This window comes from Bubalus bubalis, chromosome 16 (assembly GCF_019923935.1).
Source record: "Bubalus bubalis isolate 160015118507 breed Murrah chromosome 16, NDDB_SH_1, whole genome shotgun sequence".
Taxonomy (NCBI): Eukaryota; Metazoa; Chordata; class Mammalia; order Artiodactyla; family Bovidae; genus Bubalus; species Bubalus bubalis.
In genome coordinates, this window is record NC_059172.1 from 62,877,784 (window position 1) to 63,021,962 (window position 144,179).

Here is a 144,179-nt window from a genome sequence, read left to right on the forward strand (position 1 = left end):
GCCTGAGAAATCTAGACCATGAAAGCACACACACCGTGAGCGGGGGCAAACCCAGTGCAGCTGAAACACTGCAACCCTCCCGGTGGATGTCAACCATCAAGAATCCCAAGGAGTCTTGGTTAGCAACGAAGCCTGCTTGCAGTTTGGTAGAGGATGCCTCTCTGGGGCCACAATTGCCCCCTTCCGGCTCTGGCTGCCCTCGCCTGCCCGTCTCCAGCAAGGGATGGGCCTGTCCACAGCCAGCTAGCTCTGCTCAGTCCTTTGTTCTGTGAGCGGGCCTGGCAGTGTCTTAGGTTAGCAATTTTCACAGGATAGTTCTCTCTTTTTCTCTGTCTCTCTGGCTATCCCACAGTCTGGGTTGCTATCTCAGGTTAGTTCCCTCAGACTGCCCTCAGGGCATTCAGGCCCAGTCGTCCTAAGCAACAAAGCCTGCGCCTCCCTGTCCAGCCCCTACTTGCTAGTGGTGGATGCAAGCATCTGGGCTGCTTCTCCGCTTTGAGAAGACACATAATCTGTGAGACTTAATTACTTATTTATTTACTTTTCCTCCTGGTTATGTTGCCCTCTGAGATTCTAAGACTTGCCACAGACCTGCTGGTGAGATTGATTCCTGGTGTTTGGAAACCTCTCTTTTTTAAGACTCCCTTTGCAGGACGGATATCCATCCCTACCTCTTTTGTCTCTCTTTTTATCTTTTATATTTTGTCCTACCTCCTTTTGAAGACAATGGGCTGTCTTTCTGGATGCCTGATGTCCTCTGCCAGCATTCAGAAGTTGTTTTGTGGAATTTGCTCAGTGTTCAAATGTCCTTTTTATGAATTTTTAGAGGAGAAAGTGGTCTCCACATTCTATTCCTCTGCCATCTTAGGACCGCCCTCCACAGGATATAATTTAAAGGACAAAGGAAAAAAACCCACAACCAAGATTACTCCATCCAGCAAGATTCTCATTCAGATTCAAAGGAAAAATTAAGAGCTTTACAGGCAAGCAAAGTTAAAGAGAATCCAGCACTACTAAACCAGCTTTAAAAAAAATACTAAAGGAAATTCTGTAGACAAGAAATGCAAGAGAACAAAAAGGCCTACAAAAACAAGTCGAAAACAATAAAGTAAATGAACAAATCAATCACAAGCACAGTAATCAAAACTGCAATAAAAAACCTCCCAACAAACAAAAGCCCAGGGCCAGATGGCTTCAGAGGCAAATTTTACCAAAAGTTTGGAGAAGAGCTAACACCTACCTTACTCAAACTTTCAGAAAAGTGCAGGGGAAGGAAAACTCCCAAATGCATTCTATGAGGCTTCCATCACCCTGATACCAAAACCAAACAAAGATGCCACAAAAAAAGAAAATTACACACCAATATCACTGATGGAGAAGGAAATGGCAACCTACTCCAGTATTCTTGCCTGGCGAATCCTGTGGACAGAGGAGCCTGGTGGGCTGCTGTCCATGGGGTCGCACAGAGTCGAACATGACTGAAGCAACTTAGCATGCATGCATGCATGCATTGGAGAAGGAAATGGCAACCCACTCCAGTATCCTTGCCTGGAGAATCCCAGGGACAGAGGAGCCTGGTGGGCTGCCGTCTATGGGGTCACACAGAGTCGGACACGACTGAAGCAACTTAGCAGCAGCATCACTGATGAATACAGATGCAAAAATCTTCAAAAAAATTCTAGAAAACAGAATCCAACAACACATTAAAAGGATCATACAGAGGCAGTCCTAAGATGGTGGAGGACTAGGACGGGGAGACCACTTTCTCCCCCACAAATTCATTGAAAGAACATTTGAACACCAAGCAAATTCCACAAAACAACTTCTGAATGCTGGCAGAGGACATCAGGCACCCAGAAAGGCAGCCCATTGTCTTTGAAAGGAGGTAGGACAAAATATAAAAGATAAAAAGAAAGACAAAAGAGCTAGGGACAGAGATCCATCCCGGGAAGGGAGTCTTAAAAAAGAGAGAAGCTTCCAAACACCAGGAAACACTCTCTCCAGCGGGTCTGTGGTGAGCCTTGGAATCTCAGAGGGCAAAATAACCGGGAGGAAAAAATAAATAATTAAAACCCACCGATTACGTGCCTAACAGCAACTCCCAGCAGAGCAGCAGCCCAGACACTTGCATCCCCCACTAGCAAGTGGGGGCAGGATAGGGAGCTGCAGGCTGTATTGCTTAGGGTGAGGACCCGGCCTGAATGCCCTGAGGGCAATCTGAGGGAACTAGCTTGAGATAGCAACCCAGACTGTGGGACAGCTATCCCGCAAGAAGCCCTAACCTAAGACACCACCAGGCCTGCTCACAGAACAAAGGGCTGAGCAGAGCTACCCAGCTGGAGACCGGCCCACCCCCTGCCGGAGACAGGCAGGCGAGGGAAGCCAGAGCCAGAAGGGGGCAATCACGGCCCCAAAGAAACATCCTACACCAAACTGCAAGCAGACTTTGTTGCTAACCAAGACTTCTTGGGATTATGGACGGTCGACATCCACCGGAAGGGTCGCAGCCAGAGATCAGCTCCCCAGAAGAGATACACGGCACACCTGAGAAGGCGTGCCCGTTGTACACCCAGAAAACCAAGCAGCTTGGACAGGGGAGGCGATAAGTCGCAGACTTCAACTGGGGGTGACTGTGCTCCGACCTGGGACGGGCACAAAAAGCAGGCCCAACCGAGTTTGTGCCTTTGTGGAGTACCTGAGAACCTGAACCTGAGCGACTTAGACCTGGGAAGTGCATACAACCCAGGGCCCGACTCAGACAATTCCCAGCAGAGCAACCTAGAGCCTGAGAAGTGTAGACCATGAAAGCACACACACCGTGAGCGGGGGCAAACCCAGTGTGGCTGAAACACTGCAAGCACTCCCCACACACGCCAGTGATATTGTTTGCAGTCTTCCTCCCTCCCCACAGCACGACTGAACAAGTGAGCCTTAAAAAGTGACCACCATCGCCCCCTTGTGTCAGGGCAGAAATTAGACACTGAAGAGACCAGCAAACAGAAGAACCTAAAATAAACAAGAGGGAACCGCTTTGGAAGTGACAGGTGCAACAGATGAAAACCCTATAGTTAGTACCGACTACATAGGAAGGGGCCTATAGATCTTGAGATGTACAAGCCAGATCAAGAACTATCTATAAATGAACTGACCTCACACTGTCTGCAACAGATCCAGAGAAAGTCCTAGATATATTTTTACTATTATCATTTTTAAATTAAAAAAAAATTTAAGTCCTCTATTACTCCTTTAATTTTCATTTTTGCAACCTACTATTACCTTGCAGAAAAAAAAAGACCGTATTTTTAAAGCAAACTTCATATATATATATATATATATATATATATATATATTTTAAAATTTGTGAGACTTAGTTTTTTTTTTAATATTGCATTTTTGATAATCTAACATCTACTCTAGATTTTTAATCTTTGCTTTTTGGTATTTGTTATCAACTTTGTACCTTTAAGAACCCAATCTTCAGTACCCATTTTTACTTGGGAGCAAGATCACTGGCCTGATTGCTCTCTCCCCCTTTTGACTCTCCTTTTTCTCTACCAGGTTGCCTCTATCTCCCCCCTCCCCCTTTTCTTCTCTACCCAACTCTGTGAATCTCTTTGTGTGTTCCAGACTGTGGAGAACACTTAGGGAACTGATTACTGGCTGGATCTGTCTCTCTCCTTTTGATTCCCCCCCTTAATCCTTCTAGCCACCTCTGTCTCCTTCCTCCTCTTCTCTGTGTAGCTCTGTGAACATCTCTGAGGGATGCAAAGTGTGCAGAGCACATAGGGAAGTGATTACTGGCTAGCTTGCTCTCTCCCCTTTTGATTCCCCCTCTTCTCCTCCTGGTCACCTCTATCTCCCTCCTCCCTCTTCTCTTCTCCATGTAACTCTGTGAACCTCTCTGGGTGTCCCTCACTATGAAGAAACTTTTCATCATTAACCTAGATGTTTTATCATTGGTGCTGTATAGATGGAGAAGTCTTGAGGCTACTGTAAGAATAAGACTGAAAACCAGAGGCAGGAGGATTAAGTCTAAATCCTGAGAACACCAGAGAACTCCTGACTCCAGGGAACATTAATTGATAAGAGCTCATGACAAGCCTCCATACCTACACTGAAACCAAGTACCACCCAATAGCCAACAAGTTCTGGAACAAGACATACCACGCAAATTCTCCAGCAACACAGGAACATAGCCCTGAGCTTCAATATACAGGCTGCCCAAAGTCACACCAAACCCACTGACATTTCAAAACTCACTACTGAACACTTCATTGCACTCCAGAGAGAAGAAATCGAGTTCCACCCACGAGAACACCGACACAAGCTTCCCTAACCAGGAAACCTTGACAAATCACCCATCCAGCCCCACCCACAGCAAGGAACCTCCACAATAAAGAGGAACCACAAACTGCCAGAATACGGAAAGGCCACCTCAAACATAGCAATATAAACAAGATGAAAAGGCAGAGAAATACTCAGCAGGTAAAGGAACAGGATAAATGCCCACCAAACAAAACAAAAGAGGAAGAGATAGGGAATCTACCTGATAAAGAATTCTGAATAATGATAGTGAAATGATCCAAAATCTTGAAAACAAATTGGAGTTACAGATAAATAGCCTGGAGACAAGGATTGAAACGATGCAAGAAAGGTTTAACAAGGACTTAGAAGAAATAAAAAAGAGTCAATATATAATGAATAATGCAATAAATGAGATCGAAAACACTCTGGAGGGAACCAACAGTAGAATAACTGAGGCAGAAGATAGGATAAGTGAGGTAGAAGATATAATGGTAGAAATAAATGAAACAGAGAGAAAAAAAAGAAAAAAAGAATTAAAAGAAATGAGGACAACCCCAGCATTCGAATCATAGGAGTCCCAGAAGAAGACAAAAAGAAAGACCATGAGAAAATACTTGAGATAATAGTTGAAATTTTACCTAAAATGGAGAAGGAAATAATCCCCAAGTCCAAGAAGCCCAGAGAGTCTCAAACAGGATAAACCCAAGGCAAAACACCCCAAGACACATATTAATCAAATTAACAGAGATCAAACACAAAAAGCGAACATTAAAAGCAGCAAGGGAAAAACAACAAATAACACACAAGGGGATTCCCATAAGGATAACAGCTGATCTTTCAATAGAAACTCTTCAGGCCAGAAGGGAATGGCAGGACATACTTAAAGTGATGAATGAGAAAAACCTACAGCCCAGACTACTGTACCCAGAAAGGATCTCATTCAAATATGAAGGAGAAATCAAAAGCTTTACAGACAAGCAAAAGATGAGAGAATTCAGCACCACCAAACCAGCTCTCCAAGAAATGCTAAAGGATCTTCTCTAGACAGGAAATACAGAAAGGGTGTATAAACTCAAACCCAAAACAATAAAGTAAATGCCAATGGGATCATACTTATCAATAATTACCTTAAATGTAAATGGGTTGAATGCCCCAACCAAAAGACAAAGACTGGCTGAATGGATACAAAAACAAGATCCCTATATATGTTGTCTACAAGAGACCCACTGCAAAACAAGGGACACATACAGACTGAAAATGAAGGGCTGGAAAAAGATATTCCACGCAAATAGAGACCAAAAGAAAGCAGGAGTAACAATACTCATATCAGATAAAATAGACTTTAAAACAAAGGCTGTGAAAAGAGACAAAGAAGGACACTACATAATGATCAAAGGATCAATCCAAGAAGAAGATGTAATAATTATAAATATATACACACCCAACATAGGAGCACTGCAATATGTAAGGCAAATACTAATAACTTATATGCAGAGTACATCATGAGAAACGCTGGACTGGAAGAAACACAGGCTGGAATCAAGATTGCCGGGAGACATATCAATAACCTCAGATATGCAGATGACACCACCCTTATGGCAGAAAGTGAAGAGGAACTCAAAAGCCTCTTGATGAAACTGAAAGTGGAGAGTGAAAAAGTTGGCTTAAAGCTCAACATTCAGAAAATGAAGATCATGGCATCCGGTCCCATCACTTCATGGGAAATAGATGGGGAAACAGTGGAAACAGTGTCAGACTTTATTTTTCCAGGCTCCAAAATCACTGCAGATGGTGACTGCAGCCATGAAATTAAAAGATGCTTACTCCTTGGGAGGAAAGTTATGACCAACCTAGATAGCATATTCAAAATCAGAGACATTACTTTGCCAACAAAGGTCCATCTAGTCAAGGCTATGGTTTTTCCTGTAGTCATGTATGGATATGAGAGTTGGACTGTGAAGACGGCTGAGTGCCGAAGAATTGATGCTTTTGAAGTGTGGTGTTGGAGAAGACTCTTGAGAGTCCCTTGGACTGCAAGGAGATCCAACCAGTCCATTCTGAAGGAGATCAGCCCTGGGATTTCTTTGGAGGGAATGATGCTGAAGCTGAAACTCCAGTACTTTGGCCACCTCATGCGAAGAGCTGACTCATTGGAAAAGACTCTGATGCTGGGAGGGATTGGGGGCAGGAGGAAAGGGGGACGATAGAGGATGAGATGGCTGGATGGCATCACTGACTCGATGGACGTGAGTCTGAGTGAACTCCGGGAGTTTGTGATGGACAGGGAGGCCTGGCGTGCTGCGATTCATGGGGTTGCAAAGAGTTGGACACGACTGAGTGACTGAACTGAACTGAACTGAACAAGTATGAAAGGGGAAATTAACAATAACACAGTAATAGTGGGAGACTTTACTACCCCATTCACACCTATGGATAGATCAACTAAACAGAAAATTAACAAGGAAACACAAACTTTAAATGATACAGTTAGACCTAATTGATATCCATAGGACACTTCACCCCAAAACAATGAATTTCACCTTTTTCTCAAGCGCCCATGGAACCTTCTCCAGGATAGATCACAGCCTCAGCCATAAATCTAGCCTTGGTAAATTCAAAAAAATTGAAATCATTCCAAGCATCTTTTCTGACCACAATGCAGTAAGATTAGATGTGAATTGCAGGAGAAAAAACTATTAAAAATTCCAACATATGGAGGCTGAACAACACACTGCTGAATAACCAACAAATCACAGAATACATCAAAAAAGAAATCAAAATATGCACAGAAACGAATGAACATGAAAACACAACAATCCCAAACCTATGGCACACTGTAAGAGCAGTGCTGAGGGGAAGGTTCATAGCAATACAGGGTTACCTCAAGAAACAAGAAAAAAAAGCCAAATAAATAACCTAACTCTATACCTAAAGAAACCAGAAAAGGAAGAAATAAAAAGCCCAGGGTTAGTAGAAGGAAAGAAATCTTAAAAATTAAGGCAGAAATAAATGCAAAAGAAACAAAAGAGACCATAGCAAAAATCAACAAAGCCAAAAGCTGGTTCTTTGAGAAGATAAATAAAATTGACAAACCATTAGCCAGACTCATCAAGAAACAAAGGGAGAAAAATCAAGTCAACAAAATTAGAAATGAAAATGGAGAAATCACAACAGACAACACAGAAATACAAAGGATCATAAGAGACTACTACCAGCAACTATATGCCAGTATAATGGACAACTTGGAAGAAATGGACAAATTCTTAGAAAAGTATAATTTCCCAAAACTGAACCAGGAAGAAATAGAAAATCTTAACAGACCCATCACAAGCACAGAAATTGAAACTGTAATCAGAAATCTTCCAGCAAACAAAAGCCCAGGACCAGACGGCTTCACAGCTGAATTCTACCAAAAATTTAGAGAAGAGCTAACACCTATCCTACTCAAACTCTTCCAGAAAACTGCAGAGGAAGGTAAACTTCCAAACTCATTCTATGAGGCCACCATCACCTGCCGGGAGCTGGCATATTGCATATTGAGTGCATATTGCATATTCCATATTGAGTGCAGCATTTTCCACAGCATCATCTTTCAGGATCTGGAATAGCTCAACTGGAATTCTATCACTGCTGGGAGCAGGAGCTCCGCCCATGGCAAAGGTCATGAAGAAGGAGGCTGGGCATACGCAAAGGTGGGATCAAGCCTCAGGAGTCCCCCTGGAAATTCTCGAGCATCTACCCCCAAACCAGAGTCTGCCTACTTTCTGCTTTGTGCTCTCACCTACACCTCTGACTTTACGGGGGCTGTCCCCCACTACCTCTCTCTGAAAAAAGAGTTAGCTTACAGCTCCAGTTAATAATTCCTGGGTGTGACAGTGTTTCAACCTACAAACTCCTTTGGAAATCCTCTAGCCTGCCTGAATAGGTTTTTCTAGCCACATGTGATTGTTCAGAGCCTCCCAACTGTGAGAGGTAGGAGATGTTCTAAACTGTCTAAACACAGATTCTTTTGAGTAGTTAAAAGATTCATTAGAAATTGTATTGGTGAAGGGTTTTTCACTTATTGGGCCAATGTTTGCTGCTAAGTCTCCATACTCCTTACCTACTGTGTCCTTGGCAGTGTAATGATTGATATAATGGGTGTATAGAAATGTAAGTAGTAACCTCAATGTTTGTAACGTTGGACCCTTGAGTTAATTCTTTTCTTGATTGAGCCCACCTCACCTTTGCCCTATAGGAATGCAGCTTTGTCCAATTCCTTTTTTGGAGGCTGGTGCCTGACTTTGGAATAATCACCTTTAGAGAAAGATAAGTTTCTTAAAATGTTAATAGGCCTCCTGGCCAGAAGATGATGTAAATCACCTGAACTTTTGCATATGATAAGTTTGAAAGCCTGGCTTTGATTAAAACCAGGAACTGCTGTCCTTGCATGACTCCACCCCTTCCCCCATTATCCTCTATGCACAACTTAAGGTATAAAAACTACTTTGGAAAATAAAGTGCGGGCCTTGTTCACCGAAACTTGGTCTCCCCATGTTGCTCTCTCTCTCAAATTCTGGCTGAGTCTCCATCTGGAGCGCAGAACCCGCCATGCTTGCTAATTATGCCTGGGCTTCTAAGATCCGACCAGGGAGGCCTCAGTGTCTCCTCTCCTTCGGGAGAACAGAAGGACGCCTGCGGCCTACGTAAGTGGTGCAAACTTCTTGTCTTGAAGTTTTATTGGTCTCCCGTGTAAACCAAGCTACTCAGACTCTTTTCTCCACTGAATTTTCCTACTGAGCTATCCTCATTCTATTACTCTTTATATCTCTGAATAAATAAATAAATAAATAGGTCGCCTATGCCGTCTCTCCTTCGAATACCCTGGATCAGCCGGGGCTGGACCCCGGCAATCACCCTAATACCAAAACCTGACAAAGATGCCACAAAAAAGAAAACTACAGGCCAATATCACTGATCAATATAGACGCAAAAATCCTTAACAAAATTCTAGCAAACAGAATCCAACAACACATTCAAAAGATCATACATCATGACCAAGTGGGCTTTATCCCAGGCATGCAAGGATTCTTCAATATCCACAAATCAATCAATGTAATACACCACATTAACAAATTGAAAGATAAAAACTATATGATTATCTCAATAAATGCAGAGAAAGCCTTTGACAAAATTCAACATCCATTTATGATAAAAACCCTCCAGAAAGCAGGAATAGAAGCAACATACTTCAACATAAAAGCTATATATGACAAACCCACAGCAAACATTATCCTCAATGGTGAAAAACTGAAAGCATTTCCCCTGAAGTCAGGAACAAGACAGGGGTGCCCACTCTCACCACTACTATTCAACATAGTTTTGGAAGTTTTGGCCACAGCAATCAGAGCAGAAAAAGAAATAAAAGGAATCTAGATTGGAAAAGAAGAAGTAAAACTGTCACTGGTTGCAGATGACATGATTCTCTACATAGAAAATCCAAAAGATTCCACCAGAAAATTACTAGAGCTAATCAATGAATATAGTAAAGTTGCAGGATATAAAATCAACACAGAGAAATCCCTTGCATTCCTATACACTAATAATGAGAAAACAAAAAGATAAATTAAGGAAACAATTCCATTCACCATTGCAACGGAAAGAATAAAATACTTAGGAATATATCTACCTAAAGAAACAAAAGACCTATATATAGAAAACTATAAAACACTGGTGAAAGAAATCAAAGAGGACATAAATAGATGGAGAAATATACCATGTTCATACATTGGAAGAATCAATATAGTGAAAATGAGTATACTACCCAAAGCAATCTATAGATTCAATGCAATACCTATCAAGCTACCAATGATATTTTTCAGAGATCTATAGCAAATAATTTCACAATTTGTATGGAAATACAAAAAACCTCGAATAGCCAAAGCAATCTTGAGAAAGAAGAATGGAACTGGAGGAATCAACCTGCCTGACTTCAGGCTCTACTACAAAGCCACAGTCATCAAGACAGTATGGTACTGGCACAAAGACAGAAATATAGATCAATGGAACAAAACAGAAAGCCCAGAGATAAATCCACGCACCTATGGATACCTTATCTTTGACAAAGGAAGCAAGAATATATAATGGAGAAAAGGCAATCTCTTTAACAAGTGGTGCTGGGAAAACTGGTCAGCCACTTGTAAAAGAATGAAACGAACACTTTCTAACACCATACACAAAAATAAACTCAAAATGGATTAAAGATCTAAATGTAAGACCAGAAACTATAAAACTCCTAGAGGAAAACATAGGCAAAACACTCTCCGACATAAATCACAGCAGGATCCTCTATGACACACCTCCAAGTGTATTGGAAATAAAAGCAAAAATAAACAAATGAGACCTAATTAAAATTAAAAGCTTCTGCACAACAAAGGAAACTATAAGCAAGGTGAAAAGACAGCCTTCAGAATGGGAGAAGATAATAGCAAATGAAACAACGGACAAAGAATTAATCTCAAAAATACAGAAGCAACTCCTGCAGCTCAATTCCAGAAAAATAAATGACCCAATCAAAAAGTGGGCCAAAGAACTAAACAGACATTTCTCCAAAGAAGACATACAGATGGCTAACAAACACATGAAAAGACGGTCAACATCACTCATTATCAGAGAAATGCAAATCAAAACCACTATGAGGTACCATTTCACGCCAGTCAAAATGGCTGCTATCCAAAAGTGTACAAGCAATAAATGCTGGAGAGGGTGTGGAGAAAAGGGAACCCTCTTACACTGTTGGTGGGAATGCAAACTAGTACAGCCACTATGGAGAACAGTGTGGAGATTCCTTTAAAAACTGGAAATAGAACTGCCTTATGACCCAGCAGTCCCACTGCTGGGCATACACACCGAGGAAACCAGAATTGAAAGAGACACGTGTACCCCACTGTTCATCGCAGCACTGTTTATAATAGCCAGGACACGGAAGACAACTAGAAGTCCATCAGCAGACAAATGGATAAGCAAGCTGTGGTACATATACACAATGGAGTATTACTCAGCCATTAAAAAGAATACATTTGAATCAGTTCTAATGAGGTGGATGAAACTGGAGCCTATTATACAGAGTGAAGTAAGTCAGAAAGAAAAACACCAATACAGTATACTAATGCATATATATGGAATTTAGAAAGATGGTAACAATAACCCTGTATGTGAGATAGCAAGAGACACAGATGTATAGAACAGTCTTTTGGACTCTGTGGGAGAGGGCGAGGGCAGGATGACATGGGAAAATGGCATTGAAACATGTAAATCATCATATATGAAACATATCGCCAGTCCAGGTTTGATGCACAATACAGGGTACTCAGGGCTGGTGCACTGGGATGACCCAGAGGGATGGTATGGGGAGGGAGGTGGGAGGGGGGTTCAGGATGGGGAACACACGTATGCCCGTGGCAGATTCATGTTGATGTATGGCAAAACCAATACAATATTGTAAAGTAAAAATAAATAAATAAAACTGAAAGAAATACATAAAAGGATCATACATCATGATCAAGTGGGCTTAATCCCAGGCATGCAAAGATTCTTCAATATATGCAAATCAATCAATGTGATACACCATATTAACATATTGAAAGATAAAAATCATATGATCTTCTCAATAGAAGTAGAGAAAGTTTTTGAAAAAAAAATGCAACATCCATTAATGATAAAAACTCTCCAGAAAGTACGCATAAGGCCATATGTGACAAGTGCACAGCAAACACTATTCTCAACTGCGAAAAACTGAAAGCATTTCTCTAAGATCAAGAACAAGGCAAGGATGCCCACTCTCACCATTATTCAACACAGTTTTGGAAGTCCTAGCCACAGCACCCAGAGAAGAAAAAGAAATAAAAGGAATCCAGATAGGAAAAGAAATAAAACTGTTTGCTGATGATATGATACTATACATAGAAAACCCTAGAGATGCCACCAGAAAATTACTACAGCTAATCAATGAATATAGTAAAGTCACAGGATATAAAATTGATACACAAAAATCCCTTGTACTCTTATACACTAACAATGAAAAACCAGAAAGAGATATTAAGGAATCAATCCCATTCACCATTGCAACAAAAATAAAATACTTAGGAATAATCCTACCTAAGGAGACGTATGGATATGAGAGTTGGACTGTGAAGAAAGCTGAGCACCAAAGAATTGATACTTTTGAACTGTGGTGTTGGAGAAGACTCTTGAGAGTCCTTTGGACTGCAAGGAGATCCAACCAGTCCATCCTAAAGGAGATCAGTCCTGGGTGTTCATTGGAAGGACTGATGCTAAAACTGAAACTCCAATACTTTGGCCACCTCATGCGAAGAGTTGACTCATTGGAAAAGACACTGATGCTGGGAGGGATTGGGGGCAGGAGGAGAAGGGGACGACAGAGGATGAGATGGCTGGATGGCATCACCGACTCGATGGACATGATTTTGAGTGAACTCTGGGAGTTGGTGATGGCCAGGGAGGCCTGGCGTGCTGTGATTCATGGGGTCACAAAGAGTCGGACACGACTGAGAGACTGAACTGAACTGAATGGAACTGAAGGAGATAAAAGAGCTGTATATAAAAAACTATAAGACATTAATGAAAGAATTCGAAGATGACATAAACAGATGGAGAGATATATCATGTTCTTGGATTGGAAGAATCAATAATATGAAAGTGACTATATTACCCAAAGTAATCTACAGATTCAATGCAATCCCTATCAAATTACCAATGATATTTTTCACAGAACTAGAACAAAAAAAAAAAATTCACAATCTGTATGGAAACACAAAATAGCCAAACTAATCTTGAGAAGGAAGAATGGAGCTGGAGGAATCAACCTTCCTGACTTCAGACTATGATACAAAGCTACAGTCATGAAGACAGCATGGTACTGACACAAAAACAGAAATACAGACCAGTGGAACAAGATAGAAAGCCCAGAGATAAACCCATACACCTATGGGTACCTTATCTTTGACACAGGAGGCAAGAATATACAATAGAGAAAAGATAGTCTCTTCAATAAGTAGTGCTGGGAAAACTTTGCAGGTATGAGTAAAATAATGAGATTAGAACATTTCCTAACACCATACACAAAAATAAACTCAACTGATTAAAGACCTAAATTGAAGGTCAGAAACTATAATGATCTTAGAGGAAAACATAGAACACTCTTTGACATAAATCACAAGATCATCTATGATCCAATCCCTAGAGTAATGGAAATAAAAACAAAAATAAACAAATTGGACAGCAAAGGAAACTATAAACAAGGTGAAAAGACACCCTCAGAATGGGAGAAAATAATAGCAAATGAAACAACTGTCAAAGGGTTAATCTCCAAAATATACAAACAAGCAGCTCATGCAGCTCAATATCAGAAAAAAAAACAATCCAATCAAAGGGTAGGCAGAAGACCTAAACAGACATCTCTCAAGAAAAGACATACAGATGGCTAATAAACACATGAAAAGATGCTCATATCACTTATTAGAGAAATGCAAATCAAAACTTCAATGAGGTATCACCTTATACTGATCAGAATGGCCATCATCAAAAAACTCACAAACAATAAATATTGAAGAGGACATAGAGAAAAAGGAACCCTCCTACACTGTTGGTGGGAATGCAAATTGATAAAGCCACTATGGAGAATAGTATGGAGATTCCTTTAAAAACTAGGAATAAGACTACCATATGACCCAATAATCCCAGTACTGGGCATATACCCTGAGGAAACAATAACTGAAAAAGACACATGTACCCCAATATTCATTGCAGTATTATTTACAATAGCTAGGACAGGGAAGCTGTTGGGGATTTTCTCCCCAGGACTTGGAAGCGACGAACCTGAAAGAAGGACACTCGGACAGTCTCTTGCAAGGACTGACAAGTTTATTTCTGCAGTCAAGCCTTTTTATAGAATTAGGAACAAAGAGCTTATACAGCCAGCAGAGAGCGTACAGGGTTAACACCTAATCAGTAAAAATATTTCAAGGACAGTGTGCTCTAAGTGACCCATGTGCTTACCCCATAACCCCTTTTCTCAAGCAACATCCTTAATATTTATTATTAAATCTTGGCGCCGGGCATAACCAAAGGCAGGAGATGTTTTTCTGCCTGAGCACACCAAGCCAGGGTATTTCTGGCCCTTTGCCATTTTCCCAAGGACTTCCTCCAACCAGCTATTTTGTACTGAGCTTTCCAACAGAAGCAACCTAGATGTCCATTGACAGATAAAAGGATAAAGTGTGGTACCTATATACACTGAATATTACTTCAGTGTATATATTACTTCACCATAAAAAGGAATGCTTTAGTCATCTGATGCAAAGAACCGACTGACTGGAAAAGACTCTGATGCTAGGAGCTAGAGAGCAGGAAGAGAAGGGGGCAACAGAGGGTGAGATGGTTGGATGGCATCACAAACTCAATGGACATGAGTTTGATCAAACTCTAGGAGATACTGAAGGAAAAGGAAGCCTGGTGGGCTGCAGTCCATGGGGTCACAAAGAGTCAGACATGACTTACTGAACTGAACAACATAAAAAGAAACAAATCTGAGTCAGTTCTAATGAGGTGGATGAACCTAGAGACTATTATACAGAGTGAAATAAGTCAGAAAGAGAAAAACAAACATTGCATATTAACACATATATATGGAATCTAGAAAGATGGTATTAATGAATCTATTTACAGGGCAGAAATGGAGAAGCATACATACAGAACAGACTTGTGGACACAGTGGGGGAAGGAGAAGGTGTGACAAATTGAGAGAGTAGCACTAAAATGTACACATTACTGTATGTAAAATTACATAGCCAGTGGGAATTTGCTGACTGACACAGGGAGCTCAAACTCTGTGTTCTGTGACAACCTAGAGAGGTGGGATGTGGGAGGGAGGTTCAAGAGGGAGGGGATATATGTATACCTATGGCTGATTCATGTATGTGTATGGCAGAAGCGAACACAATATTGTAAAACAATTTTCCTCCAATTAAAAATAAAAAACTTTAATTTTATTTAAAATTTGTAAAAATATTTATTAATCTATTCACTATATACCAAATACACTTAGCACATGATCACATTGGTAACCTCACTTACAAAATTTTACCCTTTCAGTGTTTTTCCCCTTTTCTCTTCAAGTCTAAACCATTCCCTCTCCCTGTCTCATCACTTTAAGCACCATTCAGGACTAACCTCCTCCACTAAGCTTTTCCAAACCTCACCACCCCACAATAATCTTTCCCCATCTCTAAATTAATACCCATTTGGTATTTTAAATCATTGAGATATAAAATCTAAGATCAGGCAGGAGCAACTTCAGAAAACATCTGTCCAACATTCATTTTGGAAAACTAAGGCTCTGATGTGAAAGGGACAAAGCCGTGTGGTAACGGCACTCAGACTAGGACTCAAAAAGGCTCAACATTTTCATGTTACTCAATTCTAAAAATATTTACCATATGTCCACTATGTATAAGATATTGTAAAATTTCAGCAGTTTCTATCAAACACCATTCATTTAAACAACGAAAACTATTGTGTACTATTTACCAGATATTCTGCTTAATTTTGCCCACAAGTTATCAGGGTAGTGAAAAAACAAAACAGTAAAGCTTCCCAGAACACACCTGCAGTGCAGGAGATGGAGACATAGGCTTGAGCCCTAGATTGGGAAGACCCCCTGGAGAAGGAAGTGGCAACCCACTCCAGTATCTTTGCCTGGGAAATACCATGGACAGAGGAGCCTGGAGAGCTACAGCTATGGGGTCGCAAAGAGTCGGACACGACTTAATAACTAGACAACAAAGCAATAATTACAATATACTTTGATAAGGTCTCTAATAACAGTTCTAGGGAGACTTAAAAAAAATCTATATCCTATCTTTGAACATTCACTCATCTACTCACTCACTCGTTTATTAGACTGATAAACAGTAGGTAAATAGAATTCTCACTTTCCTAAGAGCAAGTAGGGGAAAAATGTTCTCTAGAAGCAACTCATGAACACAATAAACTGGAGTGACACTGCTACCCCCCACAAAAAATATTTTTTTAACATATCAAATCTGCATAATGTGGTAACAAAAAAGTATTGAAATGTATACACTATCATTTGTTTTAAAGTCTGTGCTTAGGAGTCAGACTGAGCATCAAAGAGTTTGCTACTTATTTTGCTGAGTTAGTTTAGGCAAGTAGCTTAAAACTCAACTCAGTCTCAATTTTCTCATCTGTAAAATGGGAATAATGTTCACCTTGAATGGAATTTTTAAGAATTAAAATATAAATTGCCTTACCAAATTATTGTTATCCTGCCTGTCAAGTAATCTAAATGAAATATATGTAAGTAACATAAAAATTGTGCTAACTAAAAGACATTCAAATTTGATCAAGTGGGCATCATATTATTGTCAAAATTTATTGTAAAACTCATGCAGTTAAACTCTCCAAAATAAAAGTATGCTGCTGCTGCTACTAAGTCACTTCAGTTGTGTCCGACTCTGTGCAACCCCATAGATGGCAGCCCATCAGGCTCCCCAGTCCCTGGGATTCTCCAGGCAAGAACGCTGGAGTGGGTTGCCATTTCTCCAATGCATGAAAGTGAAAGTGAAGTCGCTCAGTCGTGTCTGACTCCTAGCGACCCCATGGACTGCAGCCTACCAGGCTCCTCCGTCCATGGGATTTTCCAGGCAAGAGTACTGGAGTGGGGTGCCATTGCCTTCTCCGAAATAAAAGTATACTCCTTTGAAAATGTTTTTAGTGTACTAATCATGGCACAAGTCCTTTTACTCTTTTCAGGCAGCAACATTCTAAGAATCCATTGTGTACTAGTTGCTATGTGGAGAGAAAAATGAACCCTATATTTAAGGAACTTGGTTTTAAAATACAAATGAGAACACAAGTGAGAACTGTTCTTTGTGGGAAGAAAGCAAACATATTCTTGTAGATTTTGGCATGAAGAAAGATACCAGAGATGAATGCCACAAAAGCAGCTCAACTTGAAGCAGGTAAATTTAGTGACCAGAACAAAATAAGCTAGGAAAAACTTTCGTAAAGAGATGCTGTACCGAGTAACATATCCTTTTCACACTGATTATCTTAACAAGGTTTAATACATGTGATTATTTTTCAGTCTTCTGAGTTTAAATTGTTCAGGTAGCCATAAGGTCTGAAAACAGACAAATAGACATAAGCAGTTTATTTATCTTCTATGATATGTTCACTAGCAGTTCATGGTTCAATAAGCAAATCTGCAATGAACACCATGCACTACCAAAAGGCACCGGCATCAGTCCCTGTGCATTCGTTTATAATGCATTGTCCCAGATGATTCAGGGCTAATTTTCACTGAATAAGCTTGCACCTTTTCTCCTTTGCCTTTTGCTTTTCTTCTTTTCTCAGCTATTTGTAAGGCCTCCTCACACAACCATTTTGCCTTCTTGCATTCCTTTTCCTTGGGAATGGTTTTGATTATCATCTCCTGTACAATGTCATGAACCTCTGTCCACAGTTCTTCAGGCATTCTATCAGATCTAATCCATCAAATTTGTCACTGCCACTGTATAATCATAAGGGATTTGATTTAGGTCATACCTGAATGGCCTAGTGGTTTTCCCTACTTTCTTTAAGTCTGAATTTTGCAATAAGGAGTTCATGATCTGAGCCACAGTCAGCTCCTGGTCTTGTCTTTGCTGACTGTATAGAGCTTCTCCACCTTCACCTGCAAAAAATATTATCAATCTAATTTCAGTATTGACCATCTGGCCCTATCCATCTGTAGGTTCATCTCTTGTGCTGTTGGAAAAGGGTGTTCACTATAACTGGTGCATTCTCTTGGCCAAACTCTGTTAGCCTTTGCCCTGCTTCATTTTGTATTCCAAAGCCTCCAGGTATCTTGTAACCTCATACTTTTGCATTCCAGTCCCCTATAATGAAAAGGACATCTTTTTTTGGTGTTAGTTTTGGAAGGTCTTATAGGTCTTCATAGAACCATTCAACTTCAGCTTCTTCAGCATTAGTGGTTGGGGCGTAGACTTAGATTACTGATATTGTAATGAATTTTGATATTGAATGGTTTGCCTTGGAAACAAACAGATCATTTTGTCATTTTTGAGACTGCACCCAAGTACTGTATTTCAGGCTCTTTTGTTGACTATGAGAGCTACTTCATTTCTTCTAAGGGATTCTTGTCCACAGTAGTAGATATAATGGTCATCTGAATTAAATTTGCCCACTACAGTCCATTTTACTTCACTGATTCCTAAAATGCGATGTTCATTCTTGTCATCTCCTGTTTGACCACTTCTAATTTACCTTGATTCATGGACCTAACATTCCAGGTTCCTATGCAATACTGTTCTTTACAGCATCGGACTTTACTTTCACCACCAGACACATCCACAGCTGGGTCTTGTTTCTGCTTTGGCTCAGCCTCTTCATTCCTTCTGGAGTTATTTCTCTGCTCTTCTCCAGTAGCATATTGGGCACCTACCGACCTGGGGATTTCATCTTTCTGTGTCATATCTTTTTGCCTTTTCATACTGTTCACAGGGTTCTCAAAGCAAGAATGCTGAAGTGGTTTGCCATTCCCTTTTCCAGTGGAACACATTTAGCATATCCTAAAAGAAGTAATCAAGGGAGCTCAATCTACTAGAAATACTATGTAATCTGTTTCCAGACTTTGTGGTCACTGGTATTTTTTATAATATTCACCTACTGTCAGTCTTATAAACATTTTTACCATTTACATTATACCAAGAAAAAAATGAATACTAAAAATGAGATAATGAAAAAAAAAAAAACAACACAGAATTCTTTTGCTTCCAAATGATTCTACACCAGAACATTTCGCTGAAGTGATTTTAATCTACAGATGAAAGACTCTTTAAATGATACTCAGAATACATTACAAACTTGGTTTTAAATTAGATTTGAGTCTAGAACAGGACTCACTCACAATGACTCCAGAACACAATGTGGAAGTGCAACAGTAAGGTGATGACTTCTTAATTGTTCAAGGGGATAAAGATCTTCTTCATATATGGATGGAAATTAATCTCTAAGAGTTATTCTCCTTTATAGACTACAATATTATTGTCGGTTTCATATACTTTTACTTTATAAAGAACTCCCGCAGGAAGAAATTTCTGGAGGTTTTCCCAGATATATACGGCTACATTTTCTGTTGTGCTGGAGAAGAAAAGGAAAGAAGGTCAAAAGACAAATAAGCAAAACTTCATGTTTAATATTTACAGAGAATAAAAATTCTAGTTTTAAAAGATATCATTACACTAAAAAAAAGTCACACAATAATTAAGTAAAATGTTAAATTCTTCTATATAAAGTAAAACAGTCACTCACCTTACAATGTCTGCAAAATATGGCACATCTAGATCCAGATTCTTATGATCAAGGGGCTTCATAATTGCCTCCTATAGACAAAGGAAAATATCACTGATTCCATTTTTGAATCATATTTCAAAGTGTCCTACCTTTGCCTCTAAATCTTATCATCTCGTCACTAATTCAGTGCTTGCAAGAACTTTGTGTCTTACAAAACAATCTCAGAAAGTTTAAAGTTATAAAGTAAAAAAAGGCCTAGCTCTCCATAATGGCTGGATATCCTCATTACTGAATGTAGAGAGGTAAGAAACCAAAAAATAGAGAATTCACTGGTTCTTTCTCATAACAAGCCTCTGTGATTCAGAATTTAGTTTAACACTTCTTGAATTCTGTCCAAAATATTACCACAAATACTTTTCTCTAGCAGTCTCACCTTCAGCACAATGCCACAATATAGTTAGGACACACTTTCAATGATTATTATGTTTTATAAAGCAGATTAAGACTGAAATTATGTAAGGTGTTCTGAGTTTCTGCCATAAGGAGTAATTTATCGATGATCCTGGGCTCTTAGAAAGAAAACTAAAAACATGTAAAGACTGGCTTCTTAATACTTATATATATTATACACAGCATTTGTGTCAATGGCAAGAATTGTAATTGCCTTATTCTTTGTAAACTTTCCCTGGTGGCTCAGATGGTAAAAGTGTCTGCTTGCAATGTGGGAGGACCTAGGTTCAATCCCTGAGTCGGGAAGATCTCCTGGAGAAGCAAATGGCAACCCACTCCAGTACTCTTGCCTGGAAAATTCCATGGATGGAGGAGCCTAGTAGGCTACAGTCCATGGGGTCGCAAAGAGTTGGACACGACTGAGCGACTTCTTTCACTTCACTTTTTGTATTACTTTTAGCTATTGTAAAAAACCTAAGCAATCTTAAAAAATTAATAAACTAGTGAATATAACAAAAAAGAAATAGACTCACAGATGAAGAAAACTAGTGGTTACCAGTGGGGAGAGAGAAGGGAGGAAGGGTATAAAAGGGTAGAGAATTAAGAGGTATGAACTATTACATATAAAATAAGCTAAAAGGACATACTGTACAACATGAAGAATACAGCCAATATTTTATAACAACTATAAATGGAGTATAACCTTTAAAAATTGTCAATCATTATACTGTACACCCATAACATAAAATATTATACATCAACTATACTTCAATTAAAAAGAAAGAATTTGTGGAACAATCTAAGTTTCCATATGGTATGGTTCTAAGAAGGTACATTAATAATAACAATAACAATCATTTTCTGAGAAAAATCAGAATCATATAAAAAGAGTAAGTCCTAAACCAAACAAACTTTAAAATAAATGATATCCACATGGCTATCAAGAAAATAAATCCTTGTTTAATCTTTGTTTTAACTGAAAACTCCTGTTCAGATCCCAACTTTTCCATTGAGACCTCTTCTACGGGGCTCTTTCTAATTTGTCTCTGTATGTCATAAGCCACTTTTAAAGCATGTGGTATGCAGCATCCTTCAAGTACACAAAGATGGGAAAAAAGTGCAGAGAATTTCTCCTCTGGTATTTCGCTGTATGCCTGCCTAGGGTGTTTCTTATAAACCTTCATGTATATATGTTTATGTCACTAGTGTTTGCAAGAACCTTGTCTTCATAGCTTTCCTAAAGTACTTTGAGCACAGCACTGTTCGCTCACTCACTCATTATCCTATTCATTTCTTCAACCAACACTCATTCAACACTTAGTGTTCTCTACCTGCTATAAAGTCATGTGAGCACGCTGTGGCTAAGAGTTATGTCTCATTCATCATTGGATTCCTAGTGCTCAGCTCAAAGACTGATGCAAAGCAGGCAAACTTGTTATATATATGTAAGATAAGCAACATGAAAGAAATAATGATTATTCATAACAACATTTTTAATTAAACAAATGTCAAATTTTAAAACAAAAGTAAGGAGCAAAGTTGAAGCAAAACAAACAGGTGAAATGATGGCATAATAAAAACAAAGCTGGATGGAAGGAAATCTAATTCCCAACTTTGCAAAGGATTAATTACATGACTGAGGGCAAGTAGGGGAGGTTAACTAGTCAGTATCTCTCAATCTCAATCAAAGGAAGGAAGAAGCTGGCATGGATGACCTCTGAAGTCTCTTACAATCCAAGAATTCTGTAATGATATAAGCAGTAAGTCTTTTACTGAAAACCTTCTTTTTTGTTATTCCTATCATCAACTGCCCCAGTGAGTTTATAGTAAAGCGGGAGTTAATAAAACAGGATAGTATTAAAATCTGTGATTAAAGATGTAAGGAAAATTCACCGATTTCAGGAATAGAAAGCTTCAAGGATAAAGCTGTGTCCTGAAAGAAGGGAAGAATTTGTTAAACAGAGGAAATCAGGATATGTCAACAAAGAAGACAAGATGAGCACACTACATTCATTCCTATCACTGTACTACAACCATGACTAATTTCCATTCAGTCATCCCAACACCTTTAGAGAACACTGAGAGAAGCTCCTCCAACTATTAATACTACCCCATTCCCACACCCAATTCCACTTGCCAGGTCACAGGACCTCTGATGATACTTCGCTGAGGAAGTGAAAAGAGGGCCATCAAATATAATATTCAGAAGACAGCACAAAATAGCATCCAGCATGCCATTACCTCCATATACTTTTTGAGGTCAGTCAAATTCATGACCATTCCTGTAACAGGATCAACCTAAAGAATAAACAAAGGTGAGTATTACTATAGTATGCTCTTCATATTTTAACCTCTGGTAAATTATTAAAGACTGCAACATGTGCAGAAACTGGTCCCACAATGCCTTCATCCCCAAGACAACCCATCTCAGCATGGAAACACCAAGTACTCGAGGCTCCCTTTCCACTGCACTGCCCTTCTACCTGTCCACATACAGCACATGACGGATGATGCTTTGGGAGAGGAACGGCCTGAAATGGCAGCAGCTCACCGTACACAAAGACCAACAATGAAGCAACGCGAATGTGAACAGAACTTTTCAACACAGAATCCATGACTGTGGCTGAAAGAGGGCCCAATGATCTGCACAAACCACAGACACGTTCAGCACGTACCTCTCCATGTACTGTCACCACAACTATGGGGAAGAGAACAAAATGACCAAAAAACCAACATGACTTTCAACAGATTAACATCCAAACACAAGTTAGCAACATAAATTAGGTGTTAGATCTCTGCCCTACAAAGCTGTACTCCCCCCACCCCCTACAATGTCTGTTCTTTCAGTTAAGATCTTTTTATCAACTAATGCAATTCAACCATGGCAGAGGAACATAAGAGTGCTTAGCCAAGGCCAAAAAGGGTATAAATTCTGCTTATGATATACTTGGAAGCAATCTCTACTTCAAGATACTGCTTAATCACTGCCTATAAAAATAGAAAATGTACAGGAAGAACTCCAGCTACACACTGAGCTGCTCCTACCTTCCTGAGCAAGCAAACTATTACCGGGCCTAAAATTCTTGTCCTTTTACTCATAAAAATGTAAACACAGTATATAGCAGTGATTTGTAGATTAACAAGTAATTTTGAAGAAATGTATACCTGTGGCCAATTTATATTGATGTAGGGCCGAAACCATCATAACGTTGTAAAACAATTCTTCTCCCATTAAAATTAATTAATTTTTAAAAAGTGAAACTTCTGAAAGATCTTGATGATCAGAGTGCTTTGCAAGTTAATGACTTTTACATATTTCTTTCAGCTTCATAGAAACACCATTAGGTATAAGTGAGCAAACAGAATTAGAGATACAGATCAAGTAGGAGACAGTAACTACACGTGAAAGCCCAATATTCTGACATCTTTTCTGGTCTTTTTACTCCATCATATCATTTGCTGTGATACTCTACGGCTTACACAGCTATTTTTTTTATATCATCTGTATCTCAATAAACAAGTCTCTTGTCCTTGCATAAATTAATTACCTCCTTAGAACACTGCTGTCAAAGGTTTAGACCCAACTTATTTTCCTGTCATACAGCACATCTTGAGCCAATACTCTCTTTTTGTCAGTCGTTACTTACACAGTGAATGCAATCTAATTTTAACATTGACCTCAGCAATACCTAATTAGAAGAAAACACGGTGCCAAAGGAATGTCATGTACTCGAAGGCCAAGGAAAAAATTATTTAAACCATTCTGTTTTCAACTACAACTTAAGATACATCCAACTAAGGCAACAGATCTTTTCATTTTGAACTTTCATTTACTTTCTCATTCAAGACTCAAAGCATTCATGCTCTGTCCATAAAGTTTCTTACTCATTAAGACCACAGTTGCTTAACAGTCATTCATCATTATTGAAAGGGCTAAAATTTCACCAGTTTTTCTCTCACCTTTGTAATTGTGCCCGTGGCCATTTGGGTTGTTGCACTTCCCAAATAATTTCAAGTTTTCTTCATTACTAAGAGATTTGCTGACCAAAAAAAAAAAAATCAACATGACACAAGTTCTGATACCTTCTCTGTTCCCTACACTTACTGTGTTCTCTAGCCTTTGAAAAACTTCACAACTTATTATTCTTTAGGTCATCAAATAGAGTCATAAATCCATTTGATTTCATTACTTAATTTTATGTCAGGAACCACAATGTGTCCCCTAATTAGACAAACATACCATACAAATTAGCATAAATAAATTCAACATCCTCGTTCCACAGCAAGATTTCAAAAGCTGATCTGCTGAAGACCCTTCCATTTTTCAACTCAACATTTACTGAATACAGTAAGTCCCCAACATATGAAGAGTACCATTCTGAGAATGTATTCATAAGCCCAAAGTTTGCTAAGGTACCCAACTAACATAAATCAGCTATATAGTTCTGTACTCTAATAGGTTTAGAAGACTTTTCATACAAATAATTGGGGCTGGTGCACTGGGACGACCCAGAGGGATGGTATGGGGAGGGAGGAGGGAGGAGGGTTCAGGATGGGGAACACATGTATACCTGTGGCGGATTCATTTTGATATTTGGCAAAACTAATACAATTATGTAAAGTTTAAAAATAAAATAAAATTTAAAAAAAAAAGAAAAAAATAATACATAAAAAACAAACACAAAAAATAAAACATTTGTAATCTTACAGTACAATACCTTGAAAAGTACAGTAGTATAGTACAACAGCTGGCATATAGGGTCTAGCATCAAGTGAACAGGCAAAAAGAGCTAGTGACTGGAGGAGGGAGTTCACTTCAGTTGCTCAGTTGTATCCGACTCTTTGTGACCCCATGGACTGCAGCACACCAGGCCTTCCTGTCCCTCACCAACTCTCGGAGTTTACTCAAACTCATGCCCATTGAGTTGGTGATGCCATCCAAAAACCATCTCATCCTCTGTCGTCCCCTTTTCCTCCCACCTTCAGTCTTTCCCAGCATCAGGGTCTTTTCAAATGAGTTAGTTCCTCGCATCAGGTGGCCAAAGTATTGGAGTTTCAGCTTCAGCATCAGTCCTTTCAATGAATATTCAGGACTGATTTCCTTAGAGGAGGTGGAAAATGGTAGAGCTGAAGGATCGTCAACAACAGGAGACAAAGAGCAAGCTGCAACTTCACTCATGCCTGACATTGATGGCACGTGTTCTGGTTCCTTGCTGGAACCAGATGTGTGTTCGCATCTTTGAAAAGTACACAACTTGAAGGTTTGTATAATGGGGACTTACTGCACTACTACATACTAAGCATGGGCTGAATGAAGCAATGGTACACAGTAACTTTAAAAAGAAGATGGTTATCCTCAAGTAGCTTGAAATCTTATTCCTCCTGGTTTGGGGGCAAATGGATACACATGTATGTATGGCTGAATCCCTTCACTGTTCACCTGAAACTACAACATTGTTAATCGACTATAACCCAACAGAAAATAAGCTTTTCAAAAATCTGAACAAAAAACTCATTCCTCCTAAAAAATAATTACATGACCTAGTACATCTCTTTAAAATCTTGCTTTATTTCTCCTCAACTATTGCCTACTGATAACCCCACCAATCCATTGAGGGGTATTCAAACCCGGGTAAACTTTAAAATGACAATACTCAGCTATTGTTCCAGGCAGAGAACCATTTTCTTAATAGATTTTTGTGCCTATACCTGTCCAGTCAACCGTGCACCTTCAATGAGGCCTTACCTCTCTCATACGTTTGAGCTTCCTAATAACCCCTTTCTTTTTGAGATTCTATTCCTTTCCTTTCTCCTGCTCACCTCCTTCTTACATTTAGAGTGCTACTGTTCACAAAGTTTTTGCACAAAATTATCTCACTGTACCTGCCACAAAACTGATCAGTTTGTACATTCCAGACAGAAAACTGTGACAGGTCTTGATCACTGCTGCATCCCTGTTGCCTAGCACCAAGATCTAATAACAAATACCGGTCCAGTGAATGAATGGATGGGTGAATCCTGTTAGGTAGAAATTATTATCTTCATCCTGCTGCTGCTAAGTCGCTTCAGTCGTGCCCGACTCTGTGCGACCCCATAGACGGCAGCCCACCAGGCTCCCCCGTCCCTGGGATTCTCCAGGCAAGAACACTGGAGTGGGTTGCCATTTCCTTCTCCAATTCATGAAAGTGAAAAGTGAAAGTGAAGTCGGTCAGTCGTGTCCGACTCTTAGCGACCCCATGGTATAGACCAAGAAACACATGCTCAGACAGCCGAGCTTGCTAATGAGTGGCAACACCGTACTCAAAATCAACTCTTCAGTGCAATCAAGCAGTCTGAGTACTCTGCGTTCAAAACCCCAACTGTGCTTCTTACTCTCGGGAAAGTGAACATCCAGGTTCATTTTCTGTTCAGTAACAAGTGGACAAAACTCGCGCTGCTGTAGCGATATTAGCGAGGAAAGATGACGCTTTTGATACATCTTTATAGTAGCTAACACGTATTGAGTGTTTCGGACTTCCCAGGTGGTGCTAGTGGTAAAGAATCTCCTGCCAATGCAGCAGACCCAGGTTCCAGCCCTGGGTCCGGAAGATCCCCTGGAGACGGGCATCGCAACCCACTCCAGTACTCTTGCCTGGAGAATCCCCATGGACAGAGGAGCCTGGCGGGCTATATAGTCCATGGGGTCGCAGAGTCGGACACGACGGAAGCGACTTAGCACGCTCTGCCTGTTTACGATGTGCCTGGCACTGAGTAACCTGGGCGAATTCAACTGCTTTGAACATCAGGGACCCCAGGAACCGGGTCAACTCCAGTCGCCACTGCTGTGACGCCAACAACAAAGCACAGGAGCCAAAAGAGGCCGCGGCGCGCACCCAGCCTTTCATCCGCTGCAGCCCCGCTCCTCCCACACCCGGGCCCTCACCCCAGGGCTCCACGGCCCTGTCCCCACCACCTGTGGAGGGAGCACCCCACCTGTGGAGGCGGTGGGTCGCGCTGAAGGAGACGAGGCGGGACACTCGCGCCCGCCGGCGAGGGCCCGACCCTGCCCCGTTCATGGCTCTACAAGCCCACGCCCGCCCGGCGTCCTCAACCCTCGGCCCGCTGCCAGCCTGAGATGGGCGGAGCCCCGCTCCGCGGCGGCGCAACGCGGCGGGCGCCCGGCAGACGCTCTCTCTGCCTCTCGCTGAGGCTGGGCTCCCTCTGCCGGCCGGAGGCCGTTAATAGACGTCCCTTGTGCTTGCCAAGTCCCTTCAGTCTGGTCCGGCTCTCTGCGACACTGCGGATCTTAGCTTGCCAGGCTCCTCTGTCCATGGGATTCTCCAGGCAAAGATACTGGAGTGGGTTGCCATGCCCTCCTCCAGGGTATCTTCCCCACTCAGGTATCAAACTGGCCTCTTTTATGTCTCCTGCATTGACAAGCGGGTTCTTTACCATTTTACCACTAGCGCCACCTGGGAAGCCCTAACCGAGGGCCCTTACCATCCTCATCTCTTGGAATAGCAAGCACTCAGAGTGGTGGGCGTGCCTCAGAGCGTTAGAATAAGGTGGTTGGGGGCTTAGTGTCTTTCATTGTTACCTCTGTTCAATGAGGTCCTTCCCACTCTCTTCTAGACAGCCCTGGGTTACAGTAGAAACCGCCAGTTGCTGCTTATTCTGAGTCCCAGGGACAGCCTAGTTTAAAGGGAGCAAAATTTGAGGGCACGTGGGGTATCACGCGGCTTTCAGAAATACTACCTTTGGACTATTTGTAATGAGTCATACTAAGGAGACCGCTCAAGCTGTCTTTATCATTCACATGCATGCATAGAGCCATTTATCACCCTGCTGCTGCTAAGTCACTTCAGTCGTGTCCGACTCTGTGCGACCCCATAGACGGCAGCCCACCAGGCTCCCCCATCCCTGGGATTCTCCAGGCAAGAACACTGGAGTGGGTTGCCATTTCCTTCTCCAATGCATGAAAGTGAAAAGTGAAAGTGAAGTCGCTCAGTCGTGCCCAACTCTTAGCTACCGCATGGACTGCAGCCTACCAGGCTCCTCCGTCCATGGGATTTTCCAGGCAATGGTACTGGAGTGGGTTGCCAGTGCCTTCTCCGATTTATCACTCTAGGTTGCCACAATGCAAGCACATTCACTTGAGAAACACACACATATTAGCAATTCTCTGTCCATTGTAGACATCTCCAGAGTGAAAAGATCTTGTTTTCTTGCGTTTAAAAGACCTTGTTTTCTTGCATCTACTCAAACTATTGAGGAGGCCCTTTTACGCTGCAGCGCTTCCAAAGAAAGCCCAAGTTGCCCTTGGAACTCAAAAGGGTCCTCGACACGCTTAACGAAACTCCAGAAGTTTCCCGAGATACCCGTCCCCACTCCAGAGGAACGCTGAGTTTCCCGCCACAAGTCAAGAAGAGCCCCGTTTTCCCCGCCTCAAGTGGAGATGAGGGTCGATTGTCCTGCTTGCCTGGAAAGGAATGCCGACGTCCCCGTCGCACCTTGAGAGGAGGCTGGTATCTACTTGCCACTGGAGGGGAACCCGGGGGCCTTGTCACAATTCGAAAGCCACGTATATCCCCATCCACTTGAGATCAGGCCTGATTTCCTTCTACTGATTCGAATGTAGGCCGAGAATCAACTCGCAACACGAAGGGAGTTCCGATGCCCCGGTTGCTAATCCAAAAAGAGCCCCAGGTCCCAAATTCAACTCGGCTCGAGGCCTGAAACCCCTTTGACAACTCGAGAGGAAAACAGAGTTCAATGCCTTCACACACGTCGAGACGGGACTCCTCGTTTGAAACGGCATACACAGCCCGACACCCATGTCACAACAGGAGAGTAACCCTGAGGTTCTCGCCTCAACTCGAGATGAGGCCCTGTTCCATTGCACCAAACCCAGTGGAGTCCCAAGAGGCCCCTCACGACTCCACAGTATTCCTGACTTCCCATAGGCACCCTAAGAAGCTCCCTGAGGTCCCGTCACAAATCGAACTTACAGTTCCCAGTATGCACCTGGTCACGTCTTTTCTCAATTCATTCTTTCCTTAAATAGTTACCTATTAAATAGTTATCTACTGTGACTGGCACTGTCTCGGGCACTGAAAAGGATGGATAAAATCATGGGCATGGCAGAAATTAAAGCCCCAGTGATGGTTTCTCTCAAATGCCTCCTGACTCCGGCTATATATGCTCTTTGTTCTGCATTGAATTATTAATATGCAGCAAATATTCCTCACATGTTTTCAAATATTTTTCTCCTTTCCCCCATTGGGTTGGAAATAAAATAACTTTAAATAATTATAAACCAGAGATTTTTGAGATAGAGATTCACACTCTAGTTCAGTCCTCTCACTTTACAGATAAGAAAACACAGATCCAGATAAGTGAATTATTTATCCAAGATCACTTATAATATAAATGTTTCCCAGGTGTTGACTGCATGGGAGATAAACACTCTAACCTCTAACACTTCACTTGTTCTGAATACAGTTTAGGGAATCAAAACAAAAGGTAAAATGGTAGAAAGAATTTCTGAGAAGTTGCTTTACTTATTTGCTTTAGTAAAATATGTCACTGTATTTACAGAGTTCTTGCTCTATTTTATTAAAGCTAATTCTATATGAAGACACTCACCAGATTCACCCTCAAATTCACGGGGGCACAAGCCCCTGTGGTGAATTTCTATTGTATTCAAATACAATAATAAATTTGTATTCATCCTGTTACAAATCGAATTGTGTCCTCAAAGTTAAATGTGTTGATGTCTCAACCGTCAGTACCTCAGAATTTAGCTTTATTTGAAAATAGTCTGCAGAAGCAATAAGGTCACTAGGGTGCACCCTAATCCCTTTTCCCTTCACTTGTATACCACATACTTCTTTCCATGAGTCTTTGGACACTGGCTAGTTATGAGTTGAACTTATGGAAAGGAAGAGGCCCTGCCTAGGCTTTGAGTCTCAGTCATACTCTGCTGTGCTTAGTCACTGTAGCCTGCCAGGCTCCTCTGTCCATGGAATTTTCCAGGCAAGAATACTGGAGTGGGTTGTCATGCCCTCCTCCAGAGGATCTTCCCAACCCAGGGTTAAACCCAAGTCTCCCTCACTGCAGGCAAATTCTTTACCATCTGAGACACCAGAGAAGCCCAAGAATACTGGATTGGGTAGCCTATCCCTTCTCCAGGGGATCTTCCTGACCAAGGAATCAAACCAGAGTCTCCTGCCTTGCAAGTGGATGCTTCACCAGCTGAGCTACCAGGAAAGCCCCAAGACTAAGTCATATGCTCATTCAATTTCCAAAACTTTGTGCACTGGTTTACCAGCCATACACACTTAGATTATAAAATGTTGTTGATCCTGTTTTGTCTTCTCCTTTGAGAACTGTGTTGATGTCAGGGCCAAGGCAGAATCAGGCATCTTTGGATCAAAATCTTATTTTTATACTGCTAATCTTCATATGTTTGAGATTCATTCTTTGTGTAGTAGGACAGAGTAAAAGTTTAAAAACAGAAGAAAGTCACGATCAGATATATCTATGTACCTCCCAGATGTCAACTGTGGTCTTCTTCACCCTTCAGATCCAAATAAGATCTGGATAAAACTTCCATGTTTTGTCTGGGTGGATACAATGCCTTTTCAAAGACTCCTGTAAATATCAAGGGGTTTATGCTCTTACAGTTATCTCGGCCTCTAAGCTCCCACACCTGTTGTATTAAGTTCTGTTTGGGCATCTTCTTGCCATTCTGTACCTACTGCTGTTCTATATCTCACCAACCCAGACACGAAACCCCAACATGTGGCATTTGTATGTATGCAACTCTCTGCGGAAGTGAATAGGGTTTGTGATGTTTATAATAACCTTCAAGGAAAACTGAGAGAAACTATGTTGGTCCAGGACTGTACAGGGAGCATAATGAGTTCACATTGCCCCAGACTACATGTTTGCGGGGGAGCGGGGTTTCCTCCAGCAACATTCAGTATGCACAAGGAGCATGCGCAGTTTAACTGGCCTGGGCTTGGCGTATAACTGAAGGGAAAAAGAACAAGGCATTTGGGCATATGGTTTAAGTGACAGATCTAGACTGATCTGGGCTGTTGATAAAAACTGATTGGGTTTAGAAATGCAAAGATTATATGGTCTCTAGTGCCACCTGTTGCCCAACTAAATGAAGAACTATTCAGTTCAGTTCAGTCGCTCAGTTGTGTCCGACTCTGCGACCCCATGAATCGCAGCACGCCAGGCCTCCCTGTCCATCACCAGCTCCCGGAGTTCACTCAGACTCATGTCCATCGAGTCAGTGATGCCATCCGGCCATCTCATCCTCTGTCGTCCCCTTCTCCTCTTGCCCCCAGTCCCTCCAAGCATCAGAGTCTTTTCCAATGAGTCAACTCTTTGCATGAGGTGGCCAAAGTACTGGAGTTTCAGCTTTAGCATCATTCCTTCCAAAGAAATCCCAGGGCTGATCTCCTTCAGAATGGACTGGTTGGATCTCCTTGCAGTCCAAGGGACTCTCAAGAGTCTTCTCCAACACCACACTTCAAAAGCATCAATTCTTCTGCGCTCAGCCGTCTTCACAATCCAACTCTCACATCCATACATGACCACAGGAAAAACCATACATAGCCTTGACTAGACGCACCTTTGTTGGCAAAGTAATGTCTCTGCTTTTGAATATGCTTATCTAGGTTGGTCATAACTTTCCTTCCAAGGAGTAAGCATCTTTTAATTTCATGGCTGCAGTCACCATCTGCAGTGATTTTGGAACCCAGAAAAATAAAGTCTGACACTGTTTCCACTGTTTCTCCATCTATTTCCCATGAAGTGATGGGACCAGATGCCATGATCTTCGTTTTCTGAATGTTGAGCTTTAAGCCAACTTTTTCACTCTCGTCTTTCACTTTCATCAAGAGGCTTTTGAGTTCCTCTTCACTTTCTGCCATAAGGGTGGTGTCATCTGCATATCTGAGGTTATTGATATTTCTCCCGGCAATCTTGATTCCAGAAGCACTATTAAGTTGGTACAAAAGTAATTGTGGTTTTGCACTGGCTGAACTTTGCCTTTTGACATTGGAATACATTCTTGAATAAATGTGGTCTATGTTATATATCATTTTAATGCAATTTCTTGCTTTATTGTTTTTGCTAATGACTTATTACTTGTTTATTTTATATTTATTTTAGACTAGGGAAATGATGTTAGACAAAAAGTAAATTCAAATGAATTTTTTATTCAATTTCAAAATGAGCAGTAAAGCAGCAGAGATAACTTGCAACACCAACAACACATTTGGCCCTGGAACTGCTAACGAACATACTGTGCAGTGGCAGTTCAAGAGGTTTTGCAAAGGAGACAAGAGACTCAAAGATGAGGAGCATAGTAGCTGGCCATCGGAAGTTGGCAATAACAAATTGAGATCAATCAACAAAGCTGATCCTCTTAAAACTACACGAGAAGTTGCTGAAGACCTCAGTGTCGACCATTCTACAGTTGTTTGGCATTTGAAGCAAATTGGAAAGGTGAAAAAGCTCAATAAGTGGGTGCCTCATGAGCTGACCAGAAATTTTAAAAAATTTCATTTTGAAGTATAGTCTTCTCTGTGCAACAACAAACCATTTCTCAATCAGATCATGACTTGCAATGAAAAGTGGATTTTATACAAAAACCCACGGTGACCAGCTCAGTGGCTGGACCAAGAAGAAACTCCAAAGCACTTCCCAAAGCCAAGTTCAGTCAGTTCAGTTCAGTCGCTCAGTCATGTCCAACTCTTTGCAACTCCATGAACCACAGCACACCAGGTCTCCCTGTCCATCACCAACTCCCAGAGTCCACCCAAATCCATGTCCATCTAACCCAAAGCCAAACTTGCCCCCAAAAAAGGTCATGATGATCAGCTGCCTGTCTGATCTACTACAGTTTTCTGAATCCCAATGAAACCATTACATCTGAGAGTATGCTCAGCAAATCAATGAGATGCATTGAAAACTGCACGGTCTGCAGCCAGTATCGGTCAACAGAAAGGGCCAAATTCTTCTCCATGACAACGCCAGACCACAGGTCACACAACCAATGCTTCAAAAGTTGAATGAATTGGGCTTTGAAGTTTTGCCTCATCCACCATATTCATCCGACCTCTTGCCAATTGACTACCACTTCTTCCAGCATTTCGACAACTTTTTCCAGGGAAAACGCTTCTACAACCAGCAGGAGGCAGAAAATGCTTTCCAAGAATTCATCGAATCCTGAAGCATGGATTTGAACACTTATTTCTCATTGGCAAAAATGTGTTGATTGTAATGGTTCCTATTTTGATGAATAAAGATGTGTTGAGCCTAGTTATAATGATTTAAAATTTATGTTCTGAAACTGCAATTACTTTTGTACCAACGTAATACCAACTTTTCATGAATCTCTGAAGAACCAGACACCTGAAGATTAGGGAAAATGCCTGATTTTAACAACATCTCTCAAAACAACAGCCTCCCAAGCCTAAGCTGGGGGCAGGATAGGAGGTGGTAGTGGGTGGTTCAAGTGGCATCTGCTGTGGACAGCAGAAAAGTAGGCATTTTAGAAGGAGCATGCAAGCATGATATCCTCTGTGAGTACTTAGAAGCAACAGGAAGGCTGTGATGGAAAAAAGGGGGGGAGCTTTTTCAGACCTACATTCACATTCTACTAGCTATATTTATTTTTATTTCTTCTTCCAAGTATGAGAACCTCTGTTACCCATCTATCTGGTGGTGACAATTTTTAGTTTTTGATCCAGGTCTAGTTTTTCTTTTGTGTATCTTTATTACCCATAAGATATTTCCAGTAAATATAAATTTAAAACTCTCTTCAAAAGTTGTATCAATGCTTAAGGTTTTCAAAGAAGATCCCTTGTTGGGGTCCTTTAATGGACCAGGACCTGGCGGTCCGGAGGCAACGATAAGAAAGTGAAAGAGAGAAAAAGGCTGACACTCCCTGGTTTACGCAGAAAACCAACAAAGTCCTTGACACAGGACTTGCGTCTCTCACGAAGGCACCGGGCGCCCTCTCGAGGAGGGGTGAAGGCACAGGGCTCCTTCTCAAGAGAGTCTTAGAAGCCCAGGCAGGAGAGTGAGCAAAGACGGGTCTCTGCGCTCCAAGGAGTCAGCCGGAGAGAGAGAGAAAGAAAGACACGGGGACCCAATCTCTGATGGAGCAAAGGTGCTTTAATGATTTTTCTGTGAGTATATATAGTCTGTAGTATAAGAAGTTTCTTTTGTCAATGATAAATATCAGAAAATCAAACGTACAGTAACCGTTACCAAGGGAACAAGGGATGATGATGGTCACAAGGTCAGGAGACAATCCATATCTCAAGAAAGGGGATCGAGACTAAGCAGTTTTGTCATAAAGAGAATGTTTACTAAAGATTTAAGCCTGTCTCACACAATGACCCCAATTCCTGGGAGCAATGTGCTGTTCCGCTTAAAAAGAAACAAAGGACTTGTGAGAAACAGCACGTAGGAATCCTCCTGCTAAACATTCCCTGACAATCCCTAAGAAAATATAACACCATGATTATCTCATGAATTCAACTTTTAACAGAAATTTTAAAAGCAGATGTCTACTGTTTGGAAGGTAAGGTACACTTTTGCTCTCTCTTATGTAGCGAGCACAGCCATTCAAACCTAGTTCCCAGAGCTTGTGGCTGTTCCATCAGATGGTCACGAAGGTGCCATGGAACCCATATGGCATTTGCACAGGCACTTCGGCTCGGCCCAGTTCTTCAAAGTTCTTGGCATCCAAGACAAGGAGAAAATTTTTTTTGTTCTAGAAAAGGAAAGACAATACTGAAAATTCTCTTTGTTTCTATCAGAAATCTGTTTCCTCTAGTGGGCTGTAAAATTCCTAAGGGAGAGACCATCTTTCTCATCTTCATATCCATTCCCAGCACTGGGCACAGTGGCTTGCTGATTCATTCACTAAATGTTTGCAGAATGATGAACTGAACAAAAAAAAGGAAATTATAGCTGAAGAAGTTCATACCTAGAGCAAAGAAATTACATTTATATCTATCACCTTCATAGAATCTCTTTGGGTTTAACGATCTTCCTACCTGCTCCTTTTCCATCTCCTAAGAGATATAAAAATTCTTTCTCCCAAAATAAAATACCTCCATTTTGTGTTATTCTGGAGCTGTTCAAAAGGTAGCATTGCAAGGCAGGTTGAGATTTGCCCTGGTCTAATTACAGGAGTAGCAAATACACTGCATGAGGACTAAGTCCTAAGCCCATGGCAGACATTACTAACTGATTACACTTTTCTCACCAAAACCTTAAAAAGCGTCACAATCCTATACCTAGGCAGCTACTTATAAATGATCAAAGTTGGGGCTCAAAGTGAATCTGTCAGCCACAAGGCTTCTCTAGACAAGAAATTAGATATCAAGATTATTGAGACACTAGGTCAGAGGCTATCACATTAGATTTTTGGGTCTCTCAATTAAAACTGGCAGCACAGAGGGTGGTATAAAATATTGGACTAGAAGTCATAAGATTGGGTTTTCAATACTGGCTTTACAACTACAAGATCTGATGCAAGTCTCTTTCAACTTCCTTAAGTTATAAATTCAACATGTGTAAAATGATACCCACAAAGCTGTTTTGATGACTAAATAAGATAATATGTATGAAAGTAGTTTGTAAATAAATTCCTATCCAAATGTAAATTATTATGATTCTACAAGTAGAATTTTAAAACTGTAATAAAGTACTAATTATGATAAAAGGGTATCTAAATAATAAAGAGAGAAACAAAAGGGACAAGGTATCAAACTGGAATCAAAATAAACGATCAACAGCATCACTAAATATAACCCTCAAAAGGCCCAGTGCTACTTTTCTTTCTGACTAGTGGTGGGAAAACATTTACCTGGTTAGGGGTGATCACCACAGAAAGAATGACCCCATCATCTTCTTTACTGGCTCCTGGTACCGGAACAAAAACAGGTTCTGAGGGATAAAAGCCATCTTCTCTCCAAACCTGTAAGTCCCCAAAAAAGTATTTGATAGAAGACTGGTTATGAGCTGGAAGTGTTCTATAGCTTCTGTCAGCCCCAGCATGAATTTGGCTGCCAATACAACAGTCCAACAGTGGAAGAATCAGGCTTACTGAATGGAATATAGGAGAGGGAGCCTTGCAGTGGCAAATTCCATCATCATCAAACACAAGTTGTATAGTTATAATTTCTCATCAACCGGAAATAGAGGTGTCCCACGATTTCTCTCAAAATACCATCAAGCATAGAATTATTTTTCTGGGCTTATGGCTCATTTAGATTCCCTAGAGGGAACATACCCCTAATTCCATGGTTCTCAGATTTAATAGAAGTAAGTGGCTGCCCATTTGAGCAACATGGATGGACCTAGAGATTGTCATACTGAGTGAAGTAAGTCAGAGAGAGGAGAAATATCATTTGACATTCCTCATATGTGGAATCTAAACAGAAATTATACAAATGAACTTATTTATGAAGCAGAAACAGACTCACAGACTTAGAGAACAAACATGATTGCTAGGAAAAGAATATGGGGAAGGGATAGTTAAGGTGTTTGGGATTGACATGTGCACACTGCTATAATTAAAATGGACAACCAACAAGGTCCTAATGTTACTACAAGAAACTCTGCTCAATGTTAGGTGGCAGGCTGGATGGGAGGGGAACTTGAGAGAGGATGGATACAAGTACATGTATGGCTGAGTCCCCTTGCTGTCCTCCTGAAACTATCACAACATTGTTAATGGGCTATATTCCAATATAAAATAAAAAGTCTTTTTTTTTTTAAAGTAAGTAGCTGCTTATCTATTTTAAAATCTCAAGATCTACCGTAAACAAAACAGTAATTAATTCAAAGGGCAGAACAGGTCTTTAAAGAGTTCAGAAAAGGAAACGGAATTTCATTACCCTCCGCGTCTTGTTCACCACGTCAACCTTGATCAGAGAATCACCCACCAAATGCCGGAAGCCACAGCCATAGAAGAACTGATACTTTTTGCCACTGAATTGGCCATAGTTGATCTGGGGAAATTCAATACCTCCTTCCTCTTTTAGGTCCTCAGGATATAGATTTTCATAAGAGCACCAAATCTAAAAGAGGGCACAAAAGAACTGATTGCTTAATTCTTACTTTCTTCAGGTCAGTGTGGGGGCTAATACCATATAAAAGTTTGTTACAGGGCTTGAGAACTGAGGTTCTACATCATTTTTAAAAATATTGTTTCTCTTTTCATCATACGTAAGAACACATAAAAGATTATTGGGTTTTGTGACTAAGTTGTCAAATGGCATAGGAGGTGGACATGGGCTTTTATTTTACTAGAGCTGAGACACTGATAGCTATATAGTGATATGTAAGCACAAACCATCTAAAATGTGGGGATGGTCAGCGCCAATCTTAAATACTTAGAGAGGGCACAACAATTTGAAAGCTGTATAAACCTCTTTCAAAACACAAAAGGGATAGGTAAACACAGAGCTCACTCCCACCTAGAATTCTGCAACTCTTCTGCAAGCCATGCTCCATGATCCTACCCTGCTCAGCTGAATGTTATGAAACTTACTAGGCACCAAACATTGTGGAGAACAGCCACACTACATAGCCACACTACTTTACTAGTGAATAAATAAACACTGCTGAGGGTCAAAGTCTTAGGCTAATATCCATTCATAGCATACCTTTCCATCAGCCTGTTTCACAGCACTGGCTGAAGAATAGGTCAACGGGCTGAGGTTCTCTCCCTCAGGGGCATTCAAATTGCCATGTAAGGGCAAAACAAACCTTCGAGGGGAAAATCTGGCTGATGAATTATAGACCTGTTTAGGAGAGAGAAGTAAACAGATGAGAAAACTGTCATGCATAGAATAACAGCACACCCCAATAATTGAGATCCAGTCAACATTATTGGCATTTCTAAGTAACTGCATAAACAACCATTTTCATTCATTCATTTACTCATCAAATATTAGTTGAGTACCTTCTCTAGACCAAGCATTGTTTTAGACATTAGGAATACAAAACAGTTTCTGGCCTTATATTCTAGTGGAGGAAGAATGGTAATAGATAAGAAATAAAATATATGTTACTTAAGTAGTATCAAATAAATAATGATTATACAGCTCAAGTCAGATAGTGATAAGTGCCATTAAGAAACACACTGAAGGGTGAGGGACTAGAGAGTAAAATGGGTGCTTCCTTCCTCAGGTTTGGTCTTTCTCTATGGGGCTCTGGAACTTCCGTGCTTGAAATTACTCATGTAGAGGCTATATGCTTATGTGCTGATCCCCAACAAACACTCTGGGCAACCAGCTTGGGTGGTCTTCCCTGGCAGGCAGCATTTCACACATGTCACAATCAGTTGCTGGAGCAATTAGGCAAGTCCTAGGAGAGGGCTCTTGGAAGCATGCCCCTGGTTTCCTCTAAACTTCATCCCATATATCTTTCCTTTCTGTTGATTTTTCTGGGACCTATGAGCCCTCCTAGTGAATCATCAAAACAAAGAACAGTTTTGGGGGGCCCTCAACACAGCTGCTCTGCAGAGATGATGTTTAAGCAGGAGACCCTAATAAAATAAGTGTCTTTTCTGACAGTAAGAATGTTTTAAGCACATCTTCCTCTCTGGAAATACTCTAAGATGGGGAATAAACTGTATCATTTTATCCTGTATACCTAGTCCATATTATCTCCATAACATGCAAGAATGTTTTCAATACTCCTACTAAGCAAAGATTTAGTGTTGTTTTTAAGCTTCATAAAGAATTAGCTTTGAGGACTCCCCTGGTGGTCCAGTGGCTAATAATCCACGCTCCCAAAGCAAGAGTTCCAGATTTGATCCCTGGTCAGGGAACTACAGCCCACATGCCGCACTAAGCGTTCACATGTCACAACGAAAGATCACGCATGCTACAACGAAGATCAAAGATCCCACAGGCCACAACTAAGACCTAGTGCAGCCAAATAAATAAATAATTTTTAAAAAGAATTAGCCTTTAAAAATTTACTTTTAAATTTATTTAAACATGTTTGGTCTTTTGCAAAATCAAAGGTGAACAAAAAGAGAATTCCAATAGTGGTGAGTTAGGCAGCATGGATCAACCATTTCATTGATAACAGATAGAAAAGCTGGACAAAATGTTTAAAACAGCTGTTTGAAGGCACTGGTGAGCTAAAAAGCCAACAAAGAACAATAGAGCATAGATTTGGAAAGAAAAGGAAACCCACAGATAGAAACTACATATTGGGGGCAAATTTCCACTAAGGACATCAGCTACTTTTAAGAAGAGGCAGTTGAAAGGCTAAGAAGAAAGAAATATTTTATTAAAGTTTTTCATTTTGAGATTATTGCAGACCCATATGCAGCTGTAAGAAACAATACAGAAAAACAATTGATTTTAAAATGGGAAAAAGACATTTCACTTAGACATTTCACCAAGATATACAAATGGTGAATAAATATAGGAAAAGATGCTGAACATTATTAGTCATTGGGAAATGCAAATCAAAATGACAATGAGATAATACTTCACACTCATTAGGATGGTTATTATCAAGGCAAAAAAAAAAAAAAAAAAAACAGAAACCACCAGTGTTTGTGGTTTGAGAATGTAAAGAAAGTGGAACCTTTGTACATTGCTGGTGGGAATGGAAAATGGTGCATTTGCTGTTAAAAACAATTTGGCAGTTCCTCAAACAGTTAGATATAGAATTATCATATGATCCAGCAATTCCCTTCTAGGAATATGCCAAAAAGAATTAAAAACAAGGACTCACACAGATACTTGTACACCAATGTTCATAACAGCATTATTCATTATAGCCAAAAGCTGAAAACAACCCACATGTCCCTGAACAGATGAATAAACAAAATGAGTATATACATACAAGGAATATTATTAAATCTTTTAAAGGAATGAGATTCTGATACATGCTACAGCATGAGTGACCCATGAAAAGATTATGATACATTAAGTAAGCCAGACACAGAAGAAGAAATATTGTATGATTCCATTTACATGAGGTACATAAAATAGGCAAATTTATAGAAACAGAAAGTAGGATAAAGGCTACCACAACCTTGGGAGAGGGAGGTTATAGGAAGCTGTTCTTTAATGGGTCCAGAGCCTCTATCTAGGATCCAGAAAAAGTTCTGAAAATGAAAAGCAGTGCTGGTTGCACAACATTGTCACTATATTTAATGTCACTGAATTATACACATAAAATTGTCAAATGGTAAATTTTGTGTAATGTATATTTTACCACACAAAAAAGAAACAATGAAGAGAGCTCTCACATATCATTCATGAGGTCTCAACAACGATCTCTTACATAACTACACTACAATATCACAACCAGGAAACTTACATGGATATAATCCACCAACATTATTCAGATTTTATCCATTTAACATGCATTCATTTATGTGTGTTTTGTGTGTGTGTGTAAATTTTATCATATGTAAACTTATATGATCACCACCACACTCAAGATACAGAACAGTTCTATCACTACCAGGATCCTTCATGTTATGCTTTTATAAGATATTGCCACATCAACTCCCTCATCACTTGACCCTAATGAGAAGAGATTTTGATAGTTTTGAAAAGCTAAAGGGACAAAAGTTGTAGTTCAAAGTCTTCAAGAAGGGAATGTCTTGATAAACCTCTAGCTCTTTTGGTCAGGACCCTTTAAGCTGTACCCTAGGGGTAAGAATAAACAAAAACAGTCCAGCTCTTGCAGCAACTGTGTCATGTTTCAAATTATCTCAATCTTTATAATTAGATTAAGAATATCTGCAATTGATAATGTACCTTAGCCATATGCCAGAAACAAATGAAAATCTTCTCTGAAGGAAGACAACAGAGTCTCCAAATATTCCTCCTAAAATTTTTCAAACACAATATTCTGTGTAGAATAAAACTTAGCACTTAAGAAGACAGCAAAGTATAATTCAAATAAAAAAAAAAGATAAGCAACAGATGATAGAAACTGAACCACAGGGGATCCATATAATAGAGTTATCAAACTTTAACTATTCTGAATACATTGGAGGAAATTATTTTAAATTGGGGTTATAGCAGAGAATCACAAATTATAAAAGAGAAGGTAATCAAAATTCTAGAACTGAAAAAAGCAATGAGTTTAAGACCATAGTGCCTAGATTTAAGAGCAGGATACATACAGCTGAAGAAAGAAAGTTTGAATGGTAAGATAAGAAGAAAATAGCCAAAGCAAGAGACTTAGAGCAAAGGATGGAAGATACTAAAAAAGAACACAAGCAACAGAGAGCTAGAGTGGAAAAGGGTATCATATGTGTACTCTAGTCCCAGAAAGAAAAGAGAGAAAAGATTTATTAGATGCAATATTTGAAAAAATAATGGGTGAAATTTTTCAAAGCTAATGAAAGACATCAAACCATAGATTCAAAAATCCTTACAAAAATAAATCAAAAGGAAATCATACTGAAAAATATCATAGTACTAACTTCAGAAAATCAGAGACAATCTTTGAGGGGTAATGGATCAACTTCAAAGGAGCAAAGCTTTTAACTGACAACTGATTTCTCAACAGAAATCAGAAGACAATAAAATGATATCTTTACAGTGTTGAAAGAAAATAAAAACCTAGATTCTTTATCCAATGAAAACATCTTTCAAGAAAGAAGGTATAATAAAGACATTTTTCTGACAAACAGAAATAGAGAGTTCATCACCATATCAGCATATCTGAACTAAAGAAGATAGTAAAAGATGTTCTTCAGTCAGAAAGACAATGATACCACATGGACACTCAGAGAGGCAAGAAGGAATTAAGAGCAAGAGAAGGTACTTATGTAGGTAAATGGGTAGTATGGGTAATTATGTTTACATAAAACAATATTGATAATAATGCTTTACAGGGGTTAATATAAAGAGAGAATTAAAATATATAATGAACAGTAGCATATAAATCGGGAATATAATAAATGGAGTTAAAGTGTTCCAGACTCCCTCCATTGTCTGGAAAGAATTAAAAGAACTAATTTATCAATATAATATATTGTGCTAAATCAGCAAAGAAAACTATACACAAGGTCAAAAGACAACCCTCAGAATGGGAAAAAATAATAGCAAATGAAACAACTAACAAAGGGTTAATCTCCAAAATATACAAGCAGTTCATGCAACTCAATACCAAAAAAACAAATAACTCAATCAAAAAATAGGCAAAAGACCTAAACAGGCATTTCTCAAAAGCAAACAGATGGCGAATAAACACATGAAAAGATGCTCAACATCGCTCATTATTAGAGAAATGCAAATCAAAACTACAATGAGATATCACCTCACACCAGAGGGCAGAGAGAAGCAGCAAGAAGAACCAAAATCCCACAGCAGCTAGAATGAAAACCACATTACAGAAAGTTAATCAAAATGAAAAGGCAGAGGGTTATGTCCCAGATGAACGGACAAGAGAAAATCCCAGAGAAACAACTAAATGAAGTGGAGATGGGCAAACTTTCAGAAAAAGAATTCAGAATAACACTAGTGAAAAAAGAACAGAGAAGATGCAAGGAATGTTTACCAAAGACCTAGAAGAACTAAAGATCAAACAAACAGATTTGAACAATACACTAGAAGAAATCAATAGCAGAATAACTGAAACAGAAGAACAGAAAAGTGACCTGGAAGACAGAATGGTGGAAATCACTGCCACAAAACAGAATATAGAGAAAAGAATGAAAAAAAAAAGAAGAAGAAGAAGACAGCCTAAGAGACCTCTAGGACAACATTAAATGCACCAACATTTGAATTAGAGGGGTACCAGAAAGAGAAGAGAGAGAGAAAGGACTCAGGAAAATATTTGAGGAGATAAAAGTTGAAAACTTCCCTTATATGGGAAAGGAAATAGTCAGCCAAGTCCAGAAAGTACAGAGAGTTCCAGGCAGGATAACCCCCAGGAGGAATACACTGAGACACACAGTAATTGAACTGACAAAACTTAAAGACAAAGATAAAATGTTAAAAGCAACAAGGGAAGAACGACAAATAACACAAGGGCACTCCCATCAGGTTATCAACTGATTTCTCAAATCTGGCTTGTAGAAAGAAACTCTACAAGCCAGAAGGAGATGGCATGGTATATCTAGAGTGATGAAAGCGAAGAACCTACAACCAAGGGTACTCTACCCAACAAGACTCTCATTCAGATTTGATGTAGAAATGAAAAGTTTCCAGACAAGCCAAAGTTAAGAGAATTTAGCACCACCAAACCAACTTTACAAGAAATGCTATAGGAACTTTCTCGGCAGGAAACATAAGAGAAGGAAAAGACCTACAAAAAATAAATTCAGAACAATTTAGAAATTGGTAATAGGAGCATATATATCAATAATTACCTTAAATGTAAATGGATTACAGGCACCAACCGGCTGGGCAGATGAAAATGTGTGCATGTGTGTGCTTCCACTTACCATGTCACTCTAGTTAACCCCTCAAATTCTATGTAATTATTTTATATTGTTCAGTTCAGTTCAGTTCAGTCGCTCAGTCATGTCCGACTCTTTGCGACCCCATGAACCGCAGCATGCCAGGCCTCCCTGTGCATCACCAACTCCCAGAGTCCACCCAAACCCATGTCCATTGTGTCGGTGATGCCATCCAACCATCTCATCCTCTGTCGTTCCCCTTCTCCTCCTGCCCTCAATCTTTCCCAGCATCAGGGTCTTTCCCAATGAGTCAGCTCTTCGCATCAGGTGGCCAAAGTATTGGAGTTTCAGTTTCAACATCAGTCCTTCCAATGAATACCCAGGACTAATCTCCTTTAGGATGGACTGGTTGGATCTCCTTGTAGTCCAAGGGACTCTCAAGAGTCTTCTCCAACACCACAGTTCAAAAGCATCATTCTTCAGCACTCAGCTTTCTTTATAGTCCAACTCTCACATCCATACGTCACTACTGGAAAAACAATAGCCTTGACTAGATGGACCTTTGTTGGCAAAGTAATGTCTCTGATTTTAATATGCTGTCTAGGTTGGTCATAACTTTCCTTCCAAGGAGCAAGCGTCTTTTAATTTCATGGCTGCAATCACCATCCACAGTGATTTTGGAGCCCAGGAAAATAAATTCTGACACTGTTTCCACTGTTTCCCCATCTATTTGCCATGAAGTGATGGGACCAGATGCCATGACCTTCGTTTTCTGAATATTGAGCTTTAAGCCAACTTTTTCACTCTCTTTCACTTTCATCAAGAGGCTCTTGAGTTCTTCTTCACTTTCTGCCATAAGGGTGGTGTCATCTGCATATCTGAGGTGATTGATATTTCTCCTGGCAATCTTGATTCCAGCTTGTGCTTCTCCAGCCCAGCGTTTCTCATGATGTACTCTGCATAGAAGTTAAATAAGCAGGGTGACAATATACAGCCTTGACATACTCCTTTTCCTATTTGGAACCAGTTTGTTGTTCCATGTCCAGTTCTAACTGTTGCTTCCTGACCTGCATACAGGTTTCTCAAGACGCAGGTCAGGTGGTCTGGTATTCCCATCTCTTGAAGAATTTTCCACAGTTTCTTGTGATCCACACAGTCAAAGGCTTTGGCATAGTCAATAAAGTAGAAATAGATGTTTTTCTGGAACTCTCTTGCTTTTTCCATGATCCAGCGGATGTTGGCAATTTAATCTCTGGTTCCTCTGCCTTTTCTAAAACTAGCTTGAACATCTGGAAGTTCATGGTTCATACATTGCTGAAGCCTGGCTTGGAGAATTTTGAGCATTACTTTACTAGTGTGTGAGATGAGTGCAATTGTGTGGTAGTTTGAGCATTCTTTGGCATTGCCTTTCTTTGGGATTGGAATGAAAACTGTCCTTTTCCAGTCCTGTGGCCACTGCTGAGTTTTCCAAATTTGCTGACATATTGACTGCAGCACTTTCACAGCATCATCTTTTAGGATTTCAAATAGCTCAACTGGAATTCCATCACCTCCACTAGCTTTGTTTGTAGTGATGCTTTCTAAAGCCCACCTTTCTTCACATTCCAGGATGTCCAGCTCTAGATGAGTGTGAGTGATCACACCTTCATGATTATTTGGGTAGTGAAGGTCTTTTTTGTACAGTTCTTGTGTGTATTTTTACCACCTCTTCTTAATATTTTCTGCTTCTGTTAGGTCCATACTATTTCTGCCCTTTATTGAGCCCATCTTTGCATGAAGTGTTCCTTTGGTATCTCTAATTTTCTTGAAGAGGTCTCTAGTCTTTCCCATTCTGTTGTTGTCCTCTATTTCTTTGCATTGATCACTAAGAAAGGCTTTCTTATCTCTCCTTGCTATTCTTGGAACTCTGCATTCAGATGCTTGTATCTTTCCTTTTCTCCTTTGCTTTTCACTTCTCTTCTTTTCACAGTTATTTCTAAGGCCTCCTCAGACAGCCATTTTGCTTTTTTGCATCTCTTTTTCTTGGGGATGGTCTTGCTCCCTGTCTCCTGTACAATGTCACGAACCTCCGTGAATAGTTCATCAGGCAACCTATCTATCAGATCTAGTCCCTTAAATCTATTTCTCACTTTCACTGTATAGTCATAAGGGATTTGATTTAGGTCATACCTGAATGGTCTAGTGGTTTTCCCCACTTTCTTCAATTTAAGTCTGAATTTGGCAATAAGGAGTTCATGATCTGAGCCACAGTCAGCTCCCTGTCTTATTTTTGCTGACTGTATAGAGCTTCTCCATCTTTGGCTACAAAGGATATAATTAATCTGATTTCAGTGTTGACCATCTGGTGATGTCCATGTGTAGAGTCTTCTCCTGTGTTGTTGGAAGAGGGTGTTTGCTATGACAAGTGCATTCTCTTGGCAGAACTCTATTAGCCTTTGCCCTGCTTCATTCTGTACTCCAAGGCCAAATTTGCCTGTTCCTCAGGTGTTTCTTGACTTCCTACTTTTCCATTCCAGTCCCCTATAATGAAAAGGACATCTTTTTGGGATATTAGTTCTAGCAGGTTTATATTGTTTGGTTAATCATATTTCCATTATGGCTTGCAATTATAATTATGTGTTTTTTTTTTTGGTCTGGCTATTGTTTATGAAACCTGATAACATCTTTTCCATTATGTAACTATTATTCATTTAATACTGTTGTATCATGATTGGTCAACAGAAAATAATAGGATTCTGTAATACTGAAACTACCATTTAATAGAAAAACTTGTAACCACTTTTTAAAATCCAGATGCAAAATCTTGGAAGTTTCTGAAAAATACAAATACCCAGGTGTTTTTTATCTCTCCAAAGCTCCAGATATGATTCTAATGAGCAGCCATGTTTAAAACCAACTGGACTATATGATGATCTTTTACGTTTATCTGTTTCATTTTTCTATTTCATATTCAGTGTTCCCATTTCATTTAGTTTATGTTTTCCTACTTCTCCATCTCTCTCCTTTTGTTGTTCTTTTTCAAACCTTTATTGAGTGTAGTATAAAAGCTTTTGTATACATATTAAAAAAAAGCTTTTGTATACATATATATACACGTATATTTATAAAGGTTTTGTGTATATATATATACATATATATGTATAAGATAATATATATATATTAGAAAACATGAATTTTTGTCTAGCTAAAAAAATTTATGACATCTTGATTCCACCTGTTTGACTAAGTATGAATAGAATGCTAGATTTATCATTTATATTTGTTCAATACTTTGATATAGTTCCATTCATTCTGGCATCTGGTATTACTGCTAAAAGTCTAGAAAACTTATTATCTTTGTGATTTAAAAACTTTTGAATAAGGTTTGAAGCTTCAAATGCAATTCTGAGAAAATAAAGAGATACTATGTTGTAAAAAAAAAAAAACAGGAGATTAACATATGATAGACAGCAAATTGCCAATGTTTGTTGGATCATAAAGAAAGCAAGGGAATTCCAGAAAACATCTACTTCTGCTTCATCAACTATGCAGAAGCCTTTGACTGTATGGATCACAACAAACTGTGGAAAATTCTTAAGAGATGCGAATACCAGATCACCTTACCTGTCTCCTGAGAAATATGTATGTGGGTCAAGAAGTAACAGCTAAAACTGGACATGGGACAATGGACTGGTTCAAAATTGGGAAAGGAGAATGTCAGGGCTATATATTGTCACCCTGTTTATTTAACTTTATTCAGAGCACACCATGCAAAATATCAGACTGAATGAATTAAAAGCTGGAATCAAGATTGCCAGGAGAAATATCAACAACCTCAGTTACGCAGATGATACCACTCTAACAGCAGAAAGTGAAGAGGAACTAAAGAGCTTCTTGATGAGGGTGAAAGAGGAGAGTGAAAAAGCTGGCTTAGGACTCAACTTTCAAAGAACTAAGATCATTGCATTACTTCAAGGCACATTGAAGGCGGAAAAGTGCAAACAGTGACAGCTTTTATTTTCTTGGGATCCAAAATCATTGCTGATGGTGATTGTAGTCTGAAACTTTAAAAAGCTTGCTCCTTGGAAGGAAAGCTATGACAAATCTAGACAGTGTATTAAAAAAGCAAAGATATCACTTTGCTGACAAAGGTCCATATAGTTAAAGCTATGATTTTTCCAGTAGTCATGTAAATGTGAGAGTTGGACCATAAAGAAGGCTGAGCACAGAACTGATGTTTCTGAATTGTGATACTGGAGAAGACTCTTGAGAGTCCTTTGGACTGCAAGGAGATCAAACCAGTCAATCCTAAAGGAAATCAACCCTAAATATTCATTGGAAGGACTGATGCTGAGCTCCAATAATTTGACCACCTGATGAGAAAAGCCAACTCATTGGAAAAGACCTTGATACTGGGAAATATTGAAAGCAAAAGGAGAGGGGAGCAGGGGATGAGATGGTTCGATAGCAACACCGACTCAATCAACATGGATTTGAGCAAACTCCAGGAGATAGTGAAGGACAAGGGAAGCCTGGCATGCCGCAGTCCATGGGATCACAAAGAGTTGGACACAACTTAGCAACTGAACAACAACAACAGTTAATAACTAAAGTACAAATTTTGTTCAAATTTCACAAAATTTTATGCTAGTGTCCATTGTTTGTTTTTATACCTTACTCAAGACTCCACACTGTATTTAATTGCACTGAGCAGCTTCAGCTGCATGCAACAAATTCTGATAAATTCTCTTTTCACTTTTATGCTGTTACAAATATTTTCTAATTTTTCTTGTTATGACTTCTTAGATACACCCATCATTTAAAAGTATACATTTAATTTCCAAATACATGGCATTTTAAAAGTATCTTTGATATTGATTTCTCATTTTGATATTAATTTCTCATTTAAATACTTCTTCTCTGCAATCACCCTCTGTGTTTTTTCAGTCTTTTAATTTTATTGAGGCTTTCAATAACTAAGTCAAAGTTCTCTCTTGGGAAATGTCACATTGCACTTGGAAATATGTGGGTTATCTTCAAATATCTTTTGATATTGATTTCCAGTATAACAGTGATAAGAGAACAGATTCTATGTGATTTCTGTAACTTTAGACGACAAAATTTTTGCACCTTGTTTTATGTCCCTGGATATGCTCCGGTGTCTCCTGGTTTATAGTCTATGGGTACTTGAATAGAATAGAATTGAATAGAATTTGTCACCTACTGTTGTGTGAAAATCTTAGTTATGTTGAATTGGTTTATACTGCTTTTCAGGTCTACTATATCATCCCACTTTTCTCTCTAGTCATTCTATTAATTTTTGAGAGTTTGATATTGAAACTCCAACTAAAAATCTTAATTTATCTACTTAAAAAGATAATTGTAATATATAGTGGGAGTATATTGTAACTTTGGTATTTTCCAAATCTCTTGTAAATGTGTTGTCATATTTTCATAACTTAAAAAATAAAAAAAGAATATATACAGATAGCCAAGAGACACATGAAACAATGCTCAACATCACTAATTATTAGAGAAATACAAATTAAAACTACAATGAGATATCACCTCATACCACTCTAAATGGCCATCATCAAAAAGACTATAAACAAGAAATTCTGGACAAGGTGTGGAGAAAAGGGAACCCTCCTACACTGTTGCTGGGAATGTAAATTGGTATAGACACTATAAAGAATGGTATGGCAGTTCCTTAAAAAAACAAAAATAGAGCTACCATATGATCTTGCCATCCCTGGGAATATATCCAGAAGAAAAAAAAAAAAAAAAGGACACAGTCCAAAAGGATACATGCATTCCAATGTTCATTACAGCACTGTTTACAATACAAATTAAAGCCAAGACATGAAGTGTGAAAGCATTAGTCACTCAGTTGTGTCTGACTCTTTGCAATCCTATGGACTGTAGCCTGCCAGGCTCCTCTGTAAAGGAATTCTCCAGGCAAGAATACTGGAGTGGGTAGCCATTCCCTTCTCCAGGGGATATTGCCAATCCAGAGATCAAACCTGGGTCTCCTGCACTGCAGGCAGATTCTTTACCATCTGAGCCACCAGAGAAGCCCCCAGCCAAGACATTGAAGCAACCTAAAAGTCCATCAACAGAAGAATGGATAAAGAAGATGTGTAACATATATGCAATGGAATATTACTCAGCCATTAAAAAGACAGAAATAATACCATTTGCAGCAACATGGATAGAGATGATCATGCTAAGTGAAGTAAATCAGATAAAGCAAATATCACAAGATACTACTTATATATGGAATCTAAAAAATATGATACAAATGAACTTATTTACAAAACAAAAACAGACTTACAGACATAGAAAACAAACTTATGGTTTACGAGGGGCTTGCCAAGTGGCACTAGTGGTAAAGAACCTGCCAGTCAATGCAGGAGACATAAGAGATGCAGGTTTGATCCCTGGGTCCAGAAGATCCCCTGGAGGAGGGCATGGCAACCTACTCCAGTATTCATGGACAGAGGAGCCTGGCGGTCTATAGTCCATGGGTTTGCAGAGTCAGACGTGACTGAAGCAATTAGCATACATGGTTTACAAAGGGGAAAGATGGTAGAGGGGATAAACTGGGAGTTTGAGGTTGACATATACAGACTACCATATTTAAAATAGATAACCAACAAGGACCTACTAAATAGCATAGGGAGCTCTGCTCAATATTGTTTAATAACCTAAATGGGAAAAGATTTGAAAAAGGATAGATATATGTAAAAGAAACTGATTTTGCCACTGAGCCCAGGCTGGTAACAGCTTATCGTGCCTTTCAACCAAAAGAAGGTGGAAAGGAGAGAGAGAGAGAAATAAAATGGAATAAATAGCTAATTATCATATGCTAAAAAATGAAGTCCAGAAACAGAATATAAATATATATAGATACTTAATTTTAGAATTAAAAATTCTTCTAGAAGATAACATAAAATATTTCTATGACCTTGGCATAGGAAGATGTCCAAAACAGGATTCACAATGTATTACTCATAAAGGAAACTATTGATATACTGGACCATGTCTGTTTATCAAAAGGTACCATTAAGACAATCTGATAAAGGTATCTATAAAAATACCTGCAGCAATTTCATACTTAGTGGTGATTTATTAAACATTTTCCAAATGAGGTGGGAAAATAATTACTGCTATCAGCACTTCTTTTCAAATTGAAGTCTTAGCTAGTACAGTAAAAAAAAAGAAGAATAAAATAAGATGCATAAGAATTGTAAAGAAAGAAATAAAACTCTCATCATTTTCAGATAATATGAGTGTATACATAGAAAATCCAAAGTAATTTACAGATCAAACTAATAAGTGAATTTAGCAAGATCTCTAAATATGAGATCAATATACAAAATCAACTTCATTTCTACATATCGTCAAAAACAGAATGAAAGTTTTAAAGATAAAATTTACAACAGTTTCAAAACATTCTAACTGCCTAATGATAACTTTAACTAAAGATACGTAATATCCTCACACTGAAAACTATAAACATTACTTCAAGAAATTTTAAAAGATTCAGGACTTTCCTGGTGGTACCATGGGCAAGAATCTGCCTGCCACTGCAGGGGATACAGTTTCAATCCCTGATCCAGGAAGATTCCACATGCTGAGGCGCAACTAAAGTCAGTACATCACAAATTCTGAGCCTGTGCACCACAGCTATGAAAGCCTGCACTCTCTAGGGCCTGTGAGCCGTAATTACCGAGCCCATGAGGCACAGCTACCGAAGCCTATGCGCCCAGAACCCATGCCCTGCAACAAGAGAAGCCGCTGCAATGAGAAGCCAGTGCCCCGCAATGAAGAGTAGCCCCTGCTCACTGCAATTAGAGAAAGCCCAGAAGACCCAGCACAGCCAAATAAATAAAAAGAATAAATTTTGTTAATGTAAAAGTAACTTTTTAAAAAGATATTTTAAAAGATTAAAATAAATGGAGAGATATTCCCTGTTCATGAGTTGGAAGACTCAATATTTCTCATTACTGTAAAGATGTCAGTTACGTCCAAATTAATCTATACAGATCATACAATATGATCCCAACCATGGTTTTTTTTGTTTGTTTGCTTGTTTGCTTTTACAAAAACTAGTAAGTTGATTCTAAAACTTATGGAAATGCAAAAGGCCAACAAAAACTGAGGCAATCTTAAATAGAAAGGAGCTAAAGGAGAAGGCAATGGCACCCCACTCCAGTATTCTTGCCTGGAAAATCCCATGGATGGAGCTGCAGTCCATGGGGTCACTAAGAGTCAGACACGACTGAGCGACTTCACTTTCACTTTTCACTTTCATGCATTGGAGAAGGAAATGGCAACCCACTCCAATGTGCTTGCCTGGAGAATCCCAGGGACGGGGGAGCCTGGTGGGCTGCTGTCTATGGGGTCGCACAGAGTCGGACACGACTGAAGCGACTTAGCAGCAAAGGACTTACACTGTAAATGTCAAGATATCAAGACCTACCATACAGGTATAATAACATAAGTAAGCTAAGTAAATGTAAGTAAACCTTAAAAGTAATGTTTTTTAAAAATTTAAAAGTAAAACTACAGCAGAAAACAATTTTCTTTACATAATCCAAGGAAAAATTCTGCCTTAGATTGATTATCAGGAAAAAATGAATCCCTTCAAGCTGAGGAACTAAGACATTTTCTTTTATCGAAGGATTAATATTATAGTTTTGCTTTGCTTACCATTTTACTATCCCTTCTAAGAAATATAAGTATGTTTAGTGCTCAAGTGTAATAAGGAACTAATCACAAGTGTTTCAAAACATATTTCTTTGTTTTCTTTAATACAATTTTTATTTATTAAGCATTAAGTACATATTTCAAATTATTTTGAAGTATTAAATAAATAAATTACAAACTTGTGTCTTCAATGATTTAAAACCATTCTGCCTCTTTATTTGCCAAAGAGGCAAAGAGAAACTGCAAATTCCAAGCCCAAAGCCAGAACCTGGCTAGATCAAAAATTATTTTGACCACTCTTAACAAATCAGAGAATTCTACCTGATCAAGCTCTTTCCCAGTTTTCCTAAGATTCTGTAGTTGGTAGACTTCTAAAATTCTTCCATCATCTTGACAGCACAAATCAATGACAATACAGCCCTGGTCCTCAAAGGCATTAATTTGGTGAAAAGTAATAAAAGGTTTACTGAAGTACATCCCTGGAAGAAGCTGCAGGAACACAGACAATAAGAAAGAGATATTTTATTTCCTTTAGGGTACAGATCCACAAAGTTCAAATTAAGATTTCTCCCCCTTTAAGTAATAGGCCTGGTAGGTTTAAAAACCAGAATATGGAATTTAGAAGCAAATCTGTTTTGATTTAAAATCATCTCATCTCATATTAATCAATAAACTGAGGCTATTTGATATAGACCAATCAACTGATTTAACTAACTTCAAAGTTCTCATGAAATATTTTGAAGAATAAATAAATCCTAAACTCTTTAGTACATGGTTAAATAGAAAATACTTCTATTAAAAAGTTTATGATAAATTAAGTGACTAATCCTCTGGAAAATGCTCTCATTACTAAAATGGGATTTTTTTGGTAATGAAATTATATGCGGGACTACAGTAAATTTGGGATACTATTTCTTTAAGGGGTTAAAAAGTAGACAAATATAATAATGCTATTTATCAGGCGTCTATAGAAAGATATTTAACCAATACGCTTTGGACTTTGGTGATATTATCATACTTGTATATCAAAATGTCATAAAATCAACTAATAAAAATATAATTGCAAAAGTTACAGAAGACCTCTGCATGAACAGTATTCTCTTTGGCAAATATTATTATACAGAAAAATCCATGCTAACATGCTAAGAGGATTTCCTAGATGTCATTTTTATTGTCATTTTGTAATTGAATCAGATAATTTACAGGATAAAACCATTTCCTATAATTTTCTGATATGCAAAATTCACTGTATTAATTAATAAATAGCTAGCCCTCCTTATGAAAGAAGGCAATATCCTTTCATTAAGAGTGGCTTATGTAAGAAATACCCAACAAGGGAAAAATCAGTGATATGGAAATTTGCCTTTATGTCCAATCATTCACAGTCAAAATTCTCTACCTGACCAGTATGCTTATCCACCACATGAAACCGTGTATTATACTGGGGTTCCCAGCTTATTCCATCTGAAAAGGCCTTTCCTCGAATTTTAGAAGAGATGATTCTCCACAAATTCATCTTTAGAGGCTGTTCAATGAAGATGATATAGTTCCTTGTCATTCCTAAAATGGTTCAAGTAAATAATAAAATGTTATTTGGCAAAATAGAGATGTCTGAAATGCAACAGTTATGGGGACTTGTCAGAATAATTGGACATATTACTGCTGACCTAAACAAATGCCAATCAGAAATAATTCTTCATCATTTTTCAGCTTTCCTATATATATTTTCTGTTCCTACATAAAAACAGGAACTTCTATACACAATGGAGTATTACTCAGCCATTAAAAAGAATACATTTGAATCAGTTCTAATGAGGTGGCTGAAACTGGAGCCTATTATACAGAGTGAAATAAGCCAGAAAGAAAAACACCAATACAGTATACTAATGCATATATATGGAATTTAGAAATATGGTAACAATAACCCTGTATGCGAGACAGCAAAAGAGACACAGATGTATAGAACAGTCTTTTGGACTCTGTGGGAGAGGGAGAGGGTGGGTTGATTTGGGAGAATGGCATTGAAACATGTATAATATCATATATGAAATGAATCGCCAGTCCAGGTTCGATGCAGGATACAGGATGCTTGGGGCTGGTGCACTGGGATGACCCAGAGGGATGGTACAGGGAGCGAGGTGGGAGGGGTGTTCAGGATGGGGAACACGTGTATACCTGTGGCAGATGTATGGCAAAACCAATACAATATTGTAAAGTAATTAACCTCCAATTAAAATAAATAAATTTTTTTAAAAAAGAAAAAATAAATAAATAAAGTCATAGGTCCCAGAAAAAAAAAAAAAAAAAACAGGAACTTCTTAGAATAGCTTGGGTTGAATGCCCTCAACTTGCATTTTTTTTATCTTTTTTTTTCCTTCCTTTTCAAATTGTTTTGGTTTAGGAAGCATTATATTAAAAGTGTCATTTATGATCTGGAGCTTCATTTCTTAATCCTTTTGCTATTTACACTGGAGGTAAGGACCCAGGAGCAGATTGGCTATAAAAGTTTATGATGCAGAAAATAAACATTCTGAAAAAAAGCTGAAGCAATCTATGTGGAATATGAATTTCCCTCCCAAAAAATATTAACATGATTATTATTTGTGGTCTTTAAAATCACCTAAAATACTAAATTCTGTCCATTTTTTATGGTCAAATTCTTTTTTTTTTATTAAGACTTTATTTTTTGGAGCAATTTTAGGCTCAAAACAAAACCAAGGGGAAAGTACAGAGATTTGCCATATACTGCCATCCCCATACACTCTCAGCTCCCACTTTATCAATTTCCTCCACCAGAGTGGTCCATTTATTATAGCTGATGCATCTACATTGACACTTCATAATCACCCAAAGCCCATAGCTTCTATTGTGGAAACACGCATAAATGTATATTTTTCCTTTGTATTTATTCAATGACAGACAACACAATACAAAACAAACCAAAGAGACTGATTTCTATGACTAGGGGTTATTCATTGTTTCATCCTGGAGCAGGGGGCTAGAGAGAGAGGCTGTTCTTCATAGAGAACTTAAGTGGAATTATGGTTGGGTAACTAAATCTCAGCCTATTTCTCCCTGACTCAATGTGCTGGGAAGGAACTGATAACTTCCTAAACTGACAGCTGTTTCCTAGAGCAGTCAATTAATGAAAAACTTGTTAACAATTTTTTCATAACTGCTTGTATTAAAATATCTCTTCCATCAGTCAGTTGGCTAGGGTAAGCAACACATGACTAAACAGAATGAACTTAATTCACATCAAAACGCAACCTTGGTCTCTTATCACATACTCTGATAAACTATATTAACATACTATTTTCCAAAACTAGTTCCCCTTCAACAGTGACATTAAGGCAGGTCCTGTTAAATTTTGTCTTATTTCTGGGCTCACCAAAGCTGTGGTAGTAAGAAGGTCTCATCCCCTCCTCAGAAGCAATAGAACATATCACCTGGGCTCCATGGATTGTCTCCCCAGGGTCAGATTTTTCTGGAGGAACCCGAATAACATTATAGCAGGAACCTGGAAAATGGAAAGTCCTGTCTTAACTATTTTACATACATTTGAAGAATAAAAGATAGCCCTTGTATTTGCGGACTAGGCAAAAGCAATTAAAAGATTTATGCAATATGCATGACACATATATTTCATAAGGGGTTATTTCAAAGACATGGATACAAAAATATATTAACTTTATAAACAGTATTAGCTAAGGTTTTGAAACATCATACACAAAGTAACTAACCAACAGCTATTGTATTTTAATATTCACAAATGGTTCCCTTCTAGCTCTCTGAAGATGAACTCAATCCCAGCTTCATAGGAAAAGATAGGATAGCAGCCAGGAATATCTTCAAATTCTATTTGTCCTTCTCCCCACTCCCCAGTTCCAAAAACTACAGTCTCCATTTGTATTTATGTCCAACTTCTTCCATTCAGTCTTCTAGATCCTTGGGGTCACTTTGGGTCCCCTCTCTTCCCATCTTACCAACATTCATTCATGCAATTATCCATCTGACTATTATTACTTCCTCAATAATCAACTCAGGTACCCACTCCTTAAGCAGATTTTCCCATCCAAAGATATTTGTTGTCCCTCCTTTATGCTCTGATTATATTCTACACTGTCAGAGTATTTATCTCATTTACTATAATTTTCTGTGTATTTATCTGTTTCCTAGCAAACTAGGCTCTTCTGAAGCAGATATTATGTCTGACACATCTTTGCATCCTCAGTACCAAACACTGACCTGTAGGTAAACCATAAAAAACTATTGTTGGATTGACTAAGAACATATGTTTGTTAAATAACTCAATGAATGAACAAATACTGAGATCATATTGAATTATCTTTCTGGTGTTAGAAGTGCCAACGTAGGTCCTGAGGAACCTGTAACTTATAGAATCTCACAATCTCTTCACCTCTTTTGGAACAGGATAACCATCCGGTTCCCTACTCATTTATCAGCAGCTCCTTGAGAGCTAAGTCACTTCAGTCATGTCTGACTCTTTGCAATCCTATGAACCATAGCCCACCAGGTTACTCTGTCCATGGGATTTTCTAGGCAAGAATACTGGGGTGGGTTGCCATTTCCTCCTCCAGGCGATCTTCCTGATCCAGGGATCCAATCTGTATCTCTTAAGTCTCCTACATTGGCAGGAGGGTTCTTTACTGCTAGCACCACCTGGGAAGCCCTTACTGAGTGTCAATTATATTCCAGGCACTCTTCTAAGAGTCCTAAGCAGCATATTCTAGACACTTGTGTACAGCAAAATAGTGTACAAAATAGACAAAAGGCTCTTCTTTTATAAAACTCAAATTTAAAAAAAAATCATACAATAAGTAAAAATATAATGCATCAGATGAGAACAATAATGAGGAATAAACAAGGGAATGGGAATTAGAAGTGAGTGTATAAGGATGTGGACTGCTACTATTTGCAACTTAAATTATGGTGGTCTGGGAAGGCTTCACTAAGAAGGTGGCATTTGAGTCAAGACCTGAAGGGAGTGAGGAAGAGAGCCTTGAGGATATCTGGGAGAAATGCATTTCAGGTGATGAAAGTGAAAGTCGCTCAGTTGTGTCCAACTCTTTGCGATCCCATGGACTATACAGTCCACGGAATTCTCCAGGCCAGAATACTGGAGTGAGTAGCCTTTCCCTTCTCCAGGGGATCTTCCCAACCCAGGGATCAAACCCAGGTCTCCTGCATTGCAGGCGGATTCTTTACCAGCTGAGCCACAAGGGAAGCCCAGGAATACTGGAGTGGGTAGCCTATCCCTTCTCCAGAGGATCTTCTTGACCCAGGAATCAAACTGGGGTCTCCTGCATTGCAGGCGGATTCTTTACCAACTGAGCTATGAGGTGAGAAGAGCAAATGCAAAGATTCTCAGCCAAGAATAAGTTTGGAGTGTTTAAATAACTGCAGTGAGGACAGTGCTGCCCTGCCCATAGCAAGCAGAGAGAAAATTCTAGATGAGGTGGGGTAGGTTAAAAGGATAACTGGCTGATACACTGAGAATAAACTGAAGTAGGGTAAAGGGAGAAGCAAGGAGACTGGTTAAGAAGCTATTCCAATAATTCAAATGAGAAAGAATGGTGGCCCAAACCAGAGTGGGGGCAGTGGAGGTGATATGACATAGCTGGATTTTTGATATATTTTGAAGGTATTGCTGAAATTACTTTTTGACCCATTGGATCTCACATCCACCCACGTGGATGTGAGAGAGGTATAAAACACGATTCCAAGGTTATCATCTTAAGCAAGTAGAATGACAGAGTTACCCTCAACTGAGATGGGGAAGATTTTAAGCAGAGAAATTTAGGGAGAAAGATCAAAAGTTTGGTTTTAAAAAATTAATTTTGTAACCTCTATTAGATATCCTAGTAAAAACACTTGAGTAAGCAATTAGTGGGGAGGTCTAGGTTAGGATACTATATGTTTTGAGAAACAATTATATATAAAACATCATGCTTTATACAGTGATGAGTTATAAAAGAAATGAAAAATAAACTCTACAGTTCCAATATTACCATCTCCATCTCCATCTACGGTAAGCATCTAAGAGATTACATTATTTTAAATTAGTACTTAAAACTAGCTAGATTAAATGTTTAGAGGATTTCTGTTAATTTTAAAAGGGCTTTTAAAAAATATCTGGAAAAGTGAAAACAATTAAAAGCTTTTTATTTTGTAAAGGTAGAAATTACTAGCAAGCACTTTATTTACCAAAAGAAAATCACTAAATGTCCCCCAAACACATATTGTTGAGCTCTCTGCAGCTACACTTATATTTGTGTTCTAGTTCAAAAATTCCTCACTGAACCAAATAATCAAGTAAGAAAAAAGAAGTAAATCCAGTTTTACTTGAGATTAGAGTATCAAGAGAAGAATTTCCTATCTCAGCAATTGGATTAAATGACAATTACTCAATTTACTAAATTTGAACACTACTAGTTGATGAACTGTCCTAATTGTAAGTCTTGAAGGCAAGTACAAGGCAGACAGACACCCAGGAAACACACAGCAGACGACTGAATGCCCAGAGAAATGATTTGCTCAATACTTTGTGCCTAACTCTGGGAGACGCCTCAGGACTTTGCATAAACATCAAATTGAGGCAAAATAACAAGTACAACTCATAATGACTGGTGCAAGGTTTCTCAGAGATTCATAGGCCACTTGCACCAAAATCACCTGGAGATCTTGTTAAAATGTATCAAGATAAGGAGTGAAGGGTTGGTTACAATGCAGATTCTTAGCCCCTTTTCAAGTATACTGAACCAGAATATCTGAAGATGAAGCCCACTGATCTTACATTGCTAGAAAGCATTCCAGATGGCTTTGGGGTTTTCTAAAGGCTGAGAATCACTGATCTAATGAGGATTTATTTTAGAAAAATAAACAAAAATGGTTAAACAGTATTTCTTATATTATGGACTATATACAAAGTTATCTATAACTCTTTGCAACTCATAGACTATAGCCCACCAGGCTCCTCTCTGTCCATGAAATTCTTCAGGTAAGAACACTGGAGTGGGCTGTTGCTGTTGTTCAGTCACTAAGTCATGTCCAGCTCTTTCTACATGGACTACAGCCCACCAGGCTTCCTTGTCCTTCACTATCTCCTGGAGTTTGCTCAAACTCATGTCCATTGAGTCAGTGATGCCATCCAATCATTTCTCCCTCTGTTTCCCCCTTCTCCTCCTGCCCTCAATCTTTCCCAGGATCAGGGTCTTTTCCAATGAGTCAGCTCTTTGCATCAGGTGGCCAAAGTTTTAGAGCTTTATCTTCAGCATCAGTCATTCAAATGAATAGGATTTATTTCCTTTAGGAGTGACTGGTTTGATCTCCTGCTGCCCAAGACTCTCAAGAGTCTCTCCAGTACCAAAATTCGAAAGCATCAATTATTTGGCACTCAGCCTTCTTTATGGTCCAACTCTCACATCTGTACCTGATGAATGGAATGGGTAGCCATTCTCTTCTCCAGGGGATCTTCCCAACCCAGGGACTGAACCTGGGTCTCCTGCATTGCAGGCAGATTCTTTACTGTCTGAGCCACCAGGGAAGCCTCGCTTGGTTATTAGAGTTAATTTATTAAGAAATGAATTTTTAACGATCAAAAAAAATGAATGGACGAAAAAAAAAAAAAAAAGCTGAGTCAGTGTACCCACTTGGTTAAAGATTTTACCTAAAAAGATGTTTGATGTTTCCTATAACAGATTTGAAGAATACATCCCTACCTGAGGTCAGGTAACAAAGAGCAGAAACGGCTGGGTGATGAAGTTTCCAGGGTATCCTATCTCTTCTTGAGCTAGTAAAAAAACAAACCTGAAGTCTTCATGTTCATATATACTTATATGTGTAAATATGGAGAGGTAGAGATGAACAACCCAAAAAGCCAATTCCTTACATTAGCCTATTCAAAAGTTAACCTATACAAAGGATTCATAGGTTATAAATGATAGATTGACAGCTAAGATAGACAGTCAGAAACTTCTAATACTTGTACTTACACATTCCTTTCCAAACAGAAGGAGATGTATATTCGGGTATATGATAAAGAATTTGCATGCCCTGAGAGAATCCTCTGTACTCAGTGATAAATAATTATTAAGTTGGTCTAACAAAATGACTAATAGCAAGCTTTTTCTGTGTTATTCAGGCTTGGTGCCAAGCCTGGTATTAGACACTTGAGGCTTCCTTAAGCAAGCATCTTAAATCTTCTCAAGGTTCTCTGCCCTCATCTATAAAATGGGAGTAATAATACCTTTCTTAATGCCATGGATGGACCTAGAGATTATCAAACTAAGCGAAGTAAGACAGAGACAGACAAATATCATATGATATCATTTATATGGGAATCTAAAATATGATACAAATGAACTTATTTACAAAACAGAAATAGACTCAGACATTGAAAACAAACTTATGGTTGCCAAAGGGGAAATGGGTGGGGAATAAATTAGGAGTATGGGATTAGCAAATACAAACTACTGTATATAAAATAGATAAACAACAAGGTCCTGCTGTATAGCACAGGGAACTATATTCAGTATCTTGCAGTAAACCATAATGGAAAAGAATATGGGAAACTAACACAACATTGTCAATCAACTATACCTCAATTAAAAAATAAAATAACTGTACTTTTCTCAGAGATTAAATGAGAAACTATATGGGAAAAAATGGTTAACACCAGCACATACTAGTTACTCTATAAATGTTAACTGTCATTATTAGCCATTAGAACCTTCTGGAACAGACTAACAGACAGCTAGGAAAGTATACAGATGAACAGGAAGGGGATATAATACAAGTAGCTGCAAATGCAACCAAACTTTAACCTTAACTTACTTTGTAGTGTATTACTCCCATGGTAAAAATAAATTCCTCTCTATGTAACATACAGTGTGCCTTCTCTTTATCTCTTTGCTGTGCCATTTTAAATTTCTGATAGTATGCTACCTCTTAAAAATTCAAGTTTGAGAAATATATACTGAAAATCCCTACAATGCATGTGAGCCAAAAAGCATAATGGAACATAAAAATGTGAGTCATGATGAAAAGATCAAATAGAAAATCAGCTTCTAAGTATATACACAAAAAGACCACAGAACATAACAATAAATTACATATTTGAAGTTCAGAAATGCAATTTCAGAGATTTCTTTCTGAAATTTTCAAATGAGTTTCATATAAGTTAACATCTTAGCCGTAATGGAACTCTGGGAAGACAGTTAACTCCCAATTATTTTTTCAAAGACTCCCACTGCAATGTTACCATGTTTCCCATAGGAGTTCCCCATGTTGTACGTTGTTCCATCTGGATCGTAATGAGGATGTGCAGTTGCTCCGTTCACAGCGATAAATTTTCTCCAGTTAACCTGAAAATTTAAGACCATTCAGAGACCTAAATTACATGGGTAGGTCTCTGTTTAGATGCATAGACAGTAGGGATGTATCAAATACTTTTAAAATAAGATATAAAAACTATAGTTTAAGCCCTGATGTCTCACCTCTGTGAAATCAGTTATTTTTCCTACTAAAGAAAAAGAAACTAAGAACAAACAACAAGAAAATCAAACAAAATCCCTCCTACCACCACCACCAAGAAATGCACAAAAATGATTATCCAGATCACAAGAAAGTTCAAAAGAATAAGGATTAAAATTCTGGCCCCAAATTTTATTTTGCTTTAAATTAATGTATAACATGAAGGCAGTATGTGTTAGTGGCTCAGTCTTGTCTGACTTTTTGCGACCCCATGGACTGTAGCCCACCAGGCTCCTCTGTCCATGGAATTTTCCAGGCAAGAATACTGGAGTGGGTTGCCATTTCCTTCTCCAGGGCAGTATGGATCTAGGTAATCTCCAGTCCAATTCTACCTAGGGCTAAGCAGAAAATGAAATGACAGAAGTAAGTCTGTACTATGCTATGTCTCCTTTGCCCTAGCCTTCAGACAGTTGGACTAAGGAAGAAATCTAGAATTATCTTTAAGGATGACCAACACCGCAGACCATTCTAATGAAGACAGAGAGTACCTAATGACCTGAATCAGTGGGTAATTTTGATTTTGTTTAAGAATACAATTTTTTCTTCTGATAATAACTACTCTAAAAAGTATTTGAATGGAGAGAAACTTTAGGGTCTATTATATTTTAACCTATATTTTACCTTTTCTGTTTTTTCCAGGGTTTCAATGTCCACTTTATTCATAAAGTTGGTTTCCGTACTAAGGTAGTAATCACCCTTGTACAGCACATAGTTGACATTGGTGTTATCAGTCATTGCTGAAATCAAACCCCAAAAATTTAAACACCACAACTTACTATAGGAGATCCTAAGCACACAATCAAGGGAGAAAGCAGTTGAAACATCCTCTCATATCAAAATAAATAAATATCAAGATCCATATTTATAAAAAAAGATTGACATATGTCATAATAATTTAAAGAATCATCACTATTACCTGAAAATTCTGGGCATAATAAAGGGTGCTTACCAGGCTTTTCAAATTTTGACATGAAACGTTCAAAAACATTCTTGCATGGGTCAGGGAGAGCCAATGTACCAAATTCTGAGATCACAATTCGATCACGATCACTGTTGGCCTTATATGTATCACTCTGTAGAAACTTGCTCCTATATGTCACTGTGCCCTTCTCCATCTTGAACTGGTGAAGTAAAGCCATTCCATCAAACCAGTGATTGTACCTTGGTAGGAGCAAAAATAGAAAAATAAATATTAGGAAGAAAAACATGGGGTCAAAAGGAGAGATTGCAAATACAGAGATAAGGAAGTGGGATGAGTTCCTAGCACAACCTGATTAGTCAAAGAACTTGAAATTGAGGGATGACAGATTTTGAGTAAATCCTGGAGTACAACAATGAAAGACCAACTTACATTCTCTTGATCCTAACCCCTTATCACAAACCTCATACATCAGAGGGCTAAAGGAAAACCCTAAGCTGTTGACTTCTAAGATAATTGTATCTTTACCCTATAGCCAAGATAATAGCATATGGAATGCTTGATATTTCTCAAATTAAAATGGATTCCAAAACTTTTAGACATAGTTATCTTCATATCTTTTATGTATTATATTTTCTGTTTATTTCAATTTTTTGTCAAATTTATCAAAACTATGCTAAAGTAAGCAAATAAGATGAATGTCCTTAGTGGATAATCATTTTTGTCCATATTATCACACTAGAAATGATGTATCTAAATGATGGAACATTAAAACACTGTAAGGAAAATTTTTCACTTTACTTTTTGAAGGGTTTAACATTAGTCTTTTCTCTCGTATGCTTGACAGATTCAATGTTCAATGTCTTCAGCATGGAAAAGGAAGCAAAAATGCTTGGTCTTATCTCAAAGGCTTGTCTTAAAAGGTTACTGTATTGAAAGCAGGGATGCAAGTGGATATATGTACACCCATCTTATAGCAGCATTATTTACAATAACCAAAAGGTAGGAACAACCTAAGCATCCATCAGCTGAAGAATGGGATAAACAAAATTTAACATATAATGGAATATTATTCAGCCTTAAAAAGGAGAGAAATTCTGTCACATGCTATAACATGGTGAAATAAGCCAGTCACAAAAAGACAAATACTATACAATAGCACTTACATGAGGTATCTAAAGCCATCAAACTCATAGAAACATGTAGTAGAATGGTGATTATCAGGGGCTCAGCAGAGGGGGAAATAGGGATCTATTGTTAAATAAGTATAGAGTTTCAGTTTTTCAAGATGAAAAAGTTCTGAAGATCTGTTTCACAACACTAACCTGTACATTTAAATATGGCTGAGATGGTAAATTTTATTTTTCATCACAATTGTGTTAAACTGCAAGAAATAAGAAAGTTTTTATAAAAGGCCCTCTTTACATATTGATTTAAGATGCCATCTTTATCATAAATCAATTTCTGTAAGTTATGGGGCCATTTCTGGGTTTTCTATTCTATATAACTTGCCCATTTGTCCATTAATATGTTGATATCATAATATTTTAATTATATTGTCATATTTAATTAAAATAATATAAAATTATATTTTAACATCTGATAAGGCTAGTCTCCAGTCCATGGGGTTGCAAAGTGTCAGACACAACTGAGCGACTGGACAACAACAACAAGGCTAGTCTCCACCCCTAAGACAATTTTCTTTTTTAGTGTTTTCTTGACTACTCTTGTATATTTATTTTTCCACATGAACCTTGGTATTCATTCATCTAATTTCCTTTAAAAACTAGAATTTTTATTAAGGTTGTATTAAATTTAAAAATTGACTTAGGGAGAACCGACATCTTTGTGATATTGAATCATCCATCCTACTCAAAGAACAGAGGATCCAAGAGAACAAGATGGTGGAGGAGTAGATGGATGTGGAGCACATCTCTCCATGGAACATCAGGAATATACCTTCAGACACAGAAGTCCATACAGAATGCAGAACACCAGCTGAGGGCAGACAGGAATATCTGACCAGAGGTAAAGAATATATAGAATCACGCAAAACTCCGCAGGACAAGGAACTAGTGGGCGAAACAGGAGTGTTAGTAGGACTGGATCTACCCTCAGTGGGTGGGGGAACTGAAGCTCTCCTCTGACTCAGACAATCACCTTGATGTGGGGTCCAATCCCCACATCAAGGTGATTGTCTGAGTCAGAGGAGAAACATTTAAGGCTAAGAGTGAAACAGCTGATCTGTGGCAGCCTAAATAGAATGAGAACCAGACAGTCCTTGCTGCAGCCATACATACCCTGGACAGGGACACAGGTCCCCTGGAAGGCACAGTGGTTGGGAGCTGGCATTTGGGGACTGTGGAGCAATCCCAGGGCAAGGGCTGCTGTTGATTGCAGAAAGATGGATTGAGGGAATGTAGGAAGGGGATTGTGGTGGGAAATGCCTGTGGAGGAAAGCCAGGCAGCCATGGAAGCAAGGCGATACTGCTGAGTCACGCATAGGGGGTGGAGCCATCACCATAGCCTCTCTCTCCCCACACACCAGCACCAGAACAATAGAGAGGCTGCCCCATAAAACGCCTGAGGCACTGAACTACAGAGCAGGACTCCACCCAGGATGTTCCTTTAAGTGACTGATGTGCAGAACTACAGAGTAGGACCCCACCCAAGGTGCCCCTTTAAGTGCCTGACATGCTGATCTACAGGGTAGGATCCCAGCCAGGAGGCCCCTCCATGTGCCTGATGCGCTGAACAACAGAGAAGGACTCCAGGCAAGGGAGCCCTCAAAGTGCCTGAACAGGCAGAGCTATGGAGAAAGACTAGCCTAAGAGGCCTTCGATTGCCAGCTACAAGAGGCTGGAAAAAAGACTCTGAGAAGATCATAACTCCTGCGCCAGAGGCAGTCTGTCCCTGCATACTTGGCACTGCCAGGGTCCCCGCAAGCCAAGCAGTTGCACCACACACCCAACTCTCACTGGGGCAGAGCTGCCACAAGCAAAACATGTCTTGCATCTATGGGCACAGGGTCACTTTGGTAGTGTCTGACTCTTTGCAACCCTGTAGGCTGTGGCCTGCCAGGCTTCTCTGTCAGGGACGGAGGGTCTCCAGGCAAGCATACTGGAGCATATTGGCCAATACTTGTTGCCATACCCTTCTAGAGCACTATGTTTCATGCTGCCCTAGCCACCAACTCCCCTGAGAACCTGGTGCTGTCAGAAACCCTGTGACCCAAGCAACTGCACCACCTCCACTTCTGGCCCTCACAGGGGCAAACCCAGTCCTTCAGGGCAAACCCCAGTGGACAACCCACATGCAGAGGTGGAAATAAAACCACAGTTGAAACCTAGGGGCAGTGTTGCTAAGGAAGAAGATCCAAAACCTTCCCACCAGCTGTACAAGCTGCAGATTAAATCCACACAATCAACTAGCCAGACTCTGTGTCTATGGAATATATAAAAGGTCATTGAGAGTTCCCACAAAAGAAAATGCACTAGTTCTGAGAGCTGTGGACACTGGAGGCAAGAACACACAGGAGAAGGACCAGATTAGAATCTGAGCTGCCCCCACAGCAGGTCTGGATATCAGCACAGTGTTGGAGGGCATCCTTGGGAGGTGAGGTGGACTGTGACTCCCAGCAAGGGAAAGGACTCTGACAGCAGTGACTCAGAAAAACATTTATTATTCTTATGTTTTGACTTTTCTGTAGATTCTTTGGATTTTTTTCTTTTTTTTTTTTCCTTTTTCCCCCCTCTGTTGTAGCTGTCAATTTTATTGGCACTATGAAATCTAATTAAGCTTTTGAGCTTTTTATTTTCCCCCTCAGTCACATTTTTTATGGTTGTTATAAACCTCTGCCTCTATGTTGGGCTTTTGCAGTTCTGTGGAGTTTCCCTTTTTTTTCTCTCTTTCTTTAATTTTACTATTTTAAACCTATTATTATTTTTTTTACATTTATTCCTTTGTTTGCTTTTCCTACTGTTCTTTTCCCCATGCAGTTAATCCTTAATGTATATAAATCTTCTTTATCTACCTCTATTTAACTTTGCCTATCTATTCTTTCTTTCTTTCCTTTCCTCTCAACATACTTGTTAGTTTTTTTCATTGCTTTATTCCCCAATTGGCACCTTCTTTAGTTTTGCTTTCCAGTTTGTGCTTTAGTTTTGTTTTGGTAGATGTAATTTTTGGTTTCCTTTGTTCACTGAGTCAATCTATTGTACTTTACTTTTGTAGGACTGCTTGATTTTGCTTATGGGTGTATATTAATATGGGTATATTCAGTCACACTTTTTACTGTTGTTATAAACCTCTGGCTCTATGTTGGGCTTTTGCAGTTCTGTGGAGTTTTCCATTTTTCTTTCCTCTTTTCTTTCTTCTTCCGTTTTTTTTTTCTTTTCTCTTTTTTATAATTTTAGTTTTTAATTTTTTAAAATATATTATATTTTTTCTACATTTATTCCTTTGCCTGCCTTTCCTACTGTTCTTTTCCCCTTGCAGTTAAATTTTAACATATATAAATCTTCATCTACCTCTATTTAACTTTGCATATCTATTCTTTCTTTCTTCCCTTTCCTCTCAACATGTTTCTTACTTTTGTTTTCATTGCTTTATTCCCCATTTGGCACCTTGCTTTAGTTCTGTTTTTCAGTTTGTGCTTTAGTTAGTTTTGTTCTTAACTGGTAAATAAAGTTTTTAATTTCCTTTGTTTGCCAGGTCAATCTAATTTACTTTATTTTTCTTGGACTGTTTTGACTTTGCTCATAGGTGTATATGTATATGTGTATACTCCATTATTTAATTATTTATTTGCCTGATTTTGTAACTGCCATTTGTCTGGGGTTCATCTTTGGCTTCTCATTTTTGGATATTTGTTTTACTCTCACTTAATGCCATAACAAACCATTTGTGGACTCTTCATTCGTGACCAGAGATTAAGCCCTGAGCCTTTGGAGTAGGAGCACTAACTCCAAGACCCTAGACTACCAGAGAACTAACCCTAGGAGTATCAACTAGTGAGAAATCTCATAAAGGAATCCAACTGAATACAAGACCAGGCATCACACAACTCCCAGTAGCACCCTGTGCAGGATTCTTCATCTAAACAACAAACAAAACAAAAATACAAACCCAAACATCATCGGACAGGATTATCACCTCATTCAGCCTTGCCCATCAGAGGAAAAACAAACAAACAAAAACTCAGCACAAATCTCACCCCACAGGAAGCTTACACAAACCACTGGACCAACCTTAGGAGGGCAGAAACTAAAAGGAAGAAAGAATTCAATCTTGAATCCTGGGAAAAGGAGACCTCAAACACAATAAGTTAAAATATAATAATGAAAAGGCAGAGAAATACTACACAAATGAAGGAACAAACTAGAAACACAGAAGTCCAAATAAATGAAGAGGAAATAGGCAAACTACCTGAAAAAGAATTCAGAATAATGATAGAAAAGATGATCAAAAACCTTGAAAACAAAATGGAGAAAATGTAAGAATCAATTAACAAAGACCAAGAAGAATTAAAGAATAAACATACAGAGACAAACAACACAATTACTGAAATTAAAAATACTCTGGAAAGAATCAATAGCAGAACATCTGAAGCAGAAGAATGAATCAGTGAGCTGGAAGATAAAATGGTGGAAATAACTTCTGAAGAGCAGAAAAAAGTAGAAAGAATGAAAAGAACTGAGAATAGTCTCAGAGACCTCTGGGACAATATCAAATGCACCAACAGTTGAATTATAGGGGTCCCAGAAGAAGAAGAAGAGAAAAAGAAAGGATAGGAGAAAATTTTTGAAGAGATTATAGTTGAAAATTTCCCCAACATGGAAAGGGAAATAGTCAGTCAAGTCCAAGAGGCACAAAGAGTCCCATATAGGATAAACCCAAGGAAAAACACACCAAGACACACACTAATCAAACTACCAAAGACTAAACACAAAGAAAGAATATTAAAAGAAGCAAGGGAGAAGTAACATACAGGGAAACCCCATATGCTTAACAGCTGATCTTTCAGCAGAAACTCTGCAGGCCAGAAGGGAGTGGCAGGATATATTTAAAGTACTGAAAGGGAAAAATCTGCAACCAAGATTACTGTACCCAGCAAGGATCTCATTCAAAATTGATGGAGAAATAAAAGCTTCTCAGACAAGCAAAAGATAAGAGAATTCAGTACCACCAAACCAGCTCTACAACAAATGTTAAAGGGACTTACACAGTCAAAAAATACAAGAGAAGAAAAAAAACCTACAAAATCAACCCCAAACAATTAAGAAAATGGCAATAGGAACATATATATCAATAGTTACCTTAAATGTAAACAGATTAAATGCTCTAACCAAAAGACACAGACTGGCTGAATGGATACAAAAACAAGACCCATATATATGCTGTCTACAAGAAACCCACTTCAGACCTCAAGACACATACAGACAGAAAGTGAGAAGATGGAAAAATATTCCATGCAAATGGGAAGCAAAAGAAAGCTGGAGTAGCAATCCTCATATCAGACTAAATAGACCTTAAAATAAAGAAGATTACAAGAGATAAGGAAGGACACTACGTAATGATCAAGGGATCAATCCACGAGGAAGACATAACAACTGTAAATATCTATGCACCCAACATAGGAGCACCTCAGTACATAAGACAAACATTAACAGATATAAAAGGAGAAATTCACAGTAACACAGTAATAGTAGGAGACTTTAACACCCCACTCACACCAATGGACAGATCATCAAAACAGAAAATTAATAAGGAAATACAAGTCCTAAATGATATATTAGATGAGATGGATCTCATTGATATCTTCAGGACAGTCTCCATCCAAATGCAGAAGAATACACCTTCTTCTAAAGTGCACATGGAACATTCTCTAGGATATACCACATCTTGGGTCACATATCAAACCTCAGTAAATTTAAGAAAACTGAAATCATATCTAGCATCTTCTTCGACCAGAGCACTATAAGACTAGATATCAATTACAAGAAAAAAACTAAGAAACACAAAAACATGGAGATTAAACAACACATTTCTAAACAACCAACACGTTACTGAAGAAATCAAAAAGGAAATAATAAACTTTCTAGAAACAAATGACAAATGAAAACACGACAACTCAAAATTTTTGGAATGCAGCAAAAGGAGTTCTAAGAGGGAAGCTTATAGCAATACGATCCTACCTCAAGAAACAAGAAAAACATTGAAACTTTATAAGAAAAACATCTAAACTTTGTTTGGAAAAAACAACCTAACTTTCCACCAAAAACAACTGGAAAAAAAAGAACAAAAAGACCCCAAAATTAGTAGAAGGAAAGAAATCACAAAGATTGGAGCAGAAATAAGTAAAAAATAAATGAAAGAAACAATAGTAAAAATTAATAAAACTAAAAGCTGGTTCTTTGAGAAGATAAACAAAATTGACAAACCTTTAGCCAGACTCATCAAGAAAAAAAGAGAGAAGAATCAAATCAACAAAATTAGAAATGAAAAAGGAGAGGTTACAACAGACAATGTAGAAATACAAAGGATTATAAGAGACTATTATGAACAACTATATGGCATAAAATGGCTAACTTGGAAGAAATGGGCAGATTCTTAGAAAAGTTTAATCCTACAAGACTGAACCAGGAAGAAACAGAAATTATAAACAATCCAATTACAAGCACTGAAATTGAAGCTGTGATCTAAAATCTCCCCAAAAACAAAAGCCCAGGCTTCACAGGAGAATTCTATCAAACATTTAGAGAAGAGCTAATGCCTATCCTTCTAAAACTCTTTCAAAAAACTGCAGAGGAAGGAACATTTCCAACTCATTCTACAAGGCCACCATCATCCTGATACCGAAACCAGACAAAGACAACACAAAAAAAGAAACTACAGGCCAATATCACTGATGAAGATAGATACAAAAATCCTCAACAAATTTTAGCAAACAGAATTCAGCAACATATCAAAAAGCTCACCATGTGAGATCAAGTTGGGTTTACTCCAGGAATGCAACGATTCTTCAATATATGCAAAACAATCAATGTGATACACCATGTTAACAAATTTAAAGATAAAGACCATATGATCATCTCAATAGATGCAGAAAAAGCTTTTGACAAAATTCAGCACCCATTTATGATTAAAACGCTTCAAAAAATGGGCATGGAAGGAACCTACCTCAACATAGTAAAGGCCATATATGATAAGCCTACAGCAAACATTATTCTCAATGGTGGACAAACTGAAAGCATTCCCCCTAAGATCAGGAACAAAACAAGGATGTCCACTTTCACCACTATTATTCATCGTAGTTCTGGAAGTCCTAGCTTCAGCAATCAGAGAAGAAAAAGAAATAAAGGAATCCAGATCAGAAAAGAAGAAGTAAAGCTCTCATTGTTTGCAGATCATATGATACTGTACATAGAAAACCCTAAAGATAATATCAAAAAATTACTAGAGCCAATCAGTGAATTTAGCAAAGTTTCAGGATACAAAATCAATACACAGAAATCACTTGCATTTCTATATACTAAGAATGAAAAATCAGAAAGAGAAATTAAGGAATCAATCCCATTCACCAGTGCAACAAAAAGAATTAAATATCTAGGAATAAACTTACCTAAGCAGACAAAAGGAAGAATCAATATTGTGAAAATGACTATATTATCAAATGCAATCTACAGATTCAGTGCAATCCCTATCAAATTACTGATGGCATTTTTCATAGAACCAGAACAAAAAATTTCACAATTCATATGGAAACACAGAAGATCCCAAATAGCCAAAGCACTCTTGAGAAAGAAGAATGGAGCTGGAAGAATCAACTTTCCTGACTTCAGATTATACTGAAAAGCTACAGTCATCAAGACAGTATGATACTGGCAGAAAAACAGAAATATAGGCCAATGGAACAAGATAGAAAGCCCAGAAAGAAACCCATGCACCTATGGGTACCTTATTTTTGACAAAGGAGGCAAGAATATACAATGGGGCAAAGACAGCCTCTTCAATAAATGGTGCTGGGAAAACAGGACAGCTACATGTAAAAGAATGAAATTAGAATACTTCCTAACACCATACACAAAGATAAACTCAAAATGGATTAAAGACCTAAATGTAAAAACAGAAACTATAAAACTCATAGAGGAAAACATAGGCAGAACATTCAATGACATAAATCAATGAAAGATCCTCTATGACCCACCTCCTAGAGTAATGGAAATAAAAACAAAAGTAAACAAGTGGGACCTGATTAAACTTACAAGCTTTTGCACAGCAAAGGAAACTATAAGCAAGGTGAAAAGACAACCCTCAGAATGGGAGAAAATAAAAGCAAATGAAACAACTGACAAAGGATTAATTTCCAAAATATACAAGCAGCTCATACAACTCAATGCCAGAAAAACAAACAACTCAATCACAAAGTTGGAAAAAGACCTAAACAGACATTTCTCCAAAGAAGATATACAGATGTCTAACAAATACATGAAAAGATGCTCAACATCACTCATTATTAGAGAAATGTAAATCAAAACTACAATGCAATATCACCTCATACTGGTCAGAATGGCCATCATCAAAAAGTCTACAAACAATAAATGCTGGAGAGGGTGTGGAGAAAAGGGAACGCTCTTGCACTGTTGGTGGAAATGTAAATTGACGCAGCCACTATGGAAGTTGGTATGGAGAGTCCTTAAAAAACTAGGAATAAAACCACCATATGACCCAGCAATCCCACTCCCAGGCATATACCTTGAGGAAACCAAAATTGAAAAAGATACATGTATCCCATTGTTCATTGCAGCACTATTTACAATAGCTAGAACATGGAAGCAACCTAGATGTCCATTGACAGATGAATGGATAAAGAAGTTGTGGTACATAAACACAATGGAATATTACTCAGTCATAAAAAGGAACACATCTGAATCAGTTCTGATGAGGTAGATGAACCTAGTACCTATATACAAAGTGAAATGAGTCAGAAAAAGAAACATAAATATCATATTCTAACACATATATACAGAATCTAGAAAAATGGTACTGAAGAATTTCTTTGCAGGGCAGCAATGGAGAAACAGACATAGAGAATAGACTTATGGACATGGGGAGAGTGGAGGAGAGGGTGAGATGTGTGGAAAGAGTAACATGGAAACTTACATTACCATATGTAAAATAGATAGCCAATGGGAATTTGCTGTATGGCTCAGGAAACTCAAACATGCCCTCTGTATCAATCTAGAGGGGTGGGATGGGGTGAAGGATGGGAGGGAGTTTCAAAAGGGAGGGGATATATGTGTACCTATGGCTGATTCATGTTGAGGTTTGACAGAAAACAACAAAATTCTGTAAAGCAATTATCCTTCAATAAAAAATAAATTAATGATAATAAAAAAAAAACACTTGTAGTGTTTCCCAATTAGTAGTACTGGCTTTAGGACTAAGATGAAAATATATCAATTTATATGTGTGTATGTATATGCATATGTGTATATAATATATGTGTGCGTGGCTTCCCAGGTTGCATGGTGGTAAAGAATCTGCCTGCCAATGCAGGAGATACAGGAGATGTGGGTTCAATCCCTGGGTCAAGAAGATCCTCTGGAGTAGGGAATGGCACCTTACTCCAATAGTCTTGCCTGTAGAATCCCACGGACAGAAGAGCATGGTGGGCTACAGTCCTTGGGGTCACAAAGAGTCAGATATGACTGAGCATGCACACACTTGATTATTTTTCCACAAATCTATTAATATGGTGAATGACAAAATGGATTTCTGAATTATGAACCTACCATGCATTCTTGGTAGGATTACCTACCTGATCATAGCGAATTGTGCTTTTAATGTAGTGTTGGATTCTGTTTCTTAAGAAAATATTTATTAGCATTCTATTAGTACTATATATTTTGTACTTTTTCATAGATATTCATAAATAATAGGAATAATTGTTTTCTTTTTTGTATCAACTTTGTCATGTGTAGATACAAATATTAGACTTGCTTCATAAAAAGAAGTAGGAAACTTCCCTGCATTTTCAAGCCTCTAAATTAATCTCACATCTGCTGTAAGTAAGATGGCAGAGTAGAGGGATGTACACTCATCTTCTCCTGTGAGAACACCAAAATCACAACTAGCTGCTGAACAACCATTGATGGGAGAATGTTGGATCTCAACAAAAAAAAGATACCCCAAATCCAAGGGCAAAGGAGAAGCCCCAATAACACAGTAGGAGAGGCGCAATCACATTTAAAATGAAATCTCAGATCCACTAGAGAAAATCAGAGAAGACAAACAAAACTTTGTGCACACGAGGATGAAGGGAAAGGAGCAGTGATCCTACAAGAGACTGAGCCAGACCTGTCTTTGAGGGTCTGAGTGTCTCCTGTGAAGGCACAGGTCAGCAGTGACCTGCTGCAGGGACAGCAGCTCCGGCTGCAGCAGCCCTGGGAGGCGTGGCGTGTGGCATCAGTCCTCTCGGAGGAGGTTGCTGTTGGCCCCACCATAGAGCCACTGAGCAGATGACACACAAACTGGAGAATAGTTATACCAAAGAAGTTCTCGCACTGTAGCAAAAGTTCCAGGGCCCAAAACAGATTTCCCAACCTGGGGATCCAGCAACAGGACTGAGAACCCCCAGCGAATTTGACTGTGAAGGCCAGTGGGATTTGATTACAGAACTTTCACAGGACTGGAGAAACAGACTCTTGGAGGACACAACAAAACCTTGAGCACACAAGGATCTAGGAGAAAGGAGAAGTGACCCCACAAGAGATTGAGCCAGAATTTCCAGTGAGCGTCCGGGAGTCTCCAACAGAGGCATGGCAACAGTGGCCTGCCACATGGTCAGGGGCACTGAATACAACAGTCCTGGGAGCAACTGCATGCTGGCATAAGTCCATTTGAAGGAGGTCCCCATTAATGCCATTACCCTTATCACAGTTTGACCTCAGGCCAAACTACAGGGAGGGAACACAGCCCCAGCCATCAGCAGAAAACTGGATTAAAGATTTACTGAGCATGGCCCTGCCCACCAGAGCAAGAACAAGTTTTAACCACAGCCAGTCACTCCCAAGAAGAGGAAGCCTCCACAAGCCCCTTATCCTCATCCATCAGAGGGCAGATAGAATGAAAACCAAAATTACAGAAAACTAACCAAACTGTTCCCATGGAGCACAACCTTGTCTAACTCAGTGAAACTACGAGCCATGCCATGTAGGGCCACTCAAGACAGATGGGTATTGATGGAGAGTTCTGACAAAACATGGTCCACTGGAGTAGGAATGGCAAACCACTTCAGCATTCTTGCCTTGAGAACCCCTTGAACAGTATGCAAAAAGATATGAAATGGAAAGATGAACCCCCCAGGTCAGTAGGTGTCCAACATGCTACTGGACAAGAGCAGAGAAATAGCCCCAAAAGCAATGAAGAAGCTGAGCAAAAGCAGAAACGACGCCCAGCTGTGGATGTGTCTGGTAGTGAAAGTAAAGTCCGATGCTGTAAAGAACAATATTGCATAGGAACCTGGAATGTTAGGTCCATGAATCAAGGTAAATTGGAAGTGGTCAAACAGGAGATGGCAAGAGTGAACATTGACATTTTAGCAATCAGTGAACTACCATGGACCAGAATGGGCAAATTTAATTCAGATGACCATTATATTTGCTACTGTGGGCAAGAATCTCTTAGAAGGAATGGAGAAGCCCTCATAGTCAACAATAGAGTCCAAAATGCAGTACTTGGGTACAATCTCAAAAACAACAGCATGGTCTCTGTACTTTTCCAAGGCAAACCACTCAATATCACAGTAATCCAAGTCTATGCCCCAACCACTAATGCTGAAGAAACTGAAGTTGAACAGTTCTACGAAGACCTACAAGACCTTCTAGAACTAATACCAAAAAAAGATGTCCTTTCCATCACAGGGGACTGGAATGCAAAAGTAAGAAGTCAAGACATACCTGGAGTGACAGGCAAATTTGGCCTTGGAGTACAAAATGAAGCAGAGCCAAACTAACAGACTTTTGCCAAGAGAATGCACTGGTCATAGCAAACTCTCTCTCCAACAACACAAGAGATGACTCTACACATAGACATCACCAGATTGTCAATACCAAAATCAGACTGACTATATTCTTTGCAGTTGAAAATGAAGAAGCTCTATACAGTCAGCAAAAACAAGACTGGGAGCTGACCATGGCTCAGATCATGAACTCCTTATTGCAAAATTCAGACTTAAATTGAAGAAAATAGAGACAATTACTGGGCCATTCAGATATGGCCTAAATCAAATCCCTTATGATTATACAGTAGAAGTGACAAATAGATTCAAGGGATTATATTTGATACAGTGCCTGAAGAACTATGGACGCAGGTTCGTAACATTGTACAGGAGATGGTGATCAAAACCATTTCACATGCTAGCAAAGTAATGCTCAAAATTCTCCAACAGTACATTAACTAAGAACTTCCAGATGTTCAAGCTGAATTTAGAAAAGGCAGAGGAAACAGAGATCAAATTGCCAACATCTGTTGGGTCATAGAAAAAGCAAGATAATTCTAGAAAAACATCTACTTCTGCTTCATTGACTATTCTAAACTCTTTGACTGTGTGGACCACAACAAACTGAAAAATTCTTGAAGAGATGGGAATACTAGACCATCCTATCTGTCTCCTGGGAAACCTGTGCAGCCCAAGAAGCAAAAGTTAGAAACAGACATGGAACAACAGATTAGTTCAAAACTGGGAAAGGAGTACTTCAAGGCTATATATTGTCATCCTGCTTATTTAACTTATATGCAGAGTACATCATGAGAAACGCTGGGCTGGAAGAAGCACAAGCTGGAATCAAGATTGCTGGGAGAAATATCAATAACCTCAGATATGCAGATGATACCACCCATATGACAGAAAGAGAAGAGGAACTAAGCCTCTTGATGAAAGTGAAAGAGGAGAATGAAAAATCTAGCTTAAAACTCAGCATTCAAAAAAATAGGATCATGGCATCTGGTCCCATCCCTTCATGTCAAATAAAGGGGGAAACAATGGAAACAGTGAGAGACTTTATTTTCTTGGGCTCCAAAATCACTGCAAACGGTGACTGCAGCCATGAAATTAAAAGGCACTTGCTCCTTGGAAGAAAAGCTATGACAAACCTAGACAGCATATTAAAAAGCAGAGCTATTACTTCACCAACAAAGGTCTGTATAAGCAAAGCTATGATTTTTCCAGTAGTCATGTATGGATATGAGAGTTGGATCATAAAGAAAGCTGAGCGGCGAAGAATTGATACTTTTGAATTGTGGTGTTGAAGAAAACTCTTGGGAGTCCCATGGATTGCAAGGAGATCAAACCAGTCAATCCTAAAGGAAATCAATCCTGAATATTAATTGGAAGGACTGATGCTGAAGCTGAAACTCCAATAATTCAGCCATCTTATGCAAAGAGCTGACTCATTAGAAAAGACCCTGATGCTGGAAAAGATTGAAGGCAGGAGGAGAAGATGATGACAGAGGATGAGATGGTTGGATTGTATCACTGACTCAATGGACATGAGTTTGAGTAGGCTCTGGGTGATGGTGAAGGACAGGGAAGCCTGGCATGCTGCAGTCCATGGGGTTGCAAAGAGTTGGACATGACTGAGCAACTGAACAAAAATAATCTATAAAGCACTGAAACTATCTGATATTCAAAAGTTTGGTAGAATTTCTCTGTGAAATAATCGAGGCCTAGTACTTTTTTAAAGAGGCAGTTAGTTACTCAATAAGTTTCTTGTTTACTTCCACAAAAACTGGTGTCTTTAAACTTTCTACCTCTGTCAGTTTTGGTAATCTGTATTTCCCCAGGAAATTATTCATTTCCTTGAGGTTTTCAAGCATATTTGCATAGAGGCCCACAAAGTCTTTTATATTTTTTTATCTATTCAATGACTTCTTTTTCATTGTCATTTCTTTTTTTTTTTTTTTTTTTTTTGCCTGCAACATACAACTTGTGGGATCTTAGTTCCCTGACCAGGGATCACACTGGTGCCTCCTGCCATGGATGCATGGAGTCTAGGAACAGAAAAGTGAAACAGTGAAACCTGTATCTTAGAAAGGTGTCACTCTGAACACACTAGCATATGGGACAGAAAGACGAACAAACAGGTAATAATTCAAGTGAGAGAAGATGAAAGCTTAAAATGAAACAGTACAATGAGAAAAGGACAAACTGCAGAAATAAGTCAGAGATGCCTGTCATGAGGTAGGCAGTAACAGAGAGAGGGAGTCCAAAAAATCACACCGGAATGGATGGTGACTCTTTAATTGAGATGGAGAATACAGGAAGAGCAAATGTTGGGAGAAAAGCAAGCAGTTCAGTTTTGAACAAGAGTCTGAGCCATTCGCAAATCATCAGAGTAGAGATGTATCACAGCCAGCTGGCAAAATACAGGTTTAAGATAGAAGAGATGGGTGTAGTGTGGAAGAGAGATCTTTGAGAGTACCTGTGTGTGACACGAATACGGATGGCTCTGGAATAACACCACCACCTGCTGAGAACTTACTGTGTGTTGGGTGCTGTGCTGGGCATGTCACCAGGACATAAAAATATATATTTATGAAAAGATATGTATGTAAATAATGTGTATATACAGTTGATCCTTGAACAACATAATTTTATATAAAATATATATATATATTTATGAAATATATACTTGTGAAATCAAATATCAGACCCGACAGAGTCAATCAGAGGGTACAAACAAAACCTTGTGTGCACCAGGATAAAGGGAAAGGAACAGTGACCCCCATAAGAGACTGAGCCAGACCTGCCTTTGAGTGTTTCAGTGTCTCCTGTGGAGGCATGGATCAGCAGTGACCTGCCACGGGGACAGCGGCTCCGGCGGCAGCAGCCCTGGGAGGCGCAGCGAGTGGCATAAGTCCTCATGGAGGAAGTCACCATTAGCCCCACTTAGAGCTACTGAGCAGATGACACACAACCTGGAGAACAATTATACCAAAGAAGTTCTCGCACTGTTGCAAAAGTTCTAGGACCCAAAACAGATTTCCCGGGATCCAACAAAAGGACTGAAAACCCCCAGGAAAATAGACTCTCGGAGGGCACAACAAAACCTTGTATGCACCAGGACCCAGGAGAAAGGAGTAGTGACCCCACAAGGGACTGAGCCGGAATTGCTGGTGAGTGTCTGCGAGTCTCTGGTGGAGGTGTGGGTTAACAGCGACCGGCTGCAGGGTCAGAGGCACTGAATACAACAATCCTGGGAGCAACTGCGTGCTGACATATGTCCTTTTGAAGGAAGTCCCCGTTACTGCCATTACCCTCACCACAGTTTGGCCTCAGGCCAAACTACAGGGAGGGAACACATCCCTACCCATCAGCAGAAAATTGGATTAAAAATTTACTGAGCATGGCCCTGCCTACCAGAACAAGAACCACATCTAGTCCCTCCCATCAGGAAGATTCCACAAGCCTCTTATCCTCATCCATCAGAGGGCAGACAGAATGAAAGTCAAAATTACAGAAAACTAACCAGACTTCACATGGATCACAACCTTGTCTAACTCATGAAACTATGAGCCATGCCATATATGTCAAGGCTGTATTTTTGTCCCCTGCTTATTTAACTTCTATGCAGAGTACATCATGTGACATGCCGGGCTGGATGAAGCACAAGCTGAAATCAAGATTGCTGCGAGAAATATCAATAACCTCAGATATGCAGATGACACCACCCTTATGGCAGAAAGCAAAAAAGAACTAAAGAGCCTCTTGATAAAAGTGAAAGAGGAGAGTGAAAAAGTTGGTTTGAAATTCAACATTCAGAAAACTAAGATCATGGCATCTGGACCCATCATTTCATGGCAAATAGATGGGGAAACGATAGAAACTGACAGACTTTATTTTCTTGGGCTCCAAAATCACTGCAGACAGTGACTGCAGCCATGAAATTAAAAGATGCTTGCTCCTTGGAAGAAAAGTTATGACCAACCTAGACAACATATTAAAAAGCAGAGAAATTACTTTGCCAACAAAGGTCCATCTAGTCAAAGCTATGGTTTTTCCTGTAGTCATGTATGGATGTGAGAGTAGGACTATAAAGAAAGCCTTCTTTGAGTGCCAAAGAATTGATGCTTTTGAACTGTGGTGTTGGAGAAGACTCTTGAGAGTCCCTTGGACAGCAAGGAGATCCAACCAGTTCATCTTAACGGAAATATTCAATCCTGAATATTCATTGGAAGGACTGACGCTGAAGCTGAAACTCCAATACTTTGGCCACCTGATGCAAAGAGCTGACTCACTGGAAAAGACCCTGATGCTGGGAAAGATTGAGGGCAGGAGGAGAAGGGGATGACAGAGGATGAGATGGTTGGGTGGCATCACTGACTCGATGGACATGAGTTTGAGCAAGCTCCGGGAGTTGGTGATGGACAGGGAAGCCTGGCATGCTGCAGTCCATGGGGTCACAAAGAGTTGAACATAACTGAGCTACTGAACTGAACTGAATGTGGGGCCACCCAAGACAGACTGTCTTGATGGAGAGTCCTGCAAAATATGTCCACAGTAGAAGGGAATGGCAAACCACTTCAGCATTCTTACCTTGAGAACCCCATATAGAGTATGCAAGGCAAAAAGATATGACACAGAAAGATGAACTCCCCAGGTTGGTAGGCGCCCAATATGTTACTGGAGAAGAGCAGAGAAATAGCTCCAAAAGGAATGAAGAAGCTGAGCGAAAGCAGAAACAACACCCAGCTGTGGATGTGTCTGGTGGTGAAAGTAAAGTCTGATGCTGTAAAGAACAATATTGCATAGAAACCTGGAATGTTAGGTCCATGAATCAAGGTAAATTGGAAGTGGTCAAACAGGAGATGCCAGAGTGAACATCGACATTTTAGGAATACGTGATCTAAAATGGACCAGAATGGGCAAATTTAATTCAGATGACCACTGTATCTGCTACTATGGGCAAGAATCTCTTAGAAGAGATGGAATAGCCCTCATGGACAACAAAAGAGTCTGAAATGCAATACTTGGGTGCAATCTCAAAAACGACAGAATGATCTTGGTTCATTTCCAAGGCAAACCATTCAAAATCACAGTAATCCAAGTCTATGCCCCAACCACTAATGCTGAAGAAGTGGAAACCAAATGGTTCTATGAGGATCTACAAGACCTTCTAGAACTAACACACACAAAAAAAATGTCCTTTCCATCACAGGAGACTGGAATGCAAAAGTAAAAAGTCAAGAGAAACCTGGAATGACAGGCAAATTTGGCCATGGAGTACAACATGAAGCATGGCAAAAACTAACAGACTTTTGCCAAGAGAACACACTGATCATAGCAAACACCCTCCTCCAACAACAAAAGAGACAACTCTACACATGGACATCACCAGATGGTCAACACCGAAATCAGATTGATTATATTCTTTGCAGTCAAAGATGGAGAAGCTCTATACGGTCAGAAAAAAACAAGACCTGGAGCTGAATGTGGCTCAGATCATGAACTCCTTATTGCAAAATTCAGACTTAAATTGAAGAAAGGAGGGAAAACCACTAGTCCCTAAGGTATAACCTAAATCAAATCCCTTATTATACAGTGGTAGTAACAAATGGATTCACAGGATTAGATCTGATAGAGTGCCTGAAGAAATATGGATGGAGGTTTGTGACATTGTACAAGAGGCAGGGATCAAAACCATCCTCAAAAAAAAGAAATGCAAAAAGGCAAAATGGTTGTCTAAGAAGGCTTTACAAATAGCTGAGAAAAGAAGAGAAGCAAAAGATAAAGGAGAAAAGGAAAAATATATCCATCTAAATGCAGAGTTCCAAAGAATAGGAAGGAAAGAGAAGAAAGCCTTCCTCAGTGATCAATGCAGAGAAATAGAGGAAAACAACAAAGTGTTAAAGACTAAAGATCTCTTCAGGAAAATTAGAGATACCAAAGGAATATGAGCTTCCCTTGTGGCTCAGATGGTAAAGAATCTGCCTGCAATGTGGGAGACCTGAGTTTGATCCCTGGGTTGGGAAGATCCCCTGGACAAGGTAAAGGATGCCCACTCCAGTATTCTGGCCTGGAGAATTTCATGGACTCTATAGTCCATGGGGTCCCAAAGAGTTGGATACAACTGAGTGACCTTCACTTCACTTCAGTTCACTTCAAGGGAATATTTCATATACAGATGGGCACAATAAAAGACAGAAGTGGTATGGACCTAACAGAAACAGAAGACATTAAGAAGAAGTGGCAAAGATACATAGAAGAACTGTACAAAAAAGATCTTAATGACCCAGATAACCACAGTGGTGTGATCACTCACCTAGAACCAAACATTTCGAGAGTGAAGTCGACTGGGCCTTAGGAGGCATCACTATGAACAAAGCTAGTGGAGGTGATGGAATTCCAGCTGAGCTATTTCAAATCCTAAAAGAAAGTGCTGCACTCGATATGCCAGCAAATTTGCAAAACTCAGCAGTGGCTACAGGACGGGAAAAGGTCAGTTTTCATTCCAATCCCAAAGAAAGGCAATGCCAAAGAATGTTCAAATATTGCACAATTGTACTCATTTCACATGCTAGCAAAGTAATGCTCAAAATTTTCCAAGCTAGGCTTCAACAGTACATGAATCAAGAACTTCCAGATGTTCAAGCTGGATTTAGAACAGGCAGAGGAAACAGAGATCAAATTGCCAACATCTGTTGAATCATAGGAAAAGGAAGAGAATTCCAAGAAGACACCTACTTCTGCTTCATTGACTATTCTAAATCCTTTGACTGTGTGATTCACAACAAACTGTGGAAAATTCTTGAAACAATGGGAATACCAGACCACCTTACCTGCCTCCTGAGAAACCTGTATACAGGTCAAGAAGCAACAGTTAGAACTGGACATGGAACAATGGACTGGTTCAAAATTGGCAAAGGAGTACATCAAGGCTGTATATTGTCACCCTGCTTATTTAACTTATATACAGAGTACATCATGTGAAATGTTGGCCTGGATAAAGCACAAGCTGGAATAAAGATTGCCTGGAGAAATCAATAACGTCGTATATGCAGATGACATCACCCTTATGGCAGAAAATGAAGAGGAACTAAAAGTCTCTTGATGAAGGTGAAAGAGGAGAGTGAAAAACCTGGCTTAAAACTCAATATTCAAAAAACAAACATCATGGCATCCAGTCCCATCACTTCATGGCAAATAGATGGGGAAACAATGGAAACAGGGATAGACTTCATTTTCTTGGGCTCCAAAATCACAGCAGATGGTGACTATAGCCATGAAATTAAAAGATGCTTGATCGTTGGAAGAAAAGCTATGACCAACCTAGATAGCATATTGAAAAGCAGAGAACTGCTTTGCCGACAAAGGTTCTTCTAGTCATAGCTATAGCTTTTTCCAGTAGCCATGTATGCATGTGAGAGTTGGACCATAAGGAAAACTGAGCACTGAAGAATTTATGCTTTTGAACAGTGGTGCTGGAGAAGACACTTGAGAGTCCCTTGGACTGCAAGGAAATCAAACCAGTCCATTCTAAAGGAAATGAACCCTGAATATTCATTGGAAGGACTGATGCTGAAGCTGAAGCACCAATACTTTGGCCACCTGATGTGGAGAACTGACTCACTGACCCTGATGCTGGGAAAGATTGAAGGCGGGAGGAGAAGGGGACGACAGAGAATGAGATGGTTGGGTGGTATCACCGACTTGATTGACATGAGTTTGAGGAAGCCCTGGGAGTTGGTGATGAACAGGGAAGCCTGGCAAGCTGCAGTTCATGAGGTCACAAAGAGTCAGACACAACTGAGTGACTAAACTGAACTGGACTGAAATACTGTAGTAAACTATACAACCTGCAGTTGGTTGTTAAAAACCCACAGGTGTGAAGGAACCATGGGTACAAAAGGCTGACTGTAAGTTGTAGACAGTTTTCCACTAGGCAGAGGTTTGGCACGCCTAACCCCTGTGCTGTTCAAGGGTCAAATATATAAATATTTATTCCCCTGACCCAACATTGATTGCAGATGTGGAACTACTATCACCATGGCATAGATGTGGAAACCAAGGTTCACAGCAACAACAAATCAAGGCCACAGGACAGGCAAGTGGCAGAACAAGCATCTCAGTCCAGCGCTGACTCCACATCCTGGAATCTACAAAAGTAAGGTGAACTAGAAGTTACTTATCCCGAAGGGGAATGGGGAAAGAGGGCACTGAAGGGAAAGAAGAGAAAGAAAATGCACTAAGTGCTCATTCCTGTCAGCCACTGAGAACTCCTTTATATGCATTATCTCTTTAATCCTCATACTCAGTCATTAAAATCAGTATTATTAGTCCCATTTTTCATATGGGAAAACTTGCTCAAGATTATAGTGCTGATAAGTGGTGAACATGGAATCTGAACCCACTCCATCTTACTCAAAAGAATATACTATTTCTACTACAGCAAAGAAAGTACACAATGAAAGAAAAGGAAGGAATACTCAGGTCAGAGGCTGGGGTACACCAACATGAAGGGACAAGTGAGACAAAATGAGCAGCAAAAAATTATTTTAGAACATACAATCAGAGGGACGGGAAAGTGTTATGTGGGAGTCTAGGACCAGAGAATGTTAGGACATTGACAAGAAGGTCAAATGTTGTAGAAAAGTAGACTGAGAACTGGAAAACCCATTTCATTTAACACTTAATAGGCTTTGGTGACCTTTTTGAGAACTGATACCACTTCCCTGGTGGCTCAGCAGTAAAAGAATCCACCTGCAAGGTAGGAACCTCAGGACACGCACGTTTGATCCATGGATCAGGAAGATCCCTTGGAGGAGGGCATGAAAAAACACTCCAGTAATCTTACCTGGAGAATCCCATGGACAGAGGAGCCTGGCAGGCTACAGTCCATAGGGTCACAAAGAGTCAGACATGACTGAAGCAACTTAGCACACATGCACGCACTGTAGCATGGTGGGGTGAAAAGTCAGATGGAAGTGAACTGAAAAGACCTCAGGAAGCAGGAAAACAGAAACAATGAGGGGGGAGAGAGGGTATTAGTTGGAGAAGAACGTGCAAAGGAACAAGGGGATTTCAGGATGAGAGGACACTTGCAGGCTGACATGAGGGATTAGTGAAGGAGAAACAGATACAAAGGGAGGGCAGGAATGAAGCGGCGAGGTTTCAGAGGAGGGGAAGAGGCCTCTTTCTGCTCTGATGATGGAAGGCAGGAGTAACTCTCTGGGGAATTAGGGAGGTAAGGAAGAGGGCAGTTCAAGGAGCTCAAATCCCATTGCCCCTCTATCCATAATGAAGTGGGCAGGTCTGTCTGTTGACAGTCAAAGGGACAGGCAGAGTGAAGGAAGTTTCGGGAAAGGGACCCCATGGGAAGCTGGAAAGAGCTAAAGGTTTCTTGGCAGCAGCAAGGACTCAGATGGAGCTGGAAATCATAATTCTGTAATTGAATCAATCTGTTAGGTTATGTGATTTCCTCTAGAAATGCTTAGCAGGCCTGGACACTGAGCAGAGGAAACCAGAAATAGGCTAATGTAGGACCAGAAATGGTCAGAGGCATGTAGCTCACCAGGGGAAAGACAGAGAGGATGGTGGCAGTAAGAGTGTATGTGAAGGAATCTATAGAAATCTATAGATCACGGAATCTATACCAGGAAGAAGAAATTAAAGGAAAGCTGATAAACTGAAAAGATGGAGAAGAATAAGACGAGAACATGAAGCAATTAAAGATAAGTTTCATAAGATAAAGGAATGGAGGGGTGTGGAAATTGGGGTTTTAAGAACAGAGTAGAGTTTCAGAGTTCAAGGTTTCAGGGGTAGACAATTCTGTGGAATAAGCTTCAGATGTGGCCCGAACAACCAAGCAGAGCTATTCTCGTCCATAGGTTAAGAGTCACCTTTACTTCAGGTCTCCACCGCTGCCTTTAAATCTAAGTGGGATCTCAAGATGGTGGAGTAGAAGGACATTCATTCACCCCTTATTGTGAGAGCACCAGAATCACAACTGACTTGTAAGCAACCATCAGTAGAAAAATGCTGGAACCTACCAAAAAAGATACCCTCCACACAAAGACAAAAGAGAAGCCACAGTGAAGCAGTAGAGAGGGCACAACTGGATAGAATCAATCTCATACCCACAGGGTGTGTGACCCACAAACTGGAAAATAGCCAGACCACAGAAGTTCTCCCACTGGAGGGAAGGTTCGGAGCCCTGCATCCAGCAATGGGAAGAGAAGTCACCAGAGAGTCCGGTTTTGAAGGCCAATGGGATTTGATTGCAGGACTACCACAGGACTGGAGGAAACAGAAACTCCAGTCTTGAAGGGCACATGCAAATTCTTAAGTGCACCAGGACCCATGGGAAAAAAGCAGTGATCCCAGAAGAGACTGGGCCAGATCTATCTGCTAGTACTGGGGGGTCTCCTGCAGAGGTGGCAGAGCACGCAACTGTGGGGACAAAGACACCGGCAGCAGTAGTTCTGTGAAGTGCTCATTGGCATGAGCCCTCTTGAAGGCCTCTGTTACCTAAGAGAATTCAGCATCAGCTTTGCAACAAATGCTGAAGGACCAGATTTGCAACAATTGCTAAAGGAATTCCTCTAGGCAGGGAAGAGATCAGCAACTTAAAACACCTTTGTCACATATAGATTGCTATTTCAAAACCTCATGGGAATAGCAAATCCAAAAACTACAACAGATACACACACAGAAAAAGCAACCCAAACACAACACTAAAAATGGTCATCAAACCACAAGAGAAGAAAAAAGACCTACAAAACAAACCCAAAACAATTAAGAAAATGGTAGTAGGAACATACATATCAATAACTACTTGAAATGTAAATGGATTAAATGCTCCAACCAATCCTGCAGTACTAAGAGGAAAATTTATAGCAATAAAATCTTACCTCAGGAAACAAGAAAAATCCCAAATAAACAACTTAACTTTACACCTAAAGAAAGAAGAACAAACAAAACTAAGTAGAAGGAAATAAATCATAAAGCTCAAAGCATAAATAAATGAAATATAAACAAGGAAAACAATAGCAAAGATCAATGAAACTAAAAGTTGGTGTTTTGAAAAGATGAACAAAACTGATAAACCTTTAACCAGATTCATCAAGACAAAAAGGGAGAGGACTCAAATCAATAAAATCAGAAATGAAAAAGGAGATGTTAAACTGAAACCACAGAAATACAAAAGATCATAAGAGACTACTACTGTATGCCAATACAACTGTATGCCAATAAAATGGACAATATGGAAGAAATGAACAAATTCCTAGAAAGGTACAATCTCCCAAGACTGAACCAGGAAGAAATAGAAAATATGAACAGGCCAGTCATAAGCACTGAAGTTGAAATTGTGATTAAAAACTCCCAACAAAAAAGAAAAAAAAAACTCCCAACAAACAAAAGTCCAGGACCTGAATGGCTTCACAGGCAAATTCTACAAATCATTTAGAGAAGAGCTAACACCTATTCTTCTAAAATTGTTCCCAAAAATTGCAGAGGAAAGAAAACTCCCAAACTCATTCTATAGGGCTGCTCCAGTGTTCTTGCCTGGAGAATCCCAGGGACGGGGGAGCCTGGTGGGCTGCCGTCTATGGGGTTGCACAGAGTCGGACACGACTGAAGCGACTTAGCAGCAGCAGCAGCAGCCAAAGCAACCTTGGGAAAGAAAAATAAAGCTGGAGGGATCAGGCTTCCTGGTTTCAGATTACACTTCAAAGCTATAGTCATCAAAAATGTATAGTATTGGCACAAAAATAGGAATATGATCAATGGAACAGGACAGAAAGCCGATAAATAGATCTACTCACCTCTGGTCAATTAATCTACAGCAAAGGAGGCAAGACTATACAATGGTGGAAAGATAGTCTTTTCAATAAATGGTGCTGAGAAAACTGGACAGCTACATGTAAAAAATGAAATTAGAACATCCTTTTACACCATACACAAAAATAAGCTCAAAATGGGTTAAAGATCCAAATGTGAGCTCAGACCCTATAAAACTCTTAGAGGAAAATATAGGCAGAACACTCTCTGACATAAATTATATCAATATTTTTTTCAATCATCTCCCAGAGTCATGGAAATAAAAACAAAAATAAACAAATGAGACCAAATTAAATGTTTTTGCACAGCAAATGAAACCATAAATAACATAAAAGGACAATCCACAGATTCAGAGAAAATATTTGTAAATTATGTGACCAGCATGGGATTAGTCTCCAAAATTTACAAACAGCTCATGCAGCTTAATATCATCAAAACAAACAACCCAATCAAAAACTGAGCAGAATACATAAATAGACGCTTCTCCAAAGAAGACAGATGGCCAAGAAGCACATGAAAAGATATTCAACATCACTAATTATTAGAGAAATACAAATCAAAACCACAATGAGATACCCCCTCACACCAGTCAGAATTGCTACTGCTAAGTCGCTTCAGTCGTGTCCGACTCTGTACGACCCAATAGACGGCAGCCCACCAGGCTCCCCCATCCCTGGGATTCTCCAGGCAAGAACACTGGAGTGGGTTGCCATTTCTTTCTCCAATGCATGAAAGTGAAAAGTGAAAGTGAAGTCGCTCTGTCGTGCCCGACTCTTAGCAACCCCATGGACTGCAGCCTTCCAGGCTCCTCCGTCCATGGGATTTTCCAGGCAAGAGTACTGGAGTGGGGTGCCATTGCCTTCTCCACCAGTCAGAATGGCCATCATCAAGAAGACTACAAACAAGAAATTCTAGACAGAGTGTGGAGAAAAGGGAACCCTCCTATACTGTTTGTAGAAATATAAATTGATACAGCCACTATGGAAAACAGTATGGAGGTTCCCTAAAAAACTAAAAATACAGCTACCATATGACCCAGCAATCCTTTCTGGGCATATGTCCAGAGAAAAACATGGTCCAAAAGGATACTTGCACCCCAGTGTTCATTGTAGCACTGTTTACAACAGCCAAGACGTGGAAGTAGCCTAAATGTCCATCAATAAGTGAATGGATTAAGATGTGGCACAATATACAGTGAAATATTACTCAGCCATTAAAAAGAATGAAATAATGCCATCTGTAGCAATATGGATGACACACACAGAGATTGTCATACTGAATAAAGTAACTCAGAAATATCTATGTATCATTTATATATGGAATCTAAAAAGAAATTATGCATATAAACTTATTTACAAAGCAGAAACAGATTCACAGATTTTGAGAAGGAACTCATGGTTACCCAGGGAAAGTGTGGGTAGGAAGGATAGTTAGGGAGTTTGAGATGGACATGTACAAACTGCTATGTTTAAAATGGATAACCAACAAGGACCTACTGTATAGCACAGGGAACTCTGCTCAGGATTATGTAACAACCTAAATGGAAAAAGAATTCGGAAAAGAACATACACATGTATGGGGGCTTCCCTGGTGGCTCAGTGGTAAAGAATCCCCCTGCAATGCAGGAGATGCAGGAGACATGGGTTCAATCCCTGGGTCAGGAAGGTCCCCTGGTGTAGGAAATGGCCACCCACTCCAGTATTCTTGCCTGGGAAATCCCATGGACAGAGAAGCCTGGTGGACTATAGTCCATGGGGTTGCAAAGAACTGGACATGACTTAGTGACTAAACACCACCACTTAGTGACTATATACCATGTATATATCTAATTGAATCACTTTGCTGTACATCTGAAACTATCACAATATTGTCAATTAACTGTACTCCAAAATAAAATAAAAGTCTAAAAACAAAGAAATGCCCCCCAAATATTTGCAAGTAAATTCTATTGAAAAGAAATATATGAAAGAGACTTAGGGATCCATAAAAGAGAAAGCTGTATATTATGATAACTGATGATGCCTTTTATATATAAAAAAAGGAAACATTCTCCCATGAAAATCAATCAATCAGTCAATCGAAGTTGGGAGCCAATCACTAAACTAAGCCTCAGTTTTTTGCCTCTTTAATTAGAAGATATCTGTACTTCTCACCCAGGGGTCAGGCAAGATCTTGTTCTTGCTATACATGCCTAATGCTGGCTCTGAAAATATTGATTTGAAGGCAATGTAGACACTTACAAGGACCAACCAACCACACCACCCACTTTCCTTTCCCCACAAAGATCTTTCTGCTGCTTACAACTGACTAGAGCCACTTCTACAGCAGATGAAATACCATGTGTTTTTTGTAAGGCTGTTACCCTTTGGGAGGTGGACTGGTACTTTTATTTTTATTTTTCCTCCTCCTCCTCCTTTATGCTTCATGATCTTTTTTTTCAAATTATAAATTTCATGAAATCCAGATAAAAATAGGGAAAAGAAGAACATCTCTGTTAGGGCTTACGGGGGCAGGGGCGATCCATAGACCAGTAATTTTCTTTCTCTCTACCTCCAAATCAGTAGAGATTTGGAGGTAGAGAGAAATCTCTACCCTCCCAGTCCCCCAACCATTGCCCTAAGCATTTAAAGTAATTTCTCAAGGGCTTCTTGCAGCAGCTGGCTGAGAGGGATAGGGTGGTAGAAGAACATTGCATTTTGTTTCCTTCTAGCACTGTCATTTTATAAGTCCAATACTCAGTGAAGACAAGATGCAACAGATTCAGAAAATTAAAGTATCTGAGTTATTAAGAAATATATCTTAATTATGCCCTAATTCTTGATTTGTTTCTAACAACAGGTGGAGAAGCACAGTACGGCCATGACCAGACTCCCACCAGGACCACAGGAATATGACTAAGCTTGGGGAAAGGGAAAATGAGGAGTTACTGTTTAATGGATACAGGGTTTCAGTTTTGCAAGATGAAAAGTAGATGGATGGTGGTGATAACAGCACATCAGCGTGCATGTCCTTAATGCTACTGAACTGCACAATCAGAAGTAGTTGGCAAATTTTAGATGGTAAATGTTATGTATATTTTATCACATTTTTTAAAAAGTTTCCTGGAATATCATCCAGCCATTAAAAGTAAGTCATCTACATCCATCATTTAAAAGTGGACATGTAATTTCCAAATAATGGCATTTTTAAAGTGTCTTTGATTTTAATTTCTCATTTTTATATTAATTTCTCATTTAAATGCTTTCTTCGCTTCAGTCACCCTCTGTGTTTTTTCAGTCTTTTAGCTTTATTAAGGCTTTCAATGACTGAGTCAAAGATTCATGAAATGTCACATTGCACTTGAAAATGTGTGGGTTATTTTCAAATATCTTTTGATATTGATTTCCAACATAATTCCACAGTGATAAGAGAACAGACTCTATATGATTTCAGTACCTTTAGATCATGAAATGTTTATGTCTTGTTTTATGTCCCTGGATATGTTCCAGTGTCTCCTGGTTCATAGTCCATGGAAACTTGAATAGAATTTGTATCCTGCTACTGTGCGAAAATTGTATAAATCTTAATTATGCTGAACTTGTTCATAGTGCTTTTCAGGTCTACTATATCTTCCACTTTTCTGTCTATTCATTATATTAATTTTTGAGAGCTTGATATGAAACTCCAACTAAAAATCTTAATCTATCTATTTAAAAAAATAATTGTAATATATAGTGGAACTATATGTAACTTTGTTCTGTATTTTCCAAGTCTCCTATAAATGTGTTATCATATGTTCATAATTTTAAAAATAAAAAATTAAACATAAATAAATTAAATACAAGAAAGTTTTTAAATAAAGGTTAAATTTAGATAGTCACCAAAAAAGTAAATCATTCAGATTTGTAGCAACACAGATAAAAAGCCTTAAGACAGTATGAAATTTTTAAAATAAGGACAAAAAATTCAGTTAATATCTAAAATATATTTTTTTAAAAACTCATACAACTCAATAGCAAAAAAAAACATAAACCTATTTTTCAAATGGGCCAAAGATCTGAATAGACATTTTACAAAAAAGACATACAGATGGTCAACAGGTATACGAACAGATGCTCAACATCACTAATCATCAGGGAAATGAAAATCAAAACTACAGTGACATACCACATCACACCTGTTAAAATGGTTATTATCAAAAAGACAAGAAATAACAAGGGTTGGGGAGAAAAGAGAACACTCACGTATTGTTGGTGAAAACATAAATTAGTATAGCCACTACCAAAGCCACAAAAAATAGAGAATCCTCATAAAATCAAAAACAGAACTACCATATGATCCACTGGATATTAATCCAAAGAAATAAAAAACACTAGCTCATAAAAGATGCATCACCCTCATGTTTACTGCAGCATTATTTAAATAGCTGAGATATGGAAACAACCTAAGTGCCCACGGATGGATGAATGGATAAAGAAGATGTGATATATATAAATTTTACACACACACACATCATGGAATACTAATCCACCATAAAAAAGAAGGAAATGTTGCCATTTTTAATGTGAGTAGAGTTTGAGGGCATTATCCTAAGTGAAATAAGTCAGACAGAGAAAGACAAGTACCATATGATTTCACTTATATGTAGAATCTTAAAGATTAAATCATAAAGAGTAAACAGAAAGAAAGAAAAACAAGCTCACAGACACAGAGAATAAGTTGGTGGTTGAAAGAGATTGGTTATTGCAAGAGGTAAATGGGATGAAAATTTATTTCCAGTTATAAAATAAATAAGGGATGTAAAATACAGAGTCAGATTATAGTTAATAAAACTGTATTGCATATTTGAAAGTTGCTAACAGTAAATCTTTGGCTTCCCAGGTGGCTCTAGTGGTAAAGAACCTGCCTGCCAATAGAGGAGACATAAGAGAAGCAGGTTCAATCCCTGGGTCAGGAAGACCCCCTGGAGGAGGGCATGGCAACCCACTCCAGTATCTTGCCTGGAAAATCCCATGGACAGAGGAGCCTGGCGGGCTGCACTCCATAGGGTCACAAAAAGTCAGACACAATTCAAGCAATTTAGCACGCAGCATGTACAACAGTAAATCTTAAAACTTCTCATTATAAGAAAAACAAATTTTTGTTAACATGTATGGTTAGGAATTGGAGAAGGCAATGGCAACCCACTCCAGTACTCTTGCTTGGAAAATCCCATGGACGGAGGAGCCTGGTAGGCTGCAGTCCATGGGGTCGCGAACACTCGGACACAACTGAGCGACTTCACTTTCACTTTTCACTTTCATGCATTGGAGAAGGAAATGGCAACCCACTCCAGTGTTCTTGCCTGGAGAATCCCAAGGACGGGGGAGCCTGGTGGGCTGCCGTCTATGGGGTCGCACAGAGTCGGACATGACTGAAGCGACTTAGCAGCAGCAGTAGCAGCATGGTTAGGAATGTTAACTAGACTTGTGATGATAATTTCACAATATATACAAATATTGAATCATTATGTTGTACACTTGAAACTAACATGTCAATTAAACCTCACTAAAAATTTTTTTCATATGATTGTAATTATTTAAAACAAATCTATAGAGATGGGGGAAAGATCAGCAGGAAATATTTCAAAGTGCTAACAGAGGATGTGGTACACACTTTTCCCTCACTTGGTTTTATATTTCAAAAAGTTTAATACAGGTAAAAACTTTCACAATGAAAAAAAAATTTCTAAAATTTTTTTATGTTTAAAGCAAAGTAGATTTCTTCCTGACCACAATGATTTCTTCACATCACTTCATGTCCCTAGTAGTCACACAGAGAAATGATACATCAATGAGTTGCTGGGCTTCCCATTTACTTACATATATATTTTGAGTGCTGTTTAACTACAGAGCACTATCCTAGATACTGGGGATATGGGGTAATCAAGAAAAGGTCCCTGCCATCATGAAACTGCCATCTAGTGAGAAACACAGCTAATAAGTAAACAAGCAAAAATATACTAGCTATTGATAATGCAGAGAATTAAAATAAATAATATAAAAAACAGCACCTTTAGATTGGGAGATCAGGGAAAGCTCAAAGGATGTGAAATTTCAGCTGATATCTGAATGACAAGAATCAGACTTGGGAACAGAGATAAGCCAGCCAATGCCAAGACCCTGAGCAAAAATAAACATTCCTGGTTTGAGGAACTGAAAGAGCCACCGTGTCTGGGGAGTACTGGGTAAGAGAGTGGTATGAAGTGAAGACATCGCCCCTTCCTCCAGGAACTTGTGATGAAACAGAGCTCAGTAATCATACAGATAGTTTCTGACACTTCTGTTTTAGCATAAACTTTCAGACGACTTGAAATTTATAACAGTCTGCAAAGCAGAAGTCAGGACTTTTAAAGAAGAATTAAAATCTCCATTTTTTTTTTTCCTGTAGGCTACAGTTTCCTTAGCTGTGATCAAAGGGATTGTGTAGCAATGTTAGCTTCTGAGAGGAAGCAGATATTACGCACATTACATAGAAAGAGCCCATGCTAAGAAAACTAAACTGTTCTCCAAAATCAAGGCTTACTTATCCTTCCCAAACTCGAATTTCCCAGGTCCAACACGAAGTAGATAGCCATTGAGCCACTCGGGAAAATGTCCCTGGACTCGAGCTGAGATGACCTGCAGAGTCTCTTCCACCGTGGTTAGAAGCGGTGCAATGCATGGAAGAGTCTTCTCCTGACCAAAGATCACTGTTTTCTGATGAGTTTTTTCCATGGCCTTCTTCAAAACTAGGAAGAGGAAATCAAAAGCACAAAAATTTTATCAGTCTTCTATAAACATGCCTGTTTCTCCAGAGACAGTCGCATCTACTGGTAAGGAAAATATAAATCTATCACCAAATACAGTCTCCAAATTCCTTATTCTCAGATCATCAACTCTTCAGTTCTCCATTTGTGAACCACAATCCTTTTTGTGTTCCTGCAGTACAAATCTGCTTAATTAACTCAGGACTTTAATTACCATTGCTATCATTTCTCATTGTTGAACAATGCAGGCCTTTTCACAAGACTGAATCTACATGTTAACCACAGATGTGCTAATAGCTACACCTCATGTTTAATAAAAATGCCCAGGACTTCCCTAGCAGTCCAGCAGGTAATGAAGACTTTGAGCTTTCACTGCAGGGGTATGGGTTTGATCCCTGGTGGGGAACTAAGATCCCCACATGCCACACAGCTTAAAAAATTAAATAAAGAAATATAAATAACCTCCATTCGATATTATCACAATTACATTAATCTCAGTACTTTAGACAGACTAGAATGTGAGTCTAAAGATTTCACAGGATTTATGTGAATTTAATAGGATCTTCAATTTAATTTCTTCTATTTTAATGGCATACACATGAATGTACACGGCATTTCCTAGGAAAGAACTGTTGTAAATTAAATAATGCACTGATACCTGTTCTGAAATTACCTCAAATTCAAAAGCCACAAAAAAATTATTTTAAAATAGAGAGCTGAAAATTGTCCCTATTATTTCATATGTATTCAGTGTTCACAGGCAGTATTGCCTAACACAGAGGGGTGGGTCAAGTACATAACTAATTGGATACGATAAGATAATCTTTCATTTTAACTCATAAAACTAAGTGATATAGAGGTCTAAACTAGAAAATCAAACTAAAATATAGGGATACTAGTCTTTTAGCAAAATATTTTACAACATTGTATCTATTATCCCACTTCTTTAAAATCTTTCAAAAAATTCAGTTTAGAGCACTTGAGACCTTCTCAGAGATATAGGCTCAAAGCACGTGTACTAAGCTGTGTCCGACTCTTTGCAACCCTGTGGACTTTGAACCCTGCCATGTTCCTTTGTCCATGGGATTCTCCAGGCAAGAACACTGGAGTGGGTTGCCATTTCCTTCTCCAGGCGACCTTCCCAACCCAGGGATAGAACCCCACATCTCTAACATCTGGTTCTTTGCCATTAGCGTCATCTGGGAAGCCCCGTAAGTAACCAATTCTGTCAAATCCAACTATTTCCTTATTTCCCAAAGAAAATTCACTTTCACCCTAAATGTCCTTCCCACTAGTCTATCCCTAAGGAAGTTTTATCTGTTGTTCAAAGTCTATCTCAAATGCTACTCTCTTTAAGAGGCTGCACGGTGTAATACTTAGAAGTGTTAGAGTTTTTAAAGAAGTCCACCAGAATGCAAATAGAAGAACCAAACATTTACATTAGAACATGTAGCAGTAATTTTTAGTTGAGAAAGTGCTAAATAGTGAATATTTTTCCTATTGCAGATCCAAGAGAATTTCTAAACCCTGAACCCTGACCCTGTATGTTGCATAAAATCTATAAACAGAAAGGCTGTTTGCCTGACAAGTTAACAAATCCTGACTCACGCTCCTTGAACTCCCACCTCTGCAGTGTTGCTGCCTGAATCTGTTCCCCACAGACTGGGAAACTTCAGAAGCCCCTGGTATTCTTCAAGAAAGAGGCACAGAGTCCTAAGTTCAGGAAAAGGAGAGAGAGGAGAAGGAAGGGGCAAATCCCCTACCTGGGATCCGGTGTAATATCATAGAAAGGAAATCAACTGCAATAGTAGAAAAGCCGCTGACAGAACGTAGAAAGATTTGAGAAAATATTTTTGTGTTGAGTTCTGCAGCAGCAGATCCCGTGATTCCCAAATCCTCACGCTGACTGACAGTCAAAAACTCACTTCCTGGGCTGTCCCTGGCTCACTGACATAATAGGAAGGGGTGGGGTTGGGGATTAAGGGGTGGGGCTGCAAAACAGGTACAATCTCTCTTAGTCTCCTTTTCAGGACTAGTATCCCTACAACCTGTTTATGATAAGTTGCTGCTTGAAATATTGAAATTGGACCACCAATAGTGGTTTCCCTCTCTAAACTTTTCTCTTTCAAATCTGGCCACTGATTAAATCAGTTGACCCAGGGTATCAATTTCATTGTGCCACTCCTTCCCTCTGAATGATTCAGATTTCCTTTACAGAATAAAGTCCAAATTTAGTCTGTCAACAAGACTCTCCAATCTGGCCACAATCTACCTTTCATCCTTTGTCTTTCTGCCCTTCTAGCATTTCATCTTTCGTTTCCTATTCACTTAATTTACAGAACAAACTCAACAATCTAATATGAATAAAGCCCTGTGAAGGTATACCCTTAAAAACGAATAACCATACATCATTTTAGTAATATAACAAATATTTCTGAGCTCCAATCTATCTAATACTGTGCTACAAATTGAGAACAGATTCTATCCTGCTCTCTAGCAGTGTAGATGATACACTATTCCCTTTTGTGAATTCTCAGTCCAGTAAAATGATTTGCCAAGTGTTTTTATTCTTCTGTGCCTTTAAACAAACTTTTCCCTGCCTGAAATACCCTCCCTCTTTCCTTTTCAAAAACCCATTTCAAAATCTTTCTCTGTGATCCCCTTGCCAAAACCCTCCAATAACTCCCACTTAAAAGGAGTTAATAGCAGTGCCACAGAATTTATTTATGACTGCACTGGGTCTTCGTTGTTGCACACGGGCTTTCTCTAGTTGCAGTGCATGAGCTTCTCATTGCGGTGACTTCCCTTGTTGTGGAACATAAGCTCTAGGCACATGGGCTTCAGTAGTTACGGCCTGTATGTAGGCTCAGTAGTGGTGGTACACGGGCTTAACTGCTCCATAACATGTGGAATCTTCCTGGACCAGCAACTGAACCCGTGTCTCCTGCATTGGCAGGTGGATTCTTATCCACTGGAACACCAGGGGATTCCTGGTGTTCCAGGAAATACTTTTAACACTGACATATCATGTCCTCCTAGCAAAGACATGTAAGTGTATTTTAAGAAAGAAGTGGTTACAGCCATTATATAGAATGCCTTTGAATCAGTTCTAATAAGGTGGATAAAACTGGAGGCTATTAAGCAGTGAAGTAAATCAGAAAGAAAAACACCAATACAGTATATTAAAGCATATATATGGAATTTAGAAAGATGGTAACAATGACCCTATATACGAGACAGCAAAAGAGACACAGATGTAAAGAACAGTCTTTTGGACTCTGTGGGAAAAGGCGAGGGTGGGATGTTTTGAGAGAATAGCATTGAAACATGTATATTATCATATATGAAACAGATCGCCAGCCCAGTTGGGGGGGGTGGGGTTCAAAACATGTACAATCTCTCTTAGTCTCATTTTCAGGACAAGTATCCCTACAACCTGTTTATGATAAGTTGCTGTTTGAAATACTGAAATTTGACCACCAATAGTGGTCCCCCTCTCTAAACTTTCCTCTTTCAGATCTGTCCACTGATTAAGTCAGCTGACCCAGGGTATCAATTTCATTGTGCCACTCCTTCCCTCAATGCAAGAGACAAGGTGCTCCGGGCTGGTGCACTGGGATGACCCTGAGGGATGGGATGGAGAGGGAGGTGGGAGGGGGGTTCAGGATGGGGAACACATGTACGCCCGTGGCTGATTCATGTCAATGTATGGCAAAAACCACTACAATATTGTAATTAGCCTCCAATTAAAATAAATAAATTTAAAATTTAAAAAAAGGAGTGGCTAAACTTGTCAGAAGGGAGAACAAAGAGTTCTGTACTTCCTACAGTGTCTAGCAGATCATAATATAAAGAAATTCAATATATATTTTGATTTGTAATTATTGAAAAATAACATATAAACTTACATTTTACTGAAATGAGTGATAAGTGTAAATTAAAGGGCAAATATATTCCTGCAATAGCATATTTCCAGTTGTAAGATAATCAATTATTCTCATGTGGATGGTACCAAAGATATCAAGTTTGTTTAAAAAATAAGCCTTATTTAGACTTTCAAGAACTTCTTCCCTAGGAGGTGTCTGTTCTGACCAGTAAATAACATTGTGACTAAAAGTCATTCCCTAGTCTTAAACACATACCCAATGAAATGATCAAATTTAACCTGCACAGGAAAGAACCAGATACTGAGCAATGGTGACCCTATTAAGATATAACAAATATTGGAGCTTCCCTGGCCGTCCTGTGGTTAAGCCTCCGCACTTCCTATGCAGGAGGCATGGTTTCATCCCTGGTCAGGGAACTAAGATCCCATATGCCACAGCAAAAAGAAAAAAAAAGGTATAATAAATATAATATGAAATCAAAATCTACTCTGAAACAATGCTAGCCTTATCTTTTACATTAATATTTAAGAAAAAATAACTCAAGAACATTTCTTAATGTTGCTAGCTTCTGCCCAAAGTTAGCAGTCATTTTCACAGTTAAAGAACTCTGTAAGGCAACAGGATAACTCAAAATCCAGCAGATTTGTCATACCAACTCAAATGTAGTCATCCTGTTGCATTTAGTTTTTAAAATCCTATTTCTAATCTTTACTGATCTCCAACCTATCCTGTGCCATTAAGATATCTGCCTATGAGCCAAATAATTTTTCCACTGTAACCAATATACTTAGTAAATATTACATTATTGTTTTCAATTCTTTCTTGTATGAATATTTATCTTACATGGTATATATGCCTTAAGGTAGTAATTGATGAAATGAGATTTTAACATTTAGAAGGCAGCAGGGCAAACATGCTGTCCACCTAAGTGAGTGAGTGAGTGAGGTCGCTGTCGTGTCCGACTCTTTGCGACCCCATGGACTGTAGGCTACCAGGCTCCTCCATCCATGGAATTTTCTGGGCAAGAGTACTGGAGTGGGTTGCCATTTCCCTCTCCAGGGATCGAACCCAGGTCTCCTGCATTGCGGGCAGACGCTTTACCGTCTGAGCCAGCAGGGAATCCCTGCTGTCCACCTGACAAATACCAAATTCCCTGTGGTACTGTCTAAATATATATATCCAAATTTGTGATAACTTATATAGGCAAAATACACATATAATAGATAGAATTGTCCATATGAACAGTGAGTGTTGTGATTTTTAAAAATCTGATCAATATAGTTATTATATAAATTATATATAACATATTAAAAGTTTTCATTAAAGTCATAGTAACTTCCAACAATGTAGATTTTTTTTAAAATAGTTTTTGTTTTGTATTGGAGTATAGCTGATTAATAATGTGAGTTTCAGGTGAACAGTGAAGGGACTGGGCCACAGATATACATGTATCCATTCTTCGCAAACTCTCCTCAAAGGGAGGATTTTTTTGCTAGAAAAATATTAGTGATTTCCTAGTCCAAATTCAATTCTTGAATTATAACAGGACTGAAATGACTCGCTAAGGCTAACTTGTTTAACCAATCTCTTTACTTTTGGACCACTAATCTTTATCCCATACCACACAGCTTGCTAAGGCTTCTAAATATACTTCATTAACTGCACTATTGATACTATTAATGTGTAAAAAAGTCAATTCATATAAAGTTATGGTTACAAATTTCTAGTTTTTATTTTACCACAAGATAGTAATTTGAAACCAAATTTTTATTGTGCTCAGTCGCTGAGTCATGTCCAACTCTTTGTGACCCCATGAACTGTAGCCCACCAGGCTCCTCTGTCCATGGGATTTTCCAGACAAGAATACTGGAGTGGGTTGCCATTTCCTTCTCTAACATATGATAATAAAAACAACATGATAATAAAACAAACTTTTATTAGCATTGTATAATAATATTAGTGAAAATAATCATATGGTAACATTAAATAGCAATAGCACAGTTTACATATTGAGACACTGGACAGATTACTTTTGGGTTTTAATTTCTTTACAATTCTAACTGTGAAAGACACTTTAAATCTCTATGTACTATTTAAACATAATATTCTAAAAGAAAAAGTACAATATTGTTAAATATTATCAAATTAATCCACTGAGTCGTCTCTTAGAAATTTAAGAAAGGCTAGGATGTTTAAGAAAAAATTTAAAGTTTACACTTTTACAAAATACGCCAAATATTAGACTTCAAAAGAAAAGCTACATACTTCATATTAATGTCCAGCTTAATACTTTTAAATCTAGAAGAGAAATTTAAGAAGTTTTCCCTTCTACATTTAAGGTATACTTTTTTTTAACAACTAGAGCACATTCAGAGCACAAATGTCATTCTTTCATTAAAACAATAATGAGCTTAAATTCTCAGCTTATTTTAAGTACACAATTTTATCTGTGTAGAGTGTTTGCAATCACTGTAAGCCTCTGTCTCAGGAGCTCTCTCTTCTGTATTAGAAAGTTTTCGATAGTATTGGCTTCTTTGAAGAGTCCATCTATCTCGTCAATATAAGACGCATCTACTGCTGCTCTCTCACTAAGGGGAAAAAAAGGTTTTATGTTAAACCAAACAGTCATAATATCTAGACACACCACCAAAATGATGTGCTTTATTATGCTATATTTGTCAGCTATTTCATTTAAATGGCTTTGTACAGTAGTTGGCTTCATTAATTTACCAACACTATTCAGTATGTTAAATTAGTTCCACAAATATTTTTGACTACTCAAAGTCCCTTGACACAGCAGAATGTGTATCTTATACATTATAATTCTAATATTAAACTACATACATTATTTTAACAGCCACACAAACATTATTCAAAACAGTGACTGCTCAGTAGTTCTCTAAAAAAACACCTTATAAAATATGACAGTTTCAGGTCAATAGAATACTTAAATTCAGCCTTCTAATATAGATTGATAATGTTTAATATTTCATAAATATAAATATTTATCTTCAGTATCACTCTATTATAATGGTTAACTTCACCAAATGGTATTTTTTCTCAAAATGTTTTCATAAAATTCTAAGTGTTTTATCATCTAATTAGAAAACAAAATATATCCAGCCTCATTTCAGCTCTGAGAGTATCAAAACAAAAGATATTTAATGGAAAAGTTAGTCTTTGAAAATAACCAGCTAATCTAAGAAACTGAGGTAGAATAAAAAATTTTTAAATTATAATTACCAGATAGGTTTTTTAGACCCTGAGCTAAACTTCCCATTATGGAGCTTCCAGAAAAAAACTTCTATGTCTAAAATAAAGACTCAAAAGAATATACCAGGAGGAGGAGCCAAGATGGCGGAGGAGTAGGACGGGGAGAACACTTTCTCCCCCACAAATTCATCAAAAGAGCATTTAAACGTCGAGTAAATTCCACAAAACAACTTCTGAATGCCGGCAGAGGACATCAGGCACCCAGAAAAGCAGCCCAACTCTTCGAAAGGAGAGAGAAGAAATACAGCTCCATCCACCAGAACATCAACACAAGCTTCCCTAACCAGGAAACCTTGACAAGCCACCTGTACAAACCCACACACAGCGAGGAAACACCACAATAAAGAGAACTCCACAAACTGCCAGAATACAGAAAGGACACCCCAAACTCAGCAATTTAAACAAGATGAAGAGACAGAGGAATAGCCAGCAGATAAAGGAACAGGATAAATGCCCACCAAACCAAACAAAAGAGGAAGAGATAGGGAATCTACCTGATAAAGAATTCCGAATAATGATAGTGAAATTGATCCAAAATCTTGAAATTAAAATGGAATCACAGATAAATAGCCTGGAGGCAAGGATTGAGAAGATGCAAGAAAGGTTTAACAAGGATTTAGAAGAAATAAAAAAGAGTCAATATATAATGAATAATGCAATAAGTGAAATTAAAAACACTCTGGAGGCAACAAATAGTAGAATAACAGAGGCAGAAGATAGGATTAGTGAATTAGAAGATAGAATGGTAGAAATAAATGAATCAGAGAGGACAAAAGAAAAACGAATTAAAAGAAATGAGGACAATCTCAGAGACCTCCAGGACAATATTAAATGCTACAACATTCGAATCATAGGGGTCCCAGAAGAAGAAGACAAAAAGAAAGACCATGAGAAAATACTTGAGGAGATAATAGTTGAAAACTTCCCTAAAATGGGGAAGGAAATAATCACCCAAGTCCAAGAAACCCAGAGAGTCCCAAACAGGATAAACCCAAGGCGAAACACCCCAAGACACATATTAATCAAATTAACAAAGATCAAATACAAAGAACAAATATTAAAAGCAGCAAGGGAAAAACAACAAATAACACACAAGGGAATACCCATAAGGATAACAGCTGATCTTTCAATAGAAACTCTTCAAGCCAGGAGGGAATGGCAAGACATATTTAAAATGATGAAAGAAAATAACCTACAGCCCAGATTATTGTACCCAGCAAGGATCTCATTCAAGTATGAAGGAGAAATCAAAAGCTTTTCAGACAAGCAAAAGCTGAGAGAATTCTGCACCACCAAACCAGCTCTCCAACAAATACTAAAGGATATTCTCTAGACAGGAAACACAAAAATGGTGCATAAATTCGAACCCAAAACAATAAAGTAAATGGCAACGGGGTCATACTTATCAGTAATTACCTTAAATGTAAATGGGTTGAATGCCCCAACCAAAAGACAAAGACTGGCTGAATGGATACAAAAACAAGACCCCTACATATGTTGTCTACAAGAGACCCACCTCAAAACAGGGGACACATACAGACTGAAAGTGAAGGGCTGGAAAAAGATTTTCCATGCAAATAGGGACCAAAAGAAAACAGGAGTAGCAATACTCATATCAGATAAAATAGACTTTAAAACAAAGACTGTGAAAAGAGACAAAGAAGGTCACTACATAATGATCAAAGGATCAATCCAAGAAGAAGATATAACAATTATAAATATATATGCACCCAACACGGGAGCACCGCAGTATGTAAGACAAATGCTAACAAGTATGAAAGAAGAAATTAACAATAACACAATAATAGTGGGAGACTTTAATACCCCACTCACACCTATGGATAGATCAACTAAACAGAAAATTAACAAGGAAACACAAACTTTAAATGATACAATAGACCGGTTAGACCTAATTGATATCTATAGGACATTTCATCCCAAAACAATGAATTTCACCTTCTTCTCAAGCGCACATGGAACCTTCTCCAGGATAGATCACATCCTGGGCCATAAATCTAGCCTTGGTAAATTCAAAAAAATAGAAATCATTCCAAGCATCTTTTCTGACCACAATGCAGTAAGATTAGATCTCAATTACAGGAGAAAAACTATTAAAAAATCCAACATATGGAGGCTGAACAACACGCTGCTGAATAACCAACAAATCACAGAAGAAATCAAAAAAGAAATCAAAATTTGCATAGAAACGAATGAAAATGAAAACACAACAACCCAAAACCTGTGGGACACGGTAAAAGCAGTCCTAAGGGGAAAGTTCATAGCAATACAGGCACACCTCAAGAAACAAGAAAAAAGTCAAATAAATAACCTAACTCTACACCTAAAGCAACTAGAAAAGGAAGAAATGAAGAACCCCAGGGTTAGTAGAAGGAAAGAAATCTTAAAAATTAGAGCAGAAATAAATGCAAAAGAAACAAAAGAGACCATAGCAAAAATCAACAAAACCAAAAGCTGGTTCTTTGAAAGGATAAATAAAATTGACAAACCATTAGCCAGACTCATCAAGAAACAAAGGGAGAAAAATCAAATCAATAAAATTAGAAATGAAAATGGAGAGATCACAACAGACAACACAGAAATACAAAGGATCATAAGAGACTACTATCAACAATTATATGCCAATAAAATGGACAACGAGGAAGAAATGGACAAATTCTTAGAAAAGTACAACTTTCCAAAACTGGACCAGGAAGAAATAGAAAATCTTAACAGACCCATCACAAGCATGGAAATTGAAACTGTAATAAAAAATCTTCCAGCAAACAAAAGCCCAGGTCCAGACGGCTTCACAGCTGAATTCTACCAAAAATTTAGAGAAGAGCTAACACCTATCCTGCTCAAACCCTTCCAGAAAATTGCAGAGGATGGTAAACTTCCAAACTCATTCTATGAGGCCACCATCACCCTAATACCAAAACCTGACAAAGATCCCACAAAAAAAGAAAACTACAGGCCAATATCACTGATGAACATAGATGCAAAAATCCTTAACAAAATTCTAGCAATCAGAATCCAACAACACATTAAAAAGATCATACACCAGGACCAAGTGGGCTTTATCCCAGGGATGCGAGGATTCTTCAATATCCGCAAATCAATCAATGTAATACACCACATTAACAAATTGAAAAATAAAAACCATATGATTATCTCAATAGATGCAGAGAAAGCCTTTGACAAAATTCAACATCCTTTTATGATAAAAACTCTCCAGAAAGCAGGAATAGAAGGAACATACCTCAACATAATAAAAGCTATATATGACAAACCCACAGCAAACATTATCCTCAATGGTGAAAAATTGAAAGCATTTCCTCTAAAGTCAGGAACAAGACAAGGGTACCCACTTTCACCATTACTATTCAACATAGTTTTGGAAGTTTTGGCCACAGCAATCAGAGCAGAAAAAGAAATAAAAGGAATCCAAATTGGAAAAGAAGAAGTAAAGCTCTCACTGTTTGCAGATGACATGATCCTCTACATAGAAAACCCTAAAGACTCCACCAGAAAATTACTAGAACTAATCAATGATTATAGTAAAGTTGCAGGATATAAAATCAACACACAGAAATCCCTTGCATTCCTATACACTAATAATGAGAAAACAGAAAGAGAAATTAAGGAAACAATTCCATTCACCATTGCAACAGAAAGAATAAAATACTTAGGAATATATCTACCTAAAGAATCTAAAGACCTATATATAGAAAACTATAAAACACTGGTGAAAGAAATCAAAGAGGACACTAACAGATGGAGAAATATACCATGTTCATGGATTGGAAGAATCAATATAGTGAAAATGAGTATACTACCCAAAGCAATCTATAGATTCAATGCAATCCCTATCAAGCTACCAACAGCATTCTTCACAGAGCTAGAACAAATAATTTCACAATTTGTACGGAAACACAAAAAACCTCGAATAGCCAAAGCGATCTTGAGAAAGAAGAATGGAACTGGAGGAATCAACCTACCTGACTTCAGGCTCTACTACAAAGCCACAGTTATCAAGACAGTATGGTACTGGCACAAAGACAGAAATATAGATCAATGGAACAAAATAGAAAGCCCAGAGATAAATCCACGCACATATGGACACCTTATCTTTGACAAAGGAGGCAAGAATATACAATGGATTAAAGACAATCTCTTTAACAAGTGGTGCTGGGAACTCTGGTCAACCACTTGTAAAAGAATGAAACTAGAACACTTTCTAACACCATACACAAAAATAAACTCAAAATGGATTAAAGATCTAAACGTAAGACCAGAAACTATAAAACTCCTAGAGGAGAACATAGGCAAAACACTCTCTGACATACATCACAGCAGGATCCTCTATGACCCACCTCCCAGAATATTGGAAATAAAAGCAAAAATAAACAAATGGGACCTAATTAACCTTAAAAGCTTCTGCACATCAAAGGAAACTATTAGCAAGGTGAAAAGACAGCCTTCAGAATGGGAGAAGATAATAGCAAATGAAGCAACTGACAAACAACTAATCTCGAGAAATTACAAGCAACTCCTACAGCTCAACTCCAGAAAAATAAATGACCCAATCAAAAAATGGGCCAAAGAACTAAATAGACATTTCTCCAAAGAAGACATCCAGATGGCTAACAAACACATGAAAAGATGCTCAACATCACTCATTATCAGAGAAATGCAAATCAAAACCACTATGAGGTACCATTTCACACCAGTCAGAATGGCTGCGATCCAAAAGTCTACAAGTAATAAATGCTGGAGAGGGTGTGGAGAAAAGGGAACCCTCTTACACTGCTGGTGGGAATGCAAACTAGTGGGAATGCCACTATGGAGAACAGTGTGGAGTTTCCTTAAAAAACTGGAAATAGACCTGCCTTATGATCCAGCAATCCCACTGCTGGGCATACACACTGAGGAAACCAGAAGGGAAAGAGACACGAGTACCCCAGTGTTCATCGCAGCACTGTTTATAATAGCCAGGACATGGAAGCAACCTAGATGTCCATCAGCAGATGAATGGATAAGAAAGCTGTGGTACATATACACAATGGAGTATTATTCAGCCATTAAAAAGAATACATTTGAATCAGTTCTAATGAGGTGGATGAAACTGGAGCCTATTATACAGAGTGAAGTAAGCCAGAAAGAAAAACACCAATACAGTATACTAACGCATATATATGGAATTTAGAAAGATGGTAACAATAACCCTGTGTACGAGACAGCAAAAGAGACACTGATGTATAGAACAGTCTTATGGACTCTCTGGGAGAGGGAGAGGGTGGGAAGATTTGGGAGAATGGCATTGAAACATGTAAAATATCATGTATGAAATGAGTTGCCAGTCCAGGTTCGATGCACGATACTGGATGCTAGGGGCTGGTGCACTGGGACGACCCAGAGGGATGGAATGGGGAGGGAGGAGGGAGGAGGGTTCAGGATGGGGAACACATGTATACCTGTGGCAGATTCATTTTGATATTTGGCAAAACTAATACAGTTATGTAAAGTTTAAAAATAAAATAAAATTTAAAAAAAAAAAAAAAGAATATACCATAAGTACTTGCCTTAAGATCTTTGCATATGTTGACAGCATTAGATTAATTTCCTTGCTCATATCTGTTTAAAAAAATCACTAAGTTATGAACTATAATAAAGTTTCCATATTATAAAATCAATATATAGAAATATAAGCATTTTACACATCACCATTCAAGTCTTTCTCCAGAGCTTCATCTTTATAAAATAGTCCAGAGCTTTCAGACAAAGAAGAATCTGATTTTCCAAGAGAGGACAGCTGTGGACTATCTGGCATTTGAGGCTAATATAAGAAAGTAAAGGAAATAGGCAAACAGTTAATAAGATCCTTAAGATATACACATTCTGTTAAAAAAAAAAAAAGAAAAGCAAATAAAACATCTCTCAGAAAAAAGCAAACATGCTGGAAATGTAGGCCTAATAATCACTTGTTCATTTTATTGTAAATTTATATTAGACTTTGAAAATGCTATTAATCCCCTGATGAAAAAGTTTCCTGTATCTTGAGACAGCAGATGCTGCCATAGCAAAAGAGCAAAACTTTCATTTGGGTAACAGCCATATGCTTGCAAATTTTTGCAAGCTAACATAATCTTTAAGGGAACAAATAATGTCTCAAATGTAAAACCGATCAATTGGTAGGGGCAGCAGTGAAGAATGGCAGGATATAGTACTCTTTTTCAAAAAATATCAGTAGGTATAGTACCTAAGTATCCTATTTATTAATATATATCAAAATAATTACTTAATTAAAGTCCTACATATCAAAAGTCATGCGCCCACTTCTGTCTCTAGATCACAAATTACCACAAAGAAACCTCCCACTAGTTTCCTGGAAGCCTATACTTAGTGAAAAGGCCGCTGGAATCAACATAGTTCCTGCTGGGACACCACCAGCTCTGGGAATATGAAGACATTAAATTCCATTTATCAACAGAAATATCTTAAACGAAGAAATTTGAGAAGTATATAAAAGAGTAAAGTTCCATAAGCATAAAGATTACCTCTAACTCTCTTGGTCTCTTGCAATTTCTAGTATCAGGTTTTACAAGTTGACTTGCCATCATATTCTGGAGGCAGGAACTGCAAAGTTTAGAGCAATGCCAATTTTAGGTGCAAACTCCACAATACAGCTCTCTTGAATCCTTCCCTGTCTTTCCACTCCTCCTGTCACTGTTAGTTTAGCCTCTAATTATTCATCACTTACCTAGACTACTCAAATTATCCCTCCTCTGTTCCATCCTACCAATTGCTTTGGGCAATCTTTCAAAACTCCGATTACTGCATTCCTACACTCAAAAGAACCTTTCCTTGACCATTCATTGCTCCAGAAGAAGTTCAAATTGTGTGGTAGAGCACCTGGGGCCAGCCTACCAGTCCTGTGATTTTCTCCTACTCCTTCTACAATCACACTAGTCTCTTTTGGCACTTTCTACTTTGTTTCGGGATTCATTAAATACTTTTCTGCCTTCACAAAATCTTAATGTTGAAACAAATCTTGCTGACTGGTTGTTTAGTCGCTAATTTGTGTTTGAGACTTTCAAGACCCCATGGACTTTTTAGCCAGCCAGGCTCCTCTGTCCATGGGATTTCCGGGGAAGAATACTGGAGTGGGCTGCCATTGCCTTCTCCAGGGGATCTTCCGGACCCACAGTTTGATCTTTGACCCACAGATCAAACCGGCACCTCCTTCATTGGCAGGCGGATTCTTTACCACTGAGCCACCAGGGAAGCCTAAAAAATCCTATAGTTCCATCTAATTCAATCTCAGTTTTACAGATGTGAAAAAACAGAGGCAGAGGTAGCTGACCAAATGCAAACATGTAAAATTAGGCCAGACTAGAAGAACCAAGATCTCGTGTAGTCTAAAAGAGACTTCTCTTTCTACCGTCCTATCTTACCTTCATATAGCATTAAATTTTAGTTTTAAATTGCTTTCTCAAAAATTCTGAAGATAATTACCCTGTGAGCCTGAAAGATTAAACTTGGAAAATGTTGAAACCTAGAATGATATAATCTCTTCATCTTAATAGATGAGAATTCCTGTCAACACTCAAGTTATCAATTTGCTTGCTTTTTGAGAAACTATGTGGACCTGGAATATTGTAATGAATCTGTTTGCTTAGTCATATTTAAGAATCATATATATGACAGAAAGACAGCAGCAATCGGCAAACTCCAAACTGTGCTTCTACACTGCTGTCAGTATCCTTCTAATATGTAAACTTAAGCGCTATAACATTAATGTGTTAAAAAAAAAAAAAATACTACACATGCACAGTAGTGCTCGCTTTGCCTTGGGATGTTTGAGACTGTTTCAGGGAAGCCAACATGAGATTTGTTCTCGTCTCCCTTCCTCTTTCTCTTCCCTTTTACACCTCTTCTCGCCTCACTCAAAGAACGTGCATATATATCAAATCAAAACTTATAATTAGGTAATGCCGCTTCTGTAAAAAAACAGATGACTTTTTCTGTCACAGTTTTGGGCTTCCCTGGTGGCTCAGAAGATAAAGAATCTGCCTGCAATGCAGGAACCCTGTGTTGCATCCCTAGGTCAAGAAGATAAGCTGGAGGAGGAACTGGCAACCCACTCCAGTATTCTTGCCTGGAGAATCCCATGGAGCGAGGAGTCTGGGGGGCCAAAGTCCATGAGGTCGCAAAGAGTCCAACGTGACTGAGCGCCTAACACTTTCACTACTTTAACTTTAAAGGCCTCAGCTGAACCTGGTCAAGAGACTGGGCCTCCGCCTTCAACATATAACCGTTCACAGCCCCGGACCCTGGCTGTGCAACCTGACGCGTTGGTGCCATCGTCATTACCAAGTACTACCTTTCGGCCTTAAGCAATCGTTCTCTCTTCACCCTCTCTTTCTTCCCACCGGGGCCCTCAGGCCACCACACCTACCTCGCTTCTCACCACCCACCCCACCTCCCCGTTCCTCCCCACAACCGTTTCAGCCCCACTAGAGACCCTGCGAGGAAGCATCCCCCTCTCACTGCCTCGCTTCACATGAACACCCTTTGGGCGTTCATCCCCCGCTGCCCTACTCCAACATCAGTCGGGTGTCCGTACCTTCCTCCTAGGCCGAAGCGCGGGACTGAGGAGGCTGGCGCGTGGGCCTTCCCGGCAGGCAGCGCGCAGATCACGTGACACGCCCACGCCGCCTCCACTGAGAGGGGGTTTTTCCCGGCAGGCCTTTCGGCTTGGAGCCTCCGTGAGCCAAAACTCCTCTCGCTTCCCCAGTGCTTGTCTAGAGAAGAAGGGGGAGATCTGAGGATGGTTCCTCAAAAAGAAAGCCCAAGGAAGAACTGTCAGAGCAAGGCAGTGTGTCCCAGCCTCTTGAAACCTCAGACAGGAAACCCAAAACAGTAGCACACCACCACCACTTTCCAAGTAAAAGTAACATCCTGTTCCAGATGGTCTGTTTGCCAGAACGGTATAAACCTGAGTTTTCGTGGCTTAGCAAACCGAGATTTCTGTATCCAGAACATCCGTTCCTTCCCCTCCTTTTCTTTGGTGCAAGCAAACTTTGGGAATTATAGTTTTTAAAAAAATTCCATTCTTGATGTTCAGTTTAGTCGACTTCATTGGCAGCTTCCAAAAAAATATTTTATAACACATGTGGCTCACGTATTTGACATTTACTCTCATTGGGCGCTTTAATGTGACTTTGACCTGCAACTTAAAAGATAGACATTCTACACTTAATGTTCAGTTGTGAAGGAAAATAAAAAGCATATCACCTCATAAAACAAAGGTCAATCACACTTCCTGTAAATTCCAGGTCAACAATCTTGCACCTCAGCAAATTATACTTGATGCATACATATTATTAGTGTCCCCTCCTCCCTTTGGCTTATTTAAATGTTAGCTGTTATAAAGAATTGTAAGTATTGTGTGTATACATTTATTGTTTGTGGAAAAACCGATTGTTTCAACTCCTAGGCAAAAGGAACTTAGTTTACCTTGCGTTGCTATTATTGTGAAATGTAAGTCATTCAGTAAAACTGGACCACATGATTATGTGCGGCTGAATGGCAACCCACTGGAGTACTCTTGCCTGGAAAATCCCATGGACAGAGCAGACTGTAGGGCTACAGTCGGTGGAATTGAAAAAAGAGTAGGTGCAACTGAACACAATTGATAAGTCTTTTTAAAGATTCTAATCACCATCTTAGGCCTAGTAGCAATGTATATTGAAACATTCCCTATTTGGGATAAAAATAAAGGGAAACATTGTCATTCTGATGCTATGTCCTAAGTTTTTTGGTGTTCAAGTGTCCTCTCAAGAAATAAAAATATAAAATTAAAAAAAAAATTTAATACCCTTACTTGGTAAAATATAAAGTTATCCAATCAATGTTTGTCTTTTCATTATTATCATTACTGTTGTTATTATTCTTAATGGTCCATTAAATCCAAAAGTCTGAGAAATACTGATCCAATTCCTCTCCCAGTCTTCACATTGTATAATAGCCAAACAGGTAGTTATGTACTTATTACAATATTTCCAGGAAAAATTTGTGTTGTTGTTCAGTAGCTCAGTTGTGACCGACTCTTTGTGACCCCATGGACTGCAGCACACTGGGCTAAGAAAAATGATTCCACCTAATACATAAATGCTTACATTGGATTAAAAGGATACCATGGACATTTTCTTTTTAAAATCTTTTTTCCATTATATAAACTACATGAGTGAGAGTAAATGCGAGGGTGCAGAGGGTTATAATTGTCCAGCAGTTTAAAATATTCAAAGAGCTATCATCCTCTCATTTAATTTTCACAAACAACCCTATGAAGTAGGTAGGACATTTGGGTTGCTCTATGTCAAAGAAAAAAATGCTTGTCCCCAAAGTAAGAAATGGGTAAATTATGCATTATGCACTTTTACAACTGGAGAGAAATAATTGGCAATGGGCCAATTTGGGTTTAAAATTAACTTGCTTGGTGTTCTGCTTATTTAAATCACAGTTTGACTCTACTTAATGCTTTTGTGCTAATTGACTCAACTGAACAACACAGAGGATGAAACCTGTCATCAGTTTTAGTAATACACTTTAAGTTTTTAACAAGTATTTATTTATGTATGGCTGTGCTGAGTCTTCATTGCTGCGTGCAGGCTTGCTCTAGTTGTAGCAACTGGGGGTTACTCTGGAGTTGCAGTGCATGAGCTTCTTGTTGCAGTGGCTTTTCTCATTGCCAAGCACAGGCTCTAGGTGCCTGCACTCAGTAGCTGTATGCACAGGCTTAGTTACCTCAGGGCATGTGCAATCTTCCCAAACCAGGGATTAAACCTTGGTCCCTGCATGGGCAGGCAGATTCCTAACCACTGAACCACCAGCAAAATCCCATCATACACTTCTTTTTTTATTATTTATTTTTAATTGGAGAATAATTGCTTTACAATATTGCATTGGTTTCTTAAGTGTGTTTTTTTCACTTCTGATAATCACTGTACCAAGCACCCTCAACCATCCTATCTTAGACTTCCTTTGTAATAACTGCTGTGGACATAATGTTTCTTTGACGTTATGAAATGAAAACCCTATCTTGTTGACAATTAAAAAAACACACAAGCCACAACAACAAAAACACCTCAACTAGCTGTTTTTATAAACGTTTTGTTTCCTAATTCTAGAACTCCTGTTTCCATACAGTCTCTGAACTGGCAAAAAAAAAAAAAAGAAAGCGAAAACAAACAAAAAAAAATCACTGCTAATTCCCTTGCTAGCAAGGTAATACAATTGAGCACATGTTCAAGAGAAAATTAGCTAAGAAACTTTGTTTCTGTTAGTTATTTTCAAGGCTGTGATAGTAACACTCTGCTCTTTACCAGTTTCATTTTAGGTGGGGTGATTACATTACAGGACTTGAACCCTCCTAGGGATGATTATTCATGACCGTTGTTCACTTGCTAAGTCGTGTTCTGCTTCTGCCATCCCATGGTATTCAGCCCAGTTAGATGAGAAAATGTGCTAAAGCCTGAATAGAAAGTCTCAAAAGAGAAAAATTAATGTCAGAAAAATGCTTCTGATTGACCAAGGTTTGTTTTTTTTTTTTTTAAGTGTTTGGGTGTACTTCGGAAAGAGGTACAAACTTTGAAGGGCCAGAACTGCAACAGAAGAAATTATTTCATTAACGTGATTTTATATTAAAAGAAATATCCTTATTCTGTGACACTTTGTTTCAGGTTTCACTGCCTTAGGAAAGAGGCCACGTTTGAAGGCGGGTCCTAGGCGTGCCAGAATAGTCTCCTCCCTCCACCTTCTTCCTCCTTTCTCTCGAGTGCTACGCCCCCTCCTTCCCAGACAGCAGTCGGATCCGGACCGGCAGACAGTTCTGCTCTCCAGTGCTTTCAGCGCTCCTGGCTGCCTGCTTCGGCTGCTGAAGGGGCTGCCGTCTTCTATAAGGAAAAGAAAGGGACCTCAAACCTTTCAGATCACGTTTCCTCTCCTAGGAAGCTATTGAGCACAGGTAAGAAATATCATTACTTGCTATTTAGAAACTCAAGCATGGAGATGAGAAGTAAGTGATAAGATAGAAAAGCGATTGAGAGGAATTTAACTTCTCTCACATCACTTTGATGGGAGACTAGTTGGTAACAACATAAGGAACATAGCATAGTCAGAGGAAAATCTTTTTCTCTCTTTCAGCCACTCTTGGAGAGTATCACTTTAGAGGAAATGTTCTCAAACATCTTGATCCCATGACCTCTTTATACTCCTAAAGATTATTGAGGATCCTGAAGAATTTTTGTTTTTCTGGGCTATTTATTGTATTACTGTCATTTGCTATATTAGAAATTAAAACTGAGAAATGTAAAAAATAATGACCTATTTATTTGAAGATAACAATAGGCACATGACATGTTAGCATAATAACTAAATAACATTTTAAATTATGGATAACTACATAGTGCAAAAAAATCTCCTGTGAAGAGTGAAATTGTTTTCATTTTTACAAATCTCTTTAACATCTGGCCTAATAAAAAAACAGGTGTATTCTCATCTGCTTCTGTATTCAGTCTATGCAATATCACACAAAATGTAGCCCCTGGTAAACTCTATTGTGTACACTTATGAGAGTGAAAATTACAAATTACATCTTAGAATTATTATGAAAATTTCTTTGACCTCATGAACCCCCAAGAATCACTGCTTTAGAATATTAAAATAAATAAGCTTCTCTTTAAAAGGAGCCTCAAATCTGAATCAACTATTTTAAAAACAAACACAAAATTATTAATACGAAATCTTGATGGAATCTGCATCAGCACCCTTATGCTGTGCTACATTGGAGCATAATATAGCATTCCCCAGGAGAATTTTATTTCACGGCAAGGAAAGGGCTGAGTAATATCTTCATTTGGAAGTATGAATAACAAAAATAGGACACTTAAATTCTTCTTTATGCCATCTGTGTATGTGTGTTAGTTGCTCAGTTGTGTCTGACTCTTTGCAACCCCATAGACTGTAGCCCACCAAACTCCTCTGTCCTTGGAATTCTCCAGGCAAGAATACTGGAGTGGGTTGCCATTCTCTTCTCCAGGGTATCTTCTCAACCCCAGGATCGAACCCTGGTCTCCTAAATTGCAGGCAGATTCTCTACCATCTGAGCTACCAGGAAGCCCATGCCTGCTGCTGCTGCTGCTGCTGCTAAGTCACTTCAGTTGTGTCCGACTCTGTGTGACCCCATAGACATCAGCCCACCAGGCTGTCCTGCCCCTGGGATTCTCCAGGCAATAACACTGGAGTGGGTTGCTATTTCCTTCTCCAATGCATGAAAGTGAAGAAGTGAAAGTGAAGTCGCTCAGTCATGTCCGACTCTTAGCGACCCCATGGACTGCAGCCTACCAGGCTCCTCCGCCCATGGGATTTTCCAGGCAAGAGTACTGGAGTGGAGTACCATTGCCTTCTCCAAAGCCCATGCCTACATGTAGCTATCTCAGTCAGTTCAGTTCAGTCACTCAGTCGTGTCCAACTCTTTGCAGCCCCATGAATTGCAGCACGCCAGGCCTTCCTGTCCATCACCAACTCCCAGAGTTCACTCAAACTCATGTCCATCGAGTCGGTGATGCCATCCAGCCATCTCATCCTCTGTCGTCCCCTTCTCCTCCTGCTCCCAATCCCTCCCAGCATCAGAGTCTTTTCCAATGAGTCAACTCTTCGCATGAGGTGGCCAAAGTACTGGAGTTTCAGCTTTAGCATCATTCCTTCCGAAAGGAACACCCAGGACTGATCTCCTTTAGGATGGACTGGTTGGATCTCCTTGCAGTCCAAGGGACTCTCAAGAGTCTTCTCCAACACCGCAGTTCAAAAGCATCAATTCTTCGGTGCTCAGCTTTCTTCACAGTCCAACTCGATATTATGGACAAGCCAGATTTAAAAAGATATTTTGAAGGAAGATTTAATAGAATAGCTATCTCAAATTCTATTAAATCTTCCTTCAAAATATCTTTTTAAATCTGGCTTATCCATAATATCCCTATGTAAATATTATGAATTCTTATATTAATTCATTCATGAATTCTTATCATAGTTTCATAGCCTGTCTCAAGTCTTTTTCGTCGTGTCATTGCCAGCTCAGTAATCTGCTTTCCTATTGCCTGTGAGATTAAATATGTTCTATGTGATTTTTCCAAGCCCTCTATAGTCTAACCCACCCTACCTTGTGTTCACTGAAGGACAGCAGAATTGTTCCACTACAGTCAAAAAAATAGCTCCATTCAGTCCACCTCTTACCACGTATGGTGTTAATTATCACCTAAATGCTCTTCCTTGTACTCCATCTCTTCAATCAAACAATCAGGATTAAATTCAATTCTCCTTTTCACACAAGGTCAATCCAGCAGTTCTATTTTGGCTTCTTGCTTTGAGTCTGTATTTAACAGTTGATTGTATACTGTATACCTTTTATCATTTAATATTTACCTAAATTTTTACCTGAGTCTTCTTCCACTCCCCACCTCTACCATGCCCACATACTTACATTCATTAAGATGGCAAAATCTTGAAGGACAAAATGACTTATAGAACTGAAGAGTTCTATTTTGACCTTGTTGCTGTCAAGGTGATTAACTACCTGATTTTAGGGAATTAGTTAGGTAACATGCTTCCTCATTGCATCCCGTACCTATTCCACAGAATTGGAATTCCACAGCAAAGGTAAACATAATCATTATTACTTTTCAATTTCAAGACATTTTGACTTTTAATCTGATAGTATGTTTTAAAATTCCCATTGGCTTAATAAAGCTGGTTATATAATAAATATTCCATTGGTACGTATTGTTTTTGAATTATGAGGAAGTGGTTACTAGGGTGTTTGCCACATATTAATGGCTCTCTCTCTGCCACCTTAACTAGAATCTAGAATTATAGAATGCTGGAGCTGGGAGAAAAAAAAAAAAAAACTCAAATATTAACCATTCAACACTCTCTTGTCCAAATGAGGAAACTGAGGCCCTCAGAATTAAATGACTTACCCCAGAAAAGATTGGAACATATGTGGTTTAATCACCATTTATGATAGATGAATGATTTTCTACCATTCACTAGCCTCTAGCTAGTTTCCAAGGCTTGTATAACTAAAACTTTTTATTGATGCAAAGAATCAATTATCCCTGCATATTCCTGGAAGGATCTGTCTGGAGTAGTTTATAACTCTTTAAAAAGAAAAAGTTAATAATCTCGGAATCTTAGCCTGAAATATTCAAAGCATTTTTATCTGATGCGACTTATAATTTTTATAGATTAAAGAAAGCAAAGGAACATGGATGAGAAAGGAAAAGAGGAAAATTGAGGGCAGTGGGAGAGGAAGAAGAATACTTGTAATCTAGATGTTTTAAGATCTAACAAAAAAAAGTGCTAAGAAAATAAAGAATTCAAAATAAACACTTGCATGAAATAAAAGAGAAAGTAAAACTATTAATACTAGAGAAAAAAAGAAGAATATTTGAGAAATTCTATTTTTAAAAATCTGTCTTCAGACCTCCCTATTCTTTCCCTTTCTTAGTGGCTTTAGGATGGAGTTTAAGTTTTTTTGTTTTACTTTTTTTTGGCTGTGTCATTTCGTAGTTGCTTCGGACTCTGAAGCATGGGATCAGCAATTGTGGCTCGTGGATTTTGTTGCTATGCAGTCTGTGGGATCTTAGTTCTCTGACCAGGGATCAAACCCATGTCCCCTGCATTGCAAGGTGGATTCTTAACCACTGGACCACCAGGGAAGTCCCAGAGTTAAAGTTTTAAGATAGAAAAAAAATTTCTACCAGTCTCTTTACACAGTGTTGTCATGGCAACAAGGTTTATCATAGCAAACATTTATTTAACATTTTTTGAGCTCCTACTGTGTGATAAACTCTTTCCAGGTGTTGAAGATTCAAAACCCAAAAGGCATCTCATCATCTTAAATAAACTCAGATTGAAGATGGGTGGACCTATTTGTAATCAAAGTAATCTTAATTCAGGGTAATAAGAACTATTTTAGAAGCATGAACACAGGGAGGGCGTTTTGGGCATGATGAGAGAAGGATTAGCTAAGTGTGGAGGAGTCAGTTTTCCTGGAGGAAATGTTTGAGCTGTGACTTAAAGGATAAACAGTGAAGAAGGGTTTGGCAGGCAAAATAGGGAGGGGAAATTTTGGCCTGATGGGAAATAACTGGCTGGACAGTGGAGTGAGGGAGAGTCTGAAAGGAAGAAAAGCAAGGAGAGGAAATTGAAATAGAAGATATGAGAAATGACAAAGGCTAGATTTAAAATAGTGCTGGTGGAGATGGAGAGGAGACACCAAATTCTAGGCACATTACTGAGTTATAATCTATGGTATTTTTGAGACAGGAGAAGTTTAAACAAAGGAATTGAGAAGAACTCCCAGGTTTCAGTTTCCTTGGGTAGGTCGTTTTGTGTCCAACTCTTTGCAACCTTATGGACTCCTCCCAGGCTCCTCTGTCCTTGGAATTTTCCAGGCAAGAATATTAGAGCAAGTTGCATTTCCAACTCCAGGGAATCTTCAACCCAGGGATTAAACCCACATCTCTGTGTCTCCTGATTGGTAGGCAGATTCTTTACCACTCTGCCACCTGGGAAGCCCAGGTTTCAGTTTGGGACAGGTTATTTGGACATACTTGAGAAGGTAATTCATTAGTACATCCTACAGTTGGGACTGTGGATCTGGAGCCAGAAATTGTAATTTGCAAGTTATATATCCCCCAGTAACTGCCACCCTCTCTCTTTATAGTTAAACTTCCTAAAAAAACAGTTTATATTCAATGTCTCTACTTTTTTTTCATCCCATTCTGTTCTAGATCTTTGTCCACTTGCCTTCCCTTCCTCCACTTTCCCTAAACTGTTCTACTGATATCAAAAATTTCTAATTGCCAAATTCGATGAACAAATTTAAGCTTGTATCTAAATTAATGGACTCTGCAGCTTCTGACTCCAACCAGCTGCTTCTTGTTGAAGTTCCTTTGTTTTTTGACTTCTGTGATACTTATCTCTTAGATTTGCAAAACTGGTTTAATAATTTTCTACTCAAGCCTGTCTTTCATTCTGTTTTCTTAATGAGGTAATCACTCAACAGTTTGCCCAGAAACTTTGAAGTCATCCTCAGTTCCTCCTTTTTCCATTTGAGCTGCAACTAATCAGCTAAAAAATGCTGTTTAATCTCTCTTGAATCATGCCTGCAGCCACTGCCTTAGTTTGTAGCCTCATCAACTCTTAACTTGTTCAAGTAGTTTCTGCAGCTGTTTTCTGGCCTCTGTCCAAATTTTTTAATATCTCATCAAATCTATTTTCTATACTGGTGCCAGAGAGAGCCCTTTGAAACATAAATTTCACCATGTCTTTCTTCTACTGAAAATAAGTCAGTACTTTCAGAAAAAAAAGTTCAAGTTCTTTAGCCTACTCTCCTTTTCAAGCTTTTGGCAAACTTAACTACACTGCAAATTGCATTTATTTGAATTGAACTAGGTAGAATCAAACTAATTTAAAATAAAAATAATAATCTCACTTTATAGGCAAAATGAAATATGTGAACTCCAAATTAAATAGCTTGTTTAGAATGATAGTTTCAAAGCTGGTAGGCCAAGTGAGTTGTGAACTGCTAACTCTATTGCCACATAGAAGTGTCTCTTCTACCTGGTAAAAACATCTGCTTTCATGTTGGCATATTGTAAGTGAGGCTATTCTTTAAACATCTCAGAAACTCTTGAGACAAACAGGTTATTGTGGCATTATTTTTATTATAATTTTAGATATTTATTCATTCATTCAGCAAGCATTTATCAGATGTCTGCTACGCACCAGGTTCACAAAACTGAAGCTGATGATATTCCTACTCTTATGGAATTTACATTCTAGCAGGGGAAAAAATAATAAAAGATATATTTACAAACCATATTAAAATATTTGAGGCCATATTTTTATGAAATTGTCTAGAAGATATAATTTTCTTTGGAAATCTCAGCCATTTATTTTCAATATCCCCACCCCTACTTTGCCTTGATACCTTTCATCAATGCACTTAGATATTCCAAAAGCTCATTCTTTCTCTTGTTTTTTTCTTTAATTGGAGGATAATTACTTTACAATGTTGTGTTGCTTTCTGCTATACAGCAACATGAATCAGCCATAAGTATATTTATATATATATATATATCCCGTCCCTCTTGAGCCTCCCTTCTGCCTACTCCCATCCCACCACTCTAGGTCATCACAGAGACCAGGCTAAGCTCCTTGTGTTATACAGCAACTTCCCACTATCTGTTTTACATATGGTAATGCGTATATTTCAGTGATACTCTCTCAATTCTTGTCGTTTTTTTAATTTAAACAATGTTTATGGAGAATCATGTGGGTCTCTAAAAAATAAAATAAAAAGCATATATGTATGCTTATATATTATATATGAACTGAATCTAGATAAAACTGTTAAATAGCCACCAAATGGACAGTCAGTTCAAGATGGTGGCCTCACAAGATCTTGAACTCACCTCCTGCCACAGACAACAGATCTACAGTTACATATAAACCATTCCCTCTGAAAAAGACCTAAAAACTAGCTGAAATCTCCTCCACAAGAAAGGATAATAGAGCCACATCCAGATGGGTAGGAGATGGAGAAACATGGTTTCACCAAGAACCCCACTTATGGTGCAGCAACCCACAACAGAGACTGATAACATAAAGCAGAGCTATTCCCTGAGGAGCAAGAAGTCAGTGCCCCACATCAGGCCCCCCAGCCCTTGAGAACTACACCAAAAAGATAAGCCCCCAATACATCTGGCTTTGAAAATCAGTAGAGTTTATATCCGGGAGAACCACGGGGCTATAGGAAACAGATTCTGCTCTTAAAGGGCTTGTGTGCAGATTTATTTACTATAGGACCCATCATAAAAGTAGCAGTTTGAAAAGCACCCAGACCAAATGTGAAGGAAGAGTCATTTGCTAATCTTAAAACATCTGAGGAAGGTGCAGGAGCTTGTTAGTACTCTCTCCACCTGGATGAAGACGCTGGCACGTGCTGTTTTGACAATTTCCTTCTATCTTGCTAGCACTGGCACAGACAAGTGCCATCTTGGCACTCTCCCTATAACGTGCTAATACCACTGGGCACACTGCACCCCATATTTCTCTCCTGGCCCTGCCAAGGCCCAGCAGGTGTACACAGCCCACATGGGGGAATGCTCCTAGACCTCTTAATTTTGGTGGCTGGAGGGAATGCATTTCTAGGTCCCATGAATCTGAGACAATCAAATGGGGGTTCTCAGAAGACTACCACCCTCAGGGTGCTGCACAGACAGCAGGCTGAAATATACCTCCAGTGTCCCTGTGAAAAGGGACTAACGACTTGTCCTGGAGCTTCAGGCTGAGGAGCACACTTCACGTTTATCTCATCTAAAAGCCATGGGGGAACCATCTCTGCACTTGTCTTTGGCTTTGCTGCAGTTCACTGGCACCTACAAGAAAGGATCTCACACACACTATGATAGCCCTGGTTTTTGCCAACTGTAGTCAAAAGGACACCTTCAGATGGCCAGCTCTGGAGGCTAGCAGAATTTATCATTGCAGTCCCACAGGGCAATATATATTTACATACCTTAAAAACTGCTGCCTGGGAGTCTGGCTTCTAATCAGCCTGAAGCTAGGTGCTAACTGAGGTCTCACTCTGAAATACTCACAGGTCCCTCAACACTTGGGACCTATCAAGAATAAATCAGGTGGCATATACAACCACAAAGGTTGAGTGACTGCCAAGAACTAAGGCAAGGTTAAACAATAAGGTTCATCTTTACACAAGGTCATGTCTTTAAGGCTAGGAGAGAGAACTATTTTGCCTAATATATAAAAACAAATACAGAAAGTCAAGCAAAATGAGGAATGAGAAGAATATGTTCCAAAGGAATGGATATGATAAAACCCCAGAAGAAAATCTTAATGAAATGGAGATAAGTAATTTACCTGATAAAGATTTTAAAGTAATGGTCATAAAGATACTCATCAAACTCAGGAGAAGGATGGATGAACTCAGTAAGAACCTCAACAAACAGAATATAGATGAAAGTACCAAACAGTAGTCACAGACTGAAGAAGACAACAACTAAACTGAAAAATACACTGGAGGGACTCAACACCAGACTAGATGAAGCAAAGAAAGAATCTAGAATACAGGGCAGTGGAACTCAAACAGAGCAGCAAAATAGAAAACAAATTTTAAAAAGTGAAATTAAGGAACCAGTGGGACAAACATCAAGCCGAATTGCATTCACATTACTAGGTTCTCAAAAGGAGAAGAGAGAGAAAGGGGAGCAGAAAACTTATTTTAAAAAATAATAGCTGAAAACTTCCCTTACCTGGGGAATGAAACAGATGCCCAGATCCAGGAAATCCAGGGAGTTTCAAAAAAATAAAAATCCAAAGACACCAAGACACATTATAATTGAAATATCAAAAGTTAAAGAGAGAATCTTGAAAACAACAAAAGGAAAAGCAATTTATTACATACAAAAGAAGCCCCATAAGAATATCAGCAGATTTCTCAGCAGAAAGTTTGCAGGCCAGACAAGAGTAACATGATATATTCAAACTGGTGAAAGGAAGAAACTTCCAAACAAGAATACTCTACATGGAAAGTCTTATCATTCAAAACTGGAAAAAAATAAATAGCTTTTCAAACAAACAAAAGCTAAAGGGGTTCATCTCCACTAAACCAGTCTTACAAAAAATGTTAAAAGGACTTTCTTAAGCTGAAAAGAAAGTGCACTAATTAGGAACAAGAAACAGATGAAAGTAAAAATCTCATTATAGAGGTAAACATATAATAAAATTAGTGGATTAATCACTTACAAAGTTAGTATAAAGATTAAAAAACAAAAGTAATTTTTAAAACTACAAAATAACTAATTAAGGGATATAGAAAGTAAAAATTTTAAAGTGTGACATCAAAACATAAAATGTTTGGGGTGGAAATGAAAATGTAGAGTTTTATAATACATTCAAACTTCTTATAAACTTAAAATATATATTTTATATATAAGCTGTTTAGATATCACTCTCGTGGTAACCACCAGGCAAAAATCTATAGTAGATAAATACAAAAAAATGAGGAAGGGATCTAAGCATAACACTATAGAAAGTCATCAAACAACAGAGAAGAAATCAAATGACGAATCAAAAAGGAATGATAAAACAGGCAGACAGCCAGAAAACTATTAACAAATTGGCAATAAGTACATACCGATCAATAATTATCTTAAAAGTATGGGGACTAGGTGGGATAATTTGAGAGAATAGCATTGAAACATGTAATTACCATATGTAAAATAGATGACCAGTGCAAGTTTGATGCATGAAGCAGGGCATCCAAAGCCAGTGCTCTGGGACAACCCAGAGGGATAGGGTGGGGAGGGAGGTGGGAAGGTGGTTCAGGATGGGGGTACACATGTATATCCATGATCGATTAATGTTGATGTATGGCAAAAGCCATCACAGTATTGTAAAGTATTTATCCTCCAATTAAAATAAATAATTTTTTTTTAAAGTAAGGGGCTAAATTCTCTAATCAAAAGACAGAGAGTAGCTGAATGGATAAAAATATACGAATCATCTATATGCTGCCTACAAGACTCATTTCAAACTTAATGGATATATAGAGAACATTCCAGCTAAAAACAACAGAATACACCTTCTTAAGTGCACCCAAGTGCATGTGGAACATTCTCCACTATAGATCGTATGTTAGGCCACAAAATAAGTTTCATGAATTTAAGATCAAAATCATGTCAGGCATCTTTTCTCATCACAGTGGTTTGAAAATAGAAATCATCTATTAAAAAAATGGAAAAATCACAAATATATGGAGATTAAAAAACATTCTATGAACAACCAAAGGGTCAATGAACAAATCAAAAGAGAAATTTAAAAATTACCTTGAGACAAGTGAAAATGGAAAATTAACATACCAAAACTTATGAGATACAGCCAAAGGAGCTCTAAGAGGGAAGCTTATAGTGATACAGGCCTACTTCAAGATACAAGAAAAATCTCAAATAAATGATCCTACTTTACAATTAAGGAACTTAAAAAAGAACAAATTAAGCCCAAAGTCAGCAGAAGGAATGAAATAATAAAAATCAGAGCAGAAGCAAGTGAAATACAAACTAAAAAGACAAAGTGCATGCATGTGCGCTCAGTCATGTCCTACTCTTTGCAACCCCATGGACTGTAGCCCACCAGGCTCCTCTGTCCATGGAATTTTCCAGGCAAGAATACTGGAGTGGGTTGCCATTTCTTTCTCCAGAGGATCTTTCTGACCTAGGGATCGATCGAACCTGTGTCTCCTGCATCTCTTGCACTGGCAGGCTGGTTCTTCACCACTGTGGCACCTGGGAAGCCCAAAAGATAACAGAAAAGATCAATGAAACTATGATCTGGTTCTTTGAAAAGATAAACAAAATTGACAAACCTTAAGGAGACAAGAAAAAAAAGACAAAGAACTGAAACAAAAAAGATCATAAATGAAGGAGCAGAAATTACAACTGATACGAAGAAATACCAAGGATCGTGAAACACTTATGTAAACAATTATGCAGCAACTAACCAGACAAGCTAGAAGAAATGGATAATTTCTAGAAATACTCAGTTTTCGAAGACTGGACTGAATCAGCGGTCAAAAAACTCCCAGCAAACAATAGTCTAGGACGGAAATGTTCACTAATGAATTCTACCAAACATTCAAAGAAGATTGACATCAATCCTTTTGAAAGTGTTCCAAAAAACTAAAGAGAAGTGAGTGCTTCCAAACTCATTTTATAAGGCTACCATTACCTTGATACCAAAACCAGACCAGAAAAAAATTATGAACTAATATCCTTCATGGGTATAGATGCAAAAATTTTCAACAAAATATTAACAAACCAAATTCAACAATACATTAATAGGATCATACGCCATTATCAAGTGGGATTTATTCCAGGGATGCAAGGATTGTTCAGGTCCACAAATCAATGTGATACACTAGATTAACAAAATAAAGGATAAAAATCTTTATGATCATCTCAATAAATGCAGTAAAGTAACAAAATTCAATACCCTTTCACACACACACACACACACAAAATCCTCAACAAAGTGAGTATAGAGAGATGTCACCTCAACATAATAAAGGCCATATTTACAAGCCCACAGCTAACATCATACTCAACAGCAAAAAGCTGAAAATTTTTTATTTAAGATCAGGAACAAGATATGTATACCCACTATTGCCAGTTTTACTCAACACAGTATGGGCCCTCCTCGCTAGGGTAATTCATCATGAAAAAGAAATGAAAGATGTCCAAGTTGGAAAGGAAGAAGTAGAACTGTCACTCTTTGCAGAAAGCATGATTTTATACATAGAAAACCCTAAGACTCCACAAAAAAAAGTTAGAACTAATAAATGAATACAGTAAAATTGCAGAGTACAAAATCAGTATACAAACGTTGTTTTATTATAATAAATGGAAAGACACTCCATGCTCATGAATTGGAAGAATTAATATAATTTAAATGTCTGTATTAGCCAAAGCAATATACAGATTCAATGCAATCCCTATTAAAACTTCAATGGCATTTTTCACAGAAATAGAGCAATACATCCTAAAACTTGTATGGGACCACAAAAGATTTTGAATAACTGAAGCAATCTTGAGAAAGAAGAACAAAGCTGGAGGCATTATACTCCCTGATTTCAAACTTTTAATACATTGCAAGCTATAGTAATCAAAACAGTATGATATTAGCGCGCACACACACACACACACACAAAACAGGCACATAGATCAATGGGACAAGACAGAGAGCCCTGAAATAAACCCACACATGTATGACCAGGTAATCTATGAAAAAGCAGGCAAGAATATACAATGGAAAACGACAGACCTTCAATAAATTGTATTGGGAAAACCGGTACCATGTTCAAAAACTGGCCCACTGTTTTACACTCTACAGAAAGATTAACTCAACGTGGATTAAAGACTTAAATGTAAGACCAGAAACCATGAAACTCCTAGAAAAACACATAAGCAGACATCTCCTTGACATCAGTCCAGCAATATATATATATAGGCTCTGACTCCAAATTAATGAGACTATGTCAAACAAAAAAACCTTCTGCACAGTGAAGAAAACTATCAACAAAAGTAAAAGGCAACATTTGGAAGGGAGAACATATTTGCAAATCATATCCAATAAGGGATTAATAGAAGTCAAAGTGTATAAAGAACTCGTACAACCCAATAACAGCAAAAACAACAACAGAAACCTGACTTTAAAAATGGTCAGAGGATCTGAATAGACATTTTTCCAAACAAGACATACAAATGGCCAACAGATACATAAAAAGATGCTCAGTATCACTAATCATCAGAAAGATGACATATCATCTACATATCTTTCAAAATTATCAAAAGAATAAGAAATAGCAAGTGTTGGCAGAAATGTGCGGAAAAAGAAACTCTATGCATTCCTGGTGGAAATGTAAATTTCTGCAGACACTATGAAAAACAAAAAATTAAAAATAGGATTATCATATGATCTAGCAATTCTACCTCTGAGTATCTGATGAAAACAAAAACACTAATTCAAAGAGATATATTCAAAACTATGTTTCTTGCAGGATTATTCATAATAGGCAAGATATGGAAAATCCTAAAAGATAATGCTGCTAAAGTGCCGCACTCAATATGCCAGCAAATTTGGAAAACTCAGCAGTGGCCACAGGACTGGAAAAGGTCAGTTTTCATTCCAATCCCAAAGAAAGGCAATGCCAAAGAATGTTCAAACTACCACACAATTGGACTCATCTCACATGCTAGCCAAGTAAAGCTCAAAATTCTCCAAGCCAGGCTTCAACAGTACATGAACCAGGAACTTCCAGAAATGTCCAAGCTGGATTTAGAAAAGGCAGAGAAAACAGAGATCAAACTTTCAGCATCCACTGGATCATAGACAAAGCAAGAGAATTTCAGAGAAAAATCTACTTCTGCTTCATTGACTATGCTAAAGCCATTGACTGTGTGGATCACAACAAACTGTGGAAAATTCTGAAAGAGATGGGAATACCAGACCACCTTACCTGCCTACTGAGAAATCCGTAAGCAGGTCAGGAAGCAACTGTTTGAACCGGACTTGGAACAATGAACTGTTTCCAAACTGGGGAAGGAGTACATCAAGGCTGTATATTGTCACCCTGCTTATTTAACTTATATGCAGAGTGCACCATGCGAAATGCAAAGCTGGATGAACACAAGCTGGAATCAAGATTGCCGGGAGAAATATCAATAACCTCAGATATGCAGATGACGCCACCATTATGGCACAAAGTGAAGAGGAACAATAGAGCCTCTTGATGAAAGTGAAAGAGGAGAATGAAAAATCTGGCTTAAAACTCAACATTCAGAAAACAAAGATCATGGCATCCAGTCCCATCACTTTGTGGCAAGTAGTTGGGGAAACAATGGAAACAGTGAGGACTTTATTTGGGGGGGCTCCAAAATCTCTCCAGATGATGACTGCAGCCATGAAATTCAAAGACACTTGCTCCTTGGAAGAAAAGCTTTGACCGACCTAGACAGCATATTAACAGGCAGAGACATTACTTTGCTGACGAAGGTCTGTCTAGTTAAAGCTATGGTTTTTCCAGTAGTCATGTATGGATGTGAGAGTTGGACCATAGAGAAAGCTGAGTGCCGAAGAATGGATGCTTTTGAACTGTGGTGTTGGAGAAGACTCTTGAAAGTCTCTTGGACTGCAAGGAGATCCAACCAGTCAATCCTAAAGGAAATCAGTCTTGAATATTCATTGGAAGGACCGATCCTGAAGCTGAAGCTGAAGCTCCAATACTTTGGCCACCTGATGTGAAGAACTGACTCATTGGAAAAGACCCTGATGCTAGGAAACATTGAAGGCCGGAGGAGAAGGGGACGACAGAGGATGAGATGGTTCGATGGCATCACTGACTCAATGGACATGAGTTTGAGCAAGCTCCAGGAATTAGTGATGGACAAGGAAGCCTGGTGTGCTCCATGGGGTCTCAAAGTGTCAGATATGACTGAGCAACTGAACTGAACTGAACAGGAAACAACATAAGTATCCATCAATGGATGAATGGATAAAGAAGATGTGGTGTATGTAATGGAATACTAGTCATTAAAATAATAAAATCTTGCAACAACATGAATGGACCTTGATAGTGTTATAGCATAACACTCATTTATTTCACTTAGCAGTGAAATAAATCCAACAGAGAGATAAATACTATAATTTCACTTATATGTGAAATCAAAAAAAAAAAGAACAAATGAAACAAAATAAAGTTCATAGAGAACAGATTAGTGGTCGACAGAGGGGAGGGGGAAGGGGCAGGCAAAATGAATGAAGGGGATCAAGAGGTGCAAACTTCAAGTTATAAATAAGTTATAGGATGTAAAGTACAGCATGTGCACTATTGTCAATATTTTATTACAAATTTGAAAGTTACTAATAAATTATCCTAGAAATTCTTATCATAAGAAAAAAAATTTGCTACTGTACAGTAACAGATTGTTACTAGATTTACTGTGGTAATCATTTCACAATGTGTACAAATTTTCCATAATAAAAAGTAACAAAAGTAGGCACCAGATAACAAATAGTTTATATTAGCTTAATATGAGTTATGCATTGGAGAAGGAAATGGCAACCCACTCCAGTGTTCTTGCCTGGAGAATCTCAGGGACGGAGGAGCCTGGTGGGCTGCCGTCTACGGAGTTGCACAGAGTCGGACACAACTGAAGTGACTTAGCAGCAGCAGCAATATGAATTAAGTGTTTTCAACTGGGTTTTAATTTCCTCCTTCTTCTATATATGTTTGGCCTCTAGCAAACTGTGCTAGAAAAAATTTGAGTCACCTCTAAGTATAGGCGTATAAACCAATTGACAACTTTGTCCTAACCATCTTCCTTGGAGGACCAACCATAACTGTCCTCAGGGAGCCATGGACCTCTGAAGTCTAGAGTAGAATTTCTTAATCATTTCTGTGACATGCACCATCCCATGGCCAGTCTGGTGAGTCTGTGGAGCCCTTTTAAGAATCATGTTTTTATATGCATGAAATTAAATACTTAGGGTTAGAAAGGAAATCCTTCATAATTAAAGAGTTACCAAAAAAAATTTAACAAATTTTAATAGGTTTATATGTGAATATTTATTAACACATTAAATAACAAGATGTCACGTTGAAAATAATAACTTCCATATGTTTCAAAGTAGTAATGAGCCATATTTCAAGATCACTGCAACAATTATAATACAGTAGAAAATATGTATGTCTATTAATGATAGTCACGGATACTGTGAGTAATACTGTGATGTGTCTGCAGCATAATGGAAGGAAGCATTAAATTTCAGTTAGAAGTTGGTGAAAATATTTGTGTGGTTTTTTTCCCCCATCCAAGTTCACAGATTTCCCAGACTTAGAACCCTTGCTCCATAAACAAAGATCTGAAAGGATATACACCATTTTGGAGTGAGGTTGGGTGGGGTGGAACAGAGGAAAAGAGAAAAAAAATTCTTGGCATTTTCAAATTCTGTATTATTTGATTTTTTTTAACAGAAAGGTTGTATTTATGTATTACTTGTGCTAAAAGCATAACATAGTCCAGTCCAGACTCCAGATCAAAAGCTCCTCTGGCTCAGAGAGGTAGCCATCAGATGCAGAGCCCTTCAACCTCCTTCTACCCCACCCCCACTCCCAGGCAGAAACACCATTTTTAGCATTGCCTCACCTTTAGCACTTTGACAGTGAAGTCACAGTCTTCAGTCTTTCACTCACAGAATCCCATTGGTTGTAAGGCAGAGATGGAACCAGTCCCTAGTTAAAGGACAGGATTAGATATGTTTCTGGCATCCTATGTTTATACTGATAATATATGTATATTTCCAACAAAATACTGGAATAGCAAATCAGTTCAATAATGGACTACTTATCCTCCTTTTATAACCCTGTTTAATGAGAATATACTTCCATTATCTAGATTTCAAATATCTAATGGTTTGCAAGAGAACATTTGAACACATGCATTCATAAACTGAAGACTCCTGGCATTTATTAAATGTCCAGAGTGTTCATCAGCATGCTGGACTTCTGAAATTGGAGGTAGAACAAGGCAGTAAGTGGTAAAAGATTCCTTTTGTGTAAAAGGAATAATCACTACCTATTAACAGATGACTGTTTGCTTTCATTAGGCATAAAGATGGCTGCAGAACAAGTAGAAGATTATTGCATCAGCTTTGTGGAAATGAAATTTATTAACAATACACTTTATTTTGTAGGTAAGTTCAAAACAGTGGTAAGTTCAAAACATATTTAAACCAAATACAGGATTTAAATACATGTATTCAACTAGAGTTTGAGCAAGCTCCAGGAGATGGTGAAGGACAGGGAAGCCTGGTATGCTTCAGTCCATGGGATCACAAAGTCGGACACGACTGAGCAACTGAACAACAATTCAACTAGAAAAGATGTTATAGGCAAACTATTAAGTCACTTGTTTTTTGTTACCAGATTCCATTGTAATATACACACTTCTCTGGAAAAAAATATTGGGCCTCTAAAAATTAATCATAGTGTGTCCAAGGTCCCAATACTTTGTCCTGCCACCTGTCCCGGCATTTAGTTCATAGTAGCCCACCCAGAAGGTGGCTGCAGGTGCATGTCATGAAAATCCCACAAAATCGGATACATTTGGGTAATACAATTTCCCAAAGCAAAACTGGCAAATCATATAAGAGATATGTATCTTAAATCTAGAGTTCTGTGAGTTATTTTATGTAAATACGTTTGACAAATAGAAACAGATTCTTACGATTTATCTTCCTTGGGCAGTTGGGGTTCACTTGAAAGCTTCATAGAAAGTTCTTTGGTGACTTTCCATCAAAGCAATAAATTTAAGATTAAAATCTATCACTTTATAAAATTTCTTTTTAGCTACAAATTTAAATTTATGAAACCTAGATTTAGGTTTTATACCTACCATACCCGAGAACATACCAAGTCTAATTAGCTTCATTTTATGGGACCTTTTGGATGATTATATATTTTTATGGAGGCCAGCAAAGGCCATCAGCAGTAAGACATGGGTTAAAGAATACAGAGGGGCAGAAAAGAGTAATAGAAGGGTTTGTGAGAGGACATTCTGAGTTGAAATATAGAATTAACATATTTTGTTTCTTTTTTTTTCCCCCTTTAGCTGAAAATGATGGTAAAGTATAACTTTATTTCTCTTTCTTTGCAAAATAAATAGCTACTTGAGTAAACATCCCACAGACACATCCATAATACCATTCTCAGCTGAAAGAAAATGATACCAGTCTATTTGAGAAGCTAATATTCCCTCAAAGGAATGTGGACTCACTAGTACTGCCTCGAAATAAAGACGATTGTAAGGGATACAAAAAAGAATTTCCAACAAAATATGTTTCTCCCAGCTTAGGAAATTCTCAGCTATTAGAATCTCCAAAATAGACCTTGCCTGTTACACAGATCCTGAGATTAGCAGAAAGTCATGGGTTCTCTGGTGTATATAGGAACAGGGTACTGAAGAATGAGAATTGTTGCCTAAAATCAGGAACATCTTCCTTCTTCAATCCTCCCCCTCAGAATGGTCTGGAAAGAAGCCTAGCAGGCTCCCAGGGTGCAGGCAATTCTGGAAGTAGTGGAGAAGGGGGAGGGTAAGCAAACAGACCAGTGAGGTTAAGTTAGTAAGTCTTCGTAAGAAGTGAATGTCCCCAACCCTTGTCCCTCTGGCATTCAGAGAGGTTCATACCCTTATAAAGCCTATGATCTTCTAACAGACCCCCAAATTATTCAAGGTCACCAGTTTCTCATACTTTTCCTTAAAAATAACACTTTCCCCATTCTTAATGTGATCCCTACTAGACCAAAAATAGAAAACAGGAACTTTTGAAAAATACTATTCCTTCAGGTTTCTTTCTCCAGATTTATTGAGATACAATTGTCATATAGCTCCTCATGTTTCTGAAAGATTGCTCTACACCTATTTACTTGATTCAGCAAGTACTGGCATCTGTATCTCTGGTGCTATGTTAGGCACTCCGAGACAATGGTGAGCAAAACACAGTTCTAATGGGAGAAGCAGGCACATTAGGAAGGCAATTGGAATGTGGAGTGTTACAAAGGCCGGGGATGCTATGGGAGCACCTAGAAGGGCACCTAACTTAGTCTAGTTGATTCTGGGAGGGCATTTTGAAGGAGGGACAGAATTGAAAAGTCAATAGGGGTTAGCCAAGAGAAGGTATTCTGGGCAGAGAGATGAACACATGCAAATATCAAGATGCAAAAGAAAGTGTGGCATGTATAAGGACTTGAGTTATTCAGAATGGGAATAGAGTGGCAGTAGGAAAATAATAGAGAGGGATGAAAAATAGGATGCAGATCCATAAGTTTCTCTTATTCTGATATATGGAATCTCAACCTTATGTTTGGGTTTTGGGGATTCATTAAGCACAATATGTATGATGTAGGATACAGATTAGTTCTCTGTAACAAAGAGATCCCAAAATATAGTAACTGGATAAGATTAAAAAAAAACAAACTTCTTTTGAATATAAATCCAAGTAGGCAGCAGTTCAGTATTATTATGGCTGGATACATCCTGATGATATTGGAATCTAAACTTTTTCTTTTTCTCTTCCATCATCCCCTAGTTGTTGAACTCATCTACATACTTGAAAATCTTCATCACACTTTCCGAATCTATATCCCAGCTATCAAGAAAGTGTTCAAAATAAGAGGAAGACAGGTCCACTCTTTTCAAAGAAAGGTCTATTTAAAAGTTGTAAACATTAAGTCCACTCATATTCCATTGACTCAAATTTAGTCATATGGCACAAACAGCAAGGGAAATAGGGAAAATATAAACTTTATTCAAGGTGATCATGTCATTCATTAAAATTGAAAGATAACATGATCATATCTCTGAATGTTAACTTTAGTTAAGATTGAATTTTAATTCCTTCTAACTTCTATTCTGTAAAGAATTGCCGTGTGGACAATAAAAGGGGGCTGCCAATTAAGAGGCTATTATTGTAGTTCCTTTAAGAAATGATGGTGACATGAATTAAGGTAGGCACAGTGGGGTGCCATTGAAGAGCTGTGAATGGATTAAAAACAAACGTGGAAAAATCAGTAGGACATGGATTTTGAAAGGGATGGAAAGAAAGAAAAGATGATGCCTATGTTTTTTCACATAGGCAATTTGTACTATTCAGTGAAATAGGAAACACAGGAGGAAGAGCAAGGTGGAGAGGTTTGACAGGCAAAGAGGAAGACAGATGATAGATTTAGTGATGGTGAATGATGATCTTATCTGTATGACTTCCTAGTGGAGATGTCCAGTAGATTTTTGGACATGTGGTTCTAAACTCAGGATAAAAAATTTGGGCTGCACATGATGTGAGAGACATATAGAAATGTTATCTGGAGCTATAAGAGTAACAATGACAAATTGGAGGAAATGCGTAACATGAGAAAGTAAAAGTCATGGACTAAACTCTGAAAAATACCTATATTTAAAGGATTCAATAGAAATAGAAGCTAATAAAGAATAGAGCAGAGTAGCCAAAGAGGAAGAAGAAAAACAGAGAATGACACAGAACCCCAGGAGAGCATTTCAAGATGGAGATAATAGGCACTGTGTTGAATTTTGCAGCCTTGAAAATCAAGAGCCAGAAAGCATCTATTATAATTAGCAACAGGGAGTTTGGTGATCTTGGTGAAAGCAGTTTGATGGAAAAATGGAGCCAGTGAGTAGAAGCTTGCAATAAGTAGAATTGTGAATGGAAAGTAAGGAAATGATACATACAGTTCTTACCAGAAGCTCAGCTACTACAAGGAGGAAAGAAACAAGACAGGCTTTAGAGTGGGATTCTGTTGATGGAGGTGCTTTAAATCTCAAAATGAAAAGCTTTATGTTGTTCTCATTATAAAAATAATGTGTTTATAGTAAATAATTTAGGCAATGAAGATAAGAAAATTAAGAAAAATTAAAACATGAAAATAACCTCAAAATATTCGTTGCTATTATTTTGATATTTTATACATATATATTAATAAAATACCATACTTAAACTTCTTTTTCTAATATAATATACATAGACATCTTTCCATGGCAATTAATAATTATTTTATTATAATTATACTAAATTCATGATAATTCATATTAAGGAAATATCAAAATCTATTTAATCAATTCCCAACTGATGAACATTTAAGTTGTGTCCAGTTTGTTTTTATTATTAAAGTCATCCCATAGGGATGGTGGTCCAGTGGCTAAGCTCCACGCTTCCAGTGCAGGAGCCTGGGTTCAATCCCTGGCCAGGGAACTAGATCCCACATGCTGCAACTAAGAATTCCCACGACGAAGATCCTGCATGGCCAAATAAATAAAAAATTTTTTAAAAAGTCATCCCATAAACATTCTTGTAGAGAAATATTTACACGTTTGTCTGCTATTTCCTCAGGATAAAATCCAGGAAGTAAAATTGCTGAGTTGATGGAAGAGAGGGAATGATTGACTCATTGAAAGTACATGTTACACACAGATGAATTTAGCCTTAGATACCAGAAGAGGCCCCCTTTTCACATATCCCTTGGGACAAGAAGGGTAGAGGAAATAAGAGGTGATGCCCTAGTTAAGTTTGTAAGTGAAGTAGCAGGAAATCATTTGCTGAAAGTGAAAGCAGAGATGATGGTGTAGAGATCCTGAGGAGAATAAAGAAGGCTTGAAATTGCAGCTATGGCCTATAGAAGAAATGCTGAACCAGAAAAGAAGGTTCGTTATAGCACCAATTTGTACATTTGTATGACTGGTTACCAGCAGTGCATTCAGCAGCCAGGTTTAGAGTTCTGCAGTGGAAAGACAAATGAGTTTGGGATTTAAGACAGTGGCAAAAGGGTATAAATGATGAATCATGAGGTCCAGGCTGCATAGAGAAGGAAGGGAAGACAGGAAGAAAATCAAGAGTCAGGAAAACTAGACAAAGCTAAAGAAAAGTATTAAGGAGACTAAAAAGGTAGGAGATTGTGGTCAAAAGCAGGATATTTGAAGATTTAAAAAATAGAATGGTTCTAAGTGATAATATGGATCAAGGTGCCCCTGGAAGTCCATTTAAAAACACTGTACAATTTTACCTTAGCTTCTAATACAGAAAATTGTGATTGTTATTAAAAACTGGAATGTGTAGTATGCCTATTTGTAAATTGGGGAAAAAAAATTTTTAATATGATTGCATGTGCATTTTAGAAGACCTGGAATCAGATCACTTTGGCAAGCTTGAACCTAAGCTCTCAATCATACGAAATTTGAACGACCAAGTTCTCTTCATTAACCAGGGAAATCAACCTGTCTTTGAGGATATGCCTGATTCTGACTGTTCAGGTATTTTTAATATACATTTGTAAATATGAAAATAACAAGCTACTTCTTCTTATTCCATTTAACTGCTTACATTTTCTGTGATAGACAGTAGCTTACATGAAAAGTCATAGTGGTGTAATTTCACTGACAAGAAACTTCATAGGGAATCCATATTTTTTAGTTGGCTTAAAAAAATGATGCAATAAAGACAGTGCTGTGGTCATGCTGTTTGAACCTATCCTTGGATCATCAATCCCTTCACTGTAATAGCATTAACTGTATGTGATCTCCATTGAGATGGATCCTTAATACCTGCTGGTGATAGCTGAACCTGCTGATAACATTTTCAAAACTAAACATTAAATATAAATATATAGCACTTCAAGTAAGTCTATCTTCCTTCAGAAATTTAGAGTGCCTTAGAAAATGTATAACTTTACTGTGCCTTCCAGGGTATGAATTTCAAATATGAGACTTTAGGCAGAGTTGGAAAAGTGAATGGTGCACTCTTGAAAAATGCTGAATTTTTATCTTCAGATAGAGCTTTAATATTCTATTTAGTGTTTGAAAGTTAAAGACAATCTTTTAAAATTCAGAATATTTCTAACACACTTAAAAAGCTTCTGTATTTGTATTATAATACATACTTAAATATGTTTTAAAGAGTGTATGAATCGCTGTATATAGTCTCCTGCTAAGTGGCTGAATCTCAGAGTATGGGATTGGAAATGGGCCTATTAAGGATTATCTTTTGACTAACTCCCCTAAATACTTATTTGCAAAAGTTCTTCTAACTAATGTTCTCATTTATTAATGTTTGTTTCAGATAATGCACCCCAGACCATATTTATCATATATATGTATAAGGACAGCCTCACTAGAGGTCTGGCCGTAACCATCTCTGTGCAGTGTAAGAAAATGTCTACTCTCTCCTGTGAGAACAAAATTGTTTCCTTTAAGGTAAGACTGAGCCTTAATTTGTTTTAGTCATATTTATGTGCAAAATTAGAAAGCCCGAATATCCCCAGTCTAACCTTTTGTCTGGACAAGAATAGCAAGAAGTAGAGAACCATTAAAATAGTTACTGAAAATTGTTAAACTCTTTAACCTACTGTAGTAACATCATAGTTTTTTGGAGTTTGCCATAGGGAAAGAGGGTCTTCAACACTTGTTTCCTAATCCAGGTCTTCTGAATAATCAACCTATAGATTAACAATAATACAGAATAATTTATGAATTATTTTATTTTAAGAACTGCATTTGATTTTCCAGAATAAGTCCTGCTACAAGGAATGAAGCTAATAGTTCTTCTGTAAACCCTCTACTGTGTAAACTATGATGATAATATTTTAACCCCTAATCATTTTGTTCCTGCTGATTAGCCTAAGTCTTGCTATAACCTTGCAACATAACATTCAGTTGATATATATTATTTTTAATGTTAATCTAAGTGAATAAAATTAATAGGATCAGTTGTAAAGCAATGGTATGATGTATCTCAAAGCCAGATATAAATTCTTTTGGGCCACTGCTTTTTTCTCTATTCTCCATCATCATTTTTCTCTATTTTTTCCATTAGTATTAGATAAACAACCAACTATAGATATGGGTTGACTCAGAAAACTTTCCTCCCAATGAGAGCAGCCAGGGAATGCTCACATATTGGCAGTATTTCAAAAGTGAATCTCATGTCATGAAGACTTTCTGAGTGGAAATTTGCCAATAAAGAACTACAATAAAGATCACCCAGTTCCCACTGAAAGTTAGAGTAAGACCTTCATAGACATGCAAAGGAGCAACTTGGAACAGAGGGAAAAGCCACATTAAAATATAATCCAAGTAAGATCAGTGCATCTGTAACAAATACAGCCTCCAAAAAAAAACCCTTAGCCATTCCCTTCCAAGCTCAGTTACTGTAATGTCTTTAGAAGCCTGGAGGTGGACAGGCAGGGTGGAGAGGATTCAGCATGTTGTTACTTAGCAACAAAATCAGAAGGGAAGGAGGGGGATGGCCAAGCTCAAGCCATGTGGGATAGAGAAAAACTAATTCAGCTGCGAGACAGAATCAGAAACTGGGAAAAGCCTGATCTATATGTAAAGTGGGGGCTTCCCATGGTCAAGAATCTGCCTGGAATGCAGGAGACCCAGGTTCAATCCCTGGGTTGGGAAGATCCCCTGGAGAAGGGAATGGCTACCCACTCCAGTATTCTTGCCTGGGAAATCCCATGGACAGAGGAGCCTGGTGGGCTACAGTTTATGGGATCACAAAGAGTCGGACATGACTGAGCAACTAACTCTTCACTTTCACATGTAAGTAGACTCTTACTGAGAGACTGGGGACAGTGTCAGGAAGATGAAATAATGCTTGGCAAATAGTAGAATGGGAGAACTAGTTTATAGTGTCATTAAATCAGATTCACACTTGTTGATAAAGGACAAAGGTCAAGAGTTATGGTTTTATAAATTCCAGTTGAGAAGTTTGGGGAGGAAATCCAGGTCCTTTCAGGCATCTAAGGAGGATACTGGGATGCTGTTTTGGGTTTGGAGGTCTCTTTGTCAGTCCTTGGTTAGGATCATGAAGATCTTTGCTACCAGAGGGTGAAAATAAAGTTCAAATATTCTACTGGTTCTGGGATTAACATGGAAAGAACCTGAAGAGGTCCTCACATTTTCTAGTCCATCCTGAAAAGTAAGCATGGTGCACTAAATGGGAAAAGCACAGGCAGTACTGTCAGTTAAGTGACCAGCAGGGTTATAGTTTCAAGGTATCTAGCCATTCTTTGGAAAACCCCATTCTGCCACTGAGACGTAGGAATCAGCATCTGACCTCCCAGGGCAGGGGCCAGCCAAGAGACAGACTACTCTCAGGACAGAAATTCAGGACTACTATGGAAATGAAATGCTTGGCAGGGAAGCACCAAAAGCTGCTGACCAAGACCTGGAACAAGTAACAGGTCTATTTATAGCCGGTTTCAGTTCTTGTCTCCACTGAAGGAAGCAGCTGAGGTTCCTGCTCCTTCCTGTCTCTCCCACAGTTGGTTCACAAACCGGAGCTACCCTAGGCTCATGGCTGAAGGTCATCAATGTCCACAGTTGTGAATGGTTGAAGAAGACAGGAACTGATATTAGCCTGAAAAGGCTGTGGTCTTGGCTGGAGCTCCACTTCATCTTGAGCAGATAATGGACTTCACTGAATGGGAAAGGAGAGAAGGAAATCATCTGATGGATATATTGGGAAAAACAGAGGCCTGGACCTAAATGTGCATTACGTAGTGGGGAAAGCCAAAGTGGTGGGAAAGCCAAGAAGAATGGAAGGTTAGAGATTCAGAGGGAGAGGAGATCAGTATTCCTACATTCAGAGATTTTTTTTTTCTTAATTCTTGAGAATATAAACTTCTTTAGTTCTGTGCAATATTTCAAAATAAACTGTACATTTTTTTCTTTATAGGAAATGAATCCTCCTGATAACATTGATAATGAAGGAAGTGACATCATATTCTTTCAAAGAAGTGTTCCAGGACATGATGATAAGATACAATTTGAGTCTTCATTGTACAAAGGGTACTTTCTAGCTTGTAAAAAAGAGAATGACCTTTTCAAACTCATTTTGAAAAAACAGGATGATAATGGAGATAAATCTGTAATGTTCACTGTTCAAAACCAGAACTAGATATTAAAATGACATAGTTTGAACTGTCTGAGCTGTCTGAGCTTTTACTTTTCAAAAAGATTATGAGTTTGAACGTGTAATTATAATGATAAAATGAATAATGATCTCAAAGATGTCACTGAAAAATTAATAATAAGCTTTTGAAAAATTAAATTGACTTCCTCTCATCCAGGCGAATAAAATATCTGTATAGTGTAAAAAGAATGAATAGTTTAAAAACACATTGTACAGTGTTAACTGGAAAATAGATTATATTCAATAGAAATGTTTTGAAACTTGGGGGTTATTGGTCCTAATGATGAATAAAACTGATACTTGAATTTTCTAGTTTTCAATAAGTAATTAAAACCTTAAAGGTTTTATAAAGAAACCACTTCACTTGACTAATTTTTGTATTCCTTTCAAAGTCAGGATATCTTTAAAAGTCAGATTGATCCTGAATCTGGCAACATATAAAAAGAATTATGCAGTCTGGTGAAGTATCATTCAATCCAGGAATGCAAAGATGGTTTAATATTTTAAAATCAAGTAATATACCATATTAATAGGATAAAGGATAAAAACCCACAATCATCTGAATAAATGCAGGGAAAGCACTTACAAAATCTAGTTCATAGTAAAAGTTCTCAACAAACTTGAAAGAGAAGAGAACCTCTTCAATGTGATAAATGGCATCTATGAAAAGCTAATGCTAATCTCATAATTTAATGGTAAAAAAAAATGCAAGAATTTCAGCTGTTGCAACTTTTGTTTAACATCATGCTAGAGGTTCAAGCCAATAAAATTACAAGAAAAAGAAATAAAACATATCCAGATTAGAAAGGAAGAAGGAAATGTTATTTGCAGACAACATGATTCTAAATGTAGAAGATCCTAGAATATATACCCATGTGTTTACACAAACCCCTATTAAAATTAATAAACAAGTTCAGCGAGGTCACAGAATACAAGATTAGTATACAAAAATGAATTGTATTTTTATATATGAGAATGAACAATCTCATAATAAGAAAGCAATTCCCTTTACAATGATATTACAAAGAATATAACATATAAATAAAGTTAGCAAAAGAAGTACAAGTCTTAAACATTGAAAATTTCAAAACAGTGCTGAGAAAAATTAAATACATTCTAAATGGAGAGATGAGACACTTCACATTCACTATTTGGAAGACTCAATGTTGTTAAGATGGCAGTTCTCCCCCAAATTGATCTTTAGATTCAACTCAATCTCCACCAAAATTCCAGCAGGTTTTTTTGCAGAAGTTGACAACCTGTGCCTAAAATGTATGTGTGTGCTCTGTGCTAAGTCAGTTCAGTTGTGTCTGACTGTGACCCTATGGACTAGCCTCCCAGAACCCTCTGTCCATGGGAGTCTCTAGGCAAGAATACTGGAGTGGATTGCCTTGTCCTCCTCCAGGAGATTTTCCCAACTCAGGGATCAAACCCATGTCTCCTGTGTCTCCTGCATTGCAGGCATATTCTTTACCTACTGAGCCACCTGGGAAGCAGGAAATCCAAAAGCACGGAATAGCCAAAATTTTTCAAAAAATAAAAAAGTTGGATAACTTTCATTTCTTAATCTTAAAATTTAATACGAGCTACAGTAATCATAATAGGCTGGTATTGACACATGGGTAAACATATAGATCAATGGAACAAATTTGAGAGTCCAGAAATAAATCCCTATATTTATGGCCAATTAATTTTTGACTGAAGCAATTTGATAGAAAAGGAGAGTTTTCAACAAATGATGCTGGAACAACTGAATATCCACATGCAAAATGAACAAAGAGATGAACTAGATCCTTCCCACTATATTCAGAAATTGATTCCAAATCAGAGACTTTAATGTAAAAACTGAAGTTGTAAAACTTTTAGAATAAAACAGGAGAAAATGTCAAGAACTTTGAGTTAGACAAAGGTTTTTTTTAGACACAACCCAAGAAGCAGGATCTGTAAAATAAAAAATTTAATAAATTGAACTTTATCAAAATTTGGGAGTTAACCTGGATGAATGGTGCAGGGGACCTCTAGATAATATCTTTACAAGGTCCTGTGACTCTTTATTATTCCAAATTTTAAATTTTTTCAAAAAAAATTTATTCAAAAGATGTCATTAAGAAATTAAAAAAGCAAGCCACAGAGAAAATATTTGTAAATCATATGTATGGCAAAAAATTTGTATCCAGAAAATACAAGGAAATATTCAATTCAATAAAAAGACAATCCAATTTTTTTAATGGGCATAAGATTTGAATAAAAATTTCTCCAAAGAAGATATACAAATGACTAATAAGCACATGAAATAATGCCTAACATTATTAGCCACCAGGGAAGGTGTATTAGTTATTAGGCAAATGCAAATTAAGACCCAATAAGATACCACTTCACATCCACCAGAATGGCTATGATCAAAACAACAGAAGAAGGAGGGGCAAATTAGGGGTACAGAGCTGAGATATAAAGCACTATGTATAAAATAGCTAAGAAACAAGGACATATTAATATTATATAGCACAGAGAATTAGAGCCATTATCTCATAATAACTTTTAATAGAGTATAATCTGTAAAAATGCTTAATTACTATGCTGTACATGTCGTGTTGGAGAAGACTCTTGAGAGCCCCTTGGACTGCAAGGAGATCCAACCAGTCCATCCTAAAGGAGACCAGTCCTGGGTGTTCATTGGAAGGACTGATGCTGAAGCTGAAACTCCAATACTTTGGCCACCTCATGCGAAGAGTTGACTCATTGGAAAAGACCCTGATGCTGGGAGGGATTGGGGGCAGGAGGAGAAGGGGATGACAGAGGATGAGATGGCTGGATGGCATCACCAACTCGATGGACGTGAGTCTGAGTGACTTATGGGAGTTGGTGATGGACAGGGAGGCCTGGCGTGCTGCAATTCATGGGGTCGCAAAGAGTCGGACATGACTGAGCGACTGAACTGAACTGATATGTAAAATTAATATATTGGGGGGCTCTGAAAAGTATTTTTTAGTTTTTAAATTTTATTGGAGTATAATTGTTTTACAGTATGTGTCAGTTTCTACTGTACAGCAAAGTGAATCAGCTGACATATATCCTTTTTCTTTGGATTTCCTTCCCATTTAAGTCACCACAGAGCACTGAGTAGAGTTCCCTATGCTATATAGTAGGTTCTCATTAGGTATATATTTTATACATAGTATCAATGATGTATATATGTCAATCCCGATCTCCCAGTTCATTTCACTCCCTCTTTCCCCGTTCGTATCCATACATTTATTTGTTCTCTATGTCTGTGTCTCTATTTCTGTTTTGTAAATAAGATCATCTATACCAATTTTTTCATATTTCACATATATGCATTAATATATGATATTTGTGTTCTATTTCTGATTTACTGGGCTCTGCATGACAGTCTTTAGGTGTCTCTACAAATGACCCTATTTTGTTCCTTTTTATGTCTAAGTAATATTCCATTGTATATATATACCTCATCTTCTTTATCCGCTCCTCTGTTGATGAACATTTAGGTTGTTTCGTGTAGTAACAACACTCTAGGTTGTTACAGTAACGTGTCCTGGCTGTTGTAAATAGTGGTGCAATAAGCACTGAGGTACATGTGTCTTTTTGAATTATGGTTTTCTCTGGGTATATGCCCAGTTGAAGATAATAAAGTATTTTAAGTTAACTGTATTTAATGGAAGCCTGGCATGCTGCAGTCCAGGGGATTGCAAAGCGTCAGATACGACTGAGCAACTGAACGACAACAAAATACTTAAGTTAGTAAAAAATAAATAAATAAAAAGACAATAACAAGTGCTGACAAAAAAATCTGAAGAAACAGGAATTCTCATACACTGCTGGCAGAAATATGAAGTAGTAGAGTAACTTTGGAAAGCAATTTTGCAATTTCTTAAAAAGGTTAAGTATAATTTTTTCATATGGCTCAGAAATTCACTCCTACATATCTACTCAAGAAAATAAAACATATGTTTCCACAAAGAGTTATACATGAATGTTCACAGCAGCATTATTCATAATAGGCAAAAAGTGGAAAGAGCCCAAATGTCCCCCAACTAGTGAAGAGATAAATAAAATTTGGTAGGGCCATATTGAAATATCAATACTAATAAAAAAGTGTAAAATACAGATAAATACTACAGCATGAATGAACTTTAAAAATATTACTTTAAAAAAGTCAAATACAGAAGATTGCATATTATATGATATTCTATTTATATACAATGTCCAGAAAAGACAAATTTGTCATGACAGAAAAGTAGGTTCATGTTTGCCTAGAGGTGGGGTGGGAATTGCCAAATTCAGACTTAAATTGAAGAAAGCAGGGAAAACCACTAGACCATACAGGTATGACCTAAATCAAATCCCTAATGATTATACAGTGGAAGTGAGAAATAGATTTAAGGGCCTAGATCTGATAGATAGAGTGCCTGATGAACTATGGAATGAGGTTCGTGACATTGTACAGGAGACACGGATCAAGACCATCCCCGTGGAAAAGAAATGCAAAAAGCAAAATGGCTGTCGGGGGAGGCCTTACAAATAGCTGTGAAAAGAAGAGAAGTGAAAAGCAAAGGAGAAAAGGAAAGATATAAGCATCTGAGCGCAGAGTGCCAAAGAATAGCAAGAAGAGATAAGAAAGCCTTCTTCAGTGATCAATGCACAGAAATAGAGCAAAACAACAGAATGGGAAAGACTAGAGATCTCTTCAAGAAAATTAGAGATACCAAGGGAACATATCATGCAAAGATGGACTCAATAAAGGACAGACATGGTATGGACCTAACAGAAGCAGAAGATATTAAGAAGAGATGGCAAGAATACACAGAAGAACTGTACAAAAAAGATCTTCATGACCCAGATAATCACAATGGTGTGATCACTGACCTAGAGCCAGACATCCTGGAATGTGAAGTCAAGTGGGCCTTAGAAAGCATCACTACGAACAAAGCTAGTGGAGGTGATGGAATTCCAGTTGAGCTATTTCAAATCCTGAAAGATGATGCTGTGAAAGTGCTGCACTCAATATGCCAGCAAATTTGGAAAACCCAGCAGTGGCCACAGGACTGGAAAAGGTCCGTTTTCATTCGAATCCCAAAGAAAGGCAATGCCAAAGAATGCTCTAACTACCGCACAATTGCACTCATCTCACACGCTAGTAAAGTAATGCTCAAAATTCCCCAAGCCAGGCTTCAGCAATATGTGAACCATGAACTTCCTGATGTTCAAGCTGGTTTTAGAAAAGGCAGAGGAACCAGAGATCAAATTGCCAACATCTGCTGGATCATGGAAAAAGCAAGAGAGTTCCAGAAAAACATCTATTTCTGCTTCATTGACTATGCCAAAGCCTTTGACTGTGTGGATCACAAGAAACTGTGGAAAATTCTGAAAGAGATGGGAATACCAGACCACCTGATCTGCCTCTTGAGAAATTTGTATGCAGGTCAGGAAGCAACAGTTAGAATTGGACATGGAACAACAGACTGGTTCCAAATAGGAAAAGGAGTACATCAAGG

General features: G+C 38.4%; 4 protein-coding genes across 6 annotated transcripts; 1 reads left to right on the forward strand and 3 right to left on the reverse strand.

Moving 5' to 3' along the window:
- Positions 1-19,183: 19,183 nt before the first annotated feature.
- On the reverse strand, positions 19,184-27,261 carry PTS (6-pyruvoyltetrahydropterin synthase). Its single transcript, XM_006065233.3, has 6 exons — positions 27,103-27,261; positions 24,091-24,170; positions 22,806-22,828; positions 22,372-22,428; positions 19,699-19,769; positions 19,184-19,527 (listed from the first exon to the last, which is right to left on the reverse strand). Exons 1-6 carry the CDS (start codon positions 27,183-27,185, stop codon positions 19,404-19,406), a joined length of 438 nt encoding a protein of 145 aa, XP_006065295.1. The 5' UTR covers positions 27,186-27,261; the 3' UTR covers positions 19,184-19,403.
- A 7,029-nt stretch (positions 27,262-34,290) lies between these two features.
- BCO2 (beta-carotene oxygenase 2) lies at positions 34,291-96,240 on the reverse strand. The gene is made up of 12 exons (XM_006065235.3): positions 96,082-96,240; positions 94,096-94,300; positions 62,739-62,950; positions 62,411-62,526; positions 61,518-61,620; positions 55,626-55,754; positions 53,634-53,794; positions 52,556-52,723; positions 37,818-37,955; positions 37,047-37,229; positions 36,014-36,124; positions 34,291-34,912 (listed from the first exon to the last, which is right to left on the reverse strand). The coding sequence occupies exons 1-12, from the start codon at positions 96,101-96,103 to the stop codon at positions 34,799-34,801; spliced, it is 1,662 nt and encodes a 553-aa protein (XP_006065297.2). The 5' UTR covers positions 96,104-96,240; the 3' UTR covers positions 34,291-34,798.
- Positions 96,241-100,124: 3,884 nt separating this feature from the next.
- Positions 100,125-110,349, reverse strand: TEX12 (testis expressed 12). The gene is made up of 5 exons (XM_025266894.3): positions 110,105-110,349; positions 108,036-108,114; positions 107,203-107,314; positions 107,061-107,112; positions 100,125-100,793 (listed from the first exon to the last, which is right to left on the reverse strand). Exons 2-5 carry the CDS (start codon positions 108,096-108,098, stop codon positions 100,649-100,651), a joined length of 372 nt encoding a protein of 123 aa, XP_025122679.1. The 5' UTR covers positions 108,099-108,114; positions 110,105-110,349; the 3' UTR covers positions 100,125-100,648.
- A 2,963-nt stretch (positions 110,350-113,312) lies between these two features.
- IL18 (interleukin 18) lies at positions 113,313-138,679 on the forward strand. 3 transcript variants are annotated; one of them, XM_006065239.3, is made up of 6 exons: positions 113,313-113,506; positions 129,790-129,876; positions 130,794-130,805; positions 134,871-135,002; positions 135,808-135,941; positions 138,430-138,679. In XM_006065239.3, exons 2-6 carry the CDS (start codon positions 129,798-129,800, stop codon positions 138,649-138,651), a joined length of 579 nt encoding a protein of 192 aa, XP_006065301.1. In that variant the 5' UTR covers positions 113,313-113,506; positions 129,790-129,797; the 3' UTR covers positions 138,652-138,679.
- The last annotated feature ends 5,500 nt before the right edge of the window (positions 138,680-144,179 follow it).

What these genes read in the sequence shown, in the direction of transcription:
- PTS (XM_006065233.3), bottom strand. Translation starts at nt 27,185, where the DNA reads ATGAACGGGGCAGGGTCGGGCCCTCGCCGGCGGGCGCGAGTGTCCCGC. An exon ending in GCGACCCACCGCCTCCACAG is followed by an intron (nt 24,171 to 27,102) that starts GTGGGGTGCTCC and finishes TTTTTTGGTCAG; the next exon opens with CAAATCTCTTAGTAATGAAG. An exon ending in TGGTGACAGTACATGGAGAG is followed by an intron (nt 22,429 to 22,805) that starts GTACGTGCTGAA and finishes TTTATTCTTTAG; the next exon opens with GTTGATCCTGTTACAGGAAT.
- BCO2 (XM_006065235.3), bottom strand. Translation starts at nt 96,103, where the DNA reads ATGATATTACACCGGATCCCAG. An exon ending in TTCTTACTACCACAGCTTTG is followed by an intron (nt 53,795 to 55,625) that starts GTGAGCCCAGAA and finishes GAACCATTTTAG; the next exon opens with GAATGACAAGGAACTATATC. An exon ending in TGGTGAACAAGACGCGGAGG is followed by an intron (nt 36,125 to 37,046) that starts GTAATGAAATTC and finishes GGGGACTTACAG; the next exon opens with GTTTGGAGAGAAGATGGCTT.
- TEX12 (XM_025266894.3), bottom strand. Translation starts at nt 108,098, where the DNA reads ATGATGGCAAGTCAACTTGTAAAACCTGATACTAGAAATTGCAAGAGA. An exon ending in AGAGACCAAGAGAGTTAGAG is followed by an intron (nt 107,315 to 108,035) that starts GTAATCTTTATG and finishes TTCTTATATTAG; the next exon opens with CCTCAAATGCCAGATAGTCC. An exon ending in TCTGGAGAAAGACTTGAATG is followed by an intron (nt 107,113 to 107,202) that starts GTGATGTGTAAA and finishes TTTTTTAAACAG; the next exon opens with ATATGAGCAAGGAAATTAAT.
- IL18 (XM_006065238.4), top strand. Translation starts at nt 129,798, where the DNA reads ATGGCTGCAGAACAAGTAGAAGATTATTGCATCAGCTTTGTGGAAATG. An exon ending in GCCTGATTCTGACTGTTCAG is followed by an intron (nt 135,003 to 135,807) that starts GTATTTTTAATA and finishes TGTTTGTTTCAG; the next exon opens with ATAATGCACCCCAGACCATA. An exon ending in ACAAAATTGTTTCCTTTAAG is followed by an intron (nt 135,942 to 138,429) that starts GTAAGACTGAGC and finishes TTTTCTTTATAG; the next exon opens with GAAATGAATCCTCCTGATAA.